This window comes from Emydura macquarii, unplaced genomic scaffold (genome assembly GCF_026122565.2).
Source record: "Emydura macquarii macquarii isolate MOO-44397 ecotype Brisbane River unplaced genomic scaffold, CSIRO-AGI_Emac_v2 contig_1477, whole genome shotgun sequence".
In the NCBI taxonomy this organism is placed as follows: Eukaryota; Metazoa; Chordata; order Testudines; family Chelidae; genus Emydura; species Emydura macquarii.
In genome coordinates, this window is record NW_027131614.1 from 9,901,134 (window position 1) to 10,045,312 (window position 144,179).

The 144,179-nt window shown below is 40.8% G+C and overlaps 1 protein-coding gene across 1 annotated transcript; it reads left to right on the plus strand.

Annotated features, from left to right (window-relative positions):
* Positions 1 to 949: 949 nt before the first annotated feature.
* Positions 950 to 56,158, plus strand: TRPA1 (transient receptor potential cation channel subfamily A member 1). Its single transcript, XM_067553841.1, has 27 exons — positions 950 to 1,457; positions 4,278 to 4,440; positions 5,144 to 5,319; positions 6,823 to 6,930; positions 8,671 to 8,779; positions 10,346 to 10,491; positions 12,630 to 12,766; positions 14,786 to 14,834; positions 18,015 to 18,114; positions 19,664 to 19,764; positions 21,567 to 21,736; positions 21,824 to 21,988; positions 22,705 to 22,819; positions 23,947 to 24,113; positions 26,915 to 27,008; positions 27,354 to 27,413; positions 33,330 to 33,428; positions 34,275 to 34,345; positions 34,949 to 35,096; positions 37,504 to 37,593; positions 37,813 to 37,982; positions 40,983 to 41,112; positions 42,234 to 42,416; positions 43,744 to 43,812; positions 50,988 to 51,098; positions 52,517 to 52,614; positions 54,995 to 56,158. The coding sequence occupies exons 1-27, from the start codon at positions 1,341 to 1,343 to the stop codon at positions 55,191 to 55,193; spliced, it is 3,345 nt and encodes a 1,114-aa protein (XP_067409942.1). The 5' UTR covers positions 950 to 1,340; the 3' UTR covers positions 55,194 to 56,158.
* The last annotated feature ends 88,021 nt before the right edge of the window (positions 56,159 to 144,179 follow it).

Here is a 144,179-nt window from a genome sequence, read left to right on the forward strand (position 1 = left end):
TTCCTGCCGAGTGCCCGGGACTCAGCCCTGCCAGCAGTGCATTATGGCAAAGACAACAATTGTAGAATTTCCCGATTTGAGGGCTTGATTCTTCAACAGTTCGGTTGCAACACTGCATTACATATTTACATTTGGGTTGGTTTTTTTCCTGCATTTAAGTTAACTGCATGGCAGTTTTTGCATTTAATGTTATACTTAGTGCATGACACAAAGCTCTACAAATACCTCAGATTTCTCGGCATGCTGGAAATCTTGAAGCACTGAAGAAATGAATTTACAAATGAACACCTGAATTAATTTGCACCGGTGTAACCATAGTGGCATCACTAAAGTTATATTTGTGTAACTGGTACCCCACAAAACAATTACAAATGTTGGTGAAAATGTTCACAAGTTCATTTTGGGTGATCACACAATGCACAGTTACGCTTGGGGGGGAGAGAGGGGGATAAAATTCGGGTTTCAAGATGGGTTGTTCAGGTCCCTCAGTGTCAGTGAGGAAATCTCCCTTGATTTGAGGGAAATATCAAAATTTGAAATGTCAAATGTCAAACCAATGTCACGTGGCTATGGTGGGTTTTTCTTCTGACTCAAAACTTGTCCCAATTTTGATCAGCAAAAAGAGCAGGGCAATTTTGAAGGTGGGTTTGTTTGGTTTTTTATGCTCTAACAAACTGTACACCTTGCATTGTGCTGTGAGTGCCTTTCCCAGACCTGAAGAAGAGCTGTGTGGGTGGAGGTGGGGCTCAAAAGCCTGTCTCTCTCCCCAACAGAGGCTGGTCCCATAAACGATCCGAACCTCGCCAACCTTGCCTCTCTAGTGCCCAGGACTGCCAGTTACGGTGGTGAATCTCCCTCACCCTCCTCCCCTCTCTCCTCGCCCCGGCAGCAAAGGGTCCTGCCCTTCCGCCTTCCCCAGTGGCAGGGAGGGGAAAGAAAAGACCTGCTGGGCGCCTCGTATGCAGCAGAGATCGCGGCTCAGGGGAACGTTCCCTGCAGGTTGAGTCCGGCGCGGGGTTGGACTAGGGACCTCCTGAGCGGTCCCGCCGTCCCAACCCCAATCTACGAGTCTATGAAGGGGGCGGGCTCCGGGAGACGTCCTCGAAGTGCCCCCAGAAGGCTTGGCTAAGCTTCCCGAGAGGCTCGCCCAGCTGCGGGTCCCTGCCCCAGCCTGGCCGAGCAGCGAGGCGGGGGGGCCGGCCGTGGGGAGCCGAGGGGGGCGATGATGAGGTGCGCGGCGTGAGGGCCGGCGCGGGATCGGGACTCACCGGTCGCTCCGGCTGCCTTGCAGGTGGCTGCCGGCGGCGGGTCGAGGCAGCGCTGCGGCGCGGCGCCGAGCCATGAAGCGCGCCCTGCTGAAGATGTTCCAGCCGCGGGAGAAGGCGGCCGGCGGCTTCTACCAGGGGGTGGTGTGCGAGGCCGATGCCGCCTCCCTGGCCTCGCAGGACGTCTTTAAGGTGGGTGCCGAGAGAAGCGGGGCTGGGCGCGGGGAAAGGCCGGCCGGGCGGGAGGTGAGGTGTGTAAGGCAGGGGCGCGCGGGGGGCACAGCTGGAGGAGTTCGATGGATCGAGCGAAGTCCGCACCCCTGGATTTCCCCTCGCCCCCCACCCTGGATTTCCACGGCTGACCGCCGGGGGACGCCAGGACAACGCCGCTTGAGAACGTGCGTGCGGCGATGGTGCCGCCCTGCTGGCCCCCAGACGGTCGCTGCTTTTCGAGACTTGGCTGTCGAGAGCTCGGTTCTTCTTGGGGATCGGGACATGCAGCTGAGCTCTGCGCGGGGCGAAGGCGTGTCTCTTTCACCCACAGACCTCGGGCCAAGCCGAGCCGTTGCCTCACCCACCTTGTCGTCCTTGGGAACGTACCGGAGTTTGGTGGAAGGCTGCTTGGTCTATTTTGTCATGGGATGGCCACCATTTGGGTTTCACCCCTCTTAAAGCTTCCATTTTTTGAATCTCGGTGCTCGTATGCTCATTTAATAATGATGGTCCCATCCCCTCCGTTGTCTGATGTGCAGCCCCAGGATTCCAGGCACCTGCGACCATTTAAATTGGTTTACAAAATTTAAAAAGCTTAAAATTAAACATCAAACTTATTCATCAAAATTATAAAAAAAATAAACATTGACTTCTGCCAAACCTAGGCAGAATAACATAATGATATTCCATTTAACACACCTCCTGCCCATGCTATCCCAGCTACACCGCTATTTTTAGCATGCTACCTTGAGCATATGCAAGCTGGGAATCACACCTCCCAGCTCAAAGGCAGATGTAGTCTATACATAATTGGAGTGACCTAAAGTGTCTGGTGCCAGAAAATACATGAACTCACAGGAATAATAGAAAATGATGATGAAGAAAATTCAGTTAATCCAGGACTGAAACATTACCAGATATGCCTCCCGCTTCTCTCTACACTATTAAGGCTCCTTGAACCCGAGTGTGATCTCATGTGCACCAGTGTTACACTGCTGTAATTCCATCTTGAAAGGAGTTACTTTTGGTATACACCAGTGCAAGTAAAAGGAAAATCTGATAATAAATTTTAAAAGATATACTAGACTATTATGACAATTAAAATAGCGTGAGTATACAAGAGAGAAAAAATGATAAAATTCTATATGTGTATCTAAGGCCATGAAAAAATTATATTGTATTAGGTTGCATTATTTAAGAAATAATATGTAATTAATGACTTTACTGTAGTACAAATACACCGGGGAGAAGAGTATAACTTTAACTTTGGATTTTCCTGATTTTTGAATGCTGAACTGTAGAACCTTTAAATGTTCATTAACTAGGTTTGTGTGAGTGTGTGCAAAATGTATATTTGTGTGCATAATAGGACCCCTTATTTTTATATCTGTTGCCATTAAAGCGGATATTTTCATACTAAATAGTCTCTCAGCACTGATATCCCTCAACTTCTTCAGAGAGCACTCTAGTAGCTGATGGTACAAGTGCTTTAAGCTCCAGTTCTGCAACATTTAAGCACATATTTAATGCTACTCACATTAGTAGTCTCACTGAGGTCATATATGGGCTAAAACTGTGCTTCAGGGGAATGGAGAATTCCCCCAGCAAGTAGGGTTGCCATAAGTGGCATCACATTGCCCCTATCACAAGATCCAGCACAGAAGGTGTGTTGGTGGCAGGGAAGGGGGAACCTCTGTAGCACACACCGGCAGTACAAAGATTCTAGACTGCTCCTGACATGGACAGCCTTCATGAGACTGCTCCAATATATGCCAGGGGATATACCAGCTCCCCAGAGCAACCCAGAAGCTTGAGGGCACAAGCCCCTTCTCCTTGAGCTTGACTTTCATGCACAGCCCAGAATCATTCTCAACTTCAGTGTAAAGTTCTGTACTGGGAAATGGTCAAGATTATTTATTTTCCTTCATCATTAAACATTTTTCCCCTGGACAGAGGGAAACAAAATAGATGCTGGTGAGTGGGAAGATCTCTGACCTTATGCAGAAGGAACAATAGTAGAGTCTAGATTACTTACATTTTTGTTAATTTCATTTTGCTGCTCATTTTGGGATTGATTCTGTGCTCATTAAAGTCAGTGAGAGTTTTGCCATTGACTTCAGTGGAGAAGGATCTCATTCCTTCTGCATAAAGCTGAGCAGCTGGTGAGCAACAGAAGTTTGTGTTGTACCAACTGCAAAGAGCACATACTCATTTCAGCATTTGAATATAGCTAATTATGTGCATTATCAGTCTGTAAAACAGGAGCAATAACATGAAAATTAGATAGCAGTTCACATGGTATTTTCTGATCCTTACCCATTCTTTTTAGCAAAGGGGAAAATTAGAAGAAGTTGGAATAAGGATATTGAATTACACCTATACTTTTAAATATTGTATTTCATGTTTGGTTTGATGTGAAATGTCTATTTTTAAATTATCTGTCACCTGCTGTTTTATATAGTAGTTGGTTGATTTATTTTGTTTGTCTTTGATATAATGAAAGCCCAAATAAATAAGATTTTATATGATAAATTAGTGAAAAAGTTTAAATAGTTTCAGAAATAACTGTTTTTACTTTTAGAACCTAATTGAACAGTAAGGTCAGGGACAATACACTTCACAGACTGAGAAATATGTGCAAAGTCCTTAGCAAAAGTAATATAAATAATCCAGCTGAAACTGACTGGCAAACAAGACAGCAAGAAATTTTATCCTGAACTACTTTTTAGCATATGGCATTACTAAAGCCTAGTTTACTGGAAAAAGAAAGAAAATTACAATATTTGCATCCAAAAATAGGTGATTTCAGATGGAAGTGCTTGCAGATTACGTAGTTTCATTAAGAAGAATCGTTCTGGGCTTAGCAAATTGGATGAACTGAATGCCACTCCATTGCATCATGCTGCAGGAGGAGGTCAAATAGAATTAATGCGGATGATTATAGATGATTCTTCCAATGAAGGTAATATATTAAATTATCTTCTGTATCATTAAATAAAAATAGTTAATTACATAAAAGCATTTGTTACTTCATTTGCGTAGATTGGTGTTTGAATTTATTATTGCCATTTTCAAAAGGGGCTCATGATTTTCTTAACATTGTTTTGGAAACTTTGCTGCGTGTTCATCCTTGCTCTCCTCTATTGTAGTATGCTGACATTTTTAATGTAACATTTCCTCTCAGTAATAATATTGTGGATTCAGCATAGGATGTAATTAATTAAATGTAATTGATTTATTATGTGACTGGCAGTTTGGTAATAGCAGCAGGAGTCTTTCACAGTTGATGATTTATCTAAAACAAACAAAAACTCAATGACAGAACTAAACCTCCACTGCAAATCAGTTCTCTGTTAACTACCTCAGAACATTTGCCAGCTACATTATTGTATTTGCTTTCCACAAGCTACTCTCAGTATAACTTTTTATGAGTGATGTATCCGAATATCTACGTGATTAATATTTAAACCGTATAATTAAATGTATTAACTTTAGTTTAGCATATTGCAGATTGTGCTATATGCATTTTATGATTTTTAAATCCAACTCTGTACTTTTGGATAATGTAAGCATTATACCCTGATGTACAGAAATTTTTTCCTTAACCTGTGTTTTAGATAGCTTTAATTAAACTCTTTACTTTGGTCTTTTACCCTTTGACCTAGCACTAAATGTGATGGACTCTTCTGGAAATACCCCACTGCACTGGGCCACACAAAAAAACCAGGTTGAAAGTGTTAAATTACTTCTTAGCAGAGGAGCTAACCCAAACATCCTGAATTCCAATATGATGGCACCTCTTCATATAGCTGTGCAGTCCCTTCACAATGAAATAGTTAAGGTAAGATTATAGTCCAAGTAAATATACATTCATAAGTGCCTCAAGAGCCACCTAGGCACACAGTTTCTCCAGTTGTATGCAAAACTCCAAGTGTACAAATTCACGCACAAGAGGCTTATATCCACTGAAGATATAGCCCTTTAAGTTCTTCAAATGGCTGGCATGATGTACGGCATGTGGCACTCAGAAGGGATAATCTGCATTCAGAAGTTGCTAAGAAAAAATGATTTACTAACAGAGTTATTCATTAAGATTTGTTCTGCATGGTTTTTAGTAAGAAAACTTGATTTTTAGTAAACAGAATATTTTATAACCAATTAGAAAACAATTTCAATGAAATATTGATGAAGATGAAATTAAAATATTGTTAAAATATTAAGAATTTAACAGGTCTATTAAAAAATCTGTGAAACAAGACAACTTAGTTTTGCTAAAAATTTCAATTTCCCCATCTTTTGACTAGGAGTATTTCACTCTATAACCTGTTTAGGCAGCTGTGTGTGGGTAGAATTCTGGAAGTTACTGCCTCATACAGTTCTTATAACATCAACTGAATAGCACTTTTCTAAATTGAATTGAAACTATTCCAATAGCTGTCCCAAACACAAAAAGGAAGAAAACACCCTTGTGTTCTATAATGTAAATAAAATTCTGTAAGATGTCAGAGATTCCCATAAACAGCTGCCAAAACCTCTAGCTTCCCCCCTCACAGCTTTTACAATGCACATATGCACTATCAAAAACAAATCTGGAACATGCTGGAATTTGAAAATTGAGTTCTGGATTTGGGCCTAAATTCACCTTCAAGACTATGCACAAGTCTGCTCATGCTTACATATGTGCTCATTTCTTCCCCTTCACTTTTCCTCTATTCTGCGTAACTCTCCCATTGTTTCCCTTTCCAAAAGCAAGTTAATATGCCAAATTCTCCAGTGCAGACATGGCATCTGGGAGCTATTGGAAAGAAAAATAAAGTAAAGTTATTTAGCAAGAGAAAACACAGAAGGAAAAATGATAACATCTAGAGACATTTAATCTTTTTCAAATCTCCCAGGATCCATTGCTTCTCAGAACTGTACTGGTAACTGTGAGCTAGGTACCCAGACAGCAGTGGAACTGCAGTGGTATATAGTTCAGTGACAGTGTGAACAGAGGGCAAAACTGAATCAGAACTTGACCCACAATAGCATAGCTAGTGTGGAGACACTTAATAGTTGGTGCTTACAGCAGTGTTGTCCCACTAGTTCAATTACTATTGATTCACTTCTCTAGTATAAACATGAGCTTTGTTTCCCTGGCCTATTTTCACCTGCATCTTCTTGCAGCTAGTATACTTCTTGTGGCTAGTATACCTGGAACTCCTTTCCTCTCCTTCTGTTCCTTTATTTTGTGTGTTGTTGGTGGTCCTCAGATAGAACATTAATAATAAGAAAAAAAACCCATGCACGATAAGCAACTAAATTAGTGGAAAATTTTAAAAGTTCTCTTTTGTTTACTGTGTAGGTGTTGGTCCAGCACAGCAGTACAGATGTTAATCTGGAAGGAGAAACGGGGAACACACCTATAATAATAGCATGTTACAAAGAAAATCCTGAGGCACTGACACTTCTGGTATGTATGTATAATTATTCGATTTCTCCTAATGTTTTCCCACCTATCTTAATACAATGTATTGTCTGTTCTTCTACTTTGTAAATCTCTGCTTAATAAAAGAAGCGCAAACGTAAGTTAAAGCCCCAGTACTGAAAGTTGCATATGACTGAGTGGAGCCCCATTGACTTCACTGGACCCTTGTAATATTGCTAATAAGAATGTCACACCCTTGCGCTCTCATATAGTTCCTTTACAGGTAAGGGTGCATTTATTTGCAAAATTGGTGTCTTAAGCTAGAAAAAAAATACATTTTAGCATCTTTTATGAGGTATATTTTTTTCCTTTTTCTGAAATGCAGTGGATTTCATCTGCTAGCATGTGCTTGCCTTTCCTTGGGAATCCTTTTAATCTGTTTGTATCTGCAGCAACACTAAGAAAAAAAGTGTTAATAATATTCGTGAGTGCATTATGGGAAACCCCATTCCTGAGAAAAATATCTTGTCCCTGCCATATTGGAAGACAGACGAGAGGCAGTGGATGTAGTTTTAATTAGGCTGCACCTTTATTCACTTAAAATATCTGAGAATATCTAGCAATAAATCATATAGTGCAGGTCATCATTATATCCTTAATTGTTTTCTCCTATTTGGGAGAGCTGTTGTCTGCCCTCCCCCCTCTCAACTTGATCCCAGGCTGTTGCTGGGACCCCAGCACCGTTGAATGAGAGTTAAGGGGGAGGCTGGAAAAAGGGAGTGAAAGGTTGTCTCCCCACTGTACCAGACATGAAGAGCCCCAGCCCCATTTCCTCAGCCTCCTTTTGGGTGTCTTCCCCTAAATTCTCTTCCAAAACTAGTTTATCAGGGAACTGTATTCCCTCTGTAACGAGTACCTGCAATGGACACCTGCTAAACCTATTGTCTATTAAACTGCAATATCTTGACCTAACCTCCTTACCTCCCCCACGCGGTCCCTGATCTGCTGTGTGGAAAGTGAAAATACTCACCCCACCTCGGCCAATCTGGTGGTGAGGGAAAGATTCTTTCCTAGCCCCAAAATGAAAGAGGCAACTAGCACAATGCCCACCACATATGAAAAACCTTCTCCTACTCTAATGCCATGAGTGGGAGGATGTGTGTTGCTAGCCTGTGACTGCTGCAAGAGAGGGTTCTCTAGAACTGCTCAGAGTATAAATACTGCCCCCTTTCCCTGGACACCTGGAGAGGCAGTATCTCCCACCTGGACCAACCAGCTCCTGTTCCTCCTTTGCTCCATTCAGGTAAGTTCTCCTTTTCCCAGCCCCATAACCCAATTGCAGTGTGGACCTTTAACGGAACAACAACCTCTTTTCTTTTGGCCAGCCAGCCAAAGATCCCCTCCGTTCAGTTGTGGTGAGCACAGTCTCATATTTATTCTGAGATTCCTCATATGTATTTATTTTGCGAAGTATATTTTTAAAAAACAAAACAAAAAACCCCCTAGGAATTGTGGAAATGTGAATTTTAGAAAACAGTAGGGTAAATTTCAAGCATGCTCCTTGAGGAGCTACATGTGAAACTCTCTTCACTTTTTGCTGGTTTTGTATGCATAAGTCTCACCTGCTATTCTAAATTTTTTCTCAAGTAAATCATGTATTTTAAAGATCATCAAAATCTAGACTAGAGACAGACATTACAAGAGAGCAAGTACATATATGATAATGTATTAATTGGACATAATTTGCAGCATGCCATTTAACTATATCTGAACACTATTTTTCAGCTTGAAAATGGAGGAAAGATATGTAAACCAAACCAAACTGGATGTATGCCTGTCCATGCAGCTGCATTTTCAGGCGCAAAAGCATGTATGGAAATTATTTTAAAAAAAGGTAAATAAAAGTTCCAAATCTCTTTTTTTCTAGCCTTATTAGTTATAAGGTACTATAGACAAGCAGCCTCCTCCCAACTGCCCTTTCATGGCCTCAAGGCAGCCCTTCAAGTGGCCCCTCACCTCAGTTTCCCTTCTGAGTCCCCAGTAATTCCATAGAAGCTTATCTTCTAATCCATACACAGTTCAATAGTAAAGCATAGTGCAAATAGTTCATAATAATAGCACACAGGCATAATGAAAATTCCCAAACATAATCCGTATTATCCCAGTGCAAGTAATCCTTAAAAATCACATATCCTCTAGGCCACTGACATAACGTACCATGTTCTGGCATCTTCCACCATACCCAGACACTTTGTCAGTCCTCCTCTGTTCCTTGGCCAGGACAGCTAACCCACACCTTTCTTCTTCAGGGCCGCTCTTCTGAGTGGGAACTCCCAAAGCCTCTCCGCTGGGAGTATCCTCCTTTTACTCTTCCTCTGGGTCCAGCTCTCCAGCAAGGAGACATCAGTAGATAAGCCCCTCCGCTGCTCCCCCTTCTTTCAGTCTTCTCTGGCTGGTGGCTCTGGCTTCGAGCCAGCAGGAATCCCTCTCTCTGCTGCTCCTCTTCCTACTATTACCTTCAGCCCTTTCCAGCCCTGGCTCCCAGACTTGGGGATACCAGCCAGCAAACCCTTCTTGCTTCTGTCCTTTCTTCAGACTTCTCCGAGGAACCACCTTCTCTCTATGGCAGCTTTCCTCTCCCTTCTCCTATCTGACTCCTGACTGACTGATCTAGTGCTGAGTCTTAACTGACCTTTTATAGGCCCCCTCCCCACGTGCTGCCCCATGCTCTTAATTGGCTCAACTGGGAGCACCTTGACTGGAACAGGAGAGATGAGCCCAGTTCCATTTAATGGGCCAGCTACCCTGTTACAGGTGTTTCTGGAGTTGAGCTGGAAGGTGTGATCCCCAGCTTGTGTAGATGTACATGCATTAGTTCTGCTTGTGCTAGTGCCTAAAAATAGCTGCATGCCCATGGCGGCACAGGCGGTGGCTCAGGCTAGCCGCCTGAGGACGTACCCAGGGATCGGGCGGGATTATATTTGGGGTGGCTGGCCCATGTGGCCACCTGTGCTGCTGAGGGCACGCTACTATTTTTAGGCACTGGCTCAAGCACAGCTAATGCAGGTATGTCTAAGCGAGCTGGGAATCACACCTCCCAATTTTAATGTAGATATACCTGTCGTAACCCTTAGTGCGTATTTAGTACTTTGCTTCTCAAAGGGCTGTGCAAACAAAGGTTTTGATCCTGAAAACACTTCCATACATTATTAACTCTCAACAAGTTCAATGGGATTGTCCCGTTGAATAAAGTTGCACATGTAAATAATTGCTTGTACAATTGGGGCCATTTATATGCTGCCTTCAATGCGTGCACAGAACTCCATGAGTGTTTCAGGTGTTACATGTTGGTGTTGAGGGGGGAAATATATCCCGATGTTTATTGGTTTGTTTGTTTTTTGCATCTTGATTTCTTGTGTTATGTTTATTTAATATGTTTGTATTTTGCTTCCTTTCTCAGGTGAAGAGTTAGGCCATTCTACTGAAAGTCACATCAATTTTACCAATAATGGAAAGTGCAGTCCTCTCCATCTGGCAGTTCAGAGTGGAGACTTGGAAATGATTAAAATGTGCATCGAATCTGGAGCACAGATTGATCTAAAACAGGTAACTGCTAGTAGAGTACAATACAACTGTATGTTCTAATAATATTTTGTGTAGCTTTTTTCCCTTACAAACTGTATCCTGAAAAGTTTTACACAGAGAAATAATGCAACTGCAGGGATAGTTAAGGGAAATTAAGAGGAATAAGCAAAAATAAGGTTTCAGGTGAAATCTGTAAATAAATGGAGAATAAGATAGATAAATACAGGAAGACTTTTCCAGATGGCAGGAACTGCAGAAGAGAAGACCCTCACACCACCAATGGTTAGATTGCATAGTTCAGCAGAGAGTAATCCAAGTGCTTGATTAGTGGTGTTGTCCTCAAGAGTAGAACGAGAAAAGGTTCCTGAGAGAGGCTGGAACAAATCTAAAGACAAGAAAACTCTTACAAACAAAGGATGAAATCCTGGCTTCATTGAAGTCAATGGCAAAATTCCTATTGACATAATGAGGCTAGTATTTCACCACAGGAGATGGCAGTTGTGAACTAGATCCTGAAATGAATGTTGTGATATTGGAGCTGTTTGAAGGGGTTGAGGCTATGCAAATGAGAAGACGGGGAGCAACATTTTGCACATGCTGAAGTCAGGAGAAATCCTCAGCTGGCTAAGGCAGTTTTAAGGCCCTTTTGTACCAGATGAAGCAGTGTCAGAAACTGATCCTGAATTCTGCAAGCCAATTGCAAACCAGAGAAACACTGGAATGTGAGGATAGATTTGAAAGCAACAATATCACTGGTATGGATCTGTGTTCTGAAGAGCTCTTCCAGTTATACAGTCCTTAAAAGCACTTTGCTGGAAGTCGGGACATTTTAAAAAATGTATTTCTCCTAGAAAAGCTAAATGAAAAGCACACGGTATTTACATACTTAGTTATTTCAGTGTAAACTTTGTCTCAGGAGGACAAATTATTTACTAGACCCTGCTTGTCTTTCTCATGCAAGCTATTCTATTGATTTCCATAGGTCTCCTTGTGTGAGTAAGGACTATTTACATTAGTAAGGATATGCTAAGTCAAGCAAAATTTACTCAGCTAAAGGCTGTAGTATTTTTATATCTAAAAAAATCAAATCCTGCTCACCTCACTCTTACCACTAGTCTGATTGCAATCATAATTTGTCACCTTCACCCTTTCCTCTCCAGCTTCCACAAGTCATTTGTGCTGCAGAGTTTCTGTTAATGCAACTAAATGTGGAACAGTTGTGTTCTTCATTCAGTTTTTTAACAAGCACATATTTCTGATGATAGCCGAGACCTTAACCAGATTACTTGTGTGAGTAAATTCTACTCAGATGAATATGGATTACTCATGTGAGTAAAGATTTGCATGACTTGACTCTTACTGACAATACAGTGTGTCTTTCCTTTACATATATGTTGTTTGGATATATAGTATCTAAATGAGATTATCTGGTGGTGTAACTGTTAATTCAGCCCTTGTGCTTTTCCTTTTTGATGGAAGGGACGGGAAGTATTTAAGCATGCATATGGCATCATGAAAAAGACTATTTCAATTCAATGAGACTTTCTGGTCATTAAAAGTTATGTGTGGCCAAAGGAAAAACACAAGACCACTCAGACTTTTGTCAAGGGTAGATATGACTCACTTTGTCAAACAGATCATAAATTAACATGGATAATAAGGGATAGCAAGCAAACAGTTACTTTTTATAAAATGAAGAAATTGGAAATTTTACTGCAGGAAATAAATTAAATATAATAATTATCATGACAAAAATTGAATATTTTTTCCTTTGAGAATTGTTGTACCAGCCTACCTACAGAAGATTTCCCCTGATTTAGCCTCCTACCTTCAAGGCTAGTCAGTGTGGTCATTATTATTCTATCTACAAAGGACAGCTTGGACTTTTTTAGAATCCATCTATGTCACTCAGCTCAAGGGACTGCTGTTCAATTACTAGAGTATTTGGTAGGCCTTAAAAATGATCTCATTAACACTGCATTATTCCTAGACTTCTCTGGCTTTAGATGTAAGAGTCCAGATGTACCAAGTGAAATGTGATCTCCTGCATGGCAGCTTATATCACTGAAGTCAGGCTACCAGGCCCTGTCTCAACTGAATAGACTGAATAGATTGAAATTAATTTAACATTAAATTGTGCCTTATAATCCTGTTTGCAGAATGAAAAATGCACAGCTCTTCATTTTGCTGCCACCCAAGGAGCAACTGAGATTGTTAAATTAATGATGTCATCCTATGCTGGTGATGAATCTATTATTGATGCAGTAGATGGGAATAAAGAAACACTGCTTCACAGGTAAGAGAATCCTCCAACATCATATTCACAAGCACTGTTTCAGTTCCAACAATATCCAACAATGTAACTTCAGCAAGTTAGAGAGAACTGAGAGATGTGCATCCACATCTGGAGGGATTTCTCACTGATATGGGAATTCTGGAGGGAGGTGATCTAAGTAGTACACAGTGTAATTGGTTGCTTGGTCGAGCTGTTGGATGCCTGGAGACCTGCTCTTGGGCTGAAGACCAGAGAGAGTTTGAGATTTTGGCCTCTCATATGGTACATCCAGCAATGTACACTGTCTCTTTGAACTGGAAAATTACTCTAGTGTAGGATCAGTGAGCAAACCTGCTGAGAGAAATTGCGGGACTGGAAAAGGGTTACTTATGGGAAGATAGAAGAAGATGACATTAGCTAGAGCTTGTTTTGGAACTATCAACAGCCTCTTGAGACTCCAGGACCAAATTAATGCTAAGCTTGGTTTAACAGGCTTCACTGAATCTTTCCAAATGAATGAATGAAGAAGGAATGTTAAAAATGCACTGGCATTTCTTTCACTGTTCTGCAATAAAATCATTTAGTGCCTGATTTTCAAAAAAATCAGGGTGCATCTGCAAGTGCACACACAGTTACTATGACTGCATATGCAAATCAAGAATTTGCAAATGGTCATTCATGCATGTAACTGCATCTCAGCCCCAGAGTAAATTAGCAAGAACAGGATTCTGCTGCTGAAGAAAGGCAGGCGGGTAGGGAAGCAGGCCACCAGCTCAACAGCAGATGATTTTTCTCACTACCCAATGAATTTTGGACGTGGGATGTGCCACCGGCATCACAAGAAGAATTGAGTGTTATCAGGGTCCCACAGAAGATACTGTAAGGTACGTGGAGGCTCTAATCTGTTAAGGGCAGTAAGGGTGCATGAGGAGATGACTCAATAATAAACCAGGACTCTGACTCTGTGTTCTGTCATCTTGGAGTTTCTTTTGTCCATATGCTAAATATTTGCTCTTCCTGGTATATCTTCTATATATAATAGAAGCCTTCTAACACACTTGAATCACTGATATTATTTTTAAAAAATCACCCTTTTAATATCACCACTTCCAAATATAGTGTTCCGCAGTCTATATAACAACTCCACCAAAGTGTCAGGTGGTATCTCTGAGAAACTATAACACCTTGGTTCTGGAACTGTGTATAGTTACATTACACTGAGATCACCTGTTGTAAAATGTAGTGTTAAGCCTTAATGAAAAAGAGAACATACAATTATTTAGTGTATTTGATCAGAAATGCAGTGAAGTCCCAACTTTTCAAACATTTCAGATTTCTAACTTCATAATTTTTCTGAAAATTCCTGGTTTATTTTATTTACCCCCTCCCCCCCTCCCCCCGAAATATTACTTGTTAATGTCCTATTGCTGGATAAAACTTCAGATTTATACAATATGTAGACATTTACAAATATCTTTTGTTAAATTAATAACACTTCCCCTTCCCCTGAGGTATATTTTAATTCTTTCTCTAGTTTTGGTATGAAATTAATTACCACTGTCACAATATTCATTGAGCAGTCATTGCAATTACAATGCCTGATCTGGCATTCTCTGTACATCCAATGCTTCCAGAAAGGTCAGTGGGAGTGCTGGGTGCCATACCCCATTGAAATCATTTGGAGCTTCATGTGTATGCAGAATAAATTGAGCTCATAGTGTGTAATACTTTGTATCAACATGTTATGGTATTATGAAAGGTACTAATTCCTGACTCCATTTCACCCAATGAGTTTTTAGTATCTCTGTAGAACTGAACATGATTAAAAATCCAAGGTCCATAGTACAATAAGTGGACAATAATTTAGTCTAAGAGCCATTATGCAGGAAGCGTGGGTTTTTTTTTTTAATCTCTCTCTCTTTTTATATAAAGAAAATTATTTGAAAACACTAAAGAAGGCAGCAGATGGAGAAGAGCATTGGCCTTTACTTCTAAACTTCATTGACCTTTCTAAAATAACTATATGTTTTTCCCCCACAGGACTGCATTATTTGATCACTATGAACTGGCAGAGTATTTAATTTCAATGGTAAATATTTAATAAAGGAATATATTAACTAAGATTGTTGCTAGCTACTTCTTCAAGTTGTATAAAAACATCTACTAATGACTTTTATTTTAAAAAAAAATTCCTATTTGGCAAGTCCAGGAAATTACAGAAAGGGATGTTTCTTCAGGAACAGGGTTTTTTGTTTGTTTGTTTGTTTATTTAAATATATTTCATAATACACGGTTGCAAATTACAGTACTGTTATAGTTATGATTCCACTGTAGCATTCTCTAGAGGTTCATAATTATGCTGCAAACTGCCTCTGTATTTGTATTTGAATTATTCAGACAGATTTAACATACAGAAGTGTTTATAGACTGTGCCAGAATGATTCCGTTGACCTCACTTTTAAAGTATTTAGCAAGAAAAGGAAATAAAAATTAAATATACATTTAATTTAATTCATCTCCTTTTTTCAGAAGTGAAATCTCACACCCATAATGTGTGTGTGTGTTACAAGTGTCAGACAGATGTTTCTAAGTGGGGATCTATCAATATCTTGTGCACGAACAGACACACAAACATACAGAGGAGAATTATTGGACTTATTTATGGAATAATAGGGAAAAGAAAAGGGGAAACATAGTGGGGCAGCTGCTGTCTAGAATGTGGGTGCACATTAACACTGATGTAGTTTGTCAAATCTTTATATCCACTGTTTGCTTCCCTATAGCCTCTATGTTTGTACAGCGCTGGGCAAATGATCAGAAGTCAATGGAGCGTTGTCAATTTGTACTAGATGATTTTGCCCTTAATATCATATCAACAGATTAATAATTGACAGCCTCAGAAATGTTTTAGTCCGTACAAGTGGACTAAATTGTGACAATTGTGGAATTTTTGTGCTTGGAAATAGAAATGGCAGTTATCGAAACATTCTTAGCAGATAAAAGTTATGCGTCATGTTTTAGACAATCAGGGCCTGATCATCCCCACAAAATACAAATTCTCCTGTAGCATTTTATGCCCACTTTGTACTAAATGTGCCCAATGTGAATGACTACAAAAGATGCAAAGCAGTGGAGGATCAAGCCCTGCAGCTAAAAATTGAACAAATGGTTTGTTTTGTAATCCTCCTGTAGGCCCTGGGTCAGCATAACACTTAAGCAGATGCTTTAACTTGAATGGGACTTATGCATGTGTTTAAGTACTTGCTTGAACAGAAGCTGATATGCTTGAATGTTTTGCTAGATAAGGCGTTAAGAAGCAAAACAAATTAAGTTTGAGAAAGAAAATCCAGTTCTTTATTTTAAATGTTTTGACCTTTCTTAACCTAATTTAAAAAATTGTGTTCATTTGTGTACCCAATACCTGTGCAATTAGATTCACAAATATGGTATTTGTATATACATATAGACATTTGTTTGTCTCACTTGCCAATACAGTATCTGATCTGTGAAAACAAATTATGTAATTGCATATACATTTTGGGTATTCAGTTATGTGTTTAGTAATTTAAAAATATCAGAACAGCAAAGTCACAAATGTGCTTTGGAACTGGTTGTATCATTTTTCATTAGGCCATTAGGCTGTAAGGATTTAGAATGCTGTTTGTATACTGGACAAATTAGCTCTGAGATATCTTTACATGCTCAAGACCTCCTGAGTTAAGGATGCCTCTCTTAAGGATTGCCTCAGATAAGGCATCTTGAGTTAAGGACATTTTAATGAAAGGTGCTCTCCTTGAAGTGATTTAGTATCACTAATGGACATCTAAAGTACTTTATTAGCCCTTTTTTTCATCTTTGCTTTTTTGATCCTTTTTTCTTTTCTTTGTCCCCCTTTTCAATTAAAAACAACTATATTAAATACAAGAATAACATTAAAGCAATGTTAAGCATAACTCAATTATACAAAAGTCAAAACATTCAGAAGTTAAGGTTTGTAGAGCACCAATAACTTGACCGGGTTAGAAATATACATTATTGTCAATTCCTGATTTTGTTGTTAAATTTGCATTTCAATATATTGCTTTTAATCTTGTTAAATACATTAGAACATATTGAATGTACAGTGTTGCTGAGTTCATGTTCCTGAGGGGTCAACAACAGTAATATCTGGAGCAAAGTTAACTAGTCAGTTTATATATGTAAATGACTACTTGTGAATTGCTGTAGCAGTGTCAGTTGAAATTATATTTCATCTCTGACAGCCAATCAGACAGGAAAATCTCATTTCAATTGGCTTATCAGAAATGAACAGGTTTTTTTATTTCCTCTCTTAAGTTACAGAATGAATGGTAATTGAGAGGCAGGGGGAAGCAGGAAATTATTTGTTATCCATAAGCTATTCATGGCCTTGCTGGGTAACATCCTGATGTTTCTGGTGAAAACAGTTATTATGTATATAACAATCAATAAAACTTATCACGTTTCTATGAACAATCAGATTTATTGGTCCTCAAGTTAAATAATATTTATAGTGGCTTTGGTTAATAATTCTCTCTTGATCTGATCTGAAGATAATTGAAGTGAATAGAAAGACTCCCATTCAGTTCAATTGATTTTGGATCAGACTCACAATGAATCAACATTAGATATACCCAAGTCTTAGTCCCATGATCTGAGTTGGTCTCTCAGTTCGAGAAATGTCCACATCAAAAAGTCCACCATCAAAGCTGACACTTATTGGCCCTTTTCTTGTACTCTCTGGCAGCCTCAACAGAGAAGACAAGGAGTTAATGGGCATAGGGATCAAACTACACTAATTTCTGGAAGTGATTCCTCCAGAACAGGGTTAAGATGCAGTGATGCACAGTGGTTCAGAAGATGCTTGCACTGCTGCTACCTATCATATGGATAGGTAGAAAACCTCATTCATCAGGGCTGCAAATTTGGTACACTTCCAGAGCACTAAGGCTATTGTTTTTAAACTTGGGTCCATTAAGACTGGCACCTAACTCCACATAAAGGAGTCAGCACCTCTTTACATCAGGCTGCTGTGATTTAAATGCCTATGTATGGATTTAGACGCCTAATCATAGGCACTCGAGTTTGAAAACTTTGATCTATATTCATTTAAATTAAGAAGGAATTCAATTATTTAACTTACATAATTTAAAGCATGCGAAAGTGACTGTAATTCTCCCCTGTTTACAACTTATTGCTAAATTGCATTTGTTCATGAATCCATGATAAACCTGGGTTTTTTTCATCACAGGGAGCAAATATTGATAGTGTTGACATTGAGGGTCGGTCACCACTTATACTGGCTACTACCTGTGCATCATGGAAAATTGTGAATTTATTACTCGCAAAAGGTACAAAGGAACAAACAAGTATTATATGTGTTTTTTTTCTGAAAAGGGTCCATACCAATTAAGATTTTTGCTCAATGGTCTCCCCTTCAAGCCTCCTACATAGATGCCAGGCACAAGTGAACTCAAGAACTGCTCCATGCTAGCACCCTCTGGAGTGCTAAATCCTCATAAGGGGAAAGGAGGAGGCAGGGCCTTGTCCCTGCCCCTCTGCATCAACCTACAAGACAGGGCCCAAGCATAATCTTTTTGGTCCCAGTGCAAACTTGTAACATGGGCCCTCTCCCACACACATACCCTGGTAAAGTGTACCCTTTTCCCCCCACCATGTGGGGGCCCTGCCCAGAGAGTGTGGTCTGTGGAAGGAAAGCACATTCTACACCCTCATAAGGGTCGGTATGCACTTCCCCTGCACTCTCCATTAGCTCAGAGCAGCTCTGCACTATTACGTACACCCACAGGGAACAGAATTATTGAACATGAAGATTCCACTTTGACATGGTCAAGTTTCTGAGCATTAATGGATTTTAAGTATTAAACCCTAAACTGCAGCAAGTGGTCATAATGTAGTGTCTGGAAGTTTACTACTTACTACTCCCTTCATGAGGTTTCATCTCCAATTGTTATTTGCCACATTTTTAGGTGTAAGCTACTGTAAATATTCTTGTGAGTGTATTTCTTTCATTAATATTTGTAACATTAATTTTTATTAACAAGCTATGCCTTTTTAAAATAGAAAGCTTATAGTAAAGAAACTATTATGGACTTTAGAAAGGTTCTCTCTTGTATCCAATCAGCAAGACACTCCATTTCCATGTTGTCAGTTATTATAATGTTATCATAGATTATTATTCATATAACAGCACTGAAGTAAACTGATATTAAAACATAAAATCCCAGTTGAAACAATATGACTATGGCAGGAGTACACTGTGAGCCTGATATATTTAAAGGATTGATCATGCAGCCCCCATTCACCCCTACAGTTGTGGAGGCTCAGTGTTTCTGAATATCAGATCCCTATAAATCTCTGTGCAACAGTGGAAAAAATGAAATTCAGATATTTCAGTAAGCTGAAAGCTTAGGCTATGGCTACACTGATAGTGGCAAAGTCGCCGCCATCAGATCGATTTCTCTGGATCGACTGAGCCATCAGTGAAGACCCGCTCAGTCGATCCAGAAATCGACGTATTAAGACCACCTTCACAAGTGGTGTAGCACTGCGTCGATGGGAACACGGTTACCGTGGGCGCAGTGCAGTGAAGACGGCGCGCAGAAGAGGAAAGTAGAAGTCAACGGGAGTTACGCAAGCTTTTTGCGTAGCTTGTGTAACTCCCATCAACTGCCGCAGAATCCCAGAGGTAAGTGTAGACAGGGTCTTAGAGTCAACAGAAATCTTGGTGTGAAGAAAAGTGCTGATTTTTGTTGTTGCGTTGGCTGAAATAATTGTTTTTTTAATTTCATTTCAGCTTCTATATTTTTATCAAACATAGTTAGTAATCAGGGACTAGCAGTTTTGAAATTGCTAGTATTACTCTCCATATTTATTTAGGAGCAGATGTATCAATAAAGGATCAGTTTGGTCGGAATTTCTTGCACTTGACAGTACTGCAGCCTGGAGGATTACAACATCTGGACCAGAAATTTCTGCAGGTACAGTGAGGATCTATTTGCCTCTTTCTCTGATAAATGCATCCTCCTTGTCTGGCTGTTTTAGAAACATAGTGATTCTCTTTTCTTCCACAATATTTATGGAAGTTCATTTTATTTGTAAATTCACTTCACTGTCCCACAGGGTAAATTAAATAGATATACATATCAAAAAAACATTACCAAACCAATAATATGGCTCTCTCTGGAAGGCAAAGGAATAAAGTAATGCCAAAAACTTATTTGCTGCTGGGGGACTGAATGGGTCAGGAAATTAGCAATATATCATAGAACCTTTTGCTTCTACTTTGCCAGTTAATACGTACTCAAACTCTCAGATATGTTGCATGCTGCAGCAAATCCTTCAGGAAGCTTCCACTGGACTTCAATAAATCCCCAGCCATATTTTAAAACAGGAGTATCGAACATTATTCTGTCTGGCCTGTTTGATGTATTTATATGGACCACTTGAAATACTCAGATTCTATGGCATCTAAGCATTCATTAAAAAAATATAGTAAGTTTCTAGCCCTCGTAGCTACAGAGATAACCTTCCAAATGTGAGCCGACTATAACTGATGCCGTGATGTCTGCCTGAATGCTCAGACGGCTTGAATCCATGAGTCAGAGGCGTGAACTCCTCTGTCCCATATTAATCGGATTGGAGAATCAACTTTAAAGAACAATGATGACACTTCCATGTCACATTATCGATTTTAATTGTTTAATCACTGATCATTTCAGTGGATGGAATGGGAGTAGAGGCCTGAAGTGAGGTATTCTGGGTTGGAAATTGGAAGTTGCTGCAGGAAAGGAAATGCAGAGAAAAGAGGAGACTCACAAAGTTAGAGGAGGGAGAGAGAAAGGACGAGGAAGGAAGAGAAACACAAAGCAGAAAGAATGATGCCTCAAGGGGAGCATATTCTCTCACTGAGTAGTGAATGTGACAATGAAACACTGAATAAATAATAAAGGTTTCATTACTAAATAAAGGCTCTATTATCCCCTTGCTCTCTATGCAGACCTACTGATATCAGTGGGCATTCCACTGTATACTGTAAGGAATATATAGTCCCAAATTTGTACTCCAGCCCATGGAACACAATTTAACAGAATTCATCTCATTCCTCTGAATGAGTTTGACACTTCTGCTTTAAAGGTCTTCATTTTCATTTGAACTCCCAGAGGGGGTGTGTTGACAGATACTGTCTCCCGTCCCCTAAGATTGAATCTCCGCTGTAGTGCAGCTGCTCCCACTTGCATAGGGGTTCAGTTTCTGCCTATCTTTACTACTTGAGCAAATTTAGCCTCAGGTCATTTGTGACCAGATTTTTTCACCTTCTGGTGGTTTCTCAGTTGTCTCACTCCCCTTCCTAGTGGACAGGTGCCCACACTGGAAAATTACCACCATCATAACTGGCCTCTTTCTTCATGGCCTCACAGAGAGACCAAATATTCAAGAGGCATGTAGGTTGTCATGCCTTCATATTCCTCCCTGGTGTGGTTGAGGTGCATGGTGTAGGAGAATCTCGTGCTTTCTATATTGTACCTGTTCTATGAATAGACTGAGTTTGAAGGCCCAATACTGCAAGTTGCTGAGTTCTTCTTGTGAAGTGTAAATTCACTGAAAACCATTGTTCCGCATACATATTTGTAAAAGACTCTCTTCTTTTTGTTGTTTTGGTTTTTAACTTTTCTTTCTTAAAGTTCCATAAAGATTTTTTTTAATGCAGCTTTAAAAAATTATTGCTATCTAGAACCTACAGTAGCATCGGTAATATGTACAAAATCATTTTTTTTAACAGATGAAACGTATTACAAATCTTTTAGTGGAAGAAGATGATGAGGGCTGCACTCCACTACATTACGCATGTAGACAAGGAGTGCCTTTCTCTGTAAATAGCTTGCTCGACTTGAAAGTTTCCATCTATTCTAAAAATAGAGACAGGAAGTCCCCTTTGCATTTTGCAGCCAGGTAAGTGGTGCAATCTATACAATGCATCAATGCCATTTTATTCATCCATATTTCCTCGGTATTGACCTGTATATTAATCCTTTAAAGCTATGGGCGCGTCAACACCTGTCAGCGACTTCTAAGAGACATGAATGACACAAGGCTTTTGAATGAAGGTGATAAAAAGGGAATGACACCCCTTCACTTGGCAGCCCAAAATGGTCATGAAAAGGTTGTGCAATTTCTCCTGAAGAAGGGTGCCCTCTTCCTCTGGTAAGTGTATGGGTTTCCTTTCTTTAAATAATGAGAGTTACTGAGCTATTTTGTACTCACCTCTAAAGTTGTTTTGGATTGTCAAGGCAAGTTTGCATTAAAGGTAAGGTATTTATTATTACATGTAAACTTACATAATGATACTTTTGTTTAAGTCATTTAGAATATTCTACAATTAACCTGATTCAGGGGGCTTTTCTTATAATGCGTCACTAGCCCAGGACAAATCATTAACACCTAGGATGTCACAATATTAACGTGAAATAATGCTGTTAGAAATAAAAGTGTGTGCTTTTAATGTTTGTCAGATGCCTTAAATGTACAATTCAACAGTGCTACAGTGTTGTATGCAGCATCAGCTGCTAAGTGTTAGTACCAGGATCTTGTAAGTTTCTCACTCGTTTCAGAGGGGAATCCTATGAAACGGGCAAGATCCCACAAGATCATATATCTGCCTTTATGAGACCCAGTTACTTATACACACTTGAGATTATCCTTGCATGTCTGAGTGTAATACTAGTAGCAGATTATCGTATTTTACTCAGCAAAAAGACATTGACATTGATGAAGAACAACTAATGTGGATGAGGGGAGAATCAGAGGGAAATTATTGTGAGTGAGGTGGAGAATCAGGCCCATGAGTTCAAGGATGAGTTAAATTACCATAGGTTATACTTGTAATAAATATGTGAATAACATATCTACTGTTTCAAAAGTGATTTTAAAGGCTGGACAGCCCTGCACCATGCTGCCTTCGGAGGATACACTCGCACAATGCAGATAATTTTGGATACTAATGTGAAATGCACAGATAGAGTGGATGAAGAAGGGGTATGTATATGTGTAATTTTTATGTGTGTCCACTCTGTTGTCTGTTGTCTCATTCAATCAAACAAGTAATCCCAGTGGGCATGCATGTTTCACCGTTGAAGATTATAAGAAACTGTGTTTATCATAATATATATTCTTTTGATGGTTATAAAACTTTACTGTTTTTGTTCTTATTAACCTATAGTGTTTAGACTTATTTATAATCAGTGAAATGCCTATCCACGTTCTAGGAGTTGTACACATCAGAAGATCAATATCACTAACATAAAATGTAAAGTACAACATCATTTAGACTCAACTAACTATATCACATGGCTTGTATAACAATATAGCAGAATATAACAACATAATAAGCTCACAATATGAAGAGCTTATAACAATTAAAGGAAACCCACCATAAATAATGACTCAACAAGAAACCTCTTCAGACTTCTCATTCTCTTTCCCCTGGTAAAGCTCGATAGCTATGCTAGCAGTTTGCTCTGAAGTTTGTCAAAACCAGGATCTTTTGGCCAGGAGAGGAATCCAGTTCCAGAACTGAAGACCTCTTGTGGGAAATGATGTATCAACAATCCTTTCTCAGAAACCAGGGCATGTTCAGCTCAAGTAACTGTTATGTTACCAACATGGGAGAGAGGCAATCTTTCAGGTAGTCAGGGCTCAAAGCATTTAGGACTTGCTAGATTAAAAACAGCACTTCAGATTCCACCTAGAAGCTAATCAGAAGCCATTATGTAGTCCTTTATTTGTACATTGTTCATAGAAGACTGGGTGAGTTGATATTTGGGGAAATACACAAAAGTGCCAACAAGCTCTAGAGCCCTTCTCTTCCTGCTCTTTGTCTTATGATGGGACTTGTGCTCTAAGCCCTTTTAGTGCTTCTGAAAATCCCAACCATTGCCTTTAGTTTTATGCAAGTCACTGAGGGCAAAATCCTTTTCTTAGCGAGTTACTTGGAAACCATTGTTCAGGACTTCCTTCAGACCAATATGTAGCACTTGTGCTGGTGGAATTGAGAGCAGAATCTGGTCCTTGAGAAATGTGTGTATGTGTGAGGGGAAGGTTGTACATGTCTTTTAAGCATAGTGATTCCTAATAATGTTTTGATATGTTCTTTTTCTGAAAAGAACACAGCTCTTCATCTTGCTGCTAAAGAAGGACATGCAAAAGCAGTTAGACTGCTTCTTGATTGTGGTGCCAAAATAATCCTGAACAAAGCAGCAGCTTCTTTTTTCCATGAAGCAATACACAATAGGCGAAAAGATGTAGTGTCTGCTGTCATTCTGAATAAAAGGTGAGATAATTAAACAACACTTTTTAATAGTTTCAGGCGTTTATGTCCATTGCCTTCTCTTTTTTTGCTTGCAGTTAAAATACTGAGCATGCGATATGCTACGGTTGATCACATACCTATTTTCCATATTCAAAACATTAATACTGCTATAATATGTATAATTACAATCAGGAAGAAATGATAAATAAATGATAGTCATGGAAATCCTGTCCATGTCAGGGCGATTGTTCAAGGACTGCAAGAAACATGGCAAGAAACTAAGAGAAGTGAGTAGTTCTCACCCTAGAATTTGGTACTGTAGTGGTACAAAGATAGGTTAAAATACAAAATTTTAATCAAAGCCTGAGCCCAACTTATGTAATTCCAGGGATATCATTTAAAATTGCTAGATAAAACTGATGCAAAGTACATGAGGAAGACTCAAGGAGGACAAGGCTGTTGCAGAGAAGCTAAATGAATTCTTTGCATTGATGTTCACTGCAGAGGATATGAGGGAGAATTCCACACCTGAACCTTCTGTTTTGGTGACAAAACTGAGGAACAGACCCAGACTGAGGTGTCAATCGAGAAGGATTTGGAACAAACTGATAAAGTAAACAGTAACAAGTCACCAGGACCAGATTGTATTCACCCAAGAATTCTGAAGAAACTCAGATATGAATTTGCAGAATTACCAACTGTGGGAGCCTATCACTTAAATCAGCCTCTGTACCAGATGACTGGTGGATAGCTAATGTAATGCTGATTTAAAAAAAAAAAATGCTCCAGAGCAATCCTGGCAATTACAGGCCAATAAACCTAACTTCAGTACCAAGGAAATTGGTTGAAGTTATGGTAAAGAACAGAATTATTATAGATGAATACGGTATGTTGGGGAAGAATCAACACAGCTTTTGTAAAGGGAAATCATGCCTCATCAATCTATTAGAATTCTTTGAGAGAGTCAGCAAACATGTGGACAAGGGTAATCCAGTGGATATTGTTTACTTGGACTTTCAGAAAGCCTTTGAAAGGTCCCTCACCAAAGGTTCTTGAGCAAAGTAGACAATCATGGAGTAAGAGGGAAAGTCCTTTTATAGATCAGTAACTGGTAAAAGATAAGAAACACAGAGTAGGAATATATAGTCAATTTTTACAGTGCAGAGAGGTAAATAGCAGGATCTCCTGGGGCTCTGTACTGCGCTGTTCAACATATTCATAAATGACCTAGAAAATGGGGTAAACAGTGAGGTGGCATTGTTTGCAGATGATACAAAATTTCTCAAGATAGTTACATCCAAAGGAGGCTGCAAAGAGTTACAAAGGTATCTCAGAAAACTGGGTGACTGGGCAACAAAATGGCAGTTGAAATTTAATGCTGATATATGCAAAATAATGAACATTGGAAAACATTATCCCAGCTATACATACAAAATGATGAGGTCTAATTAGCTATTGCAACTCAAGGAGATCTTGGAGTCATTGTGGGTAGTTCTCTGAAAACATCTGCTCAATGTAAAGGGGCAGTCGAAAAAGTTAACAGAATGTTAGAAACCATTAGGAAAGGGATAGAAAATGAGATAATAAATATCTTAATGCCACTATATAAATCCATGGTATGTCCATACCTGGAATACTACATGTAATTTTAGTTGCCCCATCTCAAAAAAGATATATTAGAATTGGAAAAAGTACAGAGAGGGGCAACAAAAATGATTAAGGGTATGGAACAGCTTCCATCTGAGGTGAGATTAAAAAACAGCTGTGCAGCTGGAAAAGAGATGACTAAGGTGGGATCTGATAGATGTCTATAAATTAAGAATGGTGTGGAGAAAAGTAAATAAGGATGTGTAATTTTACCCCTTCACATAACACACAAACCAAGGGTCACCCAATGAAATTTATAGGCAACAGATTTAAAACATACATAAGGATGTAGTTCTGCACACAATGCATTCAAGCGGTGGAACTAGTTGCCAGGGGATGTAGTGAAGACCAAAAGTATAACTGGGTTCAAAACAGAATTAGATAAGATCATGAAGGATAGGTTCATCAGTGGCTATTAGCCAAAATAGTGAAGGATGCAACCCGTGCTCTGGTCTTAAACCTCTGACTGCCAGAAGCTGGGACTGTACGAGGGGATGGATCACTTGATAATTGCCCTGTTCTTTTCATTTCCTTGGACGCATCTGGCATTGGCCACTGTTGGACAACAGGATACAAGACTAGATGGACTATAGATCTGACTCTGTATGGCCATTTTTGTGTTCTTATGAGAATATTGTTGAAGTTTAGATGGGACACTTTATATACACCATAAGTTTAGTAAGCCTGAGAGGCCCATTTCAGGAGTGATGGAATTGTACCATTTCCTAGTGATCACCACTAAGAGTAGCAGAATGACACCCAGTATTTTATTACTACCTTCAGAATTTTGTGAGCCCAAGATTCAGACTTTCAGTATCAGTTTAGGGTTCATAATGTGTCCAAGGCTTTAAGAAGAGCTCAGTATATCCATGTGATCTGCAAAACATCACTGGTTATCTGAAAACAGAATTAAACATGAATCATTCTTAGGGAAACATCCAGGATTGTTATTCAATTATGCCCTCAACAGCTGATTTTCACTCCATGGCATATAAATTCATTATACATTGTAATTTGTGAAATAATTTCTGAAATAACTCATCCAGTCTAAAAATAATTAGATTTCAAAATAACATACTCCATTTTTTCTTTCTTTATAAAGTTGATGTTTGGTTTCTTATCCTTTGCAAAGAAGCATATAATTCATTCTCCACTGTTTCAACTTATTCTTGCAGATGGGAAGAAGCTGTGACAACATTTTCTCACTCTTCCAGTGCCAATAAGTGTCCTTTGTTGGAGATGGTTGAATATGTTCCTGAATCCTTAAAGGTAAAACTGTTTAGTCTACACATTAAGAATTTACTTCATTCTAAAAATTCTGTGAAATTTGCAAGTAAATCTGTAAATGTGAGTATTTATAAAGACTTTGCATTTGTGAGGGCAAATTTTTCTCATTTGTTAACATATGTGTACAACTATAGCAAATATAGGTTTCTGTGCACATCTGTGTATGTAAGCTGTAAATGTGGAATGGCTGCTGTATTGTTGAAGACCATGGAAACTTTTGTTCAAAAGTATGGAAATCTTCCCTTTTTTTCCCTGAAAAGTCCTAATTTTCAGCAATCATCATAATTAATTCCTGCAAATTAATTGTTTTTCTTTCCATCCTTCAAGTTGGTTTTGGACAACTGTATAATTGAGTCTTCAGAAGAAAAGACAAGTCGAGACTTCTATGTAAGTGGAAGAAAAAAAGTAATTAAATTAGTATATTTAATTATTATAACTCTTCTTACAGTAAAATATGTCATAATGTACCTGCAATATGTTAGGAGTAATAAATCATTGGTTAAAAATTTGAATTGCAGTAAATTGACTGAACTTGGCACTCTTTGAACCTTGGCAAATCATCGGTGTAGTTTATATCTTCTTGAACTTGCTTACTCTGTAAAGTTTAATCCCTTTTTAACATGTTTTAGATAGTTTATATCTGGATCATTGTGCAACTGAAATTCACCAAAGGTAAGGTGAGTAAACTCTTGAGTCTGTGGCTCCCAGTGTGTGATTAGCAAGAATCCCTTCAGTTTAGAATAAATCATTGAAATCACCTCATCAGTTGGTAGCATGAATATACATGGTAATGAGGTTCAGTGGTATCAACTGCCTCTAATTGTTGGCTATACCAGAAAGATAGGAGACACCAGATATGGTTTAATTAGGCTGCAACTGTCTGGGAGTACTAGGCAGATAAAAGTGTACAGTGCAGGTAAATCCATTATAATTTTAATATCTACCTAAGGGACTTCTGTCAGCCATGCCCCTTTTCCATCCTGGTCCCTAGCCAACCCGCTGCTGGGGGTCCTTACCATCTGCCCGCCCTCAAATTGGGGTTAAGGTGGGTATAAAGGAGGGGGGTTGGCTGCCTCTGGTGGCAGTCATGGGAGCCCCAACCACCCCTTGATTTCCGCTCATTTAACAAACAGCTTCTTTAAATCCTTTATCAATCCATTTATCTGATCATTGTATCACTTTCCTGTGGAGTACCTGCACTGGACATCTGCCCCATGCTTACATAATGAGTTGCAACATCATAGACTAACTCCTGTTCCATGCTTAGCCTACCTATGCCCCTCTGAACCTGCTGTGAGAAAGGTGAAAAAACCCCCACCTTGCCTTGGTCCAGGTCAGGGAGGCTTTTCCCACCCGGTTTACCCCTATATACTTTCCCCTCCCTGCTGGTGTGGTCACCTGGAGAGATGAGTCAGCGTCCCCACATTGAGCATCTCTGCAGCTGCACCAGCACCCATGCTTCTCCTCCTCTTAAATAGGTAGATCCCTTCCCCCAGCAAGCCAGACAACGGCTCCCCAGCTTAAGATGCTGTGTGGTCATAATCAGTCCCTTTTTAATACAGCCTTTTTACTCCCTGCTTTTGCATACATCTGCTGAGACAGACTTTACATAAACACCACAACACCATAATTTGTTCCTTCCTCTATTGTAAATCCAAGTTGGGAGGATCCAGGTAGGCTTCAGAGCAATTGGTGTTGAAACATCCTTTTCTGGGAGAACTCAATTGAAAGTGTATCCCTCAAATGTCAGATTATGGCTACGCTGTGGATGATCTTTTGCTACCACAGATACCTTGGCTGCTTTTGGTATCTGGTTCAAACTCTTTGAGAACTCTGGTCATTCCAGTCCTCAGTGGGTTTTTTTGTACTCCAGTATCTGTGCCACAGCCAGACATATTGAATAGCCTGGTGGATACTTGCTATCACTTGACTTCATCTCTGTCAACCTGTGTATGCATTTCAACTGGTGAAAGCAATTTCCCAGTACTTCCCATTCCCAAACTGATTCAGTGTCCTCCAATTGAACTTAATGGCAAAATGATCATTGACTTCAAGAATTGGAGGATTAGACCTTACATGGTTTTGGTACTAAAATCATGATGCATGTGTTTGTCATCCCTATTTGTTGGCTAACCTTTGACGCTGTCATCACACAATTTCATAATATGCTTGAGTACAGTCAGCACTCTTGGCTGCAGCAACTTCAGCACAAGGGCTGTTGATGTCATGTCTCAAATGTTGATGCATGTTCCTTCCCAGATGGTTCAGTAACATGAGCCAAACTGGGATAAGAAGCAAAAGAAAGGATTCATGAAGTCAGAATTGCCATTTGAAGGAAATGGAAGAATCTCCTCAAAATCCGGAGGGGACAAGAAGAGGAGAAAGCTCCGCACTTTGCCTTTTTGGAGCAGAGTGCTGCTAAAAGCCATTCTACTGAATCAAGAACCCATGAAAGGCTACAGCATTCATATTATTTAGTTCCTTGAACCGAAGGCCCTTTCAAATCTGATAGCAATATTATCTATTCAATATATAGGTTAGTTGGTGAAACACGTTTGCAAATGCTACTGTCAATTTTTTAAAACAGGGGTAGCCAAACCGTGATTCGTGAGTCGCATGCGGCTCTTTTACAGTTAAGTGTGGCTCGTGTAGCCCCTTATGCCCCTCCAATTCTCCACCTACCAGAGTGGGGTGGGGAGCTCAGAGCTTCCGCCCTGTGGCAGGGTGGTGGGGCTAGAGGATTCTGCCCAGCAGGGAGGGAGTTTTCTGGGGTCAGTAAGTTTGGCCACCCCTCTTTTATATTGACAAGAGAAGAAATATCTTGTTCCAAGGGATGCCCCTGGAATCCCTTTTGCACCTTCTGCATAAGATTAGAACATAAGAGCTGCCATATTGAGTCAGACTATAGTCCATTTTGCTCAGTAGCTGTCTCCAATAGTGGCCTGTACCAAAGCTTCAGGAGGAGTGTGCAGAACATGGTGATTATGAAGTGATCCACCCAGTCTTCTACTCTCAGCTTCGAGCAGTCAGAGGATGAGAGTTGCCCCAAGCATGGGGTTGCATTCCTAACCATCTTGACTAATAGCCATTAATGGACTTATTCTCCATGAAGTCATCCAGTTCTTTTTTGAACACAGTTATACTTTTGGCCATCACAACATCCCGTGGCTATGAGTTCCACAGGTTAGTTCTACATTGTGTGAAAAAAATACTTCCTCTAATTTGTATTAAATCTGAGGTTTATTAATTTCACTGGGTGACCCCGGGTTTCTGTATTGGGGAATGGGTGAATGACACTTCTCTATTCACTTTTTCCACACCATTCATGATTTTATAGACCTCTATCATATCTTCCTTAGTCATTTCTTTTTTTAAGCTGAATAGCCCTAATCTTTTTTGTCTTTCCTTGTATGGAAGATGTTCCATACCCTTGATCATCTTTATTAAAGGTAGTTGTGATTGAAATGGGTACATTCAAAATTGGCTCAGCAGTTTGGTGAGTGTATATAATTTTGTGTGTATATATACATACGATAAGTACATGCTTCCATGTATGTTATCTTATTTTTCTCTTTCCCCTGCAAACTGTTTTGAAAGTCAGTTGCTGTAATTTTCATGTTTAGAAATTGTTATGACTATAATTTAAACTTCAGCAATTTATTTGTCTTCAACTTTGCTAAGATACCACTTGAAATGAATCTGTAATCAAAGATTATACATTTTCCAGAATATACTCTATTTTCTTAACCCTGGGTACAGGTGAAATGTTCATTTTCTGAGTCAAACACAATCTGATTTAAGTGGTGCAGCTGTCTTCAGCGTTCATAGATTTGCACATAGATTCCAAAGCCAGAAGGGACCATTGTGATCATCTAGTGTGACCTGTATAACACAGGCCACAGAACTTCCCCAAAATAATTCCTAGAGCAAATCGTTCAGAAGAACACCTAATCTTGATTTTAAAATTGTCAGTGATGGAAAATCCACCAGGACCCTTGGAAAATTGCTCCCATGGTTAATTACTCTCACTGTTAAAAATGTATACCATATTTCCAGTCTGAATTTGTCTAGATTCAACCTTCTCTTTGTTGAGCTAAATAGGTTGAGCTCTTTGACTCTTACTATAAGGCATGTTTTCTAATTCTTTAATCATTCTGGTGGCTCTTCCTGAAATCCTCTCCAATTTATCAACATCTGTCTTGAATTGTGGGCACCAGAAATGGACATAGTATGCCAGCAATAATCGCACCAGTGTCAAATACAAAGGTAAAATAACCTCTCTATTATTTTTTGAGATTCCCGTTTATACATCCCAGGATCACATTAGCTCTTTTGGCTACAGAGTCACACTGAGGGTTTATGTTCAGCTGATTATCCACCATGACCCTCAAATATTTTTCAGAATCACTGTTTCCTAGGATAGACCCCCTCATCCTGTAAGTATGGCCTCCATTTTTTGTTCCGATATGTATACATTTCCATTTAGCCATATTAAAACATATATTGTTTGCTTGCATACCTTTTACCAAGGTACCCAGATCACTGTCAGTCAGTGAGCTGTCCTCTCCACTATTTACCACTCCCCCAAGTTTTGTGTCATCAGCATACTTTATCAGTGATTATTTTGTTTTCTTCCATGTCATTGATAAAAAAAATGGTAAATAGCATAGGGCCAAGAACTGATCCCTCCAAGACACCACTGGAAAAACACCCGCTCAATGATGATTCCCCATGTACAGTTACATTTTGAGACCTATCAGTTAGCCAGTTTTTAATTCATTGAATGTGTGCCATGTTCATTTTATATCATTCTAGTTTTTAATCAGAATGTCATATGGTACCAAGTCAAATGCCTTAGAGAAGACTAAGTATATTATATCAACACTATTATCTGTATCAACCAAAATTTTAATCTCATAAAAAAAAGATATCAAGTTAGTTTGATGGGATCTATTTTCCATAAACCCATGTTGATATGCATTACTTACAGTACCATATCAGGGTCTCCATTATCTTGCTTGGGATTGAGGCTGACGGGCCTATAATTACACAGTTCATCCTGTTTATCCTTTCTTAAAATTGGCACAATAGCATTAGTTTTCTTCCAGTCTTCAGGAACTTTTCCAGTGCTCTGATTGAAGACTGATTGAAAATCAATATTAACAGTCCAGCGAGCTCCTGTGCTAGCTCTTTTAAAAGTCTTGGGTGTAAGTTACCTGGATCTGCTGATTTTAAAATGTCTAATTTAATAGCTGTTTAACATCCTTCAGAGATACTAGTGGAATGGAATGAGTGTTATCACCATATTATGAAACTATATCATTTGTGTTTTTCCCAAAGATAGAACAGAAATATTTATTGAACACTTCTGCCTTTTCTATGTCGTTATTGATAATTCTACCATATCCATCTTGTAGTAGACCAATACCATTGTCAGGATTCTTTTTTGTTCCTGGTATATTTTAAAAACTCCTTCTTATTGTCCTTTACCCTGCTGGCCAAAGTTTTCTTCTTATGTTCCTTGGGTTCCCATATGAATTTTGTACAATTCATAACTTCTGATTTATATTCACTACTATCAACTTCCCCTTTTTTCCATTTGTTAGATATTATTTTGTATAACTGCCTTCACTTCCCTTTTAAACCAGGTTGTTTCATTAACTAGTATGTGCTTATTCCATACCTGAATGTGGCCCCTGTATGTAAATTGGCACATCTTACTATCACTTTCAAAATCTAAAACAACAGACAGTCACTTTCCAGATATCCAGGGAACCAGGATATATTTTTTAAGTCTTTGTTGCTTTTACAGTTGTACTAATTTTGGATTTATATTAAAACATCTCATGTAGATTTTCACAGTGGATTGTGTCAAGAACATTGACAGTTTGGAAAATTAATATAATACTGTGTGGTTTCTTTTTTATATTACCAATATAACTTTTACCTTGTAGTCAATGCTGAAATAAAATTAAAAAAATAGGAACTATTTAAAAATTGTAATATTTTAGGGGAAAAGATACATATTTTCTCTTTCAGAGTATTTAAAGATCCCATTTATTTCACTGATAGTTAGGATAATCCATAGTAATCATAGTTGGTCATTTAGATTGCATAGTTTTACTGACTGATGGATAAGTACAAAGTATCCATGTTGATAGTTATTCTGCCACAGCAGTCATATTTTTTCCGAAGAAAATTTAATTGGGGTTTTTTTTGTTTTGTTTGCTTTGATGTACCAGGATTGAACGGCTGCATCAATATTGTTATAAGCACACACTAATATATTTATTTACTGTACAGATTGAATATAACTTCAGGTATCTTCAGTGCCCACTAATACTTAACAAAAAAGTAAATGCAGATGAAGAAATTGTCTATGAACCTCTTGCCACGTTAAATGTAAGTTCTGTTTTTAACTATCAAAATATTGTACATTGCTATTTGTTGGAGCTAAAGTTAAGTTTTTTTTTCCATTGTAAACCCTCTTTTCCAGCTATTTGTAAGTCAGCAGATTTAAAGCACATTGGGCTGAAACTTGGGCATTAGGTTGTCAGTCGAAGTTCTTATAGATTATATAATAAATATCTTAGCTCGTTATTAGGTATAGGTAAAAATTATGAACTTATTTATGCACTTATGCATACTTTGAAATGGTACAGCATGGATGTGCATGTATCTAAGCAGACTCATCCTTCATCACTTGTGACCAATAGTGAAACTGCAGAAAAAAACATTTCTAAGGGAGGGATGTGGCCAGTGTAAAAGTGGTCATGCTGTACTCATAGCTTCCTTTCTTCACATGTAGATTGCAAAATGTTTTATTGGATCTAAAACAAATTCCAATATTTTTACACAATATTAGTCTCAAAGAATATTCTGTTCTTTCCAGTTCAGACATAATATAATTAGATAAATAAGCTAACTTCAAATCTACTATACCTTTCAATAGGCCAGAATTCATGTAAAGTACAGTGGAACCCTGGTTATCCAATCTAACTGGGACCAGGGCCAGATCAGATAACAAATAATCGAGATAAACCGGAGAACAGGTGGTTGGGTTCTGCATTGTGAACTCTAGGTGGCTGATGGGTCAGTTAATACAGAGAACCGGATAATGAAGGTTTCCTTAGATAAATGGACTCTACTGTACTGAAATAGGTAGTCTAAACAATTGGTTTTTAACAGGGTCACTTAACTGAAGAAGGTATACTATGTATTTGACACATATGCTTATACATTTTGTAGGCTATGGTACGTCATAATCGCATGGAGCTTCTCAATCATCAAGTATGTAAAGAATATTTGCTCATGAAATGGTATGTATCTATTAATTGAATCTCTAAATCAGATTTTAGAGGAAATTGTGTTTTTTAATCTCTTAAATAATCAGGTTTTCAATAAAATGGAATATACAAAGAAACATGTTACTATAAAAACTTTTATATTTCCTATGGAAAAGATCTGTTACAAAGAAAGGTAATTTTAAATTTAGAATTTGTCAGTTTCACTCTCATCCTCTCACCCTGATAAGAATATTTAAATATCTCAACCATTAACAGAAAAATAAAAGGGTTGCTTGAATGTTAGCAATGATTCTTGCAGAATCTTTGAACAAAAGAGGCAGAAACTCATCCCACTCTATATTGGCACAAGTTATATTTTAATTTCTATCACAGAAAATCCGGTGTAACTTCATTAACTTCAAAGGAAATAAAAGCAGACTTGGGCCGAGAGACCCTAAAGACAGCCATTAAGCCTTTGTTCACCTTGAACTCCCTGGGCAAGGCCAGTCACCAAGAATATTTGTACAGTTGTATATGCATGATTGCAACCTTAATGCACCTTTCCTCATGATCATAAAAGGACCATTGGAAATATAATGTTCCAAATATAACCTTTTTTCATTTTTCACGTTCTAGGATGGCCTATGGGTTCCGAGCACATATTATGAACCTTGGCGTGTATTCTCTTGGTCTCATTCCTCTGACTCTTCTGATCACCCGCATACGACCAGGAATATCTTCCAATGCAACAGAAACCCATCAGTCAGGACCATTAGAGTATGAGGTACTATTTTTAATTAGTTACAATATGTTTATCATTTTAAAATAAGGCAATGTGGTAATTGAAATGGTTTTCTAGAATTATTAGTTTCTTTGCAACAATGAGGCATATAATTTAAAACATACACATTCAGACAATCTATTCTTATGCTACTGTTATCCCTGAATGGGAAGTGGTAACCCCTGTAGTTTTAAATTCCAAAGTATTTTCAATTCCAATTCCCTATTTTTACTCATTTTCTGAAAATTTTACCTCTTGGACATAATTTTTTTCACTTTCTGTCTCTGTCCTAAGATAGACTTTGAACAAAAGGGATTAAACTGTTTTTAAGTATGAAGTGACTGAAAACAATACACTTTCAGCCTTTTTCTTTAAAAAAAAAAAAAAAAAAAAAGTGGCAAAATGGGTGATGTCCAAAGTTGCAAGTTTGAAATCTGGCATGGTTATATTCATGATTAAGCAGAAGTGCTTTTGAGTATTCAGGTGAACTTTGCGTTTTACTTGTCTATGTTATGTGTCTTTGACATTCAGAGGCCACACAAGCCCAGTACATTTTGCATTAAGCTCAAAAACTATGCAGCTATGAAAGATTGTGCTATGCATGGCTTACTCAACTGTAGCTGTTGTGAAAAATGTAGCATAGGAATATCGTTAAGCAATTACCTCAGCCTATTTTAATCTTGTAAGGGATTAATAAAAGCTTCATGCACATATTTCGAGGTCGATAGGATTCTTCCTACAACCCCCGTGCACGTTGTAAATTGTAAAAGTGTTGAGGAAGAGCTCCTGTTTAACAATATGTATCATATCCTAATTGGAACTAGAATGCTATTGTATAATAAAAGACTTAATTGAAAAACAGACACACAAGTAAAGGTTGTGTATGCAGCCTTAATTTTGTCATCTATTGACTTTTGAATGTTTAGCTCTGGATCTTTAATATTCTGTTGACATAGATAGTTTGGAATTCATTATTTATGTAACACCATGAGTCAGCATTGTGCTTTACCCACAAATAAAAAGCAACAGACTAAGGGGCAGAGGAAACTAGATACTGATATACCACGGTGTAATAAGAACTTGAAGACTAAAAAATAGAGTTGACGGTTACAATAACAACATCAAATATATGCAGCTTTAACTTTTGGTGGTGGTGATGTTGATTCTTTTCTTTTTCGAATTTCCAAGAAAAATCAAACAATGATTTTGAAACACTTCATGTTTGTTTTATTTTGTGATGTCATGATGTCCAAAATGAATATTTAGCCAAATATAAATCAACTAATGGAACAGAAAAAAGGGGGAGGAAATCTAAATTATATTGTAATATCTCCTCCCCCCAAAAAACCTCAAAACATTGAAAATAATGTTAATTTCAGAGTGTCAGTTATATACACATGGTTAACATAATTATAAATGATTAAATGAGCCTAGGAGGAATATCTGCAACACCCGGTGTGCTGCCCAGATCAGTGACATAAACATCAAGAAACAAGACATACGGTATCTCAGTAGCTCTGTGTGTGTCTTTGCAGCCAAGACTTATGCATCTTGTAGAAGTTGCTGGAATATGGGGCCAAGTTTTGCCCTCACTTAAAACCATGCAGCAACTCTGAAGTCAAGATATGACCAGGTATGGGCCATGTGCTTGAGGCAGCACAGTGTGTGTGAGGTAGAATCTGGCCATGGTGTAGATTTAAAACTCATTTGTTCCTTTCAGGTAATGGTTGAGACACTGGCAAGGAAGTGAGAGCAGCTCTGCTGCTGGCATGTGAATGTGTCTAAGGAAAGATATGACTAAGACACAGTCTGACTTTATTTAGTGAGTATGCAATTCACCAGTGGTGTGTGGGTGAGTGTGAGGCACTCCATGCCACTAATATTCTCCACAGTGGTTGCCTTGGGAGACATCAAGGGAGAGCAGCTAGATAAGTGTGCCTGCACACCCTTTGCTAGCCCTACATACAACAGGCCAGCATGAAAGGCCATAGTGGTGAAGAGATGATGGGCCACAAGTTCAGTGGTTACACAAATCCAGTGGCCCCAACACCCTGTGCAAGTGACAGATAGGCAGTGGCTACTATTTCAGCACATAGGCTAGAATAGCAGCTCTTGGGTGGGGGGGCTGCACAGCAGCCCTGCTCACTGGCTCTGCGTTGTAGGGTTGGATTTCACCTCTTCAGCCCCTCCATATTCCTCCATTATCTGAACTCAATGCAAGTGGAGTGGATTTCACCATAAATGTTAATAGAACATTTTTATTGCTATTTTTAATGATATTCTCTCCGAAAATTTTGTTCTCCGAAGAGTTAGCAGACTTGTCAATGCAACGTGACTGTCCTAAATAGAATTTGAGCTAATGTTTCTGTTATATTTACCACTTTGTTTTCCTTTGTGGTTTCTGTTTCAGGATTCATACTTTATAAGAGTGTGTATGTGTTTAGTTTTTATCATGAGTTTATTTGGAATCTGCAAAGAGATATTTCAGCTCTTTCAACAGGTATGTATATATAACTTATCATACTCTATTTATTTGTCTGAATTTGTTTGATATTAAAAATACAGCTGGATTTTTCTCTTATTAAAAGGGAAATCCTAACTCAGGATTATACTCAAGATAAATTAAAACTTAAGAGGAAAGAAAAATAATATATAATTTATTATTTTTAATGGTTTTATACTTGTTAGTATGCTAATTTTTTCTCTCTTTAAATCCTAGAAATTGAAGTACTTGTTGGATTACTCTAATCTATTAGACTGGACAATTTATACTACAAGCATAATTTTTGTATCTTCCTTATTTGTTAATATACCAGCTCGCTTGCAATGGGAATGTGGAGCAGCTGCTGTGTATTTATCTTGGATGAACTTCTTGCTTTATCTTCAAAGGTAAAATTTAGGTCCTGATCCTACAAACACTTAAATACAAACATTTTAATTCAGTAGGACTAATCTTATTGGTAAAATTATAATAAATGCATATTTGCAGGATTAGGCCTTTACTCTGCTTCTGTTTTCCCTGAGGAATTTTAAATTGTGATTCATGATTTTTCATAATGAAAACTTCAAAGCACATAACACAAGTTGAAAAAATAATCGATAATGTGAATATCATTCTCCATATCACTTTACCAAAAAACCAAAGAATCCTTAGGTTTTTTAATGGCCTAAATAATTCTATTTAAAAAATTGTACGTTGTATATCCTTTCAGCTTCAGAAAAGAGGACCTTTTTTTTTTTTTGCTATCATTTGAAAAATCTTAAAAAGAAAAAAAATCTAAAGAGAAGGATTAGGTACACCTAACAAAAGGAAATGTTTTTTGTTTTCGATTTTATCCAGAAGAAAGCAGCAGCCTAAGGAAGCCTGCCCTTTAGTTTTTAGCTGTTGAGACTGCCCCTCACCTGAGGAAATGTTTCTTTGTTACTCCAAAGCAGCTGGATATTATCATTTTATGGATTAAGTGACAAACCTAATTTTTTCTACCCTCATATTTTAACCTGGAGCTGGGGTGCGTAAAGTTTTTCCATGGCTGACTGATTGTCTATCAAGTACTTATATGGTCCTCATTACCATAGTGTCTGGACACATATTCTGTAGTGTAATTATCCTCACAACACCGTTGTGAGCTATGAAGTTGTTATATCTCTATAACAAATTGGGAACCCAAGACACACAGATGTCTACACTGCATTGTAAATCCGGGTCTGTGTGACCTTGGCTTGTGACTCGGTGTTTTCAAGTCTGTGTTTGAACATCCACGCTGCATTGTAAACCTGGGTTTACAACTGCTCAAACTGGGGCCCACAGCTGTGCTAACATCGCCATACTGCTCTGTGCAGACCTTTTGACTCAGGTTTACAGCTTGAGCTCTGTTCACACTGCAGAATGACAGGGCTTGGACCTGAGTCACAGTGGGACTTGGGCTCTGACCCACCCTCCTAGCAGGGTTCTAGGACCCTGACCCAAAGTCAGATTGATCTGTTTGGAAGTAAAAGGGGGGGCTTGGGCTCAAACTTGAGTCAGAGCCTGGACTTAGTGTGCAGTATTTTAGGTACGTCTACACTTTGAGCTGGAGGTATAAATTCAAACTTGAGAAGTACCTGCACTAGCGCTGATCGAGATAGCATGTTAAAAATGAAATATAGCTGTGGTGGTGGGAGGAGCTAGCTAGCCCTCCCATTGCTGCAACTACAGTCTATTTTTAACATGTTAGCTCAATAAGAGCTAGTGCAGATATATTCCTCCAGCTGGAACTGGTACCTCTAATTTGAAGTGTAGACGTACACTAAGGGTCTACACTACGGCTGCTGCAGCGAAACAACTATAGCACTGCAGTGCCGTACTATAGATGCATCCTACATCCACAGAAGGGTTTTTTTCCATCATGTAGTTAGTCCATCTCTTTGAGAGGCAGTAGTTAGGACTTCTGTCAACTTAGCCATGTCTACATAAGGGGTTAGCTCAACCTAACTATCTTGCACAGCTTACAGAATTTTTGACAGCCCTGGGCAACATAGCTAGGTCCATCTAATTTTTAAGTGTAGACCAGGCTTAAATAGCTGGTCCAGGATCATACAAGAAGTTTGTGACAAAGCAAAGAATTGAACCAAGGTCTCTCAACTCCAAGACTGGTGCCCCAACTACTCGACCATCTCTCTTCTCCTTGGTGAAATGCTTCCCCTCCACCAAGCCCTTTTGGTTTTGTATGCCAGTAGAAACTTTTAGATACCATTTTCATCAGTTGTCTAACATAATACGCCTGACTCTCTTCTCATTTTAGACTGGAGTGACTCCTTTGCCTTCAAGGGAGTTACTCCTGATATACACAATGTAAAACAGAAAAGCATTAGATCCACTATTCCTAAAACTGCTCTTCTGAATTAACACATAATACTGTATATCATAGCAAAACTCTAGGGAGGGATTCTCTCATCTACTATGACCCTTTTGTGCTGTGGTGGTAATGTCAAAGAGCGAGCTGTGAAAGCCCTGAATCTGGCTGGGGGGAGAGTGTGTGGGAATTCCCCCAGTGCAAGCTTTCTATAAAGCATCTTTTATTGCCCTATGAAAACTCCACTGTAAGCCTTGTTGTATGGGGCAGCTTTGGGGGAGAGGCAAAGAGTGAGAGGGGAATGTCACAGGTGGGGGGGTGCCACAGGACATAGTGCTGCAGAGATGGTGGGTAACACTCCGGTGTATAGGCAGGTTGAAACAAGCAGTTGTTACATAGGCAACCCTCTAGGACTGTCTAAGTTACATGGGAGTCTTCACCGTCCCCCTCTGCAGCCCCAAATCAGGAGGCTACAAAGCTGCCTTAAAGCCATGATAGCCTGCTTCCTGATCTTGATTGTGAACTTTTTGCTGCAGCTTTTAGAGACATAGCACATTTTACCCCTAGCTGCGAAAGAAGGAAGATCTTCTAAATTGGAGAGTGGGCTTATCTTGTGGTACCAACCAGCTCTCCTTGTTTCTAGTGGCTAAATCACAATAAGAGATAGCTAAAATAAGATTGTTTTTCTAATATTACTTTTCCATGTAACCAGTTGCTGTATGGTGCTAGGCATTCTTAGATAGGAGAGGAGGTGGTATGTATGATTTCGTGAATGAGAGAGAAGGTGGCCATGAGAAAATAATCTTTCAATTAAAATGTGATCCACCCTATTAAATCTGAGAACCCCTGACCTAAACTTGGGGCAAACTGGACTGTTTCCACTTTTGTGTGCATGAAATTAGACAAATGTACTGACCATTTAAAAATCTTTCATAGACGCAAAATGTCAGCCATGGTGCATGCATAAGGTTGTACTTAGCTTTACATATATGGAAGGAAAAGTAACCTATTACAATATTTGCTGGTGGTTAACTTTTGCCTACAAATATTTCCTTAGATTTGAAAACTATGGGATCTACATTGTAATGTTCTGGGAAATTCTGAGGACTTTGATTCGGATTGCTGTTGTGTTTTTTTTCCTAATACTGGCTTTTGGACTCAGCTTCTTTGTTCTTCTGTGTTCACAGGTTAGATTAATGGCATTGTTATTTGTTGTCATTGTTAATAATCATGTTTGTATGTTTCCTATATTCAGATATTTGGTAGATACAATTGATGAGATAATTTAATAGTCTAAAATTAGGACAATTTACAATGTAGCGAAAAATAATTTCTATCTTTCAAAGAAGAATATATTTGTAGTAATTCAGAAACCATACCAAAAAGTGCTACTGTTGTTTTATTCTGTCAAAGAAAATATAGAAGGATAGATTGCCCATTAAGGATCCCAGTATCCTTAGGAGCCTTTTTTGCACAGATCTGCTCCAACAGCTTTAAAAAAATTGGACAAGGAACTCTCTGGACCGTTGATGTTAATTTTTAATAAATTTTGGAATGCTTGGGAAGTTCCAGAGGACTGGAAGAGTGCTAACAAGGTGCCAGTATTTTAAAAAAGAGTGACCTAGATAATTATACCTTGACACTGATCTTAGATAAAATAATGGAAAGGCTGACACTTTGACTCAAAGTCAGTTAAGAATTGAAGAATGGTAACATGATTAATAGTAGTCAACAGGGTTGTATGGAAAATATTGTAGGTCTTGTTAAATGAACTTGGAACAATTTTTGCATGAGATTACAAGTTGGTTAATAAAGGGGTATGTGTTGGCATAATATACTTAGACTTCTGTAAGGCATTTGACTTAGTGCGAAGTGCAGCAGAGAAACTCTCAATTTCTACTGCCAGAGGCCCTTTTACACTAGCACAGATGGGAGCCCAATTTGTCCCTACCAGCATATTGTAAATAAAAATAGACTAGAAGAGAATATCCTGATTGTGTATTCCTTCATTTCTCTCCAGTCAGAAGTTAACCCACTCCAGAAGTGCATCACTCCAGTTTAAATCATTCAGTATGGTATTTAGGACAATAGTTTTTGCAAGGTCGAATAGTCAATGGAGCTGCACCAGTTTATACCAGCAGAAGATCTGGCTCACTCTAGCTGTATTTTTAATTTTTTACAGCTCTGTGCAAGCTTTAAATACACCACAACCATTATTCATGACTTGAGAATCTGAAATTTTTAAAAAAGGTCATATTACAGATTTTAAAACTTTGCCTGTTTTCATTGCCTTCATTTCTTTTTTCAGCAACATTACAAGACTCCACTCCTTTCTGTAATGCAGACATTTGCTATGATGCTGGGAGATATTAATTATCATGAGGCTTTCCTTGACCCGCTGCTAAGTGATAATTTGCCCTATCCATTCCTGAGTTACGCAATTCTCATTGTTTTCACCCTGCTTATTCCAATTCTTCTTATGAACTTGCTGGTATGTATTTCACTTAGTAAAATGTGGAGATTTGGGAACATAGCTCTTTATACACATCATTATTGGGTAGGATAATTTTTGTGCGTGTGTGCTGATTCACAGCAAACATTGTTCATCAATTAGCAACATGACTTTTTAAATAAGACATTGAGGTATTGCCTTTCCCTTTTCTCTGTTCTCTTTTCTCCTTTCTTCCTCCATTTTACTACCTAAATCAAGTGTTTTTCTGTTGTGGTTGCAGAGGAATCTTGAGTATTTATGAATTTAGAGCCAGGTGGTGAGGGCCCTTTTGCAACTGCAAAGTATAGGGTGGGCATGCAAGAAGTCAGCCCCTTATGTGGCCCTCCCTCAATACTAGCCCCTATGCTCCATACAGCCCAGAGACTACCTGTTCCTCCCTCTCCTTTAGGAAGCAATTCATCCAAAAGGGGACAGGGAAGGAAGCAGGACCATGGCCCCACACCAGCCCACAGAGCAAGGATGGCACACCATGAAGAGCAACCTTATACTAGCCTAATGGCTGGAGGCGTTTGTGCCCCTTACCCATGTTCATGGAGAAACACCAGCAGAGACTATGCCTGTCTGAGGCACAGTCTCTCCAGTGCTCCTACTGAACTATGTGGATTCACGATGCCCCCATGCAGGACATAAAAGCCATTATCTAGCCCTTACTGTAGTAATTTACGGCTTGATGTTCTTCGAGCCATAGCAGCTAGACACATATTAAAACAAATTGCTTAAGCAACTCACAGCAACCACTTATCCCACCAGAAGTACTATTGAACACTAAATGGTAGAACTGATGTAAATAAAAAGGATCAGTAAACTGGAACTGTGGCAAAGAGAGAAAAAACATCTAAAGTGTCATCTTTGCCAAGCCCCATTAAACATGTTTGATAGGAAATGAATTTCTCTGTGAACATGGGCAGTGTCAAACCACATGATCCAAAGATTTTTATTTTACTGCTTCAGTTGAAGTCAATGTAATTTTTACTAATGACATCAATAGTAGTAGTAAAGGGCTCTAAAGAAAGTGTATTATTTTTTTAACAGTTCTTAGAAGTAGTTTAAAAGAGCACCAATGATTAACCAAATGTAATTTGCTAAGAAAATGAAAATAGCATTAAACAAATAATTAACTTTCTTGATTATGGATTTTAAGTATGCACAAAACTTCTGTGTTTAGTGGTTAGGTGTTCTGCTGATGCAAAATGATTTAGCAAAAGGCTTTTCAGATAATAATACCAGTGAGGAATATAATTTAAACCACCTACTGTGAAAAATCAGGTAATTAAAAATATTTTGTGATTCTGTGTTGTATTTTTAGATTGGTTTGGCTGTTGGAGACATTGCTGAAGTGCAAAAATATGCAGCACTGAAAAGGATCGCAATGCAGGTTCGTAGTGTGTAGTGTATAGTGTGTAAGTAGCAGATATAACTGCTTAAACATCGCCTTGAAATAACTGTTTTATTTAGCATTAATATTATTGGTCTGTAGTGTGGTTTTTAGTATCATTTTCCTTATCACTGTGGTAAAACTATATTCAAAACTATATCTGTATAAAATAGGAAGGCTGATGAGCGCATTCTATCCTAAATCCCAGCTTTTGGTCATTATTATCACTATACAAAAATTCCTTGTAGGATGAAATTTTTCAACTAAAAATGATTTTTTAAAAGTAAGTTTGAAAAGTTAATTTAGCCAATTTTAGTTAGGTGAGCATAAAAGCCAAAGTTGTATGTGTAATTTGGTGGAATTTATTGCTTTCCCTCTGAATGAAAGAATCTGTTTAACCTAAAAATGATTAAGATCCATGAAAACATGATAGACACCTGATCCACTGCAACGTATCTGGGGCTCACTCGGCCAGGCAGAGACAATATATTGAGACATATTATATGATAGCCAATGAGAGTAACTAAGGGATGCAGGGCCAGATATTCAAAGGTATTTGGCACCTAAAGATGCAGATAGTGGGGTTTTCAGAAGTACATGAGCACCTAACACTCATTTATGCCTAGACTTTTCTAGAAACCTCATTAGGCATCTATATGCATCTTTAGGTGCCTCTAAATTCCTTTTAAAAACTAGCCCTTAGGGCTTGCCTACTGGGGCTAAGGCAGCTTTGATGGCATAACTTTGTAATGTTTTCATTTTTGAAATCGGTAGGTCTGCTATCTGGAGTTCTGTACACACATTTATTTAGAACTCCTCAGCCCACCTATCTGTAGGATGTATGACTGCTAGAACTTCCACAATTGGAAATGTGCAGAATATGCAATTGTAAAATAAGAAATAAAGGTTACTTATCATTCAGAGTAGTTCTTAGAATGTATTGCATCTGCATCCTCACATTACCTTGGAGATCTACTTCTCTAGGGCTCCAAAGTTTGGTGGAAGGAACCAAGGTGATTGGGAGAGTTCAGCTTTGAACGTTCAGAAACTCACTGTCAAGAGGGGGTGCTCATGTGGCCCTGATTGGCACTGCTTTCTAGAAAGTTCCCAGAGCTTCACAGTGATGGAGCATACATCCCAGAAGTGTGCAGAGTCAATACAGTCAAAGAACTACACTTACTGGTGAGTAACCCTTCTTTTTTGATGTTCACATAATTGAAAATTAGCTGAACTATGTTCAAACTTATTTTAAAAATTTACTATTAGCTTATGGCATGAGAAATTTCATCCCAAAAGGAATTTCTTTTGCTAGAGATACAAATGCTTGAAAGCAGGGATTTAAGATGAAATACAAAGGCAATTCTTGAAAAATAAATACATGTTTTGCACTTACTTAGTTATCGGTTGGTGTGATGGGGTGTGCACCCCAGACCAGCTCTGATAGGGTTAATGAGGGTCTGAAAGGCCAATTAGTTCACTTGGCATAAACTGGAAAAAAAGAAGGCAAGGGTTAATTGAGAGTGAAGCCCAGCTGGGGAAGGGCAGGGCCAGCACTATAAAGCCAATAGGCTGAAAGCAGAAGGGGGCTTCTGAGGAAGGAATCTGCAGTTGCTCCCTGGGAGGAATGAGGCCTCTCGGAACACGGAGGAAGTACAGTGGGAGAGTAAGCCCTGGGATCCTGTCCTGGAGTAAGATGCCTGGCAAGTCACTAGGAGGGGTGAAGTAGCCACAGGAGTCGACTAGGTTCCAGTGGTAAATCCAGAACCAGGAAAGAGAAGGTAGGGAGTAACCTGACTCCAGAGAGAGCGAGTCCACAGGTGAGAAACCAAAGGAAAGGGTGTCAGACTGGTCAAGAGCTATTCCCCGGGCGCGGCCACTTGGATGTGCCGCAGTGGTGAGTAAAGCACCTCTGACAGTTGGCCATCAGAAAACTCCCATATCTGTGTTTTGAAACTTCAAACAAAATGCATGAAACCCTCATGACCTATGTGATCTTTGTCAAGTTTGACAAAAACATGAAATGCTAATGCTACAGATGACTGAAATCAGCTGATATAGTACTCTGTGTTTAAAGAAATAAACCATCAGCAAGGACCTTCAGTCCAGTTCCAAACCCTTGTATGTGGCTTATCCTCACCTCAGGGTTTTTAACATCCATACTCTCTCCTTAGTGGGGGGGAGGAGGCATGAAGTTTATTCCCCTCCTGAAACAAGGGCAGTTGGAAGGGGAGCCTGGGTCCTCTCACTCCACCAGGTTCCAACCCAGAGCCTTATGAAAGACAGCAATGCTGGGCACTTTGGAGTATCCCAGAGCTGCCTCCCTGGGTCACTTCCTACCATCCGTCTAACCCAAAGTCTTCAAGTTAAATATAAGATAGCAGAAGAAAAGACAACTAAATCTTCAGCCCCAACTGGGCTCAGCAGCTCTGGGCTCTTTCTCACAGGAAGGCTTCATTGGTGCCCTTGTTCAGGAGCCCTCAGGGTAGATCTGTCTTCCTCCACAGCTTCTTCCCTCTGAGCAGAGTGGCTCCCTTATAAGCGTCTTCTTCAACTGCAGCATGCTTTGCAAGCCTGGAGGAGCTACCTGGGCCCAGTATTGTCCACTAACCTCTGGTATGGCCCATCAAACTCTCCCTCTCAAACCATGGGTTGTGGTATTGCAGGGCTGATTCATGTTCCCTCCATCCCATAAAAAGAAGTCCATGTTTTTATTTTCTGTGCCCACATGTTGGGCCACTTAGAAGCTATATGGCTGTACTGAGGTACAACTGCATATTGTGTGAGTTGCGATCTTTCATTGACTTTAACTAGTGGACTAGTGTATGGTTGTTAAGTGGAAGAGCTGTCTCCATAAGTAATAGTGCAGGACATAGACAGCCCATTTCACCACCACGGTCTCCTTCTTGATGACTGAATATACAAACTTTTATGGAAAAACCTTTCTGCTGAGATAGAGAACAGGATGTTCTTCTTCTCTAAATTCTTGAGATAGTATTGCTCCAAGCCCGACATTGGATGTAACCCATTTTAGAATCAATGGCTTTGAGAAGTCTGGGTGGACTAGCACCAGTCCTGGATCAACTGGTCTTGTAGTGCTCTAAATGACTTGTCACAGCTTTCAGTCCAATGGACATTTTGAGTGCGGTGTTTTTTTACCAGGTCTGTCAAAGGGGCAGCAATGATAGCAAAGTTTGGAATGATCACTGAGAGAGAACCCGAAGAAATGGTGAACTTGCTTCTTTGTGCAGGGCATGGTGTAGCCTGCTGGGACTTACACTTTGTCTCCTAGTAGGTCACAACTGCCCTTCGCTCACTGTATATTCTAGGTAGGTGAATTCTGGAGTGGCCAGTTGACACTTGGTTGGGTTGGCATGGTACTGCAGGCCCAACTAAAGCACTGCCCTTTGGAACTTCCATGGCACTAGAAGCTGCATTCTTCCCTCCCATGTCTTACAATTCTTTATTGCCCAATAGGCCCTTTCTTCTATCAGTTCAAATGTTTCAACTGATGAGGGCCTAATACTTTGTCATCCACACAGGTGAGCTACTCTTAAACCTTACTCAGAGTTGGGTCATTCCTTTGTTCTTCCATAAAGTCTACCTGGCTAGACAGCAGGTCCAGTTTGAGAGGTGGCAGTGGGCCCCTACTGCTGTGGCTGGATTCAGGAGAATGGTCCTTTACCCATGAGGATGGTCCCTCTCCTGGGTCTTCATTCTCCCTCAAGGCCCTCTCCTCCCAAGGCCTTGTCAGCCACCGTGGTCATCTCTTGACTTCCTTGGTCTTCCTGCTCCGGCTCAGCCCCTTCTACAGATGCACCATACCAGCCTTTGACAGTCTCTTCAAAAAACTTCAAGTCTCACGCAATTATGACTGAGAAGGCCAGGTCTTTGGCTACTCTGGCCTGCACCATCTCAGTGTGGTCTTGCACAGTCAGTCACACTTCTCTCATCAGGTAGGGACATATGTCTCCAGGGATACACTGGTGGTAGACCATGCCTCTAGATTTATCTCCCAGCTCCACTAGCCGCTCCCTGACTAAAGTCTGGTTGCTCCCGGCCCCCTCTTCCAAGTCCTATTATCAGCTGTCCAGGCCTGCCTATAATTACAGTCCATGAACCAGTGTCCCATCTGAAATGGCCTTGCTGTCCACATGCAAAACCCTCCTGGTGGGTAAAGGCAGTACTACTGTTAATTCTCAGGATTGGGATGGCCCCTTTGGAAAAGGTGGTTACACTGGACCCAGATCCCTCCTGACCAGCTGAAGGTGGGCTTCCAGGCTTCTCTGGTGGGGTTGGCTGCCCATTGGGGTTGGCTGCCCAAATTCCCTTTGATATCCTCAGCTGCTTTTGTTCTTGCTGCTGCTCCTGCTGCCAGGTGGCGAGCTGCTGGTTCTTGAGGTCCCACTTCAGCAGTTTTTCAAAATTCATCTCTGTAATTCTCTCTCTCTGGCCTACTGTCAGGCCTGGGTTACTACTGGCCCTCATTCTTTACCAACATAGGAGAGTTCTCAGGGAACCTACAGGTTAGTGCACCTGGTTTCCAGTCTCTCACCCCCCAACAGAAAGGGCTGTCCAGTTCCTGACCCTTGTATGTGGCTTATCCTCGCCCAGGGTTTTCAGCAACCTTACTCTCTCCTTATTAGAAAAGGAGTGGGGGTAGAAATGAGATCTATGCCCCTCCTGCCCTTGTTGCAGTTGATAGGGGAGCCTGGGCCCTCCCACTATACTAGGATCCAACCCAGGACCCTATGGAAGACAACAGTGTGACATTTTGGGCTTCACCCAGGCCACTAAGGGGTTCAATCAACAGCTGCCTTATAACCCTGGATGTCTTGTGGCTGTGCATCTTTGGTTCAGAGCTCTGAACCCCAGCAGCCTGCCCGTAGCCCACAAGCCTCACCCTGGCTTTGCCCACTTGGTTACTCCTTGCTAGCTGATCTTAACACCCTTCCAGACTCACATTTGTCCCAAAATCATGCTGCTGCAGGGAGCAGGCCCTGTCACTGGACCCTCACAGAAAAAGGGTTCGGTTTGCTTCCTCTGCAAAGAAAGTCAAACACTGCAACCTGTCAGCTTCCTAGAAACACAGACTTTACTGAACTTACGCAATGGATGATTTATAATGAAAGCAAAGTAGGTTTATTAAGAAAAGGACATAGGTGAAGGGATACCAAGTAGAAGGGATTGAAGATAGAACGGGTTACAAACAAACAAAAGTAAAACTACGCTTTCTGATGGCTAAGACCTAACTTAACAAACTAAAAACTTTCCTCCAGGTAGTCTTCTCTCCAATCGATTTTTGTCCAGCATGGCTGACCGGACCTTTTGTCCAGGACCCAACAAATGGAGCACAAAGTGCTCAGTTCCTTTGTCTCCTCAGGTGTGGGATAAAGATGGAGTCTCTCTCTGCCCTTGATATGCCCTAAAAGTCAGGAAGGCCTCCTGAGGATCCAGCCTTCTGCATCTCTCTGGGGTGCAGGAGCAATGTTAATTCTTTGTCTCTTGAGTTCATTCTTGGAATAACCCCCCACTGGTTTAGCTTGTTGGCTTTGTTTACTGCTAGTATGTAAGTTGAGGGAAACCCACATTCCTTTGTTTATCACCTTTCCCTAAGTGAGGCCGTTTGGTCTTAAATATGTTTTGGTAACATGGAGAGAATTCATAACTGCACAGATAACACTGTCACATATATTTCTCAATGACGTTATTTATTCACCAATGTTCTTTCCAAATGACACCTCACAGAGCAATTTTTGTACAAAATATTGCAGTAGTGTATCGGGTGTGAATTCAGGGGTGCTTCAGGTCACAGTCGGGCACTTGTGGATACCCGGGAGCTTCCTCTCCAGGTCACTTCCTACCATTGGTCTCCCCCAGAGTCTCCAAGTTCAACATAAGATAAGAAAAGACTACTAAACTTTCAGTCCCAAATGGGCTCAGCTGGTAGTCCTCTTGCTCACAGTGAGGCTTCTTCAGCGCCCTTGATCAGGAGCCATCAGGGTAGGTCTCTCTTCTCCCCAGCGTCTTCCCCTCTGAGCTGAGTGGCTCCCTTTTAAGCTTGCTGTCGAGCTGGAGCATGCTCTGCAGGCCTGACAGGGCAGGCTACTTGGGTCCAGTATTGTCTGTTAACCTCTTCGGGCCCAGGGTGGGGTTTGTATAACTCATCCCTGAGGGATTCATCACTCAGCTGCAGCAGTGTAAAATGGCCAATGGAGCCCTGAATCAAGGCAGGGGGGTATTCCTGCTGGTACAGGTTTTGTCACAAGGCAGTTTGGACTACCCTACAGGGGCTCTACCATAGACCCATGTCCCTTGCTGATCAGGGCATCACAATACCCATTCCAACTGCGGAATGGTCTCAGATACTATCATAGAGACAAGTACGCAACCACCATCCTATTGCAGAATCTCTCCTAATACCTATAATTACTAATCCTAGCAAGAATCCTGCAAACACAATCTCTTCGAGTGACAGAAATCCTCTCTGATCTAACCCTCTGACAACTGCATGATTCTCCCTGAATCCCTCTGAAACCCTCAGTACCAGTCTATCTATCTTAACTACTTACATGGCCCTCATTGCCATTGTGAGTATCTGAGAGCCCCATAATTATTGACGTGTTTACTCTTACAGTACCGCTGCAAAGTAGGGAATTACTATTATTCCTAGTCTACAGAGGAGAACTGAGGCACAGAGACAGCAAGTGACTGGCCAAGGTCACACAATATGTCTATGTAGAGTGGGAGACCCGAAGTCTGTTTCCACCACCTTAAGCACAAAGCCATTCATCCTCTCACTGAGTTTTGAGACTGAACTTTAAAAACCATTCTGGACTCCAGATGTTTCCCTGCTCACTCATCATCCACTAAACAAGTGTCTCCAATGACTTCTTGCATTCTTTCTCTATAAATATTTTATTTTTGCATTATTTTGCTGTTACTAATGCATGCCTTTTCCTCTTTTTGGCCACAACAAACCAACCTTATGTATTATACATTGGATGAAGGTCTAAATCTCAAAACAATGAAGCAAATGTTTGTTTTACCTATTACCAAAATGAGTAGGACATTGGTGAAATGAAGAACATTTACGTAACCTGAATCAAGTATTTTGATCTAAAGAGAATTGTGTTATGCTATGTTAATTACTACTCTAAATGCAAAAATATGTTTAGGTCAATCTTCACACAAATTTAGAGAAGAAGCTGCCATATTGGTTCCTAAGTCGGGTGGACCAGGAATCAATCATTGTGTACCCTAATAGGCCAAGATACTGTGGATTTATGGTAAGTTGATGTATCATAGAGTAAAATGTTGACACACAACTTGGGGCTCAGTTTTGCACCAAATGAAGTCAATAGGAATGCTGCCATTAACTTTGCTGGGTGCAGGATTGGGGAGCAGAGGATACAATGTTGCCTTCACTGAAGTTAATGGCAAAAATCTTCTGTTGACATCACTGGGAGTAGGATTAGGCTTCAAATGAGCCACAACGAAAATAACTGGTAACTTTGAAGAAATTAGGTTGTGGTTAAGCAATGGTAGTTGGTTATGAGTTTTCAAGGAAGTGTAACTATGTGAGGAAATTGGCAGAGAAACCAACCAATATGAGATAAAATAATATAGTTTAGACCACAGTAATACTTTAATGACCTACAGCATGGAATATTTTTGGCCAGACTTTGAGGGAACATGTTCTTTTGCTGGCAAAGTGAATCTATCTGTTTTCAGGCCAAATACACTTTCTACGCCAAAGTTATAAGTAGGACCCTATCAAATTCATGGTCCAATTTGGTAAATTTCACAGTCATAGGATTTAAAAAATCTTAAATTTCTTGGTTTCAGATATTTAAATCTGAAATTTCACCGTGTTGTAACTGGGGGAGTCCCGATGCAAGAGAGTTGTTGGGGGGACGCAAGGCTATTGCAGAGGGTCACGGTATTGCCACCCTCACTTCTGCATTGCTGCGGGTGGTGGTGCTGCCTTCAGAAATAGGCACCCAGACAGCAGCCACAGAGCTTCCTACAGCTGGGGGTGGTTCCCAGAGGTGGCTCTGACCAGGCCCCAGAGTGGCCTGTTCAGGGGAAGAGGAAGTCCCATCCCTCCCCAGCCCGTCTGGGACTATCAGCCGGAGCCCAGCACATGGTAGGGGCCCCTGGCTGGGGCACCCCAGCCCAGCTTCTCCTTGGCTCTGGGTCCAGCGCTCGGGGATTACAGGGGCCTTGGGTTGGCTGTGTGTGTGACCACAGCACCCTTCTGACCACAGTGCCCTAGGTGGTTGCCCACCTATAAGGCTGCCCCTGCCCCCCACAAAATGTGGTGACCCCCACCATATCATACCACCCTCACTTCTGTGCTGCTGCTGGCAGTGGTGCTGCCTTCAGATCTGGGCACTTGACCAAAAGTCACCATTCTCTGGCTGCATAGCTCTGAAGGCAGCACAGAAGTGAGGGTGGCAATACCGCAACCCCTCTACAATGTCCTGATTTCACGGGGGAAACCAGATTTCACAATCTGTGATGCGTTTTTCACTGCCATGAATTTGGTAGGGCCCTAGTTATAACGTATTAAAATATAGCTTTATGATAGATGCTGCAACTTTCACTGTGAGGAGGAGAGACTGCTGCCTCTCTTTAATCTTTGCATTTATCTGCCTAGGGTTTTGTGCATCACTGTAATGTCCGATAACTTTTTCTTGTTTAGAGTGTCTTCAACTATTGCTTTCGTTATGAAGATTCTGCAACAGACACTCAGAGTGCTGACACAACTTTAGAACTGGAAGTTTTGAAGCAGAAATACAGGTATTTATTTGTTTTATTACGGCACTAACAAGCAGAACCAACATTGCAAATATATTCTCAGTTAATGCTAGTGTCATAGCACTTAGTGTTGTACTCATGAAGTGAAATTAAATCTATCTTAGGTATTCAGATGGCCCTCATCATGTAATATCTGAATATTTCACAGCATTTAATGTATTAGATGCACAACAGACCTGTAAGGTAGTGAAATCTTATTGTCCTCATTTTACAGATGGGTAACTGTGGCACTAAGATACAGACTTTTAAAGGTATTTCAGTGTTGCTGTACTCAACGTTGCAATGCCTAACTGATTTAGGAGCCAAAGGTCAGACAGGAAATCTGTGGCAGAGAAGGGACTTGACCAGTAGGCCAGTGATACTCAGACCTCAGTTATTCAAGAGCCAAATTAGCGATCAACCCTACACAAAAGAGCCACAGTAGTGTGAATTCATTGTGTCATTTATTTTTTATATATAATAATCGTCACAGCAAAATGACTGACCAAGTATTCTATAATTGGTTAATAACATAGTAAAAGCATCCTGGGTAGTTAATAACTTAGATTAGTTAATAATTAAATCACACAGTGTTTTAATATCATGTTCTGCAAAGAGCTTCAGGAGACAAACTTAGATTAGTTAATAATTAAATCAGTGTTTTAATATCACGTGCTGCTTGCCTTAATCTGAGTATCACTGTTCGAGGCTATACCTTAACTACTGGACCATTCTTCCTTAGGATAAAAATGGATGACTTATTCCCAAACACTTGTTAGGAATCCCCTGTACTCATTTTTCCTAAATCCTCTTACCAGCATGTCCGCGAGAACGGGTTCTGAAAATCTGTCCGTGAATGTGTATCTACAGAATTGTATTTTATCTTTTTGCTGTGATGAGGGGAAACTAACCCTTCCCTGAATGGAGCCTGAATGAATGGGTTTTGCATGTGGAATCCTGCAAGACTTGAGAGGGTCAGAGTACTCCCACATAACTGATAATGAGTAGGCCTCAGGATTTATAAAATCTAAGGGTATGTTTACACTACAGTTAGAGCCCCGTGGCTGGCCTGTGTCAGCTGGCTTGGGCTCACAGGGCTCAAGCTGCCTGGCAATTCCATTGCAATGTAGACTTCTGGGCCTGGGCTCCAGGACCTTGTGAGGTGGGAGAGTCCCAGAGCTCGAGTTGCAGCCCGGGCCTGGAAGTCTACACAGCAATGAAACAGCCCAAGCCCCCAGAGCCTGACTTAGCTGGTATGGGCCAGCCATGGGTTTTTATTTGCAGTGTAGACATACCCAGAGTCTTTCACACACTGACATATTAGGAATCAGCATGGAGCCACTCCTTTACTAGCAAAGTAGGCATTTCTAGGAAAACATGTAATTTCATGCTCCATTTTGGTACCGGAAAATAACTGTCCAGTGTGTGAGTTACTGCTTAAAATACATTGTATTCCATATGTGTTCACAGCATAGTAGCCCAAACCTGTTCACACTAACCATCTCATGCCAACCATGCTAGAGTAAGGTTAAGCAATTGTACAAATTGAATAGCTTTTGCCCCTGTAAATGATAGCTCTGACTGAAGTTGGTATCGTATTTATCTAGCTTTTTATCCCTTTTAAAATATGTATTTGCTTGCAAAATATGTGAGATGATTTATATCTGAAGATGCACTAAACTACTCTTCATGCACAATCCTCTCTTAGTAGTTGAACAGCTTTTCATAGTGTGGTGGGTTTTTTAGACTTGAAAAGTGGGTTTTTGAAAACACTCATTCAGTAACTCATGGGGGGAACAGTTTCTGGAAATGGATCCCAGATAATTCTGTTTCGTAAAGATTACAAAAAGAGACGTGCATGTCAAATTGCATTCTGTAGGGCTAATACTAAATCCTCAGTAGTGTCAGTAGTTCTTGGAGCCAGATTTGGTTAGGCAGATGCCAAGGCACTTTTTGAAAATCCTCTAGGTATCTATCTGCCTCTTTAGGAACTTAAATACCTTTACAAATTCAGCCATTTTTACCTCAGTGAGACTACACAGATAAGTAACTATTGTGGCTAGAAATGGTTTGCAGGATCATGCTCTACAAGTGATAATTCTACTTCCGGATGGGACAGATCTCTGCTCTTATATTTAAACTGTACAGTTATACATCAGTTTTCTCAAGGACCATGCAGTTCATTTTCCAACCCAAAATTCTTGAACTGGGAAAGCACCATGGCATGAGATGTTAAATATACTCTAGGGTACATTTTTTCTTGGCAGAGGAGTGAACTTGATGACCTAATAAGTCTTTTGCATCTTTAATGTTTATGATACTATGTATCTGTTGTAAAACTAGATTATAAAATCTGCTCTATGTATTACTGCTTTTGTTTTAGGCTTAAGGATATGTCAACACTCTTGGAAAAACAGCATGAGCTCATTAAACTGATCATACAAAAAATGGAGATAGTATCAGAGGCGGAGGATGAAGACAGTAATGATTTATTTCAGCATAAGTTTAGGAAACAGCAGTTAGAACACATGAACAGTAAATGGGATACTGTGTTAAAAGCTGTAAAATCAAAATTTCCCTAGCTCTAGCACAGTTAAAAGCAACAACTCTTTCTGAACACGAATATCACATCATGTATAATTTCCTGTAAAATTGCTTCACTTTAGGGTCTCTTCTCCTGTAATGCCCATGTGTAATGTTAATGGGACTCACATCATGTACACAAGCATAGAACAGGGTCCTCATTAGGGTTTACAAGACATACAATAAACCTCTTAGCTCTGTATTTACTGACCTGTTTTGCTGTTACAAACATCTTTGTTGATACATTTAAAGCACACTAATGCCTATAATAACCTGACTGCTTGGGAAGGATGAGGAAAGGAATCACTTTATGTAAAAAATCATTTAATAAAAAAAACCAAGAACCTGAGCCAGACTGATTTCATTGGGAGTTTGACTGAGTAAGGACTGCAGGATCAGGCCCTGAAAGGTACATAATAAATGTAAGATTGTGAACCTATTATGCAACTGAAGGGCCAGATTCTGCCATCAGATAAGAGCATCCTAGAATGCATATAGCAGAGTGCGGCATTTAGTGCTGAATTGAACTAGTGTCCATTATACTATTCTATTTTTGTCCTTTCTGATATATAGTACATTTAAGGTATGTCTTCACAGCAGCTGGCCTGGTGCTTTCCAGCACAGGTAGACATCCATGCACTACCGCTGCTCCAGTTAGTGTGCTAAAAATAGCGGCGTGGATGTGGCAGCATGGGCTGGCTCAGGCTAGCCAACGAAACCCAAACTTGCCCAACCCACTGAGTGCCTAGCCCAAGCCTACCAGAGCTAGCATGGATGTGTTTATCTGGGCTGGAAAACATGGTCCCAGCCGCATTGCAGACATACCTTTACTCTTTAGTCTACCATAAGAACTCCTCTTGTTAGCGCTTTGGGTCTTGTTATTTATTTACAGAATATAAAATGTGGTATGTGATATACAGTACATACATGTATGTAGGCCATAAACAGTCATTAAACTGTACTGTTGAAATGCTGTAGTGTATTTTCAGTTTCAGAAATGGTGATAATAAACTGCTTCTGTCTGTATTTGGTTGTCACCTTCAGTGCTCTGACTTTGGGTTCAGACATATTTTACTTTTTGGCCTTTGCACGTCATTTTACTCATTCTCTAAAGACCTTATTATTCAGGTAATGGTAAACTAAGTCCTGGGAATAATGCCACACCATGTAGAACCTCGCCAATCAGCACAAAGGGCAGGGAGTCTCAATGCACATTAATGGCACTTGTGCTTTAGAACTGCCTGGGGTGAGACAGCATAGATAACATCACACTATGATTTCAATGGGAGCTATCACCTCACTCAGCCACTCTAACTCAGATCTGGCTGTAAACCAGAGCTGGAGCTATTTAGTATCTGCTCATCTTCATACTCCCTGACCCGGCTGCTGAATGAGAACAGGGAAAGAAACAGGCTGTCTCTGTTCTCACTATCTCTGTTCTGCTGGAGCTACCAAGGGGGAAGAGCAAGCCAGCAGCTGACTGCACAAGCTTCCTGGGTTCCTGTGGGGGAACAGAAAGGCTCAGGAAGGCCACTGCACTTCTCCCCCTCAGTGGCAACTCTTACGGAGCCGTTGGTGCCTCTTGAGTTCTGTGGCTTCAATCCAGCAACAGGTGCAAGTAGACACAGTTGCTACTGCTCTGTTCTTTTGAAGATGGGGGACATTTCCCAGCTTTGCCCCTCCCTTTTTCCTCCTGTTTCCATATTAAAGTGGTGACAGCTCTCCTAAGAGCTGCTTCTGTAAAGATGTGCAGGAATCCAGGAACCTCCTGTGAGATTACCTGTCAAGCGGTTCTTTACTCCCACAGTGACCTTCCCCCCCACCACTGAGAAACTGGGGCAGCAGTGGGTCAAATTTTAAATAAGGGTAAAGTCAGGCACCTTAATCCATATTTAGGCATCAAAATAAGTGGCCTGGTTTTCAAAGGGTCCGAGTTCATGCAGCTTCCACTGACTAAACAGAGCTACTACTTTAAAATAGAGCTAGTCAGAGCCAGGAGCCTGGGAGCCCTGAGCTGATATCCAACTCTTAACTGAGTCTTTCCCTGCTGCGGAACTAGGAAGTCCTGGGATGGGCATCCGGAGCCCTGCTATATGGACTGCCCCAAGGCCAGGGACCCTGGGCTCCCAGGATCTGGGGCTCCAGGGCAGACCTGCCTTGAGGGCCTAACTGAGTTGCTGAGCATCTGCAGTTTTCATTGATGTCAGTGAAATGGGGAGATGCTCGGTACCACTGAAAATCAGGCCACTTTTTTAAGGTACTTAACCATGGAGCTAGCTATCTAACTTTATCCCCCCAAGTATGAAAATATTGGCCTAAGCCAGTGGTTTTTAATCTATGGTCCGCAGACCTCTGGGTTTCCTCAGACTATTTCTAAGGTGACTATGAAAATAAAGTTTCAGATCCCAGAAAAGACAACCTGATCAATCAAAAGTATGTGAATATCCCCACCTACAGGTCAGAATTCAGAAGTGTTGTTGTGACCATAGAACCACAGAGTGCACCCTTTCTCACGCTGAGTCAAATGTCACGCAGAGCACATGCAACATTTATAATTTAATTCTATTCAGTCAGTTTTCAGCCTAAGACTTCTATAGAAGGGGTCCACACACCACAGGTTGAATTTCCAAAGGTGTTCACGCCTCCATTCAAAAAAATGTAGGGGTCCAACAATGGAAAAAGGTTGAAAACCACTAAACCTGTGAAAATAGAGGACAGTCATTTGCAGTTTTGGCAGTTTCTCAGATTAACACTAGATGGCAGTGCATGACAATATTTTTTAATGCAGTGTAGTTATAGCCCTGTCAGTCCCTGGATATTAGAGACACAAGGTGGCTTAGGTAATATTTGTTATTGGATCAACTTCTGTTGGTGAGAGAGACAAGCTTTCGAGCCAGACAAAACTATGAAGAAGAAGAAGAGCTCTGTGTGGCTTGACCGCTTGTCTCTCTCACCAATGGAAGTTGGTCCAATAAAAGATGATGTTACCTCACTCACCTTCTCTCTCTAATATTTCTTAAATAAGAAGATGCGATCTTTAGAATAGTCTTTTAAGTGAAGCAAGGGAAACAACACAGTTACTCCAGAACAGAAGCAATCACCATTTGGAGTTTTATGGCCTGATTCTGTAAGGCTTTCATGTACAAAATGCCGAGACATTTGCACACCGGGCTTTCAGCAAGCAGGCTCTCAATCAGTTCTTAGGTTTTAACTTCCAATTTGAAATGTTTCATTTTCGTTCTTTTATGTTCTTGCCTCTTTTACTCACTTAGCAGCTGTCATGGTTGAAAGTATGGCTAACCATATCCATCCCTCTGGTACACACAGCCAAGTCTAAGCCCAAAGCCACTCTGAGGATTGGCTGGCCGAGAGGACCATTTGACTGGTGGTGTTAGCAACTTCCCAACTCTCCAAGTGGTTTTATTTTATTTTATTTACTGTGACCTAGACATAGCAGGTTCACAGCCAGTTGAAATTTATAGGCATAGCTCTTCCACAAATCAGGGTGACAACACAACTTGGAAATCCAGGGCGGTCTGAAATCCCACCATTAGCTCCAGAAACCCAAGCCAATGTGCATCAGGGCACTGAGAAAAATAGGAATTTGGGGGGATAAATGCTTTTCTGACATTTAAAAATCACAGAGTATAAACAAAGTTTAAGAAGGCAAAAATGACGTATAATGTATGCAATCATTTTACATATGTACACATTTACGTGTAAATCATTATTTAAATTGTTTCAGACTCTTTTTAGAAGCCTGACTTTACTAAAAGTTGTCAAATGTACATTGTTTACTTGGGCACCCGACACACACATCTGTATTTAAACAAGTATTAAGATCCACGGATGTCAATGATCTAATTTAGTTTATACCAGCATAATCCTTGGCAGATGCTTTTGGTGGTGGCACCTGCTAGGGCCTCAGGATGTGGTGGCAAAAAAAAACCCAAAACCAATTTCAGTTACAAGGAAAAAGGGCCAATGCTGATTGGAGGTGGCAGGAAAAGTTGTGTGGCCAGTGCATCTGGGGAGCCTGCTGACTCAGTTGTTCTCCGGTGACTATCTTGCCAATGGAGCTCCTTTGGACCCTGGCCAGGAGTAAGAGCTGCCCACATCTGGTGGAAAAACCTACGGAGGTCAGTGGCAGAAACACTGCCCAGCCTCCACCTGAGATGCATGGAGTTCTGCTGGTGGAGAATGGTATAATTCCTGGTGAATTTGAGAGAAGGTAGGTCCTTGACACTGTCTCCCTCCACAGAGACTGTGGCGTGGAGTGTCCACTGAGGCACTGAGGGGTGGCACGGCAGCTGTGCTGCCCGCAGGCACTGACAGGCCTCTGACAGTTGTGGCCGGGATGATGCACTGACGTGCCCCCATGTGAGCTGTGGTTGTAGGCCACAGTTTAGCCTTCCAAGTGCTACAGAAGGGCTCATTAGTATTAATTATCTCCAGGAAGTGGCTTGCAGAGTTTTGAAGCATGAGTTTAGCTGGCCCGTCCCCTGAGCAGGGAAGATAATCTAGTGTGATCTAGCAGTTGTGGGACCACCTAGGACATCTCCCCAGTGTAGGGAATGTTCTGGAACAATCAGAGTACAGATGTGATGCTTATGCAGATTTAGAGTGAAGACTGTAGCAGTGCGGTTGCTGAAATCAGAAACCAGAGGCCTGGCTGTCTAGGGCAAGCACCCAGGAGAACCAGGAGGTGAAGCAGACAGTTGCTGGGAAGTGCAGACTGGCAAAGGACACTGACCATGTGGATTAAAATCAGCCAGAGCAATAAAATGCATCCTTATGAGAAAACCCGAAATGCCCTTATTTAGCAGTGGAATAGACTGAGGCTATTTTAGGACTGGAAAGCATGGTAAGCAAGGAATTTCTTACTTCAGATCACCTAACCTGCTTGGCGATGTCCATTATAAAGTTCCAATTTACAGTAGTGGCACTAATAGCAAACTGCACTGAAAGCAAACCACAGTGATTTTTGCCTCTGAAAAGAAACATTCTGCATCATGCTCTTTCTAATCCTAGTGTGTAATACCATTTAGTTTGTTATAATAGCCTTCATATACAGCATCACACAATACTTCATAGAAACATGTAGAATGGAGAGGGAGAGAACACCTGATAGCCCTGGGTCCAGTGCCCAGCAGAGTATAGAAAGGAAAAAATAGTACACAGCATGGAGAAGGGCAAGAAAAAAGGCAAACCGTGTGATATAAGCAGGTAAGGTTGGAAGAACCTTTTCTTTCAGACTACTTATCTTGAAGGGAGGATGGAAGGATGCATTCATGAAGAAGTGTCAGTCATACCAATCAAGGTTTTAAGGTATAAATGGGAATCAGGCCCCCAGGTCAAACTAATGGAGTGAGCTATTAAGAGGGTAGCTGATTGCAGAGTCAGAGAGGCACGGCAAAGAAAGTCCACGGAGAGTTTCCAAAAGCAAGACAGCAATTTTGAATTCTGTGTTCTGAAATAGATAAGAAGCCAGTGATGGTGATGAAGGATGAAGAAAGAGTCATAACTCCTAAATTCAGAGAGTTGCCTGGTTGCAGCATCATGGATCCCCTTAGTGTAGCAAATAGGGAATCAGGAAGTCTAAAGGAGAAGATGTTACAGTAATTGAGACAGGAAATGATTAAGGCATGGAAATAAGGAGGTCAATAGAGGCAGATTCAAGACAAAGATGAATTTTGGTCATGTAAATAAGGGGGCACTAACAAGAAATGGGAAGGAGATACTCTTCGAGTGCTTGCTCATGTCTATGCCATGCTAGGTGTGTGCATGGTGCATGCACAGTTGCTGGAGATTTTTCCCTCAATGGTATCCATTGGGCTGGCTCTAGTACCCGCTGGAGTCAGGTGCATATGTGCAGGAACAAGGGGCACTGACAGCCCTGCACCCTCTCGATTCCTTCTTACCACCTGTGACAGTTGCTGGAATGACCCTTCTTGTTGCAGCAAGGCTTCTTTTCCAGTGGTTTGGGACTCTTCTCTAGTCATAATTGTGTAGTTTTTGTAGTTAGTGTGTATAGTTCTCAGTTACTGTTAGTGTATATAGTAGTGTGAATAGCTGTCCTCATCATTGAGGGACTATTTGCCCCAGTCCCTGGGCTTCAAGCTGTGTGCCTCTTGCGGCAAACCCATGCCAGTGAGTGACCTGCTCTCTAGCTGCTTAAAGTGTCTGGGGAAAACTCACGTTAAAGATAAGTTCCAGATCTGCTGAGACTTCAGACCTCGCACTAACGGTATGTCTACACTGCGGAGTGAAGTCAATTTATTTTAAATCGACTTTCACCTGCCGAATTTTAGAAGTCGAAGGAGCATGATCACACCACGCTTATTGCGTTGGGGGATCGCATCCCCACTAGCCGTGCTTGGGTTGACAATCAAAACAGTGCACCGTGGATAGCTATCCCATGTTAGCAAAGGCTTTTAGGAAGGTTGTCATCCTCCTATGATACAATGTACTCCCCCCTCCCTTCTTCTTCCAGTCCAAACAAACAGATGATTGCCTTTTCGTGCCATTTTTTGCAAACCCTTCAGTCTCTGACATGCACACACCAGACTGCAACCAGTCAATTGGGAATCAATTCAAAGTTGGTAAATCCACCATGGGAGCAGCTGTGATATAAGTGTGTCGGGCCATTAATATACTTCTGCTAAGAAAGGTAGTGACTTTGGGAAATGTGGAGGACATAGTGAAGGGCAATGGGGTTCCCAAACTGTGTGGGGGGGCATAGATGGCACGCACATCACTATTTTAGCCCCAGACCACCTTGCCACAAAGTACATAAATCGAAAGGGATACTTCTCAATGGTGTTGCAGGACCTCGTGGATCACAGGGGATGCTTCACCAACATGAATGTGGGGTGGTCTGGAAAGGTGCATGATGCGTGCATCTTTAGGAACTCAGGTCTGTTAAAAAAAAAAGCAGGCGGGCACTTTCTTCACTGACCAAAAAATAAATATTGGAGATGTTGAAATGCCAATAGTGATCCTGGGTGATCCTGCCTACCCCTTGCTCCCCTGGCTAATGAAGCCCTACACCGGGCACCTGGACAGTGAGAAAGAGCATTTTAACAATAGGCTCAGCAAATGCAGAGTGGTGGTGAAATGTGCATTTGAACGTTTAAAGGCGCGCTGGCGCAGTCTGCTCACTAGATTAGACCTTAGTGAAGAAAACATCCCAATAGTTATCTCTGCCTGCTTTGTGCTCCATAATGTCTGTGAGATAAAGGGGGAGAAGTTCCCACTGGGGTGGGTTGTGGAGGTAGATAGGCTGGCTGCAAATTTTAAGCAGGCAGATGCCACTGCAATGCTGAGAGCCAATTGCGTAGCACTGCACCTCAGGGAAGCATTGAAAAACCGCTTTTGCAACGAGACACAACAATAATGTGCATTGCTTATTTGTGCTGTGCTTTCGCTTCGCATCCCCTACCCATCCCCTACCAAGCCAGTTTCCCCCCATCCCCCTCACCCTCCCTTTATTCCCTTCTTATCAATAAATAAAGAGTAATGAATTGTGAAGCAGTATGTATTCCCCCGAACCTTCCTCCTTCTCCTCTGATCCATTCCCCCCTCCCCTGCAACTTCCCCCTCCCATTATTCCCTTGTTATCAATAAATAAACAGCAATGAATTGTAAAGCAGTACATTTTTTAAGGTGATCCTTCACAGAGGGGGGAAATGGAAGATAATGGAATGTTCTGCATGCATTGTGTGGGGCCAGGGCTACAGAGCCCATTTTGGTTGGGCCCACATGAAAAAATCACACATCCCCACTCCTTAAAGGGGCCGTTGCCTCTTTATGCTCCCCTCAACCGGTGAGAAGTGCAGCACGTACTGCACCCTGTTCAACTTCCTCCTAGACCACTTTGGGGTGGTGGCTAGGAAAGACAGCATTAGCTCAGAGTTTTGCAGGAGCTGCAGAGGGCGTCTGTCTTGCCACTGGGCTTCCTGAAGCTCAACTAGATGCCTCAACATGTCTGACTGATCCTGCATTATACACAGCATCTCATCTTGTGTTGAACGCTCATACTCCTGTGCTGACTTTCTGTTGTCCATGTCCATGTTCAGTTTGTCAGATAATAAAATCCTCCATCCTCTTAGCTCTGTGTCAGCAGCCAAAGAGATGTTCATTAGCTCATTAAACATGTCATCCCATTATGCTGCTATGCTGTGTTCCACGATGATGCCTGCACAATTAATAATAGAGTGGCAGAGGAAAGTGTCCTATCACAGTGGAAGAAATAAGGCTGCCCTCCCAAGAAACCTTCTACAAAGGATTGCAGAGTACCTACATGAAAGTTTCCTGGAGATATGCATGGAGGATTCTCAGAGCATCCCTGTGCACATAAATAATCTTTCGGGGTGAACCCAATGCTTAAGCACACCAAGTACTAAGAAGCACAACCCCACTGCCACACACACCACTTTTTCCCACTGGTACAAGATTCTGAACAGAGAATATAACCAAAGACACACAATTTGCAGTACATACTCACCAGATGTACCTTCCTGGCATCCCGGTCAGTTACTGTTTCCTGCATCTGGGTGGGCTGCTCCTGTGTTACAAACAGCTCCTGGTTTTCAGGGAGAAGGGATACCACACTAGCCTGCCCTCTGTTCTCCTCATCATCCCCCTCCTCCTCGTCCATGGACTCGTCCTCATTCATCCTGGACTCGGATTCCCCAGAGGTATCAAAACTGTGTGGTGGCTTAGTGGTGGGTTCTCCACCGAGAATCGCATGCAGCTCTTCGTAAAAGCGGCATGTTTTGGGTGAGGAGTCAGAATGGCTGTTAGCTTCCCTAGTTTTCTGATAAGCCTCAGCTCTTTTCTCTTAATGCAGCACTGCTGCACATCCCTGTTGTGCCCCTTCTCCAACATGCCATAAGATATCTTCTCATAGATATCCAAATTTCTTTTGCTTGTTCAGAGCTGAGCCAAAACAGACTCTTCGCCCCACAAACCAATGAGATCCAAGACCTCAGGTCAACTTCAGGCTGGAGTGCATTTGGGGCATTCAGTCACCATGATTAGTTGTTATGGCAAGCCCTCTCCACACTGGCCAAACAGGAAATGGGAATTCAAAATTTCCCGGGGCTTGAGAGGAGGAGCTATTTATGTGTCCACAGTTCAGCAGAGTGCGAATGTGCAGAGCGGTCACATCAGAGCATTATGCGATACCTCCCATAGGCCAATGATGTTGATTTACATTGTGCTCTGCCTACACTGACACTCATTCGACCCACAGAATTCGACTTCAGCGGTATGCCACTTGTGGAGGTGGTTTTATTAAGTCAAATTTTACCACAATTTAGGTCGGCGGAACTGACCTGCCAGTGAAGATGCATACTTTATGTGGTCGACGTAAGCCACATTACGTCAACCTCCATTGTCAGTGTAGAGCAGGCCTAAGAAGGACAGGGACATTCGGCGGAAGGCCATTCTCATGGAGGCGGCCCTGAGACCAGTCTCGGATCTGAGCCTTGTGTAGCGCTCCTCTGGCACTGGGCTCTTCCCGGCACTGCTTATCATTTCTGGTGCCGAGGAAGGAGCATAAAAAGAAGTGCACTGAGAAAGGGCACTCACTGGTGCAGAATAAGGACAAGTGGGGAGAAGTCAGTACAGTGAGACCTGTGTCAAGCCACTCTTCCTGTCCTGAGCTAGCAATGGCACTGTCACCTCCACTTAGGGTGTTGTGTCTTGTGCGCGACCCTCCACCAACTCCTGGAAGCAGCTGAGATACCAGCAGTCTGACAGTCCCCTCGATCCCGGAGGCCTTCCAAGCGACAAAGAACCACTTTTCCCTTCTGGTCCCACCAACACTGAGAAGGCAGCCAACCCAGACAATGGGAGCCAGAAAGGAACAGGGAGCGTTGGGCCCCTTCCCGGCACCCATGGCCCCTTCTAGGGCCAAACTCGCCATGGTTCCAGCACGGTGGTCACTGACTCATCACGGGCTTCCAGAACTCCGGCACTGCATGGAAGCAGAAGTTGAGACAGCTCCACCATAGTCTCTGAGGGATGACTCCTCTGAGGGATCCAAGGGAAACGTTGTTCCTCCCCGCAGGGCACACCACCACTACCCAGCCTACAGGCCACTGGACTTTGGCTGATGCAGTGGCCATACTGGAACCATTGGGGGTTTTCCCCAGTACTGGGCCCCCCCTCCCACCATTCCTTCTCAGTGGCTTCCGAGAGGCAGGTTACTGCCTTGCCTTACTTGGCACCGGATACCAACTCCAGTACCGGCCCCAGTACTGACACCCAGGAGGTGGCACCGATGGAGATGACGGAAGTGGAGGAAGGAGCCCCTCCTCCGACACAAACCTCCTCATCATCCCAAGATGAGGTCATTGCAGAACCCAGTAACCCGCTTCCGCAAGGCCCCTCAGGACCTCCTGAAGCAGGTCGTAGCAAACCTGGTAAATGCACATTCCTTTGTCTAGAGCAGGCTGGGTGTATGTAGTTCTTCTCAAACCCATTTTAAGAACATATTTCCAGCATATGTCTTTAACTCTTTGTACTCAACTCACGCATACATCACACAATGATTTTTGGACCAATGTGTCACCTATAATACCTCACATGACACCTTCTAGATTCCTATTATGATGACAGTGTGTTGGGGGTTATGAGTGTGTCAGGCCTGATAAGTCTTACAGTATGGGGGGGGCCTCTGCCAGCTGGCACTGCAGAGCTCCCAGGTTTCAGGGCAGTAACATTTAGCTAGTCTGGGTGGATTGTGTGGAGTGGGATCAGTGTTTGAGCATAGCCAGTGTAAACAGCCCCTGTTTGCTACTCCCAAGTTTTGCCTTAACAAAGAGATGTTGGATTGTATCCCACAATGCTCAGGAGCTCTCTTCCCAGAGTGTTTGCTGGCAGCTGTGAGGGTGGAGTGCTAGTTTGTATGTTATTAGTGTGTTGGGGCATCTTCCAAAGAGGGCAGATTTAAGGGTACATTGCAGGGGTTATGTGTATTTTGGTTCTTTACTTCCTGGTATTGAAACGTTTAAGTCTGTGTTACCTTGACTTTTCATCTCCTGCTTTTCAGAGGTTTGAGTGTAGTTAAGTCAATGTTCTGAGAGGGCATGAGGTACTGCTGGAAAACTGTAATTATGTGTTAATGAAGTTTGGGGCATGTAATTTCTTTGGTTTTTTTTTTTAAATAAATCTCAGCATCCCTATCTACCACAGCCCAGCTCTCCCCATCCACTGCCTCTGACTCCTAGGCAATGATTTCCCTGGCTGCATGTTAGTCCTTTCACTGACCCTTGATCTCCTCATCTCTCATCTTTCTGTCCTGTTCAGCCTGGTTCTCCTTCCTCAACCCTCTTCCCCATGGACCGGCACAGGACCCAGAGGCTGAAGAGCTGAGGAGAGGATGCAGGAGGTGCAGGGGTTAGTATGGAGGCAGTGGGGATATTTTTTGAAGAGGGAGACAGGCTTGGGGAGACTTGGGTGTGGGGTGTCTGCGGGAAAGAGATTATCCCCCACTGCACAGTTCTGCAACCCTCCATTCCTCACACACACACCCAGCTCCTCTCTCCTCTTTGCCACTCCATCCTCCTGGTAATCTTGGGGAAGAGGGAAGGTGGCGGGGCTTTGAGGAGTGCAGAAGACTGGAGATGCAGAGTCCCTGCCCCAAATCTGGGCCTAAAATATGCAAAAGGGGCACAACACATCCATGTAGAGCACTGGAGGCTCAGAGAGGCATGAAGTGGCCCATTCAGCTCAGTGAGATGTTCTCAGCTGAATGAAGCCTGAAACAATAGTTCTGAGAAGAGTGAACTGCTCCATTCATTTTAGTGGGTATCACATCCCCCTCTCGTGGTGTCAGTGCTCGTGGGTCCGTGCTAGACGCCAAGTATGCCTGAGCTCAGCTTCTTATCCCAACATCAGCACTCTGCGCTTGGCACATGCTCTGAGCATGCCTGTTCTCAGGTCCCAATTGAGATCTCAATGCTGCACACTGTGCCATGCAGCAAACATGCCCATTTCTGGCTTCTCACCCTGGGCTTTGCATTCTACCTACGTGCCATGAACCGAGCAAGCCTGTTTGCAACTCCTCTCCTCCTCTCAGCACTGCGTGTCTGTGCCATCCAGGGAATACGCCTGTTCCAGATCCCCATCCTGGTATCAGCACGGTGGAGACAAAAATGGGGAGTATGGATCTGGGGAGATTTGAATCCCCCCCTACATTCTCCATCGAACGGGTCTGACCCACCTCCTTTCCTTCCCACACTCCCCTGCAGGTCTCTGACTTCCCCATTTCTCCTGGAAGTGATTGCCTGAAGGGGAAGGGTGAATCTGGAGCCCCTTCACGCTGTTGGAGACAGAGAAGGGACGACGAGGGGCTCTTATACCCCCAGATCTTGACATGCTGGTGGAACATAATTAATAAAACCTCCCTAACCCTATCCTAGAAGCAAAATATCATAAACTCATAGACTTTAAGGCCAGAAGGGACCATCACGATCATCTAGTCTGCCCTCTTGCATGTCGCAGGCCACAGAACTTCACCCACCCACTCCTGTGACAGACCCATAACCTCTGGCTGTGTTACTGACGTCCTCAAATCATGGTTTAAAGCCTTCAAGTTACAGAGAATCTGCCATTTACACTAGTTTAAACCAACAAGTGACCTACACCCCACCCTGCCGAGGAAGGTGAAAATCCTCCAGCTATATATATATATCTGCAGCTATATGTTTAGATGTATTAGTAATACCTTGGAAGCAATGGGATCTAATCAGCTGAAATCTCTGTATTTGCTATCGTAACCCGGTTTCATCCACAGATCCAGATGATCACAGGAGAGTAATATTTCAGAGATGGAAGAGTGATAGGCACAGGGAGGAGACAGGGACATATAAAAGGACAAGAACTTATTATTTTTGAGAAAGCTCAGTGCCTCTTCAAGTCACCTCCTTCTGACCTATTTCACTACCAATTTAGATGTGTAACACACACCAGAATATTACACAAAGAACTGACCAAAGTACTTACTTGGAAGCTTCCTCTTCTAAAAAATAGTTTAATGGGAAAGCTATTCCATATTTCTATAAAGCACTGTGTAAAATGGATCTGGCAAGGAAAAATAAGATGAAGAAACAATGGGCTGATTATCTGGCAGTAGAATGGGCTGATTCACCAGAGAAAACTTTAGTCTTAGTCAAAAACATTGTTGCTAATCCTCACATGGGCTCATTTTTTATTCTTCACAACTCTCATTTTGTCATTAAAGGTGTGAGGTTCATGAAGGCATCTTATCACACAAGCGCTGAGCTTGCTTGCTTGATTTTGTTTTGGGCCAGCATCTCTATACTTGTCTAGAATGAATATGAGAAATCCAGGTCCCTTTAAAGTTAATTGCAACACTCCCATTTACTTCAATAGAGCTAGGATTTCACCCCTGATGCCAGGTTTTCAGTTCTAATTTTTCACTTGTTTCATTACGGTGAACATAGTACAAACATTTTAACCCTTAGCCTTGGTGTGTGTGGACAGCTGAATATTCTTCCTCTATAGAAGACTAGCTGATGGCTCAGCAAAACATAGACTTCTTTCCTTTGAACAAGTTGATTACAAACTCAGAGGGAAAACTAAGGAATTCTGTTTAAATTGGGTCTGTAATTTCACATACAAAAATCTTGATTAATGAACTTTTTTCACTTTCATTACAATATGTTCCATGGTTAACATAGCCGAGTTCCTTCTGAACATCTGCAAACAGCCTGGTTATTTTATGGGGTTCTTTATTAATATGGTCAAGTAGCCAATAGTACATTGCACTGTTATCTTCATTCTTTCATCAGAGACAAATGAACTGTATCTTGTTTTTAAAGTTTCTCTGTTACTCTGTAGTTATTGAATAAACATTTCTGAGGAGGAATATAAGTCACACAGAAATGATGTCAGATGAAAGGAGTCAAAAGAATCATGATCAGAAGCACAGGTGATTAACCAAGGAGAGAGAAGCAAGGTTGGTATTGGAGAAGGACTGAAAGCCAGAGTGAAAGTAGTCCAGGAATCTGTGCTGCTACAACCTAGTGATAGTGGTCAGAGAGGCGAGAGAAAGCACCTTCTTCGGAATTTTGTTATACAAAGGGAAAATGGCCATGTTGATAGTTAAACAGTGAAGAAGGATCAAAGAAGGGATTTTTTCCAAAGATAAGGGTGACAGCAAGGACCAGGAAAGGTCTATTTGGAATGAAGAATGTGATATAAGGATAAAGGAGATGGAGGCAAGAGATGACAACTGAGGATGAAAATGTGTGATCTGGTAAGCAGGTTTTTTGACCAGATAGGCCCAATTCAGGAAAGCACTTAAGCATGTGTTTAATTCTAAGCTGAACTGGGACCATAGAGAATGAGAGAGTGGATAGAATGGAAGAGGGGATGAAATGCAGACAGATCAGAGAAAAATGGCGGTAGCTGGGCTTGGGGTTGCAGTGGAGCTATATGTCTCTGTGTTCTTCAGAAAGAAACAAAGGGCAAACTTCTCATAATGCTCATTGAAGAATGATAAAAGGAGGGAGGTGCTGAGAGAGTTAAAAATGGAGTCAACAGTCCAGAACAAGGCTATGAGTCACCATTTAGCTCTGTTTGTTCTCCAGCAGGGTCGTAAAAGCATCCTCCAGTTATCTGAATAAATTCAACAATACACAAATTAGTCCTAAGCAACTCATAAACAATGTATTAATGACTCCAAATATAAACAATGAAATTCTAACCCTGGCACTGAGTATTTTCTGTTTTAAAGGATTGCTTTTTAATTCTCTGTCTACAAATCTATTTTACACCACCGACAGCACAATGGCCTTTAGGTAAAGCCAGACTGATTGGTAATGGGCTGAATCTTGGATTACTACACTGAGTTGCAATACATCTGTAACCATGGGAAAATCTTCCCTCCTATATTTCCTGCGTAGTCATAAATAAATATATTAATCTGACCAGCAAAGGAGATATATGAGAGAAAATAAAAATAAACATCATTTAAGTATTTATTAACCCTTGGCTCTTTGTTTTTATTTTCTAATGTATCTGACTAGCTAAGATCATGGGAGGCAAAATACTTTGGTGAGCCTCAATTAAAAGTAAAGTAGCATTTTGTAATCTTACATTCAGTAAACATAAATGGTCCAGCTCGTAGATACCTCCCATGCCCAAATGTAGCATTTATTTGAATGAGGCTTCATCAGAATCTACCTATCTTAGGGTATGTCTATGCTTCGAGCTGGGGGTGTGATTCCCAGCTGGAGGAGACAGACTCACACCAGCACTTGTTGAGATATGACACTGGAAATAGAGCTGTCTGTCCCAAGTATGTGCCCACGGTCTCGGACAGGTACATATTCAGGGTGGCTGAACACCACTTGTGTTGCCACAGCTACCCCCCATTTTTAGAGCATTATCTCAGTGAGAACTAGCATAGATAGGTCTCCTTGAGCTGGGAATCATACACCCAGCTTGAAGTGCAGACATGCCCTGAGGTGCTTTTCTGGCCCCCATCACTGTGGTATCTGAGCACCACACAATTTTTAATGTGTTTATCCTCACATCACCCCTGAGAGGTAGGGCGGTGGTAGTATCCTCATTTTATATCTGAGGAACTGAGGGACAGGGAGGCTAACTGACTTGCCCAGCATCACACAGGAAATCTGTGGTGGACCAGGGAATTCCATGTCTCTGAAGTCCTAAGCTAGTGCCTATCCATCCTCTCCGACAGAGCCATCCTACCAGAAAGCTGTAAACAAGGTGAACAGCTTAGTAGCAATAGCACAAACTGGATCAATCCTGGGGTGGAATTCTGGCCCAAATGAAGTTAGTGGTAAAACTTATTCAGACTTCTATGGGACCAAGATTTCACCCTAGAGTAATGTGTGTGTTTCCAGACTGTTCCTTTGACAGTCCAATTAGTTTGCTAGATGCTAATTCTTCTAAGCTCTTTGCTGGTACCTTGTTTCAGATGCCATGTTTCCATCCTAAGACATTCTTCTTGTGAGACTTATGTGACCCTTTGCCATATGAAACCAATTTTTAGATTCAGAAATGTATTCAGTATCACGGTTGCTGAACTCATCCTGCTCAAATCATCAGCAAAACCCTGTCCTATGTTACATGACTCCTCAATACCCAAATTTCCACCTAGAATAGTAGCAAACCATTTTTTCTACCAAAGTATGAAAGGATACAGTGTCTCACATTGCTAGGGTGTTCTCGACAGTATCAGCTGGTGCCCAGGGCTTCTTCACCATCACAGTAATGGTTTCCTGTTTTCTATAAATAAGATTACTGGATTTTGTTTTCCCAATAAACCTTTCTCCTGGATATGGCAGTATTGCCACTGCCACTATGAATATTATTTTCCTGCCACAGCCAACGTCGGTGGCACTTTCTTAGCAGGTTTCACCTTTCTTTGGGGACAATTGAAGGAGATGCTGAGTTTTTCTCACCATTGATATGTTCCGTGCTGGGCCAGAGCACCATAGAAGACAAAGACATTGTCTAGAGACAATACCCCCTGACACTCTGGGAGTCCCTCAGTGCCAACTGGCAGAGGGCACACCATACCATAAATCACATCAGGCCTGACACACTCATTGCCCCAACACGGTTTTCATCATTTGTATCTAAAAGGTGTCATGGAAGTATTGTATGCAAACTGGTAACATGCTGGCCTTGGAGAGTATAAATAATTATAGATGTGTGATGGAAATATGTTGTTAAAAGGTGTTTTGCAAGCAGCGCATAAGCCCAGCCAGTCCTAGACAAAGGAAGGTTGTTTCATCCGTTTTCCTGTAGCTCCAATGTAAATTGAGGCAGGAAGTCCTCAGAGGACAATGAGAACTAGATTTACATAAAAGATAAACAAAGCCATCATGCTCAATGAGTGGGGAGAGGGTGAGGAGACTGCTTCATGATCCCCATGGGGATGGATCCTGCAGCCCCAGGAAGACTTCCTGGCTCTTGAAACAGAGACACTAGATTTGTGGAAACATAAGTAAAGGCAGAAAGCCATTTTGGCATCCATCACTGAAGGGATGATAGTGTACAGTACCCTTTGAAAGCGGGAACTTCTTACCCTGAAATGCAAGAGTTGCAGGAGATGTTATGTAAGCGAGAAACCTGCATAGATAAAGAATGTAATGAGTTTTAGCCACTGGAAAGCACACATTGTTTTGTTTTACTTGTAACCATACCTGTGTCTTCTATTCTTGTTTGTTACCACTTAAATCTCTGGTCTTTGTTAATAAACTTAATTGTTTAATAAAACCAATTATCTCAGTGCTGTGTAAAAAACTGAAAGGTGGGTCAGGTGTGGCTCACCGGCAGGTGTGTGCTCTGTCTCTTTGGAGGCAGTGAACTTAATAACTTCTATGAGGGTCCAAGAAGAGGAACAGGACACTGCAGGGGAGACTAGGGACTGGAAGAGCTGTTGGTTTCAAGGAGTAAACAGACTGGTGGAAGCCAGGATGAGGCCATTGTGCTGTGAGCAGGCTGCTGGTATCAGGGCTCTGAGCCAAAGCTGCAGAGCAGAGAAGGACCCCAGGTTACTGGGCAGGTGGTGACAGAACCCCTTACTGATCTGGATGAAGCCTTTGGTGTCACACCCGCAAAATCAGCAGGGGGACAAATGATGCTCTTGCTCATCAAGCATCTTTGTTACAGTAGCACTAACTCTGCAACACAGCACAGCAATCACTGCCAGGAAGTGTGCAGCTGGGGAGCACAACTAGTTCTTGGGTGCAGTCCTCGGAGTTGTGTGACTCGCCTCGGGGGAGGCTGATTCAGCCGAGCAATAACTGGGAGGACAAAACAACAAGTGCCATAACACATGTTGTTTGTCTTAAAGAGGGTCACAGAAAAACAATCCCCCTAAACAGTGTTGACCCAAGGGTGTGTCCTTATTAAGTGAGCAAATATTTAGCTTCCTGGAGCGGTCACCTTGACAAACTGGTTTTGCTTTTGTTAACTAAAAACCATAGTCTGTGTCTGCCGTGTGCCCTAGATGTAAGTGTATAGCAAAACACCGGGACTACTGCAGTACTGCTATCTAGTTCTCAAAATGGGAATGTTTTTATGGGCATCCACTGAGCATAACAGAGCAGTGCAGTAGCTGGCAAGAAATGTACAGCAGGTGGCACTGCTACTGGAATGTGTGTGTGGTCTTTCACAAACTGAAGCCAGATGCCCCTTTCCAAAGGCTTTCGGAGACACAGACATTTGTGGATGCCCTTGCTGTAATTTCCCATGTTGGCATTTTATAGCTATTTGCAATAGTCCAGCAGCACTGGGAACGGAAGGACAGTGTAAGTGCTGGCAACGCAGCTATCTACTATTGGGCTCTCACTCACAGGTCATTATTAATTAAGCTAATTTTTAAATTACATTGCAGCTACCAGTTCCTGCAACAGAGTACAGTAACACAAGGACCAGATCCACAACTTGCTGTGGTCAATGGAAAGACTCCCATTGACTTCAGTGGCCTTTGGATCAGTTCCCTGGTATGACTGGAGAAAGCAGTATGAGGGGGGATTCTGGGGCAGGCAGTGACATGTCAGGACTGGGCTAGAGGAGGGGTAAATGGGATGGTGCAGGGATGGAGGGAAGCAGCTTGTGCCTTCCTATTCAGAACCTATTTGGGGTGTGGCCCCAGGTGCAAGATGAAGCAATCCTGAGAAATGCCCTAATTTGTGCCCCCTGCTACACTGGGCCTTATGGACTAGTTCAGGGACTGCTAGGGTGAAGATCCATCCTGACTATGACTTCTCCTCCCCCCCACCTACCAATTCCCTCCTCTGGCCTACCCCTGACCTGCCCCTACCCATCACAGAACACAAAGTGGCTACAGGAGAGGAGTGAATTCTGCCAATGAGAGCTGAGTCAGGCCCTTTGTGAGGATGAGCAAAGAGAACTGTTCAAAAGCAGAAGGGGGAAAAATAGCTTTCCTGAAACTCTCCTGACTCCAGCAAAGCTACTCCTGAATAAGCAGCTCCTGTTGGGAGTTTGTTCAGAATCAGGCACCCATGACTCCAGCTTTTATGGCCTTAAAATCTCATGAGACAGCAGCTCTCATCTCATTTCAAACCCAGGAGGAAAGATGGAGCATCATTTGAACCCAGGAGGTAACTTAGATTTTGAACCAGGAACTAAGTTTCAAGCAGGAGCAAACCAGCATTCTGCCAAGCCAAGACAGAGCACCAAGCTGAAAACGCACGTCTGTAAGCCCAGCTGTGAACTCAGATGGCCTGAGTGAGCTTTAAATCAGACCAAACATGTTTGTCCATCCCTAGCATCAAACATTAAAAGGACAAAATCAATATTTACAGTCACATTGAATCATAGAACATCTACACCCTCCTAATATCTCAGATTAACAACCCCCCAGAGGGCATGCCTCTGTGAAGAATGGATCAACTCTCACATGGCTATGTATTTGGTTTGGCTCAAGAGCAATGTCCTTTTCTCACACCCTTAAGTGTCTTGGTGCAAACAAAGGGCTCAAGCTTCTATCAACAAGCTAGGAAAGATACATCAATCTCCTTATTAACTGATCAATCTGGCAAGTGCTGAGGGCTAGCTGATGCTTGTTAGAAAGGACATGAGCCCTATATAAAATATAGACACCTGAGAGAGAAGGGGGGGTTGGGCTCTATATATATATTCAAAGGCAGCAACTTTCCTTCCTTCCCTGTGTTAGTAGAGAAGGTCTGAAGGGAAGCTAGAGAATCAGAGTAGTAAGGTTAAGTAACTAGCTAGCTGATTATGCCTATGTTATTGCTTTATGAATCACAAGATGCACTGGAATAGGTACATTAACCACTGTCTCACTAGGGCTGCATTATGATGCCTTTACTCAGACTAAGTACCACCTTAGCTCTCAAGAAGCATCACTGATTTTTAGACTCTGGCCCTTAGTGCATAGTGCTTTATGGATTTAATTTGCAATTTTCTTATCTAGGAAATGTGTTTATTAGATGAGGAAGTGTAATGCACAAAATGTAGGGGATATTCATACAACCTCAAGTCTTTACTTTAGTAAAGGAAGGTACCTAAGGCTACCTGAAATATTGTTGCTTGAGAGTAGCTCAAGACCCATCCAAACTAAGGAAAAGCAAATACAGAAAAAAAAATTCCTTAGCTGCTGCTTTAGGTCCTTAGGAGAAAGGATTTTCAAAAGTACTGCTCTGAAAACCTTTTTTTCAAAATATGTAACATGCACCATTTACAACTCCACTAAACAGAATACAAACAGGCACAGGTGACAGATTAGTAGCTGCAACAGGGAAGATTACAGGCTTAATTGGAATCAATTAGTTTGCGATGGGGACTGTTGACACTTTGGGGCAATGATTGGGCTAATGAGGTAATTAGCTCAATAGGAAGACATAAAATTGGCAGGAAGAGGCATTAAGGCAGGGGGGAGGGAGAGTTCAGAGAATGAATTCAGCTGGATGTGGGAAGGAGTGCTGGGTGGAAGGCTGCTCCTGATACATGTCTGTGCTATGTTCTGCAGTGCATGGAATCTAATGATTAAGATACACTTAGAGAAAAATGGCCTGTGTGTATGTTCTGAATAAAAGACCACACAAACTGGCTAGGCAGTGCAGCACTCTGGGTAGCTAAGGAAGTACCCTAGGACAGCAGATAACAAACAATATGCCAACACAAATGACTGTGGAATGTTCTTCTCCCCACTCCCAAAGGAGACTTCAATTTAGACACCTTATAAAATTAACATCTCTCTTTTCAGTGAAGGATCTAAACTCTTGGTTAGAGTATATTACATGGCCACTTTGCATTATAGTAAGTCAGCTTAGCAGCTTTCAGAAATTTTTAGATAGAAACATGAAGAGCAGTACAAAGACTTTTTTTTAAATTCCTGGAAAAAAGATGATACTTTCCACTCTCTCAGCACCTTTCATCCAAGCATCTTAAAAAGTGCATTCCAAACACTAATGAACTATTGAAAACCTCACAGCTCCATTTTGAGGTATCTGACTTCAATCTCATTTTACAGATAAGGAAGCAGAGTAAAATCAAACTGAAATGTCTCACACTTATAAAAATAATGTTTTAATTGACCTGGTCTGAATATTTTATTGTATTTATTTGCATTTTCAGTTTGTGAAGATTTTTGAGATGTTTACTTTTTGTCCCACAACAGGACAGGAAATTCTTTTGAAATCTCAAAAATTTTTGAAGGAGGGGAAAACCATTTCCCACCCAGCTCTCATTGCATGTGTACCATGAAGCCCTTGGACAGGTAGTAGGCAGAGGGGATCAAACCCAGAACTTCTGGATTTAAAGCACGAGGCTCCACTGCCTGAAATGACAGAACCAGCTCTGTTAGTGGGGCCATAGTAGGTTCATCAATCTCCTCACCACTAGGAGGGGACAGAGTGACATGTCGAGTAGGTGTGGATTACATATAATTTGCCCAAGGTCACACAAGTCAGGGACATTGGTGGGACCAGAATCCAGATCAATGCTCTGTATTTCTGTCCATTAGCTGTTAGTAAATGCTCCTTGTGAGAGCAAATTTTGGCATAGAAATCAGAGATAGGAAAAATGTTTCTGTTCTTATTGACTTCCATTTTAGATAGTTCTCAACCCAAAGGGCTTACAATCTTACTTTTTTGTATCTGGACATCATTTGCTGACCTTCAGGCCATGCTATAAAGCTTCCTGGGAAAGTGGACTGAGTGCATTGCACTAGATAATTTGATGTGTGAGAGAGGATTTCATGTTTAGGATAATGTTCCATTTTTTCTTTTGGCTAATTTTTGTACATGCTCGCAGACCATCAACTGGGGCCATTTAAAAATAAATAATAATTAATAAACTGTGCACAACTATGCTCTAAGGTTGACTAACCCATTGTACATTCACTGCAATAAATAAAACATGCCAAATTGTTCATTCTTCAAGAATCGTTTTCGTAAAGAAGACAGTGGATTTGAGATGGAATTTTCTTGCCATTTCTCAGCTTTACGTCATGCCCTAAACATTAATTTTAAATTTAGGGAAAAGTGCCATTATCTGTGAATCCTTGGACTTCATCAACTTCCCTCCCTTTCATGTGCTTCTCTAGCTTCTCTGTCTTCAGCAGCAGGGCTCTGGATGACGCTTATTAGCAGCTGCAAGTCTGCCAGCACCCTTAACAACGTCAGACATTAGCTATCTCACCATGCAAAATTACTCTCCCACTTCACCCTATTATCTCCCCTTTCCTTCCTTCCTTCCTGCCTCCCTCAGAGGAGGCAATCATCCTGAGGTGTGACACCCTACCTCTTGCCCCTTCCTGCTTAGTAAGAGAGCCCAGAGATCTATTAAAACCCTGTTATAAATCATAGTTATTAGCCAACTGACTCTTCTTACAGTGCTAAGAAAGAATCTGAGCTCTTCTGAGTGCTCCGCATCTCACTCAGAAAGCACCAGAGTGTTGATGAATCTTTATGGAATCCTTATCTTGTATTTTTAACAGCAAAACTCAAACTCTGTTTTACTCCTGCTGTTTATATAGCTAATCAAAGTACGTCAGGAAATGTGGAAGACAGCACCAGGGCTGCCTGAGAAACATAATATTTGTCAGAGAGCATTAACTCAACCTCTCTCTTTCAAGGCATGATAGATGAAGTGTGCCTGAAACTCTGTTTAGATTATGTGAAGTAATGCACTGATGGTTACATTCATCCTAAGCAAATCGTTTTCACTCTCTTCAACTGCCCTACAAAGTTTTCCAATAACACAAAATGAAGCCTTTACAGGTCTCTCACATGGGAGCTATTTTCAGAGCACATTTATAGAGAGAGAGATTGGGAAGATTCTGTATATAAAATAGAGGTGAGGCTAAGCCATGGAGTTTGGGTCTGCATCTGGATGCAGGTTTGAGAAGTGTTAGGGTCCAAGGTTGGGCTTAAGTCCATATCAAATATAAACCATTTAGGCTGGTGAAACTCTTCTTGGTCTAGTTCCAAAGAAATTAGGATAACACTTTATTAAACAGCCGACTAGGTTAACCTTTGCTGGTCTGCCAGGAAGGGCTTCTGTGCCAGGGGAGATTGACCCCAAGGAAAGGGAGCTGGTGTTTCAACTGCCACCCTCCTTCTGGAGGATGTAGCAGTGGAGGAGCATCTTAACATCGGGTGAGAACTCCAGAAGAGCCTTGCTGTTGCAGGCATCAATGGGGATGTGATGAATTGGTGCATCCCCCTGACCACCCACTTTTGAAGATATGGTGGTTGGCTGCAAGCCGCCCCACCCCCCTGCAGTAGAAGGGAGGTTGTGAGCATCTTGGGCCACCTCATTCCCGAGCCAAGCATACTTAATACTGCAGGGAGACATGTGCAAGGCTGTGGACCAACAAAAGCCTACAGACCCTCAGTGAATCTAGCCCAACATGTGGTCATCTGAGAGAAATCCATTTTGTTCTGTATTATGAAGTATAAATGCAAACAGTGATCTGATTAGGCCTGATTCAGCCTAGATCTAATTCTACTGAAGTTAAGGATGTTCTATCAGAGATGAATCTGGACTAGTGTATTTCATAATTCTACATGCATATGCTGCCTACACATCCGTAATCAATATCAGTTCCAGGCCAGTTGTGAATTTCTGTTTGCTTGAGTTTTACAATTTGCAGGAGAGGCTCTAGTTAGATTAAGTACCCTACATTCCTGCTGACTCACTTGTTTTAAAGAGCTTTACCTTTATCTTTTTTTAAAAGAAGCCTTTGTTGACATCAGCCCGTGTTTTTTTCAGCAACTCTTTAACTGGATGTGGCTGCAGCAATTAGGAATGCTGGGGATTAAGGGAAAAGTCCCCTTTAAAACTTTTCATAAAATGCTTCGAACAAGAAGGGGGACCCACTTAAGTCAGTTGCTTCCGTGCATGTCTTTTCCTGTGATATAAAATATGACTTCAAATAAAACCCCTCTGTTTCCATTGCAAGGTCTTTTTGTAAGGAAAGAAAGATAGCATTCCACTCTTGGTTGCCTATCTTTAGAAGATTTATTGGGAGTCGTGAAGGGCTCACTAAACTAGGAAGGTAACTTTTGTATCCTACTGCACTCAAGACTGATTTAATTTCATGTCATTTCTGTAACTGCAACCACAATATGAACTGTGAGTTTATAAATTGCTCTTCAAAGTGGCTGACCTTGGTGGGGAGAGGAGACTAGAAGGAGCTAGAAGATAAAGATATCTTGAACTGTTGATCAGATATATTTCACTGGGTTGGGGCTTCTCATTTGTTCCTCATTTCACCTCTAATACCCTCTCCTTTTCAGTATGTCAGTCCTATAAAATGATTCTCTCTGGGCCTGGTGTGTATTGTCTATTAGATTATTTGTGAAATTTGGATCATATTGTGATGTGTGTCAGAGTTAAAACTGAGTACAAATTGACTGAAAAAGTTATCAGCTCTACCAAACTAGAGCCTACTTAAAAAAGTGAACTTTTTATGGACAAAAAATATTTAAAAATATTACTGTATATGTACACATAATAGTTACCATCTTCTGTTTTGATGATAATATATGCTTTTAAAAACCTGGAGGCAAACTTAGTCTGAATACCACAAAAAATATTCTAACATATTTATTAGACTGGAAATTTCTCTTAAGGGAAATGACAGAAGTCCATCACATGAGTCATTTAAAAGTAGATTGGACAAAACTCTTAGGAATATATTGTAGAAAGCAATCCTGTTTTAGTAAGAATTATAGATTAGATGAGCTAATAGTATTGAAGGTTTTGTCAGTGTTCAATTCCAAATCTAATTTCTATGTTTCTACTACTGCAACGTCCACACTGTATTAAATCCCAATGGACACCAAACTTCTTTTCTGAAGAAAACCAGATAAAACAATTTGTACTTCTTTGGTTATTAACTCATTCATAAGATGTAAGATATATAGTCCAGAGTGATCACCCTTCAAAGCTTTTCAGTTACCTGAGATTACTGTAAAAATTACCTCAGTATTTGCAGTATTCCAATGGTAGTTGTTCTCTATACTAAATAAAGAGAAGCTTAGGTAATGCCATGAATACTAAAGTATTGTTTAATTACAAAGGCAGAACTGGAAAGAGTTTCAGGGGACCCAATGTATCAGATTCTTCACATAGTAGGGATATAATATATGCCAGTGGCTGTCAGACTGTGGCCCATGGTCTGCAGCATGCTGGCTGGTCACATGCTGCTGGTTCCTGTCCTTCTTTTCAGCTGTTATTTGCATTTAAAGACAGCTAAAATACATATTAAATACTTCCCTAATGTAAGCAACTGCTGTAGCTGCCACAGTAATGTTATATGATCAAAAATGGATAGGGTGGTGATCCATGAGACACTGTTAAGATGTGGTCCACACTAGAGAAAAAACGGAGAAGCCTTGTTACATGCCATATCAACCCAGTAATATAGTGTTTATAGTGCACATGATATACTATAGTGTACATTTATATAGATATAGTATTTAGAGTGTACACATACTATAATATCATAGCATATAATTATTATATAGATATACTATATAAATAGTATGTGTGATTGTTGTAGATAGAGTTGGTATAGCGATACACAGTATTCTGCCTCTAGGACACCAGTATTTGTCCAGTTCAGCTGTGGCCCCGGATAGTATAACCCTTTCCAGGCATTCTCTGCAGGGCCAGAGTGGAAGGGAACAATGTTTATGCCCTGCACTCCCTCAGCTTCCTCAGTCTCCTCTCCCAGTGCAAACCCCCAACCTGTAGAGTGATCTCCATGGGGATGGGACAGTGCCACAAGGCAGTGAGACCTGCATAGGGATCCCGCTATGCCTGGATCTTGTCAGGGGAACAATTCAAGTTAAGATCAGAAGTTGCACAGTGAGTCTGAAGTCTTATTTAGATATGGGGGGTGGGGAAGAAAGCTCAGCCAGACATTTCAAAGACTTGCCCCACAGCATTATCTCTCATATACGGATGTTGGAGAGAGAGATTCTGAGGCCCCAATATACATTGTATTGCAGAACTTTCCCAGAACTTTCTTGGCAATTCTGTTCTTAACAAAGCCCAATTGATTTGAGGACTCTGTATGTCGAATGACTCATTTCAAATACAAACACATGATTTTTGCTGCAATTTTTGCTTTAATTTTAATAGTGAGTAAATCTGTTAAATCTATAATAAAGCTTTTAAATCTGAGATTATGCAGCTCCATGACTCTTCTCTCTTACAGATGGATTTTTCACAGGCTTAGGCCTTAAGACTATAGATTTTAAGCTATACCAAGGTGGCAAATCATCTCTAATTAGTTAGCTATCTTGTTTCAGCTAGTGAATTCCAGCTCTGCCATTCATTCGCTTTATCTGATTTACTGAAGGTGGCTTTGTTCAGCATATGAACTAAGATTATTTCACTGCATGGAAATTCCTCATCTCACCAATGAGAAACGGGTGTAATATAAGCCCCATTCAGGATTTAGGCAGGAGAAGGAGGTAAGCCTTCCCTACCTGCAAAAAAAATAGACCCACCATGCCCACGCACAGCTGCAAGAGCTGCCAATCGGGGAGGCAGACCCCCACAGCTGAACCTCATGAAGGAGCAGGAGCCAGAGAAGCTTGAGACAGCACAGTAGTGACAACTCCGCATCGGGCAGCCTCCCCGAGGCCTTTGAGAAGGCAGCGATTCGCCTACAAACTCGGCAAGAAAACAACCTCCGAAACTGCCCCGACTGGGGGATGCAAACTGGGAAATGCAAGGAAACCAGCAAGGGACCCAACGCAGACCCTGACGAGAGCCTGTGACACGTTATACCAGAAGTGGGGTATTTTTTGATTATTAGGGTAAACCAACTCTTGAAATAGCTCACGGAATCACAAGCCCAACAACGCTAGAGGCAACAGCTGTTGGAGCAGATGGCGATCCACCAACAACAGCTGCTGCAACGGGTGGCGGAGATGATGCCCACCGCCACCGCACAGGGGCTTGCATCCTCTGGAACCAGCCCTACTGCAGTGCAGGAGATCACCTCCCCACCCCCACACTCCTCAAGATGATGATAGGAGATGTCCCTTAAGCATTTTTTAACACCTTCAGAAGGGTGGCCTCCACTTCAAACGGGCCCGTGAGTCATTGGGTGATCCGCCTCGCTCTGCTCCTCACCGTGGAAGCAGAGGCCGCCTACCAAGGGCTAGACGACACAGCTGCCCAGGACTGCGAAAAGCCGCCATCATAGTCAGGCTAGACCTAGATGAAGAGGTTTGCCGTCGGTGCTTCTGCCACAAGTGCTAGACTCATGGGAGAAAACATGGCTTGTTCCAGTTCAAGACCATGCCCTTTGGATTTACATGGGACATCTGCTACATTCCAGCATTTGATGGACTGGGTGCTTCAAGCATATCGTCAGTAAGTGGTGGCATACTTAGATGACATCATCTATAGCAGGGATTGGGACTCCCACCTGGCCACCGTCCTCTGTTCACTACAGAAACCCAGGCTAACAGCAAACCCCACAAAGTGCACGATCGGGAAAGATGAAGCCCATTACTTAGGGCATAGAGTAGGGGGAGGCCAAGTCTATCCACAAATAGACAAGGTCCGTGTCCTGCAAGCATACAAGACTCCTACGACGAAAAACCAGGCACAAGCCTTCCTAGGTTTGGTAGGCTACTACTGCCAATTTATACCACATTTCACTACGATAGCAGCCCCATTGACCAACCTATCCAAGGACACCATCCCCCAATGGGTACAATTGATGCCCAACTTTAATGAAGCCTTCCAAAAACTCAAAACCATACTCTGTGAACACCCGGTACTGTACAGCCCAAACTTTGAAAAAGAGTTCATATTGCAAACAAATGCATTGAAAGTTGGGCTGGGGATAGTCCTCTCACAGGAAGTCGATGGAGAAGAACATCTGATAGTCTACATCATCAGGAAGCTCTTCCCTTGAGAGAAGGCATACTCATTAATAGAAAAGGAATGTTTGTCCACCAAATGGGCCATGGAAAAACTAAAATATTATCTACTGGGAAATGAGTTTATTCTGGCTACCAACCATGTACCCTTACACTGGTTGAATCTGATGATAGTACCTACCCCTAAATTCATATGATATCCAGGTACAACATCGGGGCTGGAAGATCCATGATAACGCGGACTTCCTGTCCAGAGATTTAGCCTACACAACCCAAGACCGAGGCCTGGTCTTGTGGGAGAGGATATGTAATGGGGGCTATAAGCCCCAGTCTGGACTTAAGCAGGAGGGGGAGGGGAGCCTTCTCTACCTGCAAACAAATAGGCCCGCCATGCCCACACAGCTGCAAGAGCTGCCAGTCATGGAGGCAGACACCCACAGCTGAACCACATGAAGGAAGGGGAGGCAGCGAAGCTTGAGACAGCAGAGCAATGACAACTCTGCATCAGTCAGCCTCCCTGAGCCCTTTGACAAGGCAGTGACATGCCTAAAACTCAGCAAGAAAAAGAACAACCCCAGAGACTGCCCCGACTGGGAGGCAAACTGGGAAACCCCAGGAACCCGAAAAGAGATCTAACACAGATCCTGATGAGAGCCTGAGATGAAGGGAGAATAAAAATAATACATTTTTAAAAGAGTTTTTACAGCATCATCAAGCTTTGTACATTTCTCACTGTGTTACCATGGGGACTTGTCATCCTCAGCTTCATTTCCCCACTCTTCTTTCTGGTCTACTTTTGACTACCATTTGTTGCTATCTGAGATGCACATCAGGGCAAGGATAGTATCTATTACTCATTTTTATGAGGTACTTAGCTCATTGTTGGGAATTGTTGTTAGTAGTACTAATGCGTTACGGTAAATATCACACCAATTCCTTTATTCCACATTCTGCAGTCTAGATTTCAAAACATTGTGAAGTCTACTACAGACCTCATTATGCAAGTTTAATCTAACTGTGCAGGCCAGAGTTTCATTTTATATAGTGAAACATGCTATGAGAAGCTCTAAAATAGATGGAGAGATTAAATAAAGTGACTTTGGCCCCATAGCTGCAGTTTCTTTCCTTCTGCAGGCAGAAATTGTTAAACCAGAGTCAATTCTGGTGTGACAACAAGGGGTGCCCCCAGAAATTTTTATTTGACTTAGCATAGTGTCTACACATACGCTTCGTGGCAAAACAGGCAGATAACAAATGAAAACAATGATGATGATACAACTTGTAATTTAATGTCAACCATCAGGAAAATGTGTTATACATTTTTATATTGGATTCTTATAAAATTCAAATACCAATGGAACTTTAAATGTGCACTTACCATGTTCAATCGTGGGACAGTAGTGGAGGGTCCTTTCCCATGGGACAGACCCCAGCTCCCCACTCTGGGCATTGCAACCCACCATGAAGGTTGAAGGAACACTCAGGTTTGGCTCGACAGACCACACCTGAGTAGTGCTGCAACCCTGCATGCCAGGTCACAATGCCACTCAGTTTGGGCCCCTCTCAAACAGGAGGTGCAGGGCAAATTATCCCTCCCCTCCCCCCGATGGCCCTGTCTCCCAATTGGTGTCCTTTCCAATAGTATGCATTGTGCATAGCATGTGTCTGCCTGTGGGCCCCAGTGAACTGCACTGAAGTCAGCTGAGTTCCATCTGCTCTAGTTGGCCTAGTCTATCCATACAGGCAGATTTTTCAAAGGCACAGGGTCAGTTAGGTGCCCAACTCCCATTGGAAACAAGTGGGGAGCTGTACTCCTAACTGCCACTTGCGCCTTTGAACATTTCTCTCATAGCGAGTATTCTACTTTGGAGGAGTTGAGTAAAGTAAAGGGAGACTAAAAAAAACAAAATCTGAAACCAAAAAAAAAGCAGAATGTGTGATGAAGTGATGTGACAGTGACTTTATTACTGCCTGTCTGGGAACCTCGTCTGCGTTCCATCTTTGTTTATGGAATGTGTTTTTAAAAAAGAGCTTCAGTCTGTTATGAAGTTATGGTAAAACATTTTTATTTGAATAGTGGTTCAGTAGAATGTCTTGATTACTGCAAACTCTTTCCATTAAAATCTCACCCATTCAATTATTAATTTATAATAGTTGAACTGATTTTCATTTTCTCTCAAGCTTTGTTTTGTTAATATTGTCACAGATGACAAAGCGAGTGAAAATGGATTTTTAAAATATATGTAGTTAAGTGAAAAACTTCATTTTAAAAAGATGAAGGCAAGACTTAAAAAGATGTACCATCAGGAATCTATTTACCATAACTACCACTGTAAAACTGAAGTATACAAGAATTCATTGTAGCCTGCAATCAAGATGTCTGAACAATAACTCCCTCTCATTTCCTCCAGCTATACATTTTGATCTTATGTTGTAGGCTTTAACCATCTATATTTCTATTTCATGCAATCTGCATTATTAAAGCGTATATAGCTACACAGTACCTCTGATAGTAAAGCACAGGAAACTCTATTCAGGCAACATTAAAGTTCTAAAGTAAATCCGTGAAAGTTAGGAAATGTCAGAGTTAGGTCTGAAACACCATTCTTAAACCTATGAGAGTCCTGTAGCACCTTAAAGACTAACAAATTTCTGCAGGCATAAGCTTTCGTGGAGTGCAGCCCACTTTGTCAGATGCATGAAATGGAAACCACAGGTAGGAGGTAAATATAGACTAAATCTACCAACTTCGTTTTTTACCTCCTATCTGTGGTATTCTAGAGTCATTCTACATGCAGAAGTAAAATGTGTGTTCATTATAGCCCATATTATTGCATGAACCCTATGATTCATGCTTTTAGGAGCCCCAGCATGAATGAGGACAATGAATTGAGGATGGAATTTCATCCTTTGTGTGTACTTACATGGGCCCTCTCACAGTAGTATGTGAGTGCCTCCCACACATTAATACATTTACTCTCATTGCAGCCCTATGAGGCAGGTAGGATTATCCCCATTTTACATATAGGGAACTGAGGCACAGTGTGATTAATCAACTTGCCCCCAATGTAACTCAGTTACAGCTTTACCCTTTTTAAGGCCCCTTTACATTACAAGAGCTGTGTACCGGGACCATGTGTAAATTTAGGGTGACCATATTTTCCCAAAGGGAAAACGGAACACCAAGTGGGGCTGGATCGAGCCCCGCCTACCTCCCAAGCTCTCCCTTCTGCGTGGGGCTGGTGTCACTGCTCACCCCCCTCTGCACCCCAATAGAGGTCGAACCTCCCTTTTTTTGGCAAAACTGGGCATTTGTTCAGCTTCTTCTTCACAACTGATCATCAGTTGTTATATATCTTGACTTTAGCAAAGCTTTTGATATGGTCTCCAACAGTATTCTTATCAGCAAGTTCAAGAAGTATGGGTTGGATGAATGGACTATAAGGTGGATAGAAAGCGGGCTAGATCATCAGGCTCAATGGGTAGTGATCAACAGCTCGATAGCTAGTTGGCAGCCAGTAACAAGAGGAGTGCCCCAGGGGTCGGTGCTGGGGCTGGTTTTATTCAACGTATTCATTAATGATCTGGAGGATGGGGTGGATTGCACCCTCAGCAAGTTTGCTGATGAAACTAAACTGGGGGGAGTAGTAAATACACTGGAGGGCAGGCATCGGATACTGAGTGACCTAGACAAATTAGAGGATTGGGCCAGAAGAAATCTGATGAGGTTCAACAAGGACAAGTGCAGAGTCCTGCACTTAGGACGGAAGAATCCCATGCACAGCTACAGACTGGGGACCGACAAGCTAGGCAGCAGTTCTGCAGAAAAGGACCGGGGGTAACAGTGGATAAGAAGCTGGATCTCAGTCAGCAATGTGCCCTGCTTGCCAAGAAGGCTAATAGCATATTGGGCTGCATTAGTAGGAGCATTGCCAGCAGAAGTGATTATTCCCCTCTATTTGGCATTGGTAAGACCTCATTTGGAGTATTGTTTATATTTTTGGGCCCCCCACTACAGAAAGGATGTGGACAAATTGGAGAGAGTCCAGCGGAGGGCAACAAAAATGATTAGAGGGCTGTAGCACATGACTTATGAGGAGAGGCTGAAGCAACTAGGCTTGTTTAGTCTTCAGAAGAGAAGAATGAGGGAGGATTTGATAACAGCCTTTAACTACCTGGAAGGGCATCCTACCTGCATGGAGGATGGAGCTGTGCTGTTCTCATTGGTAGTAGATGACAGAACTAGGAGCAATGGTCTCAAGTTGCCATGGGGGAGGTCTAGGTTGGATATTAGGCAAAAAGTTTTCACGAGGAGAGTGGTGAAGCACTGGAATGGGTTACCTAGGGAGGTGGTGGAATCTCCATCCTTAGAGGTTTTTAAAGTGAGGCTTGACACAGCCCTGGCGGGGGTGATTAGTTGGGGTTGGTTCTGCTTTGAGCAGGGAGTTGGACTTGATGACCTCCTGAGGTCCCTTCCAACCCTAATCTTCTATGATTCTAGAAGCATCTGTAATATCTTGGCTATAGACAAGATCCTCCTATCTGATGCACAAGCAGAAGAGAGATCATCATTGGTTAGTAGAGGACTGAGAGCTGTCAGCTAGAAGAATGCACTGACCAGACTTCTGTTTTGCTGACAAGTATTTGATTCTGGACTGAGAGACTTTGCAGTCACCTACTAGTTTCAGAGTCCAGGTGACACACAGTGCATGTTAGAGCCACACAATAAATGGAGAAAATCACCCCACAGGAATATCAGGGGAAAAATGGAGTGAGATCCTCCCCTGCACTCTGGTCCCTTTACACCAAATAAAAGGGTTAGCATGGTATAAAGGGGCTCTGAAAGCCCTGTATCTCGGCAGGGGAGGATACTTTGGTGAAGGCACTGTGGAAAAAAGTCATAAGGGTGCCTTCAGAGGACCCGTCTACCAAGCCTCAGTGTAGGGGGCTGGAATGGGGACAGGAGAGGTGTATCAGATGGGGCCGAAGCACAAGCACTGGGGAAATTCTGGGCAGTGGTGTGGGCCATAGGGCAGCCTGGTGACAGGGCTGCAATTTAGTCCCCGAGGCTGCCTGTTCTATGCTGCACCTCCTAGAGCAAAGTGCACAATCGCACCCTGTGCTTATGCATGTGTGCTACAGCATGGATGTCACTCTAAAAGCCTACACTTTTCATGGACACACAGAACTCTTCTTCAGCACTGACCTGAAGAAGAGCTCTACTTAACCTTGAAAGCTTGTCTTTCTCCCCAACAAAAGTTGGTCCAATAAGAGATATTACCTCACTCACCTTGTCTCTCTAATATCCTGGGACCAACAAGGCTACAACAACATTGCCTACATTCTTCATAGCAGCAGAAAGAATTTGTGAAAGGGGGTGTAGGAAGAGCATAGGGGTAAACTTACTGCCTAATAGCTTTTGTTTAAAAGTTATTCAGTAGTATTTCAAATACTGTTTCATTTGTTTTTCTTGTATTAAGTGTGAATATGCATTTGCTAAGCAAATTGGTAAGTCTCTCTGAAGGTGTGTGGGAATTGTTACTAACATCTAAAAATTGAAAATAACAACCCTGGGCTTTGACTTTGTAATGTTTTCTGAAAAGTATTGAAAGGACAAAACTCTTTCCTGGGCTTTAGCAATGGGTCCAGCTGAAGTTCAGGAAAAGGGAGTGTAATAATAAATATACATAGTTTAGCCTGTCCCACCTGACGTGAATTTTGCATGAATCCATAATAAAAGTACGTACTGGATTTTGGATCTGATCCATGGTGTTAGACTAGCTGATTTGGAACCATTATATTGGTCCTTGTGATGCTTTTTTGTCTGGTTATCAGTTAACTTATCATTAATTAAAGCATCATGCATAATTCTAACTTTCTTCTTTGTTAGGTACCCAGAACCTTAAATATTACAGACACATCCTTTCATTTCAGCAGCCAAACAAACTTTTGAGTCTTTCTCTATCAAACTCCCTGTGCATTCCACTAAATGCACTTTTACATCCCTGCATCATATATATTTATTCAGCAAAAGAAGGATCCCATCTACAGGTGGATTATTACAACTTTGATACTTGTGAAATCAGTCCTGCAAACACACTCCACTAGGCATAATGCTTACTGCAACTGACATCAATAGGAATAGTCATGATAATGCTTGTAGTATTGGGCCCTTTGACTGAGTCCACTGAAGCCATCCCATGGTATATTATCTGGTCTGGCATTAATATTATGATACACATTTTCATGTCAGATTCCTTAATGATGAGAAGCTGTTCCAGGAGGAAGGTCTGCTGGGAAGAAATGGGATTCACCTGGCCAAGAAGATTAAGAGCATCTTTGTGCACTGACTTGCCAACCTGGTGAGGAGGACTTTACACTAATTTCAAAAGGGGCAGATGACAAAATACCATTGGTAAACATAAAAAAGGTGACCTTAACAGAGGGCTTGATATTGGGGGATGAGGAGCAGGAATGGAAAATTATCATAGGGACAGAGAAGCAATAACAGTGAAATTTGTGTGTGGATTCTACTTTACATATTAGAAGTCTATATACAAATGCAATTTGAATTGAAGGGGAAAACATTGCTCCATCAGGAACTCTTTAATGACCAGAAAATCAAAAAAAGGATCCTACAAAAGAGTGGAAATAAGGACAAATTGCTGAGAAGAAATACAAAAGAATAGCACAAGTATTTAGGGGCAAAATCAGAAAGGCTAAGGCATAAAATGAGTTACACTTAGCAAGGGACATACAAGGCAATAAGGAGAGGTTCCTTAAATATATTAGGAGCAAGAGAAAGACAAAGGAAAGTGTAGGTCCTGTGTTTAGTGGGGAAGGAGAGCTAACACCTGATGACTTCAAGAAGAAAAAAATTAATATTAACAACAAGGAGGCAGAAACACAAGTCAAAATAGGGAAAGAATAGTTTAAATAATATTTATGTAAGTTAGATGTATTCAGATCAGCAGGGTGATGAAATTTATCCTACAGTTCTTAAGGAATTAGCTGAAGCAATCTGGAAACCATAAGCAATTATCTTCAAGAACTTATGGAGGAGGGGTGAGGTTCCAGAGGACAGGAGAAGATAGTACCTATCTTTAAAAAGGGTAACAAAGAAGACCACAGAGGAGTTTTAGACCAGTGAGCCTGACTTTGATACATGGAAAGAAACTCAAATTATTAAACAATTAACGGGGAAGGAGTAAACATAATATATCTTGATTTTAGTAAGGCTTTTGACACAGTACCACATGATATTGTCATAAGTAAACAAAGAAACTGTAGTCTAGATGAAATGACTGTAATGTCATGACCGGGATGAGGGTGGTCAGACCTAGTGGTCAAAGCAGGAATTGGGAATCAGACCAAATCAGGTACTGGGAAGTTAGAGTGTGAGAGAGGCCAAAAGGCAGATTAAGGTTCAGGCATCAGGAGGCAGGCAGGGTCAGGTAACCATAAGATCAGAGTCAAGTGCCAGTTTGCAGACACAAATCAAAGAGCAAAGCCAAAGACAAACCAGGGTTGGAAGCCAGAGTGTAGGGTCATCATGAGCGGGATCTGGAGTGGATACAGGCAGGCAGTCTGTGTGGTTGTTCAAACAGCTTCCATCCTGGCTTCCTGATTTAAGTACTGGTAGCACCCAATCAGTGGGCTTTGAGAGGCTGCCACACAGGTCCTGCTGGGCAGTACTTTCTGCCAACCCAACTTCACATGGTCCTCCCATGGGAGCCCAGCCTAAGCCTCCAGTGGTAATGTGTTGTCATCAGCAGACACTCCTCATGGTCCAGATTCCAGCCCTGCTTTTTCTTACATATAAGGTGAGTGCACCACTGACTGGAAGACTGCATTCAATGAATAGTTATCAATAGTTTGCTGTCAAGCTGAGAGGATGTATCTAGTGGGGTTCCCCAAGGTCAGTCCTGAGTCTGATACTAGTCAATATTTTCATTAATGATTTGGGTAATGGAGTGGATAGTATGCTTATAAAATTTTCCGATTACACCAACCTAGGAGGGGTTGCAAACACTTTGGAAGACAGGATTAAAATTCAAAATGACTGACAGATTAGAGAATTAGTCTGAAATCAACAAGATGAAATTCAATAAAGACAAGTGCAAAGTGCTAATGTAAGAAGGAAAAATCAAATGGGGAACTACATAATGGAAACAACTACAAAATGGGGAATAACTTGCTAGGTGGTAGTATGGCTGAAAAAGTTCTAGGGGTTATAGTGGATCACAAATTGAATCTGAGTCAGCAATGTGATGCCTTTGCAAAAAAGACTAATTTATCATGTTGGGGTGTATTAACAGGTGGGTTATTTGTAAGACATGGAAAGTAATTGTCCCACTCTACTTGGCAGTTGACACTCAGCTCATGTACTATGTCAAATTCTGGGTTCCGCACTTTAAGAAATGTTGATAAATTGGAGAGATTCCAAAGGAGAGTAACAAAATGATAAAAGATTTTTAAACACTTGACCTATGAGGAAAGATTTAAAAAAGTGGTCCTGTTTAGTGTTGAAAAAAAAAGACTGAGGATTTTCATATATGTTATGGGCTGTTATAAAGAAGATGGTGATTAATTGTTCTCCACGTTCACCGAAGGTAGGACAAGAGGTAATGGGCTTAGCCTGCAGCAAAGAAGATTTAGTTTAGACATTAGGAAAAACTTTCTAACTATAAAGGTAGTTAAGTTCTGGAATAGGCTTCCAAAAGAAGTTGTGGAATTGGAAGTTTTGGAAATCATTGGAAGTTTTCAAGAACAGGTTAGACAAACATCTGTCAAGGATGTTCTATGTTTATTTGGTCCTGCCTCAGTTCAGGGGACTGGACCCAATGACCTCCTGGGGTCCCTTACAACTTACATTTCTATGAATCTAAGCTTTAAAATGTCTCTGTGTAAACTCAAAAGCTTGTGTCTTTCACCAACAGAAGTTGGTCCAGTAAAAGATATTACTTCACCCACCTTGTCTCACTAGGCAATCATAGCAGCTGAGTTGAAAGTGTTAATGTTTACATTTTCAATTTTGTGTTCTTAATACCTATCTATACCAATATTTAAGCCTACTATATTCTAGAGAATACTATTTCTGACTTAATACATATATATACTATTTCTGACAAATATGTATATTTGGTGTCGGTAAAAAACATTTGTGCACAAACTGAGATATAACTAGATATTAGCAAAGTTTTGGCTCACATCACATTTTTGTGGCAGGTTATAAACTCAGTAAACAGTATAATGAAAATGATCCCGTAAAAAGACCCTTTACAGAAGTGGCTCTGATGCTTTCCAAGTCCACTGGCACTGATTTCAATTATCTCCTTCGTAAGTGCACATATGCTGTTTATATTCAGGTTGAACGTTTGCAAGCAAGCCCCTTTGAGCAAGAGCAGTGCGGTTTTTAGACTTGTGTTGGGGACTGTGGCTGGACAATCTGCTGCACGTTGCAAGCTCCCTGGGATTCATTCAATAGGTTAATGATGAAGAATCAACCTTGAAGGTATTTTTGAAATCACAAGTTGAAGGATTTCCTGCTTTTCCCCCACCGAACTTCCAGTGTTAAGTCTTACGTATGAGTAGCTTGCAGTGCGTGACCTTGTAGCTCGGGGCTTTGTGCACAAACAGATCTGTCACTGAGCATTTTATAGAAGAACTACTCAAAATGATATATTCTTGTCATTTTCTTCAAATTCATCAGGTACTTGGAAAGTCTTTTCCCCTCACATCTGGTTTCTCAGGCAGAACTTGTAACCTTCTGCAATGAAAGTAGGGGTTTTTTGGCAAAATAAAATCCTTAAACAATTTTTCATTTGGCTTCCGGGATATCATTAAAACAGGGCAAAAATACAGCATTACATTGTGTACCTTTTTTCCCCTTTGCCACTATTGTTAGCTATCAGGAACTTTTCCAAATGGTTAAGATAAGCATCAAAGCTCTTTGTATTTTCATCAAAAGAAATGAAAATTTGAAGTTTTTTTTTCTAGAAATGTACTGTTCTCTTGGGATCTGATCCAAAAATGATTTGTCTGGGAGCAAACTGGAAAACCTTTAGCTAATCTTAACTAGACCCAATCCTTCTTGCCAAATATTCCCTGCATTGCATTCAAGATTTATAAAATATCCTTGGATTTCTTTAACAATACTATATTGTTATTGAATCAAAGAATAAAAATTCCGAGGCATGTTAGGGGTGACTATAACAACACGACCAGCTTCCAGACATTTCTATCCCTAACTGCTTTCAAATGCTTGTCTATAAATCTCAGTCATCAAACTGATTAATTAAACACAGCTACTGGCTAGACCAAACCATTGCAATAATGTATAACCATTTGCTTTTGCATTTCTAGCCAATAGGAAAATAAGAAGTCACACAGGACTCAATCATTCCACTGTCTGTCAGGGTCGAGTTCCCTCCATACCTGTTGATTTAAATTGAAATAGGGGACATGCAGCACTTCTTCAGAGCATCTGATTGGAGAAGCATCCCCTAAGGTGAGCGAATACTGATCCTTGACATATCACCAGGGTGAAATCTTTTAAAACCATGGCCAATGTCATGTGGCTGGGGCCAAGGAATACAAACTGGTCTCTTGCAGACTTGTGTGTGTCATGTCTTGATTACATGGTGTTAGAAACTTGGTCTTTGGCAAAAATGGAACAAGTGACAGAGATCAGCTCCTTTATTTAGAGTAAATGGGGAGATGGATTCAGAAAGAAGTTCCCTTCATAATTTTTAAAAGATCTGTTCTTCTCATTGTCCTCCTCTTGTCTCCTCTCTTTCTCTAGTTTGTAGAGTGCAGCCATAGGCTACCTTAGAGATAGCTTGTCTCTGTACTTCAGTCTGATAACTGACAGCCTCCAGCAAGCTGTTAGAGCTAGCTGAAACATTCTCATCAATATAGAATCATAGAATCATAGAGTTGGAAGGGACCTCAGGAGGTCATCTAGTCCAACCCCCTGCTCAAAGCAGGACTAACCTCAGCTACATCATCCCAGTGAGGGTTTTGTCAAGCCGCAGCTTAAAACTTCTAAAGATGGAGATTCCACCATCTCTCTAGGTACCCATTCCAGTGCTTCACATCCTCCTAGTGAGAAACCTTTTCCTAATGTCCAACCTAGACCTCCCCCATGGCAACTTGAGACCGTTGCTCCTAGTTCTGTCATCTGCCACCACTGAGAACAGCCTAGCTCCATCCTCCCTGGAACCCCCTTTCAGGTAGTTAAAGGCCACTATCAAATCCCCCCTCATTCTTCTCTTCTGAAGACTGAACAAGCCTAGTTCCCTCAGCCTCTCCTCATAAGTCTTGTGCTCGAGCCCCCTAATCATTTTTGTTGCCCTCCGCTGGACTCTCTCCAACTTGTCCACATCCTTTTTGTAGTGGGGGGCCCAAAACTGGACACAATACTCCAAATGAGGCCTCACCAATGCCGAATAGAGGGGAATAATCACTTCCCGCGATCTGCTGGCAATGCTCCTACTAATGCAGCCCAATATGCTATTAGCCTTCTTGGCAACCAGGGCACACTGCTGACTGAGATCCAGCTTCTTATCCACTGTTACCCCTGGTCTTTTCTGCAGAACTGCTGCCTAGCTCGTCGGTCCCCAGTCTGTTGCTGTGCATGGGATTCTTCCGTCCTAAGTGCAGGACTCTGCACTTGTCCTTGTTGAACCTCATCAGATTTCTTTTGGCCCAATCCTCCAGTTTGTTTAGGTCCTTCTGTATCCTATCCCTACCTTCCAGGGTATCTACCACTCCCCCCAGCTTAGTGTCATCTGCAAACTTGCTGAGGGTGCAATCCACCCCATCCTCCAGATCATTAATGAAGATGTTGAACAAAACCGGCCCCAGGACCGACCCCTGGGGCACTCTGCTTGTGATCGGTTGCCAGCTAGACATAGAGCCATTGATCACTACTTGTTGAGCCCTATGTTCTAGCCAGTTCTCTATCCATTTTATAGTCCATTCATCCAACCCATACTTCTTTAACTTGCTGATAAGAATACTGTGAGAGACTGTATAAAAAGTTTTGCTAAAGTCAAGGTATATCACGTCCACTGCTTTCCCCACATCCACAGAGCCTGTCACCTTTCATAGAAAGCAATCAGGTTGGTCAGGCATGACTTTCCCTTGGTGAATCCATGTTGACTATTCCTGATCACCTTTCTCTCTTCCAAGTGCCTTAAAATGGATTCCTTGAGGACCTGCTCCATGATTTTTCCAGGGATTGAGGTGAGGCTGACCAATCTGTAGTTCCCTGGATCCTCTTTCCTCCCTTTCTTGAAGTTGGGCAGTATATTTGCTTTTTTCCAGTCATCAGGGACTTCCCCCAATTGCCACGAGCTTTCAAAGATAATAGCCAATGGCTCTGAAATCACAGCAGCCAACTCCCTCAGAACCCTCGGGTGCATTGCATCTGGCCCCATGGACTTGTGTATGTCCAATCTTTCTAAATAGTCTTGGACCTGTTCCTTCAGCACTGCGGGATGTTCACCTCCTTCCCATTCTGTGCCACCCAGTGCAGTAGTCTGGGAGTTGACCTTGTCTGTGAAGACACAGACAAAAAAGGCATTGAGTACCTCAGCTTTCTCCACATCCTCTGTCACTAGGTTGCCTCCCCCATTCTGTAAGGGGCCCACACTTTCCCTAATCTTCCTCTTGTTGGTAACATACCTGTAGAAACCTTTCTTGTTCCCCTTCATGTCTCTTGCTAGCTGCAACTCTAATTGTGCTTTGGCCTTCCTGATTTCATTCCTGCATTTTCGAGCAGTATTTTTATAATCCTCCCTAGTCATCTGACCAAGCTTCCACTTCTTGTAAGCTTCTATTTTGTGTTTAAGTTCACCAAAGACTTCTTTGTTAAGCCAAGCTGGACGCCTACCATATTTGCTATTCTGTCTTCACATCAGGATGGTTTGTTCCTGTGCCCTCAATAAAGTTTCTTTAAATTACAGCCAGCTCTCTTGGATTCCTTTCCCCCTCATATTAACCTCCCAGGAATCCTACCCATCAGCTCCCTGAGGGAGTCAAAGTCTGCTTTTCTGAAGTCCATGGTCCATATCCTGCTGTTCTCCTTTCTTCCTTTTGTCAGGATCCTGAACTCGACCATCTCATGGTCACTGCTGCCTAGGTTGCCACTCACTTCTACTTCCCCAACCAAATCTTCCCTGTTTGTGAGAGCAGGTCAAGAGAAGCATGGCCCCTAGTTGGCTGCTCCAGCACTTGCACCAGGAAGTTGTCTGCAACACTATCCAAAAACTTCCTGGATTGTTTGTGCTCTGCTGTATTGCTCTTCCAGCAGATGTCAGGGTGATTGAAGTCCTCCATGAGAATCAGGTCCTGTGAACTGGAAACTTTCCCTAGTTGACTGAAGAAAGCCTCATCTACCTCATCCTCATGGTCTGGAGTTTTCTTTCAGGAAAAATCATTTTGACAAAACCAAATTTTGATGAATTGTACCAATTTTGATGATGTTGACTAAATGTTTTCAAAGTTTTCTTGCAAAAAAAAAAATCAGAAAAAATTCAAAATGTTAAACTTTTCATCCTGATTCAAGATGAATTTATTTTTTCATATCTATTTTTTCATATTTATTTTTTCACAGGATGAAAAATCTGTATTCAGCCCAGCTCTACCTGCTGTCACTGTCAGTCCCAGATATGAATTCTGAGGGGCTAGTTGTTCGTGTTCTCGGTATGGGAAGCTAAATCCTGGGTGGCATTCACTAACCTTGTTGCTCTGAGAGCGCCCAGGTTGCTCTTTGTTAATTCTATCTACTAATCCAGGCTTCTGTCAGAGGGGCTGGGTTGAGAGAAAGTTGAATTTCTAGTTCAGAAGATGTTTTTGGATGTCTTGAGCTGACATTGCAACTGTCTAGTTTTATAATGTTTTAATTTACTGTGTTTTAAACTTACATAGGGGAACCTACAAAGTGTGGTGGGGCAATTAGAAATGGGGAAAAATCTAATGAAATTCTTTCTAGGCTCAGAGGTTTGGTGTGTGTTGTATTTTTAAGTAAACTTACTAGCCACATATATTTTTCCAAACTCCTTGAGTGCTACAATTTTTATCATGCACACATGATCTTAGAGATATTTGGTATGATACAAAACTGCAATTCTTCTCAAAAAGTTTGTGAAAAGGGCTTAATTTATGATCCTGGGCACTGAAGTTCTATGTCTACTCAACAGGCAAGGTATGGCAGCAGCAGTGACAGATTCCCCACACTGTCTTGCCAGTGAGCCTCAGAACTGACCTGCAGCGATCATGATGCAAGAGCGTACTTGAGTCTCTGTGCTCATTTGAACTGGGACCTGTCTGCTGGGACTGCAAGTTGTAATATATGGTATTGAGGGTCTGTGCAGAAAGCCTGGGCAGGGCACTGAGAAGCCCTTGTTATGCACAGCCAGCTGGACTGAGACAATGAATAAGGCAGACCTCTTGCAAGCACCTTAAACACTGTGTAATCACTGAACACTACTGTAACCCCAGGGTTGCTTGGTGCCAACTGGCAGAAGGCGTAGGGGAGGCAGAGGGTTTACAGGGATCCTCTAGGTTAATTAGATGCATAACCATTCACCAGAAAGTGGCATGTGAAGTATCTCTTGAGAGCCAAGAGCCCGCTCCTCATCATAATCACTGCAAAACGTATATAGAGATAATTTTTATTATAGGTACATAATTCCGTACGTATTATGTTCTAAAGGTCTTGGAGTTAAGGCAGGTCACCAAGAGGTTTCATGCTTCCTTCAGGCAGGAAGTAATAGATACTTATCTCTCTGTCTGGCCATTTGTCTATTGTTTGTCTTATAATTGATGCCTATTTGCATACTAAGCCAAATACCAGTTGCAAGATTGCGAAATCTACAAGAGAGAAAACCTACAAGAAAAAACAATCGGCAGCAGAGTGTCTTGTTTGTGACTAAGATCAAATAATTAATTTGGTATATAAGGGAATGCAAAGAATCCTTCACTGAGGAGAAAAGCTGATAGCCTAGGTTCTTTCATGAAAAGCGCACAGCCAGCCTGGCTGTAAAGTGCTGGTGAGCAATACATTATTAGACATGAGAGTATCTTGTTACTTGAGTCTAGGCTCAAAAATGCATGTTGTGATTTTACTTTACACGCAATCATTTGTTTCCAATTCTTCTGCTTGCTATTACTTTGAATCTCTATACTTTGTTAAATAAACTTACAGTTAATCTCACTATCAATTGAATATCTAAGTGCTGCGCGTTAAGTTGAGCAGTGATTTGGGGAGGAAGTGGCAAGCTGGGGTGTATTGGTTCTTTGGAAGCAGCAGAGCTGTGACTATTGTTAGTGCGCAGTGAAATAGGGGCTGGAGACTCCAGGGAGATGCTCGGGGGTTGGAGTGTGCCTATCGCTAACCTGTAGCGAGACAATAGGGCTAGCACAGACCTAGAAGAGCTTGAGTTACCCATGGCCAGTGGAGTTGGGCAGGCACAGACAAGGTTTCCTCCTGCCTTGTGATAGCAAGGTGCCGCACAACCTTGGGTACCACCAGGAAGCATCACAACAACATAATGATAATACTAGTTTTTGTAATGTGAACCTGATCTAAAATCATCAATTGATTCCACATAGGCCAAACAACAGCCATTAGATGGTACTGGCTTCTGGTCCCCACTGACCAGTACCGGATTGACACTAATGATCTAGAGAGGAGAGGGTCTGTATCTTATTACCAACACCTGAAGTCCCACGCCAAGAGAAAATGCTGAAAAGCATTAGTGAAAGACTATCCTCCAGAAGTTAGGCATATCTGAGCTGAACCTCCTATCAGAAGCTTATTCAAAATTAACCAAATCGCTTAAGTATAGAAAACAGAATGAAGATACCATGAGAATTAGCTTTGTATTGAGATTTTGTGGAACTTCCTGTTTGCAGTCAAACTGGAAATACCACAAGAAGATCCCGCAGCAGATCCTCATTGGGTGTAAATTGCCATAGCTGCATTATCAATGGATCTCTGATAATTTATACCTCACAAGGATTACCTCCCTCCGCCCCCACTCTCCACATCTCAGATATTTTGGTATGTCCATTTCTTGTTGCAGCCAAAAGAGAGATGTATTAGAGGCCTGTGAAAATGAGCAAAACAGGTTAACCAAATTTTTATACAGCTCCAGAAGACACGTTGGGGTTTTCTTTTTACCCATATCTGTTGGCCCCAGGATGAACTCTCTATAGCATTTTAAAAATAGTTTCTCTATACTTCAAACACAAAGGTATTTTATTAGGTTATTTATAATTTAATTTATTGTTATGATTTGTATTACAGTAGTGCCTTGAGACCCCAACCAAGACTGGGGCTCCATTGCACTACAAACCACATAATAAGAGACAATCCCTGACCCAGAAATCTTACAGGATAACTAGACAAGAGAAGACAGAGAAGAGGAACAACATAAAAGCAGACGACTATGAACTGAGGTGCAGAACATCGTCAGGAAGTCTGTGGCAGACCCAGGAAATGGAACTAACCCCAGATCTTCTGAATCCCAATCTGGTGCCTTATCTAGAAGACCTTCCTTACTACTGCAGGCCACACTTCCTGCCCTGGCACATGATGATATAACATAGAAGGTTTTTTGGGATGACCATTGCCAGTCTTGAGTATTGCATGTGTCCTAGATAGTTTGCTGATCATATCTGTGTCCTTTTATGTAATATTTGTGCTAACAGGAAAATGATTATCTGTATCCTTTCTCCATATAGTTAAAAAAAATCAATTAAAACAGGCTGTATTTCAATCAAAGGGTTGCTGCTGTCTGCAAAACAATTTAAGCTGTCTTCTCATAGTTTATGATGTCAGCAGGAACCCTTGATTGAAATACAGCCTTGAAATCCACCTCTCTCTTTCAGCCTGCAGTATATATTATTCGTGTAGTTTTTAAAGACAGCTGTGTGAATTAATGAACTGATGTGAGAATCGGGGTTGGCCAAGAGCCCCATTTAAAAGTCATGTAGATGACCTCATAAAAACAGCAAAGAATGCTTACAGCTTGCTTGTAAAACAAATCTATTCCTTAATAACTCAAAATGCCCACATAATTCAGTACACATTTTAACCCAAAATGATTGCTTCATAAGAGAGGATGAAAATTTCCCATGACAAAGACATTTAACCGGCACAGGCAACTATAAACTTTAATTGATATTTCACAGTATGTACAAGTTTGCTCTCCAGGGAGTGTAGAATATCATTTTTGCACCTGCACTCTAACTGCAGTCTTATAGTATTTCAGCCATTAAACATTTTTCATTAAAGCACTTCATATAGAATTAGTATAATCTTATTTTAACAAAAGTATTCTATATATAGGTTTTTCACACCATATTAATGCGGAGCTGTTAGAAGCGGAGAAGGAGCATTGTGCTATCGAATTCTAGGATTCTAGCCTCTGTGAATAATAAGGGGTGGTCTGTGTCCAGAATGTCACATTTGTAAAATATATTTATGATAATGTTCTCTACTGTATCTCTAAAAAGGTATTGCTAATAAATTTTCTCCACATACATTGTTTTGTGAGCTAGAATTCCCCAAAGAAATTGGGGAAACCAGTGAAAAAACAGTTTATGCTTTACAATTTCCATTCTTGAGCAGTCATAAAACCTAAGAGTAAAGGAGTGTTTGCATGCTGGGCAGTGGAGGGAATATTTTTGGCTGGCTAAAATTTAGCAAATCTGCAGCAAATTTCTGTCTTATGGCTTGTGTTCTATAACTGCTATTTTGCTGGCAAATCTTAGGTGATCTGCAATTAGATATGGGTAGTGGCAAACATCCCAAGGGTTTTTGCCTTGCAGTTGAGAGAGAGAGATTATACTGTAGTTAAAAGTGGTCTGCAAACTCTACCAACACAGCATCTTCTTAGTAACATTCAGCTAAGACTGCCTTCCTTGAAAATATTTTCTGGGCTTCTTTTAAGATTTAGTATTTCCCTCATTGTCACTTTCAGCCATCCACCCAATAGCACCTTTTTTCCTTTAAAAGAGCAGCATTATAACTTCCTTTGGTACTGCTGCCCATAGAATTTGATAATCATTTTCTTGGTTGACAAACTAGACACAAGCACTAATTAGAAGTTGGAGAATGGCAAAACAGCTGCTGGTTTTCTGGTTTCTCAGATTGGGTATTAAACCCTGCATAGAAAAACAAATAAAATCTTATTGAATATATATTCTAAAAAAATGCCCTGGTCCTTTGGTATGCCTCATACTAGACTAAATGGTCTATCTGTGGAATTTAAAAATGACATACAACTCAGTTTCACAAAATTATGGAATAGTAAGAGCAGTGAATTACAAAATCTCAAATATATTCAATCTGATCTTGTATAGACCTACTTGCAAGGGTTGTGTAGTTGTGTACGTAAAAGATATATGAGACTTACCCTGCACCATACAGGCAAGAAGGGTGTATGTAGGTCTGACTCTTTTCCCATTAAAACAACCCACTCTTTGCTATACAAGCTCACACAGGTGTCTAATGGTGTGATGGTTTGGCTTTGTGATGACTAACTTTGGACCATGCACGAGGATGGTTTATGCAGGGTTGGCTGACTGTTGAACAAATGTAAAAGGACAATATCTAATTCAGTGCAGCTAGTCATACGGTGTAAAAAGCAAAGCAAAAACAGTGGGGGGAAAATTCAGTGACTGGTATTACACTAACACCCCTCTGAAAATCTAACTGGGTATTATCAAAAGTACCACATCCTGAGTCACATTTTTGGACACACTTCCTTTCTACTGAATGATTATCAGTAAGGTCTAATTTTTCTAAATATGCATTGAAAATAGCCAGGTAATTCAAGTGCTCTTGTTTCACAGACCTGGAGAAGTATGGTTGAATTTACTCAGACAGGAAAATGGATAACTTTGCTGAGTGAACATTGAATTTCCTCATATCATTCACTGCTTCATGAATTATTGCTGGAACTTCTTTTGCCTTGTGAGCTACAGGCTTCCCACAATGCACAAATAGTGCAAGGGGCTGCTTACTGAGAAAAATTTGGGTTATGCTCCGTTGTTCAAAGGTTTTCTCCCAAGCCCAGCCTGCTTTCAGTTTAAAGTAAAAAGGGAGTAGACCACAGGGCAGCCAAAAGGCTACAGGAATCTACTCCTTCTATGTGAACAAGAGATGTGGCATTTTAAATAAGAAGTGGACCCTGGCAAAAGTTTGGGAGACAAATGGTGATGCTTAAAGTCCTGGGGGGAGGGGGGAGAATGCCATGTCCCTCTCATCCCCTTTTCTTTCTACATTTCAGTTGCACTTATGTTTGGCCAGCAAGTAGTGCCCATCCTCCAGGCACACCAGTTACACCAGACCACATATTGCCTGAACCTATGTGACCATTATCGTTTGATAGGCAATCTGAAAAGCCAGAAAACCTCTTTAATTAACTAAAATTAGTTCCATGACCTTGTCACAAATTAAAAAGTTAGGTCATGTGGGTGGACACCTGCATGTAAGTCAGTGGGGTTCTATAGGCCCCCCCTTCCATAGGCAGACTTGCAGGATGGGGGACTTAGTTTGTATTGTATTTTTGTTGATGGGCTAGCACACTTGGGCTAGTACACTTGGGGCACTACCCAAGTAGTAATCATCATAATGAGTAAATACAAAACAGTCCATGACCAGAGAAGGTGGAAACTCTTGGCCTCACATCTCTCCCCACTCACTCTCCTCGCCTGCTGTGGCAGGATCCAGTCCAACGTGTTCAAAAGAAAACTTTGTTAAACTAGCAATTGCATTTACTTTCTGCGCTACACGGTGCAATGGTTTTGAGATGACCCCTCCATGACTAGAACATCTAACAAGAGACTTCCCCCCAGAAAATTCATCCTAGATTTTACCCTGTGCCAAGTGCATGCTAGGTTAGGAGGATCTTGGAAATGTAGTGAGTGTAGTGTAAATTTAGTGAGTGTTGTGTGAATACTCAGACATTGCAGATATGATTTAAAAAGCTCACAGATACAGCTGAATCTCAGTGCTAAGATTTTAAGGCGTTCCCAGTAACAGGGAGAATCACACACAACACCTTTATGGATGCTACTGATAATGAAAGGAAAATGACATTGGTGGTTGATATTCCACGTCAACTTTTGAACAATATAATATATAGATATTGTCTTTACTTTGTGCCCAGGACATGTGGATTATTTACTGTCAAGTGCAACCTGCAACTTGGTAGTAAATTTCAGTGACGAATTTGGTTTTTATTTCTTTTCCAATCCATCACTGCAGATGAAAACTTGTCTCCCTGAATGTCAGAGACAAGCTGAAATGGCTGCTATGCAAACTACAGATCCTATGAGAGAGAGAATGACCTTTGTGGTTTGCTGAGATCTTTAAAACCCTTTGTCCCCTCCACTATCTACTCCAGCAGCAGTTTGCACCCATTGTGGTAGAGCATTGTGGTTAAACACAAAGGCGAAGCAATATGGCCCAGTAGATAGAGCACTGACTTGGGATTCAAGCACTGGACTGGGAGCCAGGAGAGTTGGGTTTTATTTATAGCTCTGTTCCTAACCTGCTGTGTGCCTTTGGCCAATCACTATACTGCTCTGTACCTGTGCTTCCTCTGCACGATTTATCCATTTGATCTATTTAGGACTATGGGGCAGGAACTGTCTCTCAATATGTTTGTGTACAGTGCCTAGTACAAGGGGACCTTGATCTCTGTTGAAACCTCTAGACACTACTGTAATACAAATACTACTACTACTACTAACCAGATATTGAATATACAGAGGCTGCTGGGGTGAAATTCTAGTTCACTGAAGCCAGTGGTAGAACTTTCGCTGACTTCAATGGGGCCAGGATTTCTCTCCTGAATTTTTAGAAAGAGGGTCCAAAGGGAACATATTTTTAATACAAGTTTAAATTCTAGGTTACTCTCAAAACCAGATTTTACTATATGCAATCCTATTGCTGGCATTTCTGTTATGGACAGCTACATTGTTATTTATATCATCAGTAAGGACAGAAAAAAGCAGACTTTCAGCTTAATATATGTGAGTAACACACTCGGTTTGACATATCCTATATTTTGTATGGTTGTAATATCATATCCTTGAAAGACTTGACTATAAATGGTTTAACTCAAGTGATATAAGTGGTTTAAGAAGGAAAACAAAAAACAAACAAAAATAGGACTAAATAATGATTCTGTTAATAGATGTCAAGATTTTTCTAAATCATTTTTGTTTCCATTTAATAAACCAATTTTGATTGCATTATGTATAGTTCTAGTATCACCCCACTATTATGCTTGGAACTGGATTGATTCTTTACTTATTCCCATATTTCAAATGTTAATTTTTTCTTGATTATGTGTGAAATTAGTTTATCTATGGAGTAATCGATCAGTTATGTCTGTTTGGGCAGTTCACATCTGTGAAGGTAGCCTCTTTTATAAATAAGACACAGTAAATTCCATAATCTGTGAAATAATTTTAGCCCAAATGAGCCTTTTGTGTCCTTCTTTCATGGAGATTGTTTAAAACAAGGCACACATGTTTCAATAGTAACTGTACACTTACTGAGAAAGGGAAGTTTTGCATAGTGTCTTAAATCAATCATTCTTGCATATTTGAAAAGGGCTGGGTACTGTGGCTTCAGCAGATATGATAGTTCTTTCCTTTCTCAGGACTGGGAATTTACACTTTCCCTTTTACCTGCATGGCATTTTTTGCCTCTGCCACCACCTACTGTCACAGTCTGTGCAGAAATGTAGCTGTATTCCAGTCTATTGAAAAACATAAGTTCTTTAAGGACAACATTTATAATCTGACCCACCAACAGGCTCCATAACTGTCATTGTCAAGTATAAAAACAATTAAAAATATTTAATTGAAAACAGGTATTTTCAAATGTCTCATTCAGTTTGGGGTAGAAGATCTAAGTTGTATATATAGAGCCAAGGAAGTTACATTCTCACACACAGTGTCTGAATTTGGCCCATAGTAGCAATACACCCTAGAAAATGTTGTGTGTGTGTTTTACAAGCATCTAGTTTAACCTCTTTTCTTTTAACACAGCTGTTTTTGTAAACATCAACTGGTGTAAAGTGGTGTAGTTCTATTGACTTCAGTGAAGATATGCTGATTTATATCAGCTATGGATCTGGCCCCAATTTTTTTCTAATGTTACTTCAAACCATATTTGCAAAGGAAAATAAAACATCATTCTTAAAAATGAGGCTTCTTCTTGTTACCCAATTTTTTGTTCAAAGCTACCTCAAAAGTCCTTCTGCTAACCACTGTTTTGATCTTGTTTTAGAGACACTGTAGCAGCCATATTATACACAACTTTAAAGTTTGTTGTAGCTTTCACAGACCTTTGACCAAATTCTGATCTCATCTGCCTCTGGAGTGTCCCAGCTGTCTGTCTCTAGTGGCTAGCTTGGGTTTTTGTCTCCATAAATAGAACACTCCTCCCCCTAGCGCCAACTAAACAAATACTTCAGCATGATCTGTTTTTCCAAAAGCATGGGACTGATGATCAAAAAGCCTGAACTTCCCCCCAAATCCACTAGAGGGGAACATTTTTGGAATCAGTAGCTAGGCAAACCAAACACGTGCAAGGTAAAACCCGCAGGATGGATGAACAAAAGGCTCAACCCATTTACACAATCAATCCCGCTAGCCTTTGAAACTATTTTATATGACATAAGCAAGTATTAAATATAGACTGTAAGGAGGTAGTGTGGCCTCATGAATCAAACAGCAGACTGGGAGCCAGGAGAATGGGGTTCTAGTCCTGATTCTGCTGCTTGATGACCATAAGCAAATCACTTCCCATCTCTGTGTTTCAATTTTCCCATATGAAAAATAATGATACTGACTTTCTTTGTAATGATAAATAGTACTGATGAAAATAACTATGTAAGAGCTAATATTATTATTAATGTTGCTAGTGTTACCCATGGTTTTCAGAACCCATAGCAGTGGTAACTTAACTATTTCACTCCAGGTGGTTTCAGGAATAAACCAGTGGGAACACAGCATTGCCATCTGATAAAGATTAATACAAGTGCGCTTTTATCTAAAACTAGTATTTATTACATTTAAGCACACACAGTCATAAGCAATAGCTTAGAGCATCCCAGAGAATTACCTGGAATCTGTGACAGTATTGAGTAATTGTGGGAGATTAGCAATGGCTGGACGCTTACCCGCCGGGGAGTAAAGGTGTCAGAAAAAATCTCTCTATATAACTTTAGAGAACTGCTCCAAAGTACACTCTATTATCTAGTCCTTTTATACTAACTATCACAAAACACATAGATCATAGTGACCCCTACTGGGACTTCACCTCTCCTAACGTCAATAACTAACTACTTGCTAACAACACATTCCTAACAATCTTAGCCATAATAAGGTTCTGTACCAGAAGTGCCTAAATTCAAAGTTCTCATCCACTTGTTTTCTTTCAGTCTCAAATTGTTGATTCTTCTCTCCCCTCCTCCCATTCTGATTAACAGAAACTGCCAGCCTGCACTGACCTTGTCTCTAGAAGCCCTGCTTATTCAAATTAACCCTTAACTATGTGGTGTTCTATTTTATTAATTCAGGATGCTGGAATGCACACAATATGACTGCTCTTACCGTGATCAACTTTTGGGGCAAAACACCCCTCAAATCTAGGGTAACACTAGGATTATCCTAAAAATTCTTTTGAACTGTAATGTTTCTTGCAAGCTATGTTAATGACATTTTTTTCTGGAGGGAACAATGACAAGCTCTCTTGCCTTAAGGGATAAGAAGAAATTATGATCTACTATGTTTAGAAGATTCAAGGATCTTTGTTCTGACACTAAGAAGAGTATACATTTATTCCAAGAAAATGGGAAACAGGAACAGCCTGTGATGCTGGAGATCGTTCTAAGAAACATACAACATAGCTCCCAAACCAAATGTATTTAGGCCCCTAAGTGCCACTGAAATCAATGGAAATTGGGCACCTAAATTCCTTTGAGGATCTGAGCCTATGAGCTTTGTTCTGTCAATCTTACTTGCACTGTACCTGATCCAGCTCCCATTAAATCTTGTAGGAGTCATTCTGTTGATATCAATGAGAGATGGATCTGGGCCTTAGATCAGTGCCTTATTATGCTTCTGCCTTGGTTTCAATAGGATTACTCATGTAGTAGTGCTCTACTCACTGTGAGTAAGTGTGGTAGAACTGGGACCCTTGTTCTTTCACCTGGTGTGAAAGCAAATACTCTAAAATAATATTTTTCAGTGTTCTTTTCCTCAGTCTTCTGTGAATCACTTCAATCTTTTAAATAGGATTTATATCACATACTGGAAAGTGTGTCTCCTGTGTTAAAAACTGAGTGGGTCATGGCTTTTCTTTTCAATGAACCTTCTATGCTTATTCTGCTCTTCCACGTTTGTGTTTCAGACCATTAATATATCATGTTCCTACCTATCCAAACTATATGAGAACAGCTATTATTTGTGGAGCTGATGGTTTTTGTTGCTCCAGAACCAATGTAGAGGAGGTTGCCAGACACACTGTCAGAGTCCCCCAGACAATCTAGGTTTAAATCCTATTGGATCTTATCCTGCAAAGAGCTGAATGCCTTAGCACTGAAGCCAATGGGAGGTGAGGGCTATCAGCATCTATTAAGCTTTTAATCAGTTTCAGTATTGGGACTGCTTATAGATTATGGTACAAATGATTCATTTCAGACTCGCAGTTAGTTCAGGACAAATCTCTCTTCCGTTTTCTGAAGGGAATCTGGATGGTCTGCAGAGTAGGTGTAATTCTCATATTAGCCATCCACACTCTAGCTCAGAAGCAATATCTTAAGCAAGGAAATATTTTCTATTGACAACATTCAGGTACATTAATTGACCTAGGATGGTCTTCTATGCATTGTGAGCACACACTTCCCTTTATGACTATTGACAGTGAGGATAACGGTCAGAGATCAGGCCCTAAGTAATTATTGTGTATGTTTTTAAGCATGCTTCCCAACATCAGAGGGAGTTCCTACTGCACGTTAATCCTTGGAACAAATGTATATAGTGTTGTGTTAGAACAGGGTTTTAAACTATGCTCTTCTTATTACCAGCATAAAGAAACTCTGAACCCTCTAAACTTGATAGAGCAAAATTTCTCCATGGTTTACTTTGGAAAAGCTTGAGGTACATTCAGTTAGAGTGGAGGTTTCTTTCCAAGGAAGATGAAACAGAACTAAGAGTGTGAAAAACATGCTTTCAGCGTTAAAAGGCACCTTTTAACCTGTCAGGCAGGCAAAATAAAATGGAATCACTATTTTCATCAGAAATGTTCTCACCATTGTGTAGTTTTCATGACAAATAATTATCTGTGCACCTGCAGAAGAACAGTAAGTTTGCAAAACTGGCTTCCCAAACTAATGACATAGCTTTTAATTTTTTTCCCAAAGACCAACATCTGTCAGAGATCAGTTAAGGCATCAGTGGATTACAGATCTCACTGTTCTAAGGCGCAGCACTTAATTTTCCCTTGGGTAAACAGAGCCAATAATGGATAAATACTATAGGATCAAATATCTTTAAGCTATCAGCAAGAGTTGTGACTGTAGACTTTAATCCACATCAGAAGTGAGAAAGACAGAAAGCTAAAAAATTATGACAGCAGATCTCTAATTGTTAGTGAGTCTGCAATGATAGATTTAACGCCACTGTTGGTGTAATATCTTGGAAACAATGTCAGAGTATGAACATTGAAACTGCAGAGTATGTCTTTAAAATATTCAAAGTCAGATGATCCAAACAATTTAATGAGGGTTTGCTTTATTTTAGAATTAAATTGAAAGTATTTGGTTAGCCTCATCCAGACCCGTGAGCTAAATACTCTCTCGCTCTATATGTGACAATACACTGGGAATGCATACAATTGCTTCCTGCTAATGTTGCAGTTTAAAGTCCAAGCCCAAGATAAAAACAAACTTGTGACACTGCTGGCATTTCAGCGTGCGGTTGGCCCTGTAACTGAGGAAGAGATTCTTAGGGAAACAAACAGTCTTAGTTTATCTTTAAAGTTAGGGTCTTGGAACCTCTGGGGATGAACGTTCTAAATTAAGATTGAGTAGACGGCATGAGTGTTTGCATAACAGTAAATAACTTTTACTTCTAAAGCATAGTCAGACAACTTTTCCTTAAAAAGGAGAGGTTTTTAAGCCAAAATGTTGGGAAATCTATTTTAAATTACTATGGGCACCCTTTAAGCAGCCATGTTGTTGTTTTTAGATTTTGAGGCAGTGGGGGCAGGGAGAAATATGAGGACTTTGGCTCTATCACACAGCTTGTTCCATGCACTTAATCCTGAGCCCAGTGGCTTCATTTTCAAAAAGACAGCAACAAAAGGACTTTCAGGGATGAAACGTTTCATGCTTATTCCGTCTGAAAGTGAGTATTTTTAAAAGCTGAAGAAATTCTGTTCACCTTTTTTTTTAAGCATGAAAAAATGTGGCATTTTTTAAAGCAAATAACCATTTTTTCAGAAGTTGTTTTAAGCTCCTCTGACTTGAAATGGTTGCAGTGTTGAAAGTGCAGTCTTCGGCTATCGGTAGTTCCCAATGAGAAATATGTGCTTTGTCACATTCAGGAAAATGGGGGTGGGAAAGAACCAAGGGCTGGACTGTACCATAGCAAGGAGCAGCATCTTGCTACACCATCCCAGGAGTGTTCCAAAGAAGAAATTGTGGCTTACTTGGAGCAGCTCCCACCCTCATTTCATCCACCTTGTTCCAGGGGCTGTGCAGTTGCTGTTGGCCAATCCGCCACCTGATGTGGTGACGGAGCAAAGCCAAAGATCTGCCAGTTCCCTTCCTCTTCCCACTCACTTTGGGGAGGAGTAAGTAGGAATTCAAGCCTCTTTCCTCTACAGTCAGACCCAAGGTCTGATAACCTATGCATGGGATAGGATGGAGTTCCTACTCCTACTTACAACCCTGTCTGGCTGCACACTGCAAGACAAAATCTAGCCCAAGGTTATAAATGACAGAAGATGGCTTATTGTGCTCTGTGAATGGACAGGGCACCTGCAGAGAGGTGGCTCAGCCACACAATTAATCTCTATAAAGCGGAGCTCAGTGGAGTCCAGGGGGTGCAGGCTCCCCATATACTGACTCCTGCCATGTGTGCAGCTTGGCCAGATCGGAGGATTCAGCCCACTATAATTACTTTGCAAGTGAGTGAAACTGCATGCTCACGACAGGTCAGATTTGAATATTCTTACTCCTGTTGAGTAGTGCAATACTCCTCCAACGGCCCAGCTGAAGTCAGTGGGGAAAGGTCCATATAGCAGGAGTTAGGGTAACCGAATATGGCCCAATGAACCACAGCCAGAATGTGCTGCTGAACAGATACACGGCAGCCCCTTTAAAGCAACACATGCATTATAGTCCCACACAGCCTTTAATGCATGGTTTAAAGCAGTAACAAGGTATCACAACAGGACAGCTCTTTGAGAGGTCCTTGGTCTGGGGTGTTGGCAATGCACAAAGGAAAGAAAGTGCAAGTTTATTGCGAACTAGGCTTCTCTTGATCTTAACATTTTTATGACACTTTCCTAAGTGGCTTTTTGATCCCTTTTTTATGACCTCTTAACCAAATCCCTGAAGTACTTCAGCCCTTTGACTTCCTCACACTGCCTGCTTCAACCCACAACCACTAGCATTCTGTGACTGGACTTAGACTTTTGCTAAAATATTAGCAACTAAAACTAAAGTTCATCTTAAGCTTTCTTTCCTACAGACCAATACCCATAGTGCGCACTGAGTGACATACACCCCCGTGAAAGAGGTCTGAGGACAAACTCCACCGAAGTATAATTTAAGCCTTATGGCAAAGGCAGAATAATAAGCGCTATATTTATCAGAAGGACATCAGTTGTTCCAAGGTCTAGTGCTGGTCCTATGAATGGGTGTGAATTTGTGATGCAGCTTATTTTCCAAACTCCACTCTTTCACAAAGCTTGAGGAAATCCTGGAATGGCAGTAACACAATTAGGATGCAGTTTGCAAAAGCACTCAGCACGGGCCTAACTTCTGCTCCTGTTGAATTCCATGAGAATTTTACCTTTGACTTCAATGGGAGTGGACTCAAATCAGCACTGAATGCTTTTGAAGACCCCATTACTCACAGCTTATTTCTCATTTGCTCCATCTCAACAGTGAAAAAGCTGGGTTTTTGTGGAGTCTCCTGTATTAAATAGCCTTTCCCCTAGGCCTCTTTAAAGAATAAAGATGTTTTCCTTGGCTGAGAGATTCTTGTTTTTACTTCTGTGCTTTCATTTACTTTCAGGGTCAGTTAGGGTTGGATTGTTTGAGCTCATAAGAAGTTTTTGATTAATTAGCAGAGCTTCATTTCAAGAGGTTAGTAATAACTGGCAAAGGAAGGATGATTTCTTTTCTTTTAAGGAAAATTCACTGGTCTGCTAAAAATAGAGAAACATTTACCTTAATTCAGTACAAGATAAAAGCTGAGCATAAACAGAGCAAAGCAAGGACGTGTGTCATTTATTTTAGCTTATGGATCTAAAAGATCAAAGAATTTTTAAGCTATTTAAAAAATCTCCACAGCTTTTCTTTGGTTTTATCTGATGCCTTTATTATTCCAGTATATTAGCCTCTGTGAAATATTACAGTACCAATAATGAAGATGTCAGTTCTACCTTAAAGGGACTCTGATAAGAGAGAGGTCAACATCTGAACTCTTTGCATTCTGGAGTGGTTTTGATTAGACTCACCAGATCCAAATCCCCTATCAGATCAGATCCATATTCTGATGAGCTGTAAGCGCTCAAGAAGATCAGTTCTCATTTCTAGATTTCAATCCAACATTTAATTGGATCTCAGAATTTGGTTAGGATTTTCATCTCAGTGATTTTCAGTGTGTGAAATTCAATTGGATTTGTGCTCCTAGCTCACTTAGGGGCTTTTGAAAATCCGAACATGTTTTCATTTTCAGGGTCAGTAAAATTTAATAACAATTTTGTAAACTTGTTGGGATTGATATTTCTAAGACCAATGGTAAGCATCATTACAGTGTTGACTTTCAGATAGTAAAGTAATCAGCTGAGCCGGTATCGCATCTACTTAATTTATAGCATTTACGAGCACTGTATGTTAAAGAGGAATATGAATAACTGTTGATAGGAATAAAATGACACAAAAGCTATAGATCAATTTTCAGCTTTGAAATGTGGAGACAGTCTGAAATAAAAATATCTGTGAATCCTTGGGAGTAATGAACAACCACACCGGGGTTATATTTTTAAAAGTATTGAAATCCAGACATGGTGCTTCTGGCACTTTCACACAAATTTAGAAGATGATGATTAGATGGAACAAGGTCCAAAAACATCTACTCCTGCAGTTTTAGGAAATTGATCTTGTGGGAAATTGGGTTTTAGGAAACTGATCATCCTTAATGAGAGTACTGCTCAATGCAGAACAAACTGCAGACTTTTCCTCCACCTTCCAGGTGGGGATTTCTTCCTGACCTTAAATTTTGCAGTCAGTCAGTCCCAGATTCTTCCATGCTAATTTATGCTGATTAACACTGTACTCCATGAGTTGTCCCATTGGTCTCAGCAAGACTTTTCATGGAGTAAGATACTATTCAATCTCAGAACCCTGGGGCCCTGTGAGAAATGTGACCTTATAGCACCAATAACTGCAGTACCACAGAGTTATTCCCAGATGCACTTCTGGAAATGAAAAGGGACACCCAGATAGCTAAGATAAGGAGCTAACAGCAAAACGTATTCACTGTATTGTTACCTAAAAATATCTCCTTATACCAAGGCAAGAGAGATTTCTGCAAATCAGGAAGGTTAGCCTCTTCATAGTGAGATACCTTATATGAACGGTACATTTGAACTAAATACATATTTTCTTAAAACCATAAGGGCTAGACCCACAAAGGAATGTAGGTATTGCAATACCTAACTCCTAGCTACCCTGCCCCCCAGTGGTATTTACTGTCCTGAGTTTGTTTACCAGGCTCTCCGTGCAGTGCAGGGGGAGAGTTGGATGAGTAAGAAAGGGTTACAACATAGCCAGGAAGCTGCGTGGGAAGTTGCCTATGCTAGCCAGGAGGAAATGGCAAGGAGGGGGCTGGGATGTAAACCCTGCCCCTCAAAGGTAGTTAGGTGCCTTGCTCCTGACCAGAGGGACTTTCCTCCCTCCATTTGGGTTTCACAGCTGTGAACCCTCTTGTGAAGTTAGGCACTTAAGCCACCTCAGTCCTTTCTTGGACAAAGCAAGAGATGACACCCGCCCCATTAGAGCCAATGACCCAGTGGTGAGGGTGCTCACCTGGGACATGGGAGACCTGCTTACAAATCTCTGCTCTGCCTGATTTTTGGCTTGGGACATGGGGATACACCTGTGAGTGCCCTCACCATTGGGCTATTGGCATGGGAATGCACTCATACATGGAAGCCAGCCATATTCCCAATCTCTGGCTGGCTTTGTATGGGGCCCAATCCAGCAGGCCTGCTCTGAACAAGCTTACTGGATCAGGCCCCACCGATGAGACAGGAGGAAGAGTGCTCAGTCTGAGAATCCTGGCGGGGCTTAGGTGTGAGCTAATGTGCCAAGCCGCTTGTCAACAATAGGATGTAGGCAGTACTGTTCATGCCCACCCACAGTGACTTAAGCTTCTTGGGGACATTACCAGCATGGATTTAGGTGCCTACCGGGTTAGGTGGCAGCTGAGTGGGGGGGTTGAGGATCAGTGGCACCTATATGTTGGACATAGGCTTCTGAAGTGACAGTTAGGTACCTAATCTACACACAATGGCAGTATTTGTGCAAGTTAGCTGCACCAGGGCTTCTCCAACTTTATTTGAGAATCTGGACCTCAAAGTAGCATTTTAAAGCTTAAATGACAGTTAGGTGCCCAAGTCACTTTGTCAATCTACCCATAAATCCACATTCTCTGTTGGTGTAAACTAGCACCATATCACTGAAACCAAAGAACCGATTTACACCAGCAAAGAATCAGAGTTCCATATAATAATGTATTATAATTAAAGCTACTTGAAAATAATACTCTGAACCAAATGGTAGACTGATCACTATTAAAAAAGTCAACAGTTGGCAGCAGATTGCACTCAAGCTGCAAACCCCTCCACCTCCAGAGGAGCATGTGGAGGAACCTGTTGGAAATATATAAGTCCTCTCTCCCTTCCCTTCTGGTTTCCCCATCTTCAGAGCAATTTAGGTGGGATGAGCAGAATTATCTGCCCGATAATCAGCCTGTTTTGTACCAATATCATGTGTATTTTGGGTACAGAATGAGGTTTTTATTGTACAGTAAGCATCAACAGTGTGCAGAGCGCTGTATACGACTGAGGTGAGAGAGTGCCTGCCTCAAAGATCTTATAATTAAAGGCAAACACAGAGCATCTATGGTACACTGAGAAACACTGAGGAAATAATTTTTCATTTGCTTTCTCTCTCTCTCTCTGTAGGATGATTTGTTCAGTTCTTGAAGCATTGAGAATTCAGGAACAAATACTGTATTTAAAAAATCTGCTGCTTGAAAGGAAGGACAGCACTTTACTAATCTTTCCAGCATGGAAAGAGTGATTTTCTACTTAGTCGCCAGACCAAGATTTTATTTCTGCTTGGGGAGATTTTATTTCTCACTGTTCTCAAAAAATATCATAAGCATTTCATGAATGAATAAAATAGATTCAGATTTGATAGACCTTGGCCTGAAGACATTTACCATAATAATGCAATTGTTATGAAAAATCTGCATTACACTTCTGCCCACCTCCTGCTGTGGACCAATGAGTCTTGCTAGTAACTAACAGCACCAGTTTCAATTACTTATGTATGGGGAACTGAGTCACTATTGAAATACTTTGCTGTTCACATTATGATCTGCTTCTGTCAACTTGGGGCCAAATTCTGTTCTCATATATAATAGTATAAATCCAGAGAAAGCCCACTGAAATCAGTTGGGACACTCTGGATTTACACTACTGTAGCTATCACCATTAAATTCAGTGGTGATATTTCAGAGTTACACTGGTGTAACTGAGCAAAATTTGGCCCTTGATGTTTTCCTGGTATGATAAATTCGCAGTGCCAAGTTCAGCTCTGGTGTAATTCCATTAATGTCAACTGAGTTACACAAGGGCTGAATTTTGCCCATATGAAATGTGGCAAAATTGTCTTAATTTAGGGCCAGACTGTGCCTTGACTTTTCGTGGGGATGCATGAGGATGGTCACAAGAAAATTTTCTTCCTTTCCCACCATCCAGTGCTTCCCATGTACAGGGCTAGGTACAACTGTTACTCCTGTAATGTACTGAGCTCATAGACTACTCCCTCTAGCTACTCCAGTAGGGATAGGCAGTGGTGGGGAAGAAATGGAGCATGATCTTACCACCACTCACTGTACATGGTCAGCAAAGCTGGACCTCTGTGGCGAGGACAGCATGCGACACGGCTGTTATACTCCGAGAAACTCTAGTGCCTCCCAGTGCTCATTCTTCACCGCCAATTTGTACCAGTCATCTTGGAGCAACATCTAAGTCCCTCTAAGGCACTGCACTACCCTTAGCTTCCTTCAAAGGCTTTGCTGGGAAGAGGGGCTGCATAGAGAGACTATCCCCCAGCTAACGACTTCCCACGACTCCAAAAGCCTCCAAACACACAATGTTTTTGTTTCATGCGATCGGCAGCCATGGTTCCTGCTGGTGATCACTTACTCAGCCAATGAGTCATATTGATTGCAATGGGGCTGCTAGCATTAGTTCTACTTAACACAGCCAAGGATAGCAGATCTGGCCCTACATGCAGCAATGTCTTTTCAGCCTTTCTCGGTATTTTCCTTCCACATTCAACTTTAATAAACTCATTATGGCAGGAGTTCAAGTCTGCTAGCTTTTGGCATGCTTCTGAGTATTAATGTCCATTTCCAGCCTACTGCGCAGGAAAATGTCTGGCTAAAAATGTTAAAAATTTGCTTTTGTGTTATTTGGTGATTCATAATAAATCTAAGTCATTGTTTTCTCAAAAACTTTGTTTGCTCATTCTTACCATTTTCATTAAGACAATTTTCACTATATTTTGAGTGATATTTTTTATTATGGTCACCTGAGCTAAATTTCACACATTTACAAACCTTAACTCCAAAAAGTACCCAGAGGTCACATTCACTTGAACATAAATACTGCAAATACATTATAAAAAAAAAAAGGAAATGATTGGAGTTGCACATGTGTCATTTATTGGGAGGCAACAAGTAGGCAAGCCACATATAGGCATGAAATCAGTCCCTGCTGTGATTTTCCCCTTAAGTAAAATACACGTTGAGCTCCATAAATCACTTGCAGGATCTTTGTATAACAAGTGGTGTATGTTACTACTAACCTCTGCTAGGCAGGTTGAGGAAAAACAAGCAACAGCATGTTGAAATTAACAATTAAATTGAGAACTAACCTTTTTATAGTGTTTCTGCTTATTCCTGGTCAGATTAACAGGTAAGGAAAAAAATGAATACAGACACTTTGATAAAAGAATGATTAAATGTGTGACTTAATTTAACCCCACAAAAGTTAAGGAAGTTAAGACATAAGTAACAATGAGTCTCGGCTGCAAATTTGGAATCTACATCTGGATTTGGATCTGAACTTCCTCATATTTGGAAGCTTTTGCAACTAGCTGGTTTTGATTTGACCCATTACTGAAATAGAAACCTGCAAAGTTGAGATGCATATTTGTATCCAAATTTCCCCCCAAATTCAGACTGTCCAAATGTTAGACTTTTAGGCTCCTCTCAAGATAAATCTAATAATCTAATGACCTTTCAGGTGTAAATCATACCTATCATAATGTTCTGTTGCATCTACTGGCTCATTTATTTGGGCTGTGCATGGTTTTTGTGGCAGAAAACTGTGATTCTGCTGGGATGGGAAGAAACAGCTTCCAAATAGCAATCAGCTTCCAAATCCACTGTGTTGCCCAATAAAGGAGAAGTCTGAAGCAGTTACTGTTCCTCTCTGGGATCCACTATAATGAGTTGTTTCTGCTTCTAGACCTTTGACAATGTGGTGGCTTCCAAATCCTTGGAATGATAGGACTCTGCCCTTCTGGTCATGAAAGTGCCATAATAAAAAAGTGCAGCAGTGTATGGTAAGGACAGAGCACATTTTCAAAATGGGACACCAAAAATATGTGTGGAAATTATTAGACCTGCAACTTCCCATTTTCACAACAAATGGAAAATTTGAGCATGAAATTTAGGTAGCCAATTATGAAAATTTGGCTGATAGTATTAAGCCCATTTTTTAATACCGGCTCTGATTTGCTTTCTTCTGTGTGTTTTACTGATAGACTTAACATTACCTCCATAAAATATTTTGTTATTATTTAACTTGGTTTTTATTAGGAAATTTCAGAAGGAAAAAGTTAAAAATGAAACATAGAAAGAGAAGGTAATTTGTTCTCTGAATGTACAAGAGCTGTTGTTCCAACAATTGTGACTTAAAAGTGCATATTGATCTTGATTTTACATTCCTTACTCAGGCAAAACTCCCATTGCAAATTAATGGTAACATTACCATTGGCTTCAATAACAGCATTATCATGTTTCACTGTGTATAGTGTGTTTTAAGTTCAGAAATTCATAGGCAAGTGATACTTCTCACGTTCTTAGTGTTTTGTGGTTATTTCAACAGTTTTCACTATTGGCCAAGCTAACTTCTTTGTGACAATAGATCCATTCTGATGGTTAATTAAATTACTTAGGTTTACATTTTCAAGTGTCCATTAATTTTGAGTGACTTCATTGTTGGATGTCCAGCTTGAGATGTCTCACATTAGACATGAAGAAAAGAGGCATCCTGAGTAGACACATTTGATTATGTGAGTATTCCTTTAACCCTTAGCTCTAAATTGCGGATTAAAGATAAAGAAGCTGCAAGAAATGAAGGGATCAGGAAACACCAAAATGCCCAGGTTATCAGAAAAGCTTATAGAAACACACATACCTATCAATATGAGATTAACACAATCATCATTTTAATTTAGTTAAATTGCAGTGCACACAAATGTGAACACTCTTCCAAGGAGTTGTACTAAAACAAAGAAAATACAAATGAATGTTTGAATAAATATTAACGGTAAAGGTCAAGAATCATATGAGTATGTCGTACTCTGAGCTCTTATAGTAGTCAAGTCAATAATGGGGTTAATCCTACGCTCCTTGCTCTTGCAAATTTCCCACTGAATAATTTGTTGGAAAAACTTATTCAACATAATACCAATTATTTTGGCATCCTCATTACTAGAGCTGACTTGGAGCCCATTAGATCTAGATCATAACTTCCAAAAATTCCAGGGTGTTTGCATGCAGGGTTTTGGTTATGCACCTACCGGGAGCAGCCAGGAGCTAGGCTTTTGGTTAAGTACATTATAGGAAGTTGAGTGGGGTGTTGTATCCAGATCTGACCTCCTCAAAAGTTCCTGTTTGGATATGAAAATTCAGGATTTCATTCACACTCACCTTATTTGTGTGCATGTTAGAAAATGTGGCCCACCATGATAAATTTCAGGCCAAAGATAGAATTTCCTCTTAAATTCTAAGCAAATTGCAGTATCTTCTCCTCCCCCAAGCGTATAGAACTCCTCATTAATGGCAATGAGAGTTAGAGATAAAGAATGAGAGAACTCCTAGAACAGAAATTCTAGCTACAAGGTGGGGAAATCTTGGACTTGATTATGGTTTATAGCCACAGCCTTGCACTGGGGATGGTGCAGGTGTGCACTTACCTTGTGGAACCTCCAGGAGACATTGTGTCTTGGAGTTCAGGGCTGATAATAGTAACCCATGGGCCATCGCTCAACTGGAGATCAGCAAGTTGCAATGTTTCCTATGCTGGGGGAACCAGGAACAGGTGGATGTAAATTTGGCTATAGCCACTCAATGCCAAGATAGGATTCCCCTACTCAAAAGTGCAGGTTTATGTCTCCTTTGTGCCATTCCATAGTGCAAGGGGAAGAGATGTATTGGGGGCCAAGGATGGACCATAGATGTACTATATATGTTTGCTGACATACACAGATGTAATAAAAATTGGTTATTAAAAAGTTGATTCAATTGTAAATAAAAGCAACATTTTGGAAAATGATTATTTGGCACTTAATATATTTAAATTATGGTCTCCGTCAAACTCATATAGATCCAGAATAATGCAGTTGAATTCATTGTTCATGAATGGTTAAAAGTAGAATTGAAGGAGCCCTGCATTGTCTGGGTGGTGCAGGCTAAACAAATTTGAACCCACCTGATCCATTTTCAGGTTCATTCAAATGACATTACTCTAGATTTACCCCAATTTTACTGAGAACAGAAATTAGCCCAGTTTTATTTCAAAATCAAACCATTTCTTTTTTTAGGATAACACCCCATCATTGGAAAAAGGAAACCATTATACATTTTTTAAATGTTCCCTTAAGAAATCTTTAACATGTTGATCCGGCTGATTCCCATGCAGAAAGAACACCAATCAAAAACCATATTTCAGGCACCCAAGTGTTGCTGTCTTAAGCTATATATTAATAATGCCATTTGGTGATATGGAATTGGAGGGTGCTCTAATTTAATAGAACCAGTGCAAAAGGTTACATTAGTGTGGTATGACTAGAGATGGAGTTCTCAGATAGACTTGCTGGGAGCAGACAGCACTGAAAGGAACACCTGCTTGGACTCCCAGCAGTGCATTAGTTAGAAGCAGGAGAGAGAAACAATCTGAGCACTAATGAGCCCCAGGTGAAAACATTGTTTAACTCAACGGGTTTTTTTTGAAAATTGAATGTTCTGATTGATGAGCCAAATTGTTTTAAATTCCTAATTGTTCATTACATTAAAACATAGCCTTTGTTTTCTCCCAGTTAAAACACTTGGGTTGCTCACTCTCAAAAACACACGTAATTAGTTAAGAAAAAATGTCCAGCCACATATTGGGCGGTCGATTGGTGAGATAAAACTGTGTATCATATCCCGTGTTTGCTGAGTGTTTATGAGTTAGAGCAGTGCAATGGGAATCACTCTTACCTAAAAATGGCTTATTAAGCATATATAATACATATTGTCAAGTAATTACTTTTTTAGGGAATTTGGACTGGTCTGTCCCTTTTGGCCAAATCAGTTTTAATATATCATTATCAAGTGTTTTGGATATATTACAAATGCGTTGATGTGGGCCACGGTTTCCTATGCAGAATAATCAGCACAGTGTACATGTATTTATGGAATGAGTAGCAATTTAAAGCACTTATTACCATCCTTTTGTCAGTATTAGTGTTATTTAAATGCTGGTTAAATTTGCATATGGTTTTAGTAGTGCAAGTGTTGAAGAATGGTAGAACAACCATTATTAGACTAAAATAGATGATAAATAATAGCAGATTTCCACATCAGTAAAAGAGGAAAGAACTGATGATCTGTATATCTTGTATATCCTCTTACCATATCATGTACCACTTGTCCACAATTGATCATCAGAAGGATAAGTATCTGTTTCAACAGATTTTGATCTCTGTCAAGGTGGTGTAAATCTGAAGTAACTCCATTAAAGTCCACGCAGTTACCCCAGATTTATACCTGAGTATGGCGCAGGTGTGCACTGCCCAAGTGAAGCCTAGTGTGGCCAAATTCAGGATTTGGCCCATGATGTTTTCCCAAAGTAACAGATTAAGTCAGGGTTAAGGATGAGCATTTGCACTCTACTCCTTCACAGCGGTATGTGCCTGGCTATGATTCACTGAAATATTTGCCTGACACTGAGTCATCTGGTTGTTTATAGTTGGCTATTCAAATCCAAATGAGCGATATCAAGTAAATCTCTTTTATGCAGCATGGAAAGATTAGAAGTAAGAATGGGCATATTTTGATAAACATTAACCTTGGTATGAGCCAAATTGTATTGACTTACTCTAAATAATACCAGAACTGCCATAAGTACATTTGACTAAACAATTTCTTTTAAGCTGGCAAGCAGCAAGATTCAAACCTCAGTCCTGTCATTCAGAACAAGGCATGAGTGGAGGTGAAATGAAGGAAATTAGGAATGACAGAATTCACACTTGTGGTCTTTTGATTTTCCAGTCTTCTGGCCAATTCATGAGAAAGAGAAAAAATTCAGCATCAGCTAGCCTGAGATACTGCAGTGGTAAAGTTATTACTGGAATTTCTCTCTACCGGTGTGGATGAGAGAAGAGAAGAAGGCAATTAAAACATTTTGAAAACAGAAATGAAACCTGTATGGGAGTACAGAGGAAGACAGGTCTGCCTTAGACAAAAGGAATGTGTATTTGATACTCTAACCAACCCTGTCTTCAGGCAAAGACAGTGAAGGTCCATTTTTACATATTAGGTCAACAAAGCTATTAAGCTAACGAGGGGGGGAAGAAAGAGCATGGTGCTTCCTTCACCACTAGAATCCATGTCACCTTCCTCATAGCCTGAGTATCCTTTCCTCTGAGACCCTTAGAAGAATCCATTTCAAAGTTTACTAGTTTATAAAGATGGGAGGGGGGACTGACCCGCAAGTGGTAAACAATTGACTCAATGGATTGTACACAATATTACTGTATTATAAAAGTGTATAGAGTGAAGATCTTTTCTGAAAGCTAATGACTCGCTGGTGATTAATATAATTGTGAAATGTCTGTATTTAACAGTATATGACAAAATATGGATACTTCATGATATTATGTTTTAAAGTCTGTGGCCAAATAGGTTCCCTCCCAGACAGGAGGGAAGGCAGCTTTTACCTGTCTCCTATGTAAATGAAACAGGGTGGAATCAAAACAACAGAAGCCCTATGAGAGCACTGAGCTTCCTTCCCACAGGAAGGGAGAAACAGCATGAAATCATCCTGCCTCTTGAAACAAGTTCATTGAACTTTGGAAGATATAAGCAAGGACAGAAGCCATCTTTGGCATCCATCACTAGACAGACACAAGGGAACAGAGCTCTTGCAAGTGGAGAAAGACGGATCCTTCAACCACAGGGGGTTGATGTCTAACATGAATATAAATGAAAAATCATCTTGAACAAAGCCTGTATCTTGTTAGATTAAGTTTTAGACTTTTAGATGCATGTTTTCACTTTTATTTGCTTGTAACCATTTCTAACTTTATCTCTTATATCTGAATTCACTTAAATCCTATCTTCTTTTGGTAATAAAGTTGTTTTATTATTAATCTAAACCACCAATGCTGTTTTTGAATTAGAGTGAATTCTGAGTTAACTCCAGCTATGTGGCAAGCTGCTGGGTTTTGTGTGTTTAGAGAAACAAACAAACCTTATTATTTCTCTGAACTGTCCAGGAGAGGGCTGGATGTTACAGAGCTCACAATTTGGGGAAAATTTGGGACTGGGAGTGTGTTAGGTTCACCTTTCTGGTTGTAACCAAGGCTGGTGGAAGCCAGAGAGTGGCTGTGGGGTTGTAGACAGACTACGGGCGTCTGACTGCTGAAACTGGCCTAGCACACAGACACTTAGGGTGTGACCTGCATGCTGGTAGGCTGGTTGTGAACATCCCAGGCTGGGAGCTACAGTAGGAAATCACTGTAAGACACCCAAGGTTTCAGGGCAAGTGGTGACACAACCCCTCAATGGTCTGGATTGTTTCCCAAACCCCATCACACATGCCAAATATAAACTATATATATATATATATCATGATCAGGAAGTTTTCTGCATTCCCGAAGGAATTGCCAAATATTCCAGTTGTGGTGTTTGCAGATAGATTTTAATAATTGTTAATGTCATCAACAACAGGCTATGTAATTGTCTTTTTAGACAGAACTGCAACTGCTGATGGTTCCAATCATCACTTTTGATATGCCATGTGGCTCACATGGATATAGTCAGAGCTATAGACTATCAATCCAACACTCAACAACCTACAGTGCTTTCTCACAAGCAAATGTGTGTAGGTAACTGTGACCATTCTGAGCTTCAGTGTCTGATCTAAGTAGCAGTCTTGCTAATCTAAACATTCAGTTGTTAGACAGCTGTACCAAGAGCCAGCGCAATTTTTTCTTGAGGTTGAATTTGTAGGCAAATCCAAAGTCATAACAGACTGGTTGAGTTGCCATGTTCTTCTGCCAGTTGATGTAAGTATATGTGGGACCCTCAGAATGGCTCACTGCCATTATGTGAGTCAGCCAAAACATAATCTGTTCAGTAGAAGAATTGTCCCATAACCACTCTTTTTCAGCACCAGATGGATGGATTCACAAAAACTACTGATTTTTGATCCCTGGAATGAAAACTTCACATATGAATTCATTTTTTAAAGCTTTTATTTTACAAAGTTCTTCATACTGCTGATTTTCTTTTTCTCACCCAGTTGGAATAGAACTGTATGTTCTCATGTCATATTCTTCCCCCGCACCCCCCCCCCCCCCACAATTAATTGTGTTCCAATTAAAAATATCAGTTAAAAACCCCACATTTTTCTGGCTGTGTATATTCATCAGGCCATTTGAAGGCTGTCTCACTTTTCACCAAGAGAAGGCATTTCTATACCAATATCTGGGCTTGTGTCCAACTTTTATTTTCTTGTGTGAACTTTTACCTTTGCCCACGTTTCAGCTGATGCCTTTATCTTTCCTATAACAATTTTTGGATGCATAATGAACCATCTCAGCCCTATTTGTACCTTTTTTGTATTCACTTGTTGTGAACATTTGGCTGACCAAGCTTGACTGGCACAAAAGCTGACCCAGTGTGAATTTCAAAGTTGTGTATGCAAATATTTGTGAAAACAGAGTTTTGAATTCACACACCAGAAAAGTATTTGCACTTGAAGAACCAAATTCTCAGCTGGTGCACCACTCTTGCTATCTACTATAAGAAGGATCAATCAACCTCCACTGCTGAACTGAAACATAAATTTCTGTCTTTGTTGTTTGTTTGTTTTCAGTGGATGGGCACTGATCTTTTGCAATCTTTCAAGGAAAGAGAAGTAGGAAGTTTTCATGTTCAGTTCAAAGACGATCTCCAGTTAGTAGAAAGCACCAGCAGCTAAAATAGCAAATAGGATGCCTGATTGTTAAAAATGTGATAGAAAATAATATAGGAACTCTTATTATAACGTCATATATTAATTATCTGATTTGAAGCCTTGAGAGTGCTCATCACCTCTGAAAACAAGGCTATATGCCCATGTAAAACCATGATGTACATTCAGCTGGTAGAATATATCCAGATTTTATTTTTTTTTATTTATTTTATTAAAAACTTTTCACATAGTGGAATCAAATCTTCATCAGTTCAAAACAAAATTGCTTCAGTGTTATCAATGAGAGGTTATTTAAACTTTCAATACCTTAACAAAGTTACTGTGAATATTGTTGTACACACAAACCAAACATTTTCAGAAAGAGGAGCCTAGAGTTAGGCTCCTCAACCCATTTTAAAGCACTAAAGGGTAGGATTTTGCAGAACTTCAGAGCACTGGGTCAAACTACAAACCTTCATAGAAACGAAGAGTCTGGTCAAAATATTTTCACTTTTTTGATGTGTGGAAGTTCAATATATCGGAAAGGGGTGTTGGATGCAAAGACAGCCCAGATTATTTGCTTAGCAACTTTGCGTCTGAGTTCATGTTGTTTTCACAGCAGTTAATGTCACCTTAGGCTTGTCTTTTTCAGCATAGATGAGCGTTTTAACTGTGAAACTTCTTAGTGGAAAAGATAGCTATGGAAAATCTAAAATTCTACTAACAATTACAAAAATAATTTTAAAACAAGTGCAAAACATCCACTTTGGCATCGTAAGGCTATGAAATGGGAAGAAAGTAGTGAACTAGCAACATGTAAATGAAAGATCTTATTTAAAGTTAAAAAATCAAATTGAATTTTTAAAAAATCACTAACTAAAACAAAAATAAAATCATGATTGTTATCCACTAAATTAGTGAGAGTACACTGATTGCACAGCCTACAATTATTTATCCTAGAAAAGAAAAGGATTAAAGGGTTCTTCATAGAGAGGTATTCCATAGGCACTGTCTTGGAGATATCTGAATTTAGCACCCTTGAGCTGTTTGTCATGAAGCTATACACCAGTGCAGTTATATTTCTTAATAACAACTTTTAATCAAGAACAAGTTGGACTATCTTTTTTAAGTTGCCAAAAGTGGATGGGTAAGAGAACAGGGCACAATCTTCTCTGAGCAACTCCCCATCTTCTTAAAAACCTTGCCTTGAGGTTTGGAAAAATTTATAGGAGCTGTGGTTCTCCTCATACATTAACTTGTCACAGGAAGTTGGGTTTTCTTAGTGGTGCAGCTCATTGTTACCAGAACTGAATTGCAGTGCAACCATGTTGTTAATATTGGGGGAGATAAGATAGGAAATAATTGAAACTATAACAGCTGCAGTCTCGACTAGGGGCACTCAAATATCTAGTAATTTAGTACTAGGAAAGCCATTTTTCAGTCATTTGGAGATAGCTGCTGCAAATGTGATCCTCCCCCCCCCCCCCCCCAATCCATTTAAAGGACAAGTTTTAACATTTTACAATAAGCAGCTGATTGAAATTTGAATATATTTACAGTTCCTGAACATAATTTCTTATGTAATATTTTAATTTGACTTTTGATTTATGAGCAAAATTTTTCCTGAACTACTTTTGTATTTTCATTCATTTAATTGTAGAAATAGAACCAAGTTTTCAATCACCAAAGTGTACCTTTGGCTAATGTGTGTGCCCTGTTTAAAGGATATGCTTTGAGTCATTCTCTGTCACACAACAAATGATTTCACAGAAAACAACCATGCTAACAAATGTGAGAACGCAAGATCTTTTTTTTTAGAAGACAGGAATTCACTGAATCCTCTACTCAGCTTGCCTTTTGCCTCCATAGAGTTATCTGCTCCTAACAGACTTCAGCACAACATACAGTGAAAGGCCAAAGATGAAAAAATAAATCTTCTGCTAGCCCAGAATGTAAAAACTCCTAAGCACATCCATTTTTCTTAGTGCAAAGGGTCATATTCCAGCAGCTTGCTGTGCAGAGGTGCCTGTTAAACCAGTGTGCTGGGATAGGAGAATGGGTTTGGAAATTGAATTTTGGACAAAGGTGTCCTAAAAAACTGATATTCAAAAATTTTTACTAGCTGCATTGATTCAGTTTATTCAAAATGATTGAAATGAGTGATTGTCATACATAGCTTTGATGGTGAAAATAGCTTTACATTGATGACAAATTGAGGAAAAATACATGGAAATTTGGTGACCATGGAGGCATTTATGAAATTGTTAGATATGATGTTATATCTAAACCACTTTTAGGATGTGTTTCTAACTTGTATAAACTGAAAATATACTAACCATTTGCTGAGCCTTTTTTTAAAGAGAGAGAAAAATTAGAATTTAAAAGCATTATCTGTTTACATTCCTTTATCTTGATGGCTTTTATTCAATGTTGTTAATTTAAATGTCTGCTTATTGTATTATTTTGGGGCTTTTTTAATTACTTTTGAATTTTTTTTAAAAAAGGGTTGAGTTTGACTTAGTTCAGGTTCTAGGCAAAGGTTTTAGCTGGTTCTTATTTCACTAGTTCATGGATATCATAATGCACTAAAAAGTTATCACTAAATTTGGGACTCTTGAGAATGTACAGTTAAAACTGGATGTAATCACAGCAAAAATATCAGTTTTGAGAGTGGTAGCCTTGTCCCTGTAGGATTTGTGTAGACAGGATATGCTTTTATATTCTATTTTATTGAATGCCAAGAGCTGTTTCTACAATTGTATAAATATTTATTGATTATTGAGTGTAGCCTATATATTATTTGAAGAATAAATGAATTATCTGGTTTTGTTCCTGTTGATTGTTTAAAGGCCTGGTCCTGTGTGGTGCTGAGCACTCTCAATGCCTAATAAAACCAGTAAGATTCAGCACCGCTCAGCACCGGCCATGACCAGCCTCTTACTTAGAATCAACTCTGAAATAAAACTGAAACTTATCAGACTTTTAAAGGCCAGTCACTTCAGTAAAGTCCCAAAACAGCTCATTGTTTCTTGGCCTAAGTTTTGCAAACACATGCCAACTGCCTGGTTGAAGATCTGCACTCCTAAGTCTCTAGGATATCTTGTATGTTACACTATATTGGAAGGTTGGACAGTGCATGGGAAACAACCATATTTTTCAAAGGCTTATATTTTTTACAGGAAGATAAATCAATTTATTAGAAATATGTAACATAAAAAAACCCTCTTTTTCTGGTGGGCAGCAGTCTATGGAATCTTCCAAGCCACATCAAGGTAAGGTCTATAGGTTATCTGGTCTTGGCTGCAAATCAACTTCATTTTTTCCAAATTACTTACAGCTTTTGTCACCTTGTTAGGCATTCCTCCTCAGAAACTGCACTGTTTAATCTTTCTTATTTTAACTGCACCTGAGTCAGCGACTGGTTGGTTGTGGATTGCAGTACAATAATTCACATTTAGTAGACAAATGCTGATTATGGTAAGACATTTCAAGGTGATCTAAAATCTTGCATTTGCCCTTTAAATACTCAGCTTAAAAAAAAAAATCAGGATGGTCACAAAGTGCTTAAAAGATATATAATTCTGGGACTTTTACCTCCTGAATGGACACAGGCTCTCTTGTACACTTCCTTCCCCAGGACTCTGCCCATGTGGAATGAGTTGCAGTAATGTGACAATACCATGCATGAGATTTTAAAAACAAGGATGTAATAAACTTTATTACGGTTTTTTTTTTTTTTTGGTATAATCGTGAAGTGCAAACCATGTGCTTAATCCTGGACAAGTCACAGAAAAAGGAATGGTCCTAAGGAACTTGCAATGTCAGTAGATGGCCAGTGGAAATGCAATGGGAGACATAAGGAAAACTGACTCCTGAAGTATTTTTAATAACTTTTACTTCCTTCATTAATTCAGCAGGCAGGAGCTTCTTAGAAGAAGTAAGATTTGAGGAGGAATTTGAAAGAAGAGAGTTTTAGATTTTCCTTTTTGATGCGATGTTAAAGTAAAAAATAATTAAAAATGCAAGTGTATTATGTCTAGGATATAGAGTGGGCTCTGGAGTGGAGGACTCTGGTTCCATAATCTGGCTCTGGCTCTACCACTGACTCATTGTAAGCAATCTCTGTGCCACAGTTTTTCCTAGAAGTAAAATGGAGATAAAAGTAAGGTCTGGCAAAGTCCAATTTATCTTTGCCAAGCATTTTGATATTTTATGGATGAAGATGGTCTAAAAAAATGATTGGGACAGATCTATTAGACCAGCAACCTTTACAGCTTCTGACTCTTTGGACCAATCTGTGCTAACCTGGGTCCCCAGTTCAAACTGGAGTGGCTTGGGGAATTTCTGCTGGTGCAACTACTACTACTTTGCACATTCTCAATGGGAATCCATCCAGAACAGAAAGACAGGGACTCTCCAGCTCTTTCTTTTCCTCTAGGTATATTCCTCATATGCCTGCCCTAACCATGCCTTTCCTGCACTGAGGGCTTTGGCATTCTCTGGAGCCACTCACAGTTCATGCCATTGAGGTACTCCTCCCTTTTCTATATGTTGTCGCACTTTGCGCTCATCTAGATCCACAACGAGCACATTACATCTAATGTTCCTGAAGAATTATGTAGAGAAAAGTCCTTGGAACTTGTTTGATTATTTGTATTTGCCAGAAGTTTATTCTAATGGAAACCTTGAATGCAAAATGTTTTTGTCTGAGGCTTTGGTCTTGAAATATATTTTTGTGTTATGCAGGAGGTCAGACTAGATTATCATAATGGTCCCTTCTGGCCTTAGAATCTATGAATCCCGGAAAAAACTCAAGAGAGTTGATCTATTGTTGCGAGACAATATGTAGTCTTTTAATGGTAAGGCAGCCCTCAGAAATGTGCAGTATCTCTAGTTCACTCTCTCAACAAATCCAGATATATTGGCCTGTCAAAAACCAAATCTTATGTGACAGCATAAGCCAAGCACCTTTAATTTAGGGTGGAATTTGAATTTAATACTCCCTTTTTGTGATAGTTTGGCCTCCTTTTTTTCAGAGACTGCAAAAATATACATGAACCTTTCAAAAAATTATTATCACCTACTAATATCTCCGATCAAAAAATTCACCATAGTAGATTCTGGGAATTATGCCAACTCAGAAAACATTTGTTTAATATATCATTTTATTGCTCTCACATTTAGTGTTCATTTTTATACTAACAAAAGTGCCATTTAAGACATTTAAGTAGTTTTAGAAAATGACAAGTTTACTGTACATGTGTATTTCCAGTATGTGTACCTACTGCTCTAATAACAGTCTGACTATACCAGTTAAAATGAGCCTAATTGTTCTGGAAAAGTTAGTCTTCAATTAATCCAAGTATTCATGCCTTATTTGGCTGTCGCCATAGTCATTAGCAGGGTGGAGATTTCACTTAGTACTGACTACCAATAAGCCAACAGGAGTGAAGGAGTTTACACCCTCTTATGGTCCTGTGAAGCTACCTAAAGGCAAGTGTGGGCAAATTTGTGCACAGTGAGTAATCTATTCACAAGAGTAGTCCCATTAACTTCTGTGGGGGGATCCTGGGACTTCCTGTGTGAATAAGAATGTAAGGCAGGCTTGTAGGCCTGGGCTTTGGATTTTTAAAACCAGCAATCAAATACGCAGTGTTTGAGATATTTCCCGTCTCCACCTTTAAAGCCCAAAAGCTTTAATGCTATGGATGTTCCATCTATGATCCCATCTCTAGAATGGTCTTTTTGTTGGAGCCCAGCTAGTGCAAGATGTTTGTCTGCCTCCCCCCTCCACACACAATGTTCACTCATGCAGTGATTTCTGCCATCTTTTCTAGGAGTCCTTGTAACAGGGTTCTGAGTCAGGAGCTGACTCAGTAACCTGTCACTCAAAGCCCCACCAATATAGGTTAAAAATTGAAATCTTAGTGGAAGACCAATTCACAAGTTGGGTCACAGCAAAATGGCTAAGTAGAGGAAGAAGCAACCCTAGCAGCTGGGAGCAGAGAAATAGAGAAGAAGGATGCCCTGGAAAAAGGAGGTGCAGAGCCTGAAGGAAGGAGTCCTAGCAAGCACAGCAGCAGGCTCACATGGTACAGCAGGCAGAGCAACAGAAAGCTCTCCAAGACTTTATCAAGGACTGATGGTAGTACAGGACCAGATGTTGTAGAGTTCAGTGATCCCATGACTGGGGCTAGCAGTAAAGCCCAGTGATTGGACTGTGTAAAATGGCTCTAACAGATGACCCTGTGGCCTTTCACCAAACTTTTGAGAGGGTGGCTTTAGGTTCTGGCTGGGGCAATGCATCGTGGGCTTTGCAAGTGGTGGCCTATCTGATGAGTGAAGCCCAAGCAGCCTACTTGTCCCTAATTGAAGAATATGCCAAGGGATATGATGTAGTAAAGGCAACCATTGCTGATAGGATGGGTCTGTCATCAGAGAGATACCAACAAAAATTTAGGGCAGGAAAATGGAAGAAGGAATAAGGCCAGAGCATTTGTAAGAGGATGTCATACTGTGACCAGAAAGCCAGGGGCAGGAGGAAGTGATGGATGTGGTGATTCTAGAACAGTTCTTGCAAGGTCTTCCTGAGGTGGTGAGAGCATGGGTGCGCCAGCACCAACCCTCAGCATTGGACAATGTGGTAAAGCTCACCAAACATTTCTTACAGGCCTACCTACCCAGAAAGATAGGTTGTCCCTTGCTGGGGCAGGAGATGGGAAAGAAGTTGGTAGATGCCCAGGCAGGAAAAAGGAGTGAGAAAAGGAGGAAGAAGTCTAAATGGCCCTCACCATCTGTTAGAGATGGGGTAGTGTGTTACCAATGTGAGCAGCCAGGACACATAAAGAGAAACTGTCTCTATATGGATTGTAGGTTGGTGGAGTTTTGTGGGTGGATGGACAAGCTCAGGGGACAAGGGGTGCCTACCCTTACAGTCAGTGTTGGCAGAAAATAGGTGAAGGGGTTAATGGACTTGGCTACTGGAATTCACTCATCTGGCAAAATCTAGTGAAATCCCATTGGATGTTATCAGGGAGGGGTGTAAGGTTAGAATGTATGGATAGGGAAAAGAGACACACCCTATTAGCAAAAATCCCCTTTCAGATCAAGAGAGCATTAAATGGAAGTGGGTGGAAGTTGTGTAGGCTTTGCACCATCCATTCATGTTTGGGCTTGACCAGATGCTCTTCCCATTGAGAGGAGGAGGAAACTCTGGGAGACCACAGGGTCAGTTATGGAACAGGGAGAAGGAGACAGAGGAAGGAGGCAATCAGAGAGGGGAAAAAAAACCTGGAGATGGAGATACAAGCCAGGAAGGTCAACAAGAGGAAAAAGTGTCTGGGACAGAGAAAGAAACAGAGATGGTAAAGAAGGAAGGAAAAACAGAGGGGCAACGAGGGCTAATGACCGAGATGCATAGGGATTTAGCTGATGAAGCAGGGGTTTCCCAGGTAGCCCCAGTAACAGACAAGTGCAAGAATGAGATGTCAGGCCAACAAGGGCTAGGACAAAATGTCATGGAGAGTGAAAAAAGCCTATACTTAGAGGTAGAGCAGCAACCAATTAGAAAGGAAGGCAACATAATAGAAAGCCCTGCTTAATGCCCTTGGTGTGAAGAGAGATGGGCAGGGACTGAACTGTGGGGACCACCCCAAGCTACAGATTTTTTTTGTGTGTGAATGGAAAGCAAAGGACACCAGTAAGGGACTGGGAAGACACCCAAAGGCAGGGTCCTACAAAAATCAAGGGATGTAGATAAAGGCAGAGCTCATCCCAAAAGAAAAGAGAACATTTGGAAGAAGAGGGGAGGTGTGTGACAGGGGTTCTGAGCCCGGAGCTGACTCAGTAAACTGTCACTCAGATCCCCACCAATACAGGTTAATTGGGATCTCGGTGGAAGACCAATTAACAAGTAAGGTCACAACTGAATGACTTGAGGGAGAAGCAACACTAGCAATTAGGAGCAGATAAACAGAGAGGAAAGAGGCCCTGGAAAGGGGGGTTGCAGACCCTGAAGAAGGCAGAGCTGGCTGCTGCTAGGATGTCTCCCTTTTCTCCCTCACAGTAAGAGGAGAGCTGACGGGGACATGTACCTATGTAAATAGTACTACAGGGGGTAACCTGATAGAATATTATAATATAGTGGCGGTGAAGGTAGACTGGACTGAGTATGGTCTGTATCTAAGGTGAGTGAGATTCACAGGGGATCACCCTGTGGCAGTCCCCTTTTGTGTGTTCCCTACTTCAATAGAATGCAATGGCTCTGGGTGTGCATGCTCTCTGGACCTCTGCTTGAAAGGTTTTCCCAGGGTAGCCAAGTATAGTTGATATAACTGAGTTGAATTCTCAAGAGTGAACATGGATTTGGATGATATTTTTCAGTTTCAGATTCATATAAGCATTTGCATAGTCATACAAAAATTCACTCATCTCACTTGTATTAATATGTGCATTAAAGACTTAAGACATTGTGTGTGAAAGATCAGAACAGGACCCTACAGTTCTCATATAATTTAAATTCAGGGTCCTAGAAGCTAGGCAGTTGAAATTTGTATAATTTAATGTGCATTTTTTAAATGTAACATTTCAGAGTTGTCTGAAATGATATTCTGCCCCTTTGCTCAGATTAAATAGTTGCTCGGTGCTGGCCGGACATCTCTGGACCTGGCTTTATGAACACTATCTCCTCCTTTGCTTCCCCGGCACAATACCCCTGGACCTTACAGGGAATCAGCAGCCATTAACTTATTGTCACAACTAAGAAAACCCCAGGATATATGTTTATGCACATCTTTGAATAGAGCTAGGGAACTATAAAACCAGGTTTTTTTCCTGCTTTGCTGAGATGGCTCCTTCCTTAACTCAAGGAAATGTCAAACTGTCCATAATGAAATCAAGAGATGTCTTTGCAGGTCAGTCAAATTGCCTCCTATATTCCAGCATCCCTCTTTATCAAAATAGATTCCAGGAATCGCTGATGAGTAGCAAGAAATCATGACGTCATTGGCTAACCAAGAGAAACCACAAATAATATTTGCTACTTTCTAATCCCAAAAATATGGGTTTGTTGCATACCTAGTTTATTGAGATGTTTGATGCCTTTCGTCTCTAAACCTTCGCCTCTCACCTATGATTGTCCATTTTGATTCTGGCTGCATCTCACTCCCAAAATATCCATTTCTTCTGTGATCATCTCACTAACCCCAAATGCATTCAATCCCCAATCCTTTCTTCTTCCTTTCTCTCCTTATGTCCCCTGCTAAGATGCCTGGCCCTCACATGAGATCTGATACCCAGAATCAATCCTTAGAACTGTGTCATTAATGTAAGTAAATATGAAGTGAAAAACTTTAAATTATTTTAATTAGTTGTTATATTTTGCTATCTAAGATCATATCTTCCAGGTTTGATGTGTTCTTCCGGCTGCATCGGAGGCTCGGACATATAAAAGATCATATTGAAAATTAGGATACCCAACAGGGAGCAAAATGCCAGAATCTGTGAGATCGTGTTGAAAATGATTTTCTTTTACAATCTCCTGCAATGAGTATTAAAGTATTATATTCCAACATACGGTATAGCAACATGCTTCACAGAAATGATTGTATGACACAGTGCATTGAGCAGGGACCTGTTATTTCCTTTTTGTAACTTTATCACTTTCACTCATGCCCCTTTAACTAAGGTTCTGTTACAAATCTTTATTTTCAGATTTTATAATTCACCCTTCAAAACTTGCTTGCTCTGGAATTTAATATAGAAGGTGCTAAAGTGGGAACAGATATGTTTTGCTTTGTACAAGTTAGAGACTTGCAAAAAATAAAATAGAATTTACAATTTTAAAGTTTTTTTTTTTCATATGTACATAAAAAAACTGGCTTTTAAAAATAAAAAAAATTGACATATACCTAGGGGAAAACTTTGTATGAGATGCTAAGGAATTTTGCCCAGTGACTTTAATAATAAATTCCATATATCATGTTCAAAGTGTACTCCTAGTATAAACAAAGTAGTTTCAATATACATGTATTTTAATTTGTGCTCCTTAAAATTAGTTACTACTTTTGTTCAGTAACTCTTTTACTGCTTAGTAATATTTGAAATGGATTATTAACATAATGGTTCATGCACCATTGGATCTTTTCTCTGAATACGTTTTACTAATTGGAGCAGTAATTCAAATGCAGAGAGGTTTCCACTGCAGAAAACTATAAAATACCTATTAAATATGGCTAGTGGTGTTTGTTGTGTGATGCAAACAAAGTCAAGGATAAGCCTGAGGATATGGCCCAATCCTGCAAGATGCTAAGGACCATCAACTCCATTTGACTTCAGTTATAGTTGATGGCTCTCAGCACCTCCCAGAAGAAGCTCATCTTACATGATTTGGGTCCCTTTTCATCAAAGCACATGTGTAACTTTCAACTTGCGCATACCTTCTTTGATGAATCGGGGCCCTGGACATTGACTTGTTCCAGTATACTCTCAGGCTTAAGATCAGCATCTGATACATACTGTAATACCCAAGTAAATCTATTTTTTCTACAAAACCGCCTCAGTGTGCATGCAAGTTCTCGTAATAATTCATATACAAATTGATAACTATCTTTGGAACAGCAGATTTCTGCAAACAGAATGGACCTAAAAAAATCAGTACTCCGAGGGAATTTTTTCTTGCGATAAATTTATTTTGTAAAAGCTTTGTCTGTCTACATGTGTATATGTCAACAATACACTCTGTCTCAGTCTCCTGTTACCCCTTCCCAATACCTGGTTCCTTCAGTCCTCGCTTAAAGAATCTTCTCTCTTGATCCTTCACTTGCTGACACTACCTCCCCAGCTGTCAGTCATTTCCCACTGGATAACTCTACCCCTTGCTTGGCTCTTGTCCAGATTGCTCCCCTATGATCTCCATCCCAGTGGTGGACTGATGGGGGGGGGGGAGGGTGGGAGGAAGCCATGAAGCTGGCCAGGCTCTTCAGAGTTCTATGAGAAGCACTCACAGCCTCCTTCATGCAAACTCCAGCTGCCTGCAGCATGGCTGGAGTCAGACCTGCAGGACACTCCACCGGAGGTGGGGCGGGGATGGGAAAGGGGCACGCCTCACTCATGGCTCGAGTCCCACCCATGGGGGGGGCGGTTTCTCCAGCAGGCCAGCTCAGCGCCAGATTGCCAGTTCCAGATGGGGGGGGGGGGGGTTTGCAAATGCAAGCATTGGCCCCCGGGCGCCAGAGACCCATAGTATGCCACTGCTCCAACCTTCTCTATCACCCATTCATCGTCATGCATGGGATGACCCGGGAATGCAAATCCACCAGCTAGTGATTAAATATAGAGTAGCACAAATCAAATCTCGTCAGAAAAGTCCAGCTAATTATATACTGACTCTGACTGGTACCAGGACCTGGTGTCTCATGAATCATTCCAAGGACACTGCTATCAACGCCTGTTTTGGATTATTGACTCTCCATGCACTCCCCTCACTATTTAACCTATCACTTTCTCCACTCAACAATTTGCTTAAATCTTCCATTGGAACATCAAAAGATTCATGACTCCACTGTTGCCTGGAGCCCAAATGCTTAATTTTGCCTTGATTGATCTTCAACCAGTTCTTCCTTGGCCCTGTTTTAAATCAATTAAAATATTCTCCATGCTTCATTATTTTCAGTTTCACTGTTAAATCCTCCAGGCACCTGGAAGCTTTCCTGGGTCTTGAAACTGCAGTAAACTTTCTTCTCCTCTCGTGGGGCACTTGTTTATCAAGTGATTTACCTCATTTCTCACCCTTCCTACTCTGATTGGCCAACACAGCAAGTAAGCGTGGGTGCCAAATGATAGGACACAAAGAGTCATTTCTTATGTGTATTCTAGTGTTTGGTTGCAAAGCGTACTTTAATTTCAACAGCTATTGAAGAACAAATCATGCACCAATTATGTTTCTACAATCCAATGTTCATCTTACCAATGTTGAGGGAGGTGGTCATATACCTGTTATACGAACCCAACTCTCACTTTCTTTGCTGATGTGGGTACCTTCTTGATAGTGGTTCTCTTCTGTCTCCACACATCGGTCCTGTCTCTGGATCCTGAAGAGGGAGTCTGGACCCAGGTCCTGTGGAACTAATTCAAGCCCTTACTGGCTGGTGAAAGAGAGTCAGGGGAAACGAATGCCACAACATCAATAACTTCACCACCTTCTGTTCCAAGTGTAAGATCCCCTTCTTTGACCCGACCTCCTCTAATCCGAACACAGAGCAGAATGCATTTATCTACAAAAAAAATCAGACAATACGAGCAGCAACCCCTACCAAAACATTGTACGGCATACATTAGTCTCCCCTGGGGACAGGATGAGTTGTCATGTTGCTTAATGCGCTATTAGAAGGTGTATAGATGCTATAGTGATGAGGACTATGAGTACCTGTACAGAATAAAATAGAATAGATACATGTTGCCAGACAAAACTCCCTTTCTTTCAGTATCATCTCTGCTTTACTTCCTGCTTTATTTTTAACTTTATTTTTATAATTGTTATATAAAATATAAACAGAACAAAACAAAGCATATAAACACATGCACAAGATAGAAATACCATATACATAACAAAATTCAATGTTCATTATTTGCAAAGCCTGGAAAAAAACAAATAAACCATAAACCTGAACCTGTAGAGGTAATGCAGGGCATCAATTATTAAAGTGACTAAATAGCTCAATAAGTAAGAATATAAATTATGAATACTGGGGAATAATATATACTAACCTGCAAAAATATGGAATGGTTTCATGTATGAGCAGACATCCTCATCTTTTTTCCAAGCATTTCTACTAGACAACAGAGTCATTTTCTCCATAATGCGATAGTAGAATGCTCACTAAGCCAGCCTGTGTACCAGGGAGGAATTGGAGATTTCCTTTTTCTCAAAATAACTCCTTTTGGCCACTGAAATAGTTACTGCAATCTATTTCTTCATGTTAACTGGTAATATCAATTTATGGAGTACCCCTAAAATACACAAGCTTGAAGAAGGAAAGATGATGACTCTTGAGAGAGCACTGAATATGGTGTTCCAGAACACATGCATTTTTTGACAGGTATAGAGGATGTGTGAAAGGCTGGCATGGGTCTTTCTGCATACCCAGCATTCACTGTGTGTTGCCAATCTAGATTTAAACAAATGTTCCGGAGTCTAATAGTACCTGTTTGATATCTTGTTTTGGAAGAATTGCAAGGATAAAGAACTTGTAGTATCTTTCACATTAACCCAGATTTCCTCCCAGGTTTCTGCTATGATAGGAAGGCTTAGTTCTTTTTCCCATTTTTATCTGACTGAGATTGAGAAGGTAATGCAAAAGCATCAAGCTACCTACAAATAATTCCTACAACATGACTTCTGTTTCCATATTTCTTAACAGGTTCTGTTAGAGAGAACTGAAACAGACTAATTGTCCCCTACCCTTGCATGAATCCTTAAGCATAGCCTCTGAAAGAAGGAACTGTGAGACAGTGGTAGCTGCTATTTGTTACACATGTAATTGAAGGAGGCCAGTCTATCATCTTGTAGTATATCTTTAATTTTTGTCAATCCTTTTTCTATCATTCTCTTATGTGTGCACTTGGCCTTCATCCTGAGACACAGGTTATCCCATTGTGGTACAAGAAGATAATTAGTAAAAGCAGATGCTGTCATAATCTTAAAATGTTGCAGGATTCCCATGTAGATGCAAAGACTGGATTTTAATTTAAGGGTGTGGGTAGCCTCTTACTGTATATAAAAGAAGAGAGGGAAACAAATGGTAAAGCTAAGCCTTCTTCATTCTCAAACCAGGCCAGTGTGTATACAGAGCCACTGGAGGGGAACCACTTTATATAGGAGGCATTTGGAATGCTAAATAATATAGATACAAATCTGGCAACCCCATACCTCCAGTTGCTCAGGAGTTTTTAAGGGTCTTGTGTGACAAGTGAGGCTTTTTTTTATCCCATTTATTCGAGCAAAGAGTAAGGGAGAGATCTTGAAAGGCAATAAGCTAATGAGTCAGTCGTAGGCAGATATTCATTTTGGCTATTTCTTTTAATTTTCTTTTTTCTTTTTCTTTTAAGATATAAGCAAGTCCTGAGTGGCCCTCCCCTGCTCTGCCATTTGCATAGGCTCTGTATTTGCATAAGTACAGTTAGGTGCTAAGCAGGATGGGAAATGGTCAGTCTGGCTGGTATTGGGTTAGAAATCACTTTAGTGTTAACTGCAGGGGTAATGAAATGTTGCCATCCTATTGTATGAATAAATGGCAGCAGAACTGCATTTAGCCTTTCTGCTGAGGCTGCACCAGGCCTCACTAAGGGCTGCTCTTAGGTGTGGATTGACTATCTCCTCCCACTGTTAAAAGGTAGAATTAATTATTCCTCTTGGAGTCTTTTGTTATGTTAAAAAGCAGGGACAAGGTTCATGTGTCAGCAGAGGGTTTTCCCATGAACTGAGAGCTGAAATCACTGGAAGGCTGAAACTCACTAGAGCTGAAATTGAGAGACAGGGAGCCAGCAGAGGGGGGCAGGTTGCAGCTTGCATCCAGGAGGCGGCAGCAAGAGCCAGCAGAGGGAGCCAGGTCAAGGCCTATGACTGAGAGGTGGACAGTGCAACTACGGTTGGTAAGACAGAGGAAAGCGAGAAGGGAGAGGTGAAGGACACCCTCTACGTACACTGGGGTGGAGTGGGTTCTGCTCATGGCATTTATGAATTCTGGTTGCACTGTTTTTCCCAAACCAGTGCTATGTTACTTCCTTCCTTTTATTAAAAGGTTTACTTTCTACACTCAGACTCTGTGCTCACGAGAGGGGAAGTATTGCTTTTTGGGGGTGCCCAGGGGATAGTGTGTGATTTCCCTTGAGACTGGGTCGAGGCTCAGGCCAGTTTGGTGGTGTAGCATTGACAGGAAACCCCTAGATATAGAACCCGGCCCTTGCTGCTGCCGACTCTGTCTGGCAGAAGGGTTACAAATATATAGTCCATTTTTATAGAAACACTTTTGGGAAGATTAATACAAATCTTAACCTCTATGTAAGGTATTTTCTTGCATATTTGAAATGGAAAATACTGAAAGTGAGAAGGCTCTGCTCTTTTGAATATATTTATTGCTTCTGATTTATTCCAGTTAATGGGAAAACCACAGATCTTTCAAAAAATATCAACTACATTCAGTAATGATGGGATTGATGAGGACAGATTCTTCAATAGTATAAAAATGTCATCAGCATATAAACTGATTTTGTATTCTTTCCTGTTTATAGGCACACCGTTAATGGCTGAGTGCTGACACATGTACTTTTTCAGTAGTTCAAGAGAGATTAAAAAGGACAGGTGAGACGGGATAGCCCTGCATTGTCCCTCTTTCTAGTTGAAATGTGGGAGAAATAATTCCATTAATTGATAGTGAAGCGAGGGGAGAATTGTATAATACACTGACCGAATTCACAAATATTAGTTCAAATCCAACAATTTTTAGGACAACCATTAGGTAAGCCTATTCAACCCTATCAAGAGCCTTTTCTGCATCTAGAGATAAGGCTATGGAGGGAACATCTGACACCTGAACTTGCTGGATTTACTTCCAGCCTTAAAATGAAGTAATTATTAATAAACAAGAAAATACCAGCAATTAACTTCATGCACAAATATATATAAATACGTTCTCTAAGATTACATTCCATCTGCTTCTGGATTTTCCTATCCTTATTAATGGTTAAATCCAAACATTCTGCTCTCCTACACTGAAGCCCAGTTTCTTTTTACTAATCTGACTAAAATTACTAACCTCACTAAAGTAGAATTGCCAACCTTCACAAAATCCAAGATTCCAAAGTGCAAATTATACTCATCATAAATGTCACCATCTTCTCAGTCCCTGTCCTACAGAGTTTATAGAACAATAGCAGCTACATTTAAGGTAGCACAGGACAGATGAGTGTAATAAGATAAAGGAAAAAATGAGGGAGGGAAGATGAGGCTACCTGTGAGGCTACAATAATAGGAAGATCATTCAAAATTCAAAAGTAGGAGGGAAATGAAACTTCCAATTATTTCCTATGGATTCTACTTTTTTAAGATCTGGGGGAAAAAAATTATAAAATTGTGTTCCTTTTCCCACAAGTCTGAAGAAAAATAGGGCAATAGATTTTTAATGTATTAGACTGTGAACCTGACAGAGGGCTGAGGAGGAAAGGAAAGAAGGAAAGAAGGGTCTCTCATATTTGTTCCTTTACTTACAAGGATTTGTTTCCAGAACATAAGAGAACAGCAGTTATTGCTTTATTATCCATAATACGGATTAAGCATTGTAACCATACTTCTTGCAATCTATATAAAATACTTTGGGCCTGATCTTGCAATTGTGAATGGAAATTGAAAGAAATAGTAGTTTTGCCTGATTAAGGACTGCAGGATCAGGCCCTATGTGGCATCCCGTGGTGTATTAATGCTCACACACTGAGATTTCACGTTTTTTCACACTGCCCTTGTATTTATTGAAACATCATATAGAATGTCTATCATTTTGGCACCACTGGGAAAAAATGTGTTATGTGGGCACTCAGTTGGTACAAAACCTTCCAAAAGGGGCAGAGCAGGTCTTTTGAAAATTCCTCAATAGAGACATGAGTATGGGCCTGATCCAAAGTTCATGGAGCCTTCCATTGGCTTCAATAGGCTTGGGATCAGGCCTGTATCAGTCAAACAGCTTTTTCTTGTCTACATCCTAGTACTCAAGCAGAGCTTCTAGTTGCTCTATAAGGTATGTTTACATTGTACACTGAGCCAGGGCTCTGATTCAGGCTTCAGCCCAAGCCCTCCCTTCTGTCACACACAAATCAATCTGACAGAGGTCAGCAAGCACTGAGGACCCAGGTCCTAGGACCATGAGAGGAGGGGTGTGTCAGAGCCAGAGTCCCACTGTGATTTGAGTCCCAACCCCATCTTTTGCAGTGTGGACACAGCTCAAGCCACAGACCTACGTCAGAATGTCTGCATAGTGCAGTATGGACATGTTAGCAATATGGCTGCGAAACCCAGGTCCAGCAATTATAAGACCAAGTTTACTATGCAGAGTAGATGCTCAAGTGTGGGCTTGTAAACACCAAGAACACAAACGCAGGTCCCAAAGACCCAGGTTTACAATGCAATGTAGACGTATTCTGAATGTCTTGAGGAAACTTAGGAGCCTCCAAATCCAAATGTGGTTTTGGAAAGTTTGACTCACTTTAGTTCATTCGGGAATTTTCTGCACATGACAAAGTGGTTAAAAATGACCAAAACACATTAGCAGTGTTATGTCTATTTAAAAAAAAAAATCACCCAAACAAAATGAATCAGTCCAAAAAGCATGATGTGTACATAATCACCATCTGCATGTCTGGTAGTGGTTGCATCATTAATTCATATGAATTAAGTCTGAGAAACTAAGGCTAAAGAAGCAGAGAGCAAGCTGCCCGACAAAATGTTTTCCACAGCACCAGCCATACATCAGCTATACTGATGTGCTCTCTCTCATCATATTACACAGTGCTACGCCCCAGTGTTGTCTTCTATTATCAAAACAAAACAAATAAACAGAAACCTAATATACCACCACCAATATATGGGTGTGTCTGCATGGCAATAAAAAAACCTGTGGCTGCTAGTCTCAGAGCCCAGGTCAACTGACTCAGGCTTATGGGGCTCATGCTACAGGGCTAAAAATAGTAGTGTGGATGTCCCCATTGGGCTGGAGGCCAGGCTCTGAGACCCACCCCACTCACTGAGTTTCAGAGCTTGGGCTTCAGCCTGAGCCCAAAAAACTATACTGCTATTTTTAGCCCCATAGCACAAGACTGAGTCATTTGTCTGCATTGCAATGTAAGCACATACTTGCGTCTGGGCTCAAGGCTAACCATCCTTCTGTCTACAATGTAACTGAGTTACCACAGGGCTCGAACCCAGGATTGAGGGACCCTGCAGGGCTAGAGGGACTGAGCTTGAGTCAAGCCAGGACTCAGGATCTGAGCCCTATTGCTTTGCAGCATAGCTGCAGCCCCACTTGACCCAGGTCCCGGGAGTCATTTGGAAGTATTACAATTCCACTGGACAACTTCCTTAGTCTTTTAGTCCAACAATCTGCAACAAGCCATTCTATTGAAAATGAAAGCGACACACACACACACATCCGGCAAATGGCAGCAGCTCAGGTCATCATTAATCCATTCTATTCTGATCACCAGTCTGCAATCATAGTATCAGAGAGCCTCCTGGGTTTGCAATGGAGAGTGAACTGATCAAGCCTTTTGCACAGTGAGCTGCTTCCTGGTAATGTGCAGGGTGGGCAGGAAAGTTTTCCCAAAGATCACCACATTCCTAAGGCTACAGAAGCCACATTTCCAGGGAGGCAGAGGGCCACAGGGACTCTGGGATATGGTTAGTTTGACTCGGGTCTGCACACTGTAGTGTGGATGCCAGAGCCCTAGGTTCAAGCACAGGTCAGAAAATTCTTAACTTAGGGTTAAAATACAATGTAAATGCTCAAGCCCAGGATTCTCTTACACAGGTCAGCTGATTTGAGTCCCCCTAACCCTGGGCTTAAATTGCCGTGTAGACATACCCCAATAGTCTTCTTTATCAAGTCACTTGCCTGGCGTCACCTAGCATGTCAGTGGCAGATTTGAAAACAAAACCCCGGATTTCCTGAGTCTCAGCTGAGAGTCTGATCCAATGGCCATACTACCTATAGAATTCCCAGGTGAGTCATTATATATTTACAAGTAAAATATGTGGTTTTTATATTAATAGAACCAATTATCTGAAACACAGTAGTAAATCAAAGTTGTGAAAGTGCACATCCATAATTATCTGCTATAACAATCAATATACATGAAAAGACTACAAAGAAATCTAGTCTACTATTAAAGAAGCAAAATAAAGTTGCTGAGGGGAATTTTGTAAGTAAAATTTCTATTTAACTTGTTTTGTAACCAATTCTTTTTAACTCCCTGTTATTTCCTGCTGCAATACTGCTTTCTTGAGAACCAGAGACAAAATAAGCCAGCTGTGCCGAGCATGTGGGTAGCAAGGGAGTAGTTTATTATAAATTAAACATTTGGTAGAGAATAAAGGACTCCCTAATTGTTTCTAGTTTTGGGTATTTGAAAACTTCCCTTTCTTACAGATCCTGCTACCTCTCTAACTGATAGCTGCTGATTTTTTTTATAGGCTAACACCAACATTAAATGTTTTGCAGATTACCCATTTATAGATCCCTTCTTTCTGGATAATTTCTTGACTTTTTAAAGAGTTTTCTTTTATCCTCTTTTTTAAGTGTTTGTGGTTGTTTTTGCTTTCATCTCTATGTCCAAGAAGAACACAACTGGACATATTAAAAATACCTAACGACAGAGAATAGCTGAAATATGACTGTTTCGCATAATGAAAATGCTCAACTTTGTTGCTTATTCTCTTGAATTCTGCATCTTTTTAGGTTCACATGCATAAGTGTACTCTTCACCTTCAAGATGATTCCACATTCAAAGTCTGTTTTTTACACTGTGCACTTGGACATTTCTGCTCATACTTTAACTGACAATTTGCTGAGGAGTTTGACAGTTATTTATTTTGTTATTTTATTTATTTATTTATTTTGCATTTTAAGCACATCCCTAGGTGCCCAGCCAGTGCTCTGGGCACCTGCCCCATAAATTAAAAAACCATAGCCTAAAACATAAATAAGGACTGCTCATAAATATATCTCCCATACCCCAAACCCTCCTCAACATCCTGGACAAAGAGTGAAAAAAGACAGACTTTGCCATGTGCTCAGAAGGCTAATAAATCTGGGGTTTGGTGAACAAATTGCAGGAGGACCATGAGGTTTAAAATTAAACTCACGGAGAGGGCCCTGTCAGCAGTTCCCTCTCATTTATACTGAAGGAGCTCCAGTGTTAATGTCTCTGCTGATCTCAGC

What these genes read in the sequence shown, in the direction of transcription:
- TRPA1 (XM_067553841.1), top strand. Translation starts at nt 1,341, where the DNA reads ATGAAGCGCGCCCTGCTGAAGATGTTCCAGCCGCGGGAGAAGGCGGCC. An exon ending in TTCACAATGAAATAGTTAAG is followed by an intron (nt 5,320 to 6,822) that starts GTAAGATTATAG and finishes TTTACTGTGTAG; the next exon opens with GTGTTGGTCCAGCACAGCAG. An exon ending in CAGAGTATTTAATTTCAATG is followed by an intron (nt 14,835 to 18,014) that starts GTAAATATTTAA and finishes TTTTCATCACAG; the next exon opens with GGAGCAAATATTGATAGTGT.